The 144179-nt window shown below is 43.2% G+C and overlaps 1 protein-coding gene across 3 annotated transcripts; it reads left to right on the forward strand.

The window, feature by feature from the left end:
* The first annotated feature begins 35805 nt into the window (after positions 1–35805).
* LOC309700797 (BCL-6 corepressor-like) lies at positions 35806–117825 on the forward strand. 3 transcript variants are annotated; one of them, XM_082524616.1, is made up of 14 exons: positions 35806–36715; positions 56477–56570; positions 57631–57710; positions 70619–74221; positions 81304–81562; positions 85748–86188; positions 86283–86510; positions 96778–97133; positions 102493–102651; positions 108065–108231; positions 108805–108950; positions 110410–110487; positions 111802–111985; positions 116111–117825. In XM_082524616.1, exons 3-14 carry the CDS (start codon positions 57708–57710, stop codon positions 117405–117407), a joined length of 6921 nt encoding a protein of 2306 aa, XP_082380742.1. In that variant the 5' UTR covers positions 35806–36715; positions 56477–56570; positions 57631–57707; the 3' UTR covers positions 117408–117825. The 3 variants fall into 3 exon arrangements, with proteins under 3 accessions (XP_082380742.1, XP_082380743.1, XP_082380741.1); XM_082524617.1 differs by having other exon boundaries at positions 56477–56557; XM_082524615.1 differs by lacking the exon at positions 56477–56570.
* Positions 117826–144179: the final 26354 nt, after the last annotated feature.

The raw sequence follows: 144179 nt of genomic DNA on the forward strand, positions 1-144179 counted from the left end.
GGGGTCAGCACAGAGACTACAAGCCCATCATCATCAATGGAGCTCCAGTGGAGAGGGTGCAGTCCTTCAAGTATCTTGGTGTCCACATCTCCTCAGACCTGACATGGGCTGCCCACATTCAGGTCCAGACCAAAAAGGCTAGGCAGCGCCTGTATCACCTACGACAACTGAGGAAGTTCAGGGTCTCTCCAAAGATCCTCAGGATTTTCTATACAGGCGCTGTGGAGAGCATCCTCACACAGAACATGACATCGTGGTTTGGGAACAGCTGTGTGAAGGACCAAAAAGCTCTCCAGAGAGTGATCCGTACAGCAGAACGCTGCTGCAGGATTGCTCTCCCCCCGCTTCAGGACACCTACACCAGGAGATGCCGTAAGATCCTGTAAAATAGTCAGATGTCTATTCATATTAATGTACAGAATTCACCTGCTTGCTGCTACTACTGCACATTCACCCAGTGTATATACTATATGTCTGTATATATATATATAATGTTCTTCCTCTACACCCCCCCCCCCCCCCCCCCCCCCCCAATTTTTGCACATGTTGAGGAGCGTGTCAGGCTACATTTCACTGTGTGTTATACTTGTATAACTATGCATGTGACAAATAAAGAACCTTGAACCTTGAACCTTGAAGGAAAGAGGGGAACGTGAGGAGAAAGTACAAGGTCAGGAAGATCCAGGTAAGAAAACAGACAGGGAACAGTGACAGGCACAACAGAAACTGTTAAACTGACAAAGAGAAAAAACTGATTTCACACAATCTGGAAGTTGTGTCCTCCCTATATTAAAGCTGCTACACAGAATCTGCAAAACAAACTGGGTTGAAGCATTTTTGACCCTCTTTAACAACATCCCAACATAACATTATCATTGATTGCGGAGATTAAAATTAATGATATATTTTTATGTGGTTCAGCCACAACTCTACTGAAACCTCAGCCAGTAATAGGTCGGCCAACTTTTGGACCGTCCAGTTGTCTGTATGACTGCCGCTGTACGTACATCACATTTGCACACTATCAGAAAGAGCCAAATGGTGCCCTGGTGGAGTGAGGAGCTGTAAAGAGAAGCAGATGCTCTGTTTATATTCTAAAAATGTTTTAAGCTTGTTTCAAAGATTCTGTACTGCAGCTTTAAATGTTTTCCAAAAGCACACATACACTTATCAGTGTTTCTCAAACTTTTTACAGTGTGTACCACCTGATAAAAATGTCAAAAATGTCTCCCCCAGTAATTAAGGTTAGGACTTTTTTTTTATTCCAATCCATTCTTCTTTTGCAGCATTTAAATAACCTTGATCAGATTTGACGGACCCATGAATACCAAACCACATCTACAGGTTTAAGAACATAGACTATGTTTCCATTCAGACAATGTTTGTTTGAGGGAAGGTCAGGTGAAGCAAAACCTCACATTCCCACATTTATATACCAGCAGCAGGACTTCACTAACCTTTAAAGAACATGTAATCCATTGTTTGTGCACATTTTTAGGTTTATTCTTTCATTCATTATTGGTTTAGGAATTCAGACGTTGTCATATATTTCTACTCTCACCAGTGTTTTTATAGCAACACTGCAAATGTCAGGTTTCTTTAGTTTGTTCTTTTAATGTTGTGTTTGCTTTAATCACAAAATGTGGTTTGATGTACTTCTCTGTAACATTTAGTATAAACACATTAAACATGTGAGAACACCAATGCAGAGAAAACAAACCTGTCTGATGTTCTTTAAAGAAGAGTTTCACAATGTTCTGCTCCTCTGTAGTTTCTTGTCTTCATATATTGTACGTTTTGCCCCACCCACAGGTGCAGTCACATGCCTGCAGGGCATAAAGTGAACCAGAGATGCCCAACTGGCAAAAGTTTATTTCTCTACTCTGTGACCTTTAGTGTTAACAACATCACCATAATTTACCTTTGCTGGATTTGTTTAGTTAAAAAAGAAAAACTGCCAGCAGCTGATTTTGTGAAGGCCCGCCATTAAAAACCTGTCAAGGCACAGCTCATGAGATCATGGTGAAACCTGCATGTGTTGTCATGGTCCTGAAATTATAACCTCAACATCAACTTTATTTATATTTTTATTTACTGTAATATATCAGAATATTTATATATTAGAGCTTCCTGTAATTTTTTTTTAAATATTTTGTAATATTTTATGTTGATACTTGACTTTTACAGTTACTGACCACATAATTTCCTCTGAGATTAATGAATATTTATATTATATATTATTATTACAATATTTTATTATGAAATTAATTAAATATTTATTTGAATGTAATGAAATCTTACTAAGGAAAAATGAGTTTTTCAATTTTCTTTTAGATGTGGCTGCATTGATCAGAACAAAAGCAATAACAACATGATTATCAGGAGAGGATCCAAACTTAACGTCACCTCCATTCTTCAGTCGTTTCTTTTTGAACCTCAAAACACAAATTGGAAAATTCCTGCAAACAAACAGCAAAAACTGAAGAGTTGCAGCAATTTTTAGTTTTTTACAGGCTATGAACAGGATATAAATATGAAAAACTATACAGAATATGAAATAAATAACTTTACAGAAATCTGAGATATACAGTTATACAGAAATGGGAACTATGCAAGTTGTAAACAGTTGTAGGGTTAAAAATTATCAAATGTACAGAATGATTATTTACACAGAGCTATACAGTAGTGCAGTTAAGATAAGTGAGATATAATTCCTACAGAAGCTATATAAAGTGCTAGTGATTATGAGTGGTGGTTCAGTCCATGTTATTATTGTGTGTTTGAGGGTACAGTTGTCCATTGTGTGTGTAGGTGGTTGTGGGTGTGTGTATGTCCAGTCCATGAGTTAACGTGGGTCAGATGTCAGGAGGCAGAGTTCAGGAGTCTGACAGCTGTGGGGAAGAAGCTGTTCCGGTACCTGGTGGTCTTAGTCCGGAGGCTAATTTCTCTACTCTGTGACTAAATTTATTTATATTTATTCATAGATTGAGTTGCAGAACTGTAAATAAAGAAGTAGGTTAGTACCAGTTTAATTAAAGGCTATTAACACCTCAGTAAACTTAAGGAAGTAACAGAAACAATCATAACCAGGATTGTGGGTAGTTGAGTATTTTGGCACCTCTGCCAGTACAGTTATAGTTTTAGCAGGACTTTTTAGAGGGTTTAGTGATTGTTGATGCACCTTTGCAGAAGTACATTTTACCTAGTGCCACTTAGTTGAAGTTTTACTGCTATTTTAGAGAGAATAAGTAATATTTGCAGTCTAGACTGTAGTATAAAAGTACTCGTTCTAGTCCTGTTGAAGTTTTACAATAAAGGTATCACTGTCCTTTTAGGTAAAAACATGTTGTTGTATGATTTGCTTCAGAGATCCAGCTCCCACCTTCATCTGCTGCTATGATGAGCGTTTACTCTCAAGTTTAGCTTCCTCACTCCACACTGCCTCCAAGCTGACAGACACACCTGCACACGTGGATGACAGCTGCTGGGTTCAGATTTGACAATCCTTAGCCAAACCTGGTTCAAGGTGTTTAAGAATTTAAGACACATATACCAGAGCCAGAAGCTGTCGTGAAAACCTGTAAATATTTGTACAGCTCAGTTTCATTTGTCACTTTTGAATCACAGCGTCAACATTATGTGTTTGACTCAGCATTTGAACATTTCTGAGAAGAAAAAACACTAAGCTACAGTATCAGTGACGGGGTCAGTAACTGTATTGCATTGTACTGCAGTAATGTTCCAGTTAATGGACCACATTTACCAACATGCAGGCATCAGGGAGCTGAATCCTGCAACTGTGCATTAAAATAAAGACACACAGATCATGGGTTTGTTTACAGCTTAGACTGCAGGATTGATTCAGCAGGCTTGCCTCTAAGAAGGTTTAAGTTCCTCCTGAGCATATGCGCCACCTAGTGGTTTCTTTAAATAATGGCATAGAACACATAAAGTGTGGTGAAAAAATATGACTGGGGTGTCCATTTTTTAACTTGTTTACAGAGATTACTTTGAGATATGTTTAAGTCTTTTGTTTGGAGGTTTTTCTCTTGAGGTCAGTGGTAGTTCAGGATTTTCCTGTGAAGAAATTGTTGAACACAGAATAGAAACCTTTTGATCAACAAACCAATCTCAAAATGCTTAAGAACTGAGAGGCAAGTCTGTCAAAAGAGGAACTTTACTAGGGACTCAAAAGTAACTCAAGTGGAATAACACACATGATCTCTCGTCCTTTACAACCATCATAGAGATTTAATTTTCTTTGCTATGAAACACACAAAACTGTGGAAACCTCAGAATTTCATTAGACTGAACAGCAGTTTTACAGTTTCTTGCAAAAGTATTTGGCCCCCTTGAACTTTTCCACATTTTGTCACATTACAGCCACAAACATGAATCAATTTTATTGGAATTCCACGTGAAAGACCAACACAAAGTGGTGTACATGTGAGAAGTGGAACGAAAATCATACATGATTCCAAACATTTTTTACAAATACAAACTGAAAAGTGGGGTGTGCGTAATTATTCAGCCCCCTAAGTCACTACTTTGTAGAACCACCTTTTGCTGCAGTTACAGCTGCCAGTCTTTTAGGGTATGTCTCTACCAGCTTTGCACATCTAGAGACTGAAATCCTTGCCCATTCTTCTTTGCAAAACAGCTCCAGCTCAGTCAGATTAGATGGACAGCGTTTGTGAACAGCAGTTTTCAGATCTTGCCACAGATTCTGACCAAGTTATTCTCTGAACTGCAACCAACTTCAAATAAAAGTGTGCCAGCTGCTGAAATTGGCTGTGGATTTGACTCCACAACAAAAGGAAGTGAAAAATCATCTCAAAAGATTCATCAGAGAGCTGGATAACATTAAACTTCAGAAATTTATGCGTTTCTGCACCGGAGCTGATCTTAGAGTAACAAACAGCATTTATGTGGAATTTCAAGATATGATATGATATGAAGACCAGTCGGACACACGTGTGGGAATGTTCTGCAGCGAGCTAACAGCTATGAAAACTTCCCAGATTTTCGTTCAGAATTTAATGCAGTTCTTGGAAGCATGTCTGGCTGATGGACATTGTTTAGACTCTCACAGCAATGCGCTACATGTGAACTGTTCATGCACACTAGAGCAGGACTTTAAAGAGATGTCAGGAATATGTGTTCTTATGTATTTTGAACTTATACAAAATACTTTTTTTTAATTAAAGAGAAGTTTGTCATCTCTGTTAGAAGTCGAGTTTTGGGTAATATTTCAGTATCTTTTATCTTTTTGAGTTTTACATGATACAGTCACAAAACAATATGAATGGGTACGAACGGGTGTTTACTACCATATCCAGAGCTGTCTTCACCAGATCCAAGCTTTCCAGCTGTAAGACAGAAACCTTCAGCGGAAGCATGAAGAAAGAATACTAAAGATCTATAAAATTTAATTAAACTGCTCTTTTAAACTTTCTTTAATGCACCATGTGTGATGTGAGAGTTCAGCACAGTCAAATACTTTTGTAACTAATTAGTATTAAGACTAATTCATCCAGATGTTATTTTCTAATTAGGTCAGGGCTAAAACTGAACATTGTGATAACTTAAAAGTAATGTTGTTGTATAGCACTGTATTATAAAAGGAATCTGTGCAATTTTATACTTTAGTATTGTTCATGTCTGAAAATCTTGTGCTTTACAGTATATGCAATTGTTAGTAAAGGTAGGTTGAGGTATCAAAGTTTGGTATTTGCTGTTGATTACAAAGGTTCGATTTAAAGTTAGTGAAAATATTTTTACAAATTCCAGTATTTTCCTAATGTCATATTGTTTCTAAGCATACGTGTTATTCATCCACCAAACTGATTCAAGCTGCTTAAAGGATTCAGTCTGTTTTGAGCACAGTTACTGATTACTTAGATCATAAATAAACACTGTGCAGTTCAGTGCAGTGGATTAAGGGCTGTGATTATTCAATCATCCTTTTGTCATGCCAAATATTCATGTTCTCAAATCAAATCAAAATCAAATCACTTTTATTGTCACATCACATGTGCAGGTACATTGGTACAGCACATGTGAGTGAAATTCTTGTGTGCGAGCTTCACAAGCAACAGAGTTGTGCAAAATACAATAATGTAAACAAGCAAAATACAAGAATGGCTACATCTGAAACTAATAAATATATGTACAATATATAATAGTATATGCATTTCTGGATGTGTATACTAAATATTTTTCTACGTGTGTGTGTGTGTGTGTGTGTGTGTGTGTGTGTGTACACATATTTTACAAATTAAATAGAGTAAACAATAAATAAAATATATAAAAATATACAGAGTTGAGACATGTGCAAAACAGTGGCGTTACTGTACAGTATGGAGTGCATAATGTTAAAGTTCCAGTAGTGAAGCTGAGGTGTCTATGACGTGTTCAGCAGTCTGATGGCCTGGTGGAAGAAGCTGTCTCTCAGTCTGCTGGTACGGGACCGGATGCTGCAGAACCTCCTTCCTGATGGAAGCAGTCTGAACAGTTTATGGCTGGGGTGACTGGAGTCCTTGATGATCCTCCCCGCTTTCCTCAGGCAGCTCTTCCTGTAGATGTCTTGGAGGGAGGGAAGCTCACCTCCAATTATCCGTTCAGAGCACCGCACTACTCGCTGGAGAGCTTTGCAGTTGTAGGCGGTGCTGTTGCCATACCAGGTGGTGATGCATCCAGTGAGGATGCTCTCAATGGCACAGTGATAGAAGGTCCTGAGGATGCGGGGGCTCATGCCGAATCTTTTCAGTCTCCTGAGAAAGAAGAGGCGCTGCTGCGCCTTCTTCACTGTTTTGTTTGTGTGTACTGACCACGTAAGATCCTCAGCCAGATGTACTCCAAGGAACCGGAAGCTGCTCACTCTCTCCACAGCAGCGCCGTTGATGGTGATGGGGGTGTGTACTTCTCTGCACCTCTGGAAGTCCACTATCAACTCCTTTGTCTTTGCGACGTTGAGGGTGAGATGGTTGTCTTGACACCAGTGGGTCAGGGCGCTGACCTCCTCCCTGTAAGCTGTCTCATCACTGTTGGTGATAAGACCCACCACTGTAGTGTCGTCCGCAAACTTCACAATGATGTTGGAGTTGTTAGTGGCTGTGCAGTCGTAGGTGTAGAGTGAGTACAGGAGAGGGCTCAGTACACACCCCTGTGGAGCACCAGTGTTCAGTGTGATGGGGGATGAGGTGATGCTGCCCAGTCTGACCACTTGGCGTCTGTCAGACAGGAAGCTAAGGATCCAGCTGCAGAGGGAGCTGCTCAGTCCTAGATCCTGCAGTTTCCTGTCCAGCTTCGAGGGAACGATGGTATTGAATGCTGAGCTGTAATCTACAAACAGCATCCTCACATACGTGTCTCTCTTCTCCAGGTGTGACAGGGCAGTGTGTAGTGTCAGGGCTATGGCATCATCAGTGGACCTGTTGTGGCGGTATGCAAACTGTAGAGGGTCCAGTGAGTCGGGTAGTGCAGAGCAGATGAAGTCCCTGACCAGCTTCTCGAAGCATTTGCTTACGATGGGGGTCAGGGCTACAGGTCGCCAGTCGTTCAATGAGGAGATGGTGGAGGATTTGGGTACAGGGACGACGGTGGCCATTTTGAAGCAGGCTGGGACTACAGACAGAGAGAGGGAAAGGTTGAAGATGTGCGTGAACACTCCAGCCAGCTGAGCCGCGCATGACTTGAGGACGCGGCCGGGAATCCCGTCCCGACCAGTAGCTTTGCGTGCGTTCACCTTCCTGAAGCACTTCCGCACATCCTCCTCAGACACAGTGTGCGCACTGACGTCATCCGCGGTGCGCACACTGTCCGGTCTCATGGTGTTCGCTGTGTCGAATCCAGCGTAGAATACGTTTAGATCCTCACACAGAGAGGCCGTGGTCTGCGGTGTCTCAGATATAATATTAATATTAATACCTGAAAAAGTGTCCTGTTTCTGCAAGAAATTATGCATTTTTATTTGTATGCATGCATGTTCACTTGTTTTTATGTCTACACCATAGATGACACTGAAGGAATATGTGATACCTCAATAGCCAGTGTTCATGATCTTTAAAGTCACTGATATGTAACAGGACTGGATGAGATCTATAAGTTTGTTTTAAAAGTGGAGTCATTCTTGTTACAGGGCAGCTTATACAACTATGAGTTTTAGCCATGTTAGTGGCAAGAACAGGTTTCTTGTAAAAATGTTTCCAATAAAATGTTCCTGTACAGAGTACATTTGTATTGTTGTTTTGAATATGTTCATCAAGCTCCTTATCTATTTGAACAGGCAAGAATTCAAGAGTCTGCCACACATGAGCTCAGTAACATGGAAGAATACCATTTATTTTTCATTTCAAGCATTTCAAAAAGATACACAAATAATGGATTGGATTTATATAGCGCTTTTCTAGGCACCCAAAGCGCTTTACAATTCCACTATTCATTCACTCTCACATTCACACACTGGTGGAGGCAAGCTACAGTTGTAGCCACAGCTGCCCCGGGGCAGACTGACAGAAGCGAGGCTGCCATATTGCGCCATCGGCCCCCTTGGCCAACACCAGTAGGCGGTAGGTGAAGTGTCTTGCCCAAGGACACAACGAGCAGGACAGAGAGAGCAATGTAAAAGATGTTGCACTTAATGGGACAATAACTTTGTTCCACTTGCAGGCACTGTTCTGTTGCATTGGTGCTGGGATACTACAAATAAAAGTCAAAATATTTTTGGTATGTTTGTTATAATTTTAGGAATCATATCTTAAAGGAGCCTTGTATACGACAGCTCACACTGCATCAGTATAGCAATGACTCATGGTCATTTTACATGAAAACCAGCTAAAATATCTCACCAATAACAGAAGTGAAATACAATAATAATAATAATAAGGTGATGGATCTTCACATGGGTAAATGAGGATAATAGCTTTGCTTTAATATAATTGGATTAAAAGCTCCACAAAAGGCATAACTACTTGAAATATTAACAATGATACATGTTTATAGAAATGTTCTGTTGTCAAGACATATAAATGTTAATGCATCTATGGTTTGCTGAAACAGAGAAGTTTCCAGCCATGAATATTAAGAATAAAGAGTTTCTCTGATACACCGGCTACATAGGGGATGACAATGTTGTTGCGTCTGTCTGTCTTTCTTTTCCTCCCTCGCTGGTGTCTGATCTTCTTTTCTGTGCCTCTTTGCTGACTTTATGAACGCCCAATTAGGATAACCGCATGTTTTGAGTGCTTCCTTTACATGTGTGTTCCTTCTTTTTCCCTTCAGGCTTAGAGGGAACATGTTCTGCCCGGTGGTGTAGGGTCCTAATTACTCCAAGTTTGTGTTCCAGATGGTGATGGGAGTCAAAGAGGAGGTACTGGTCCATGTGTGTGGGCTTCCGGTAAACTTCGATGTCGAGGCTGCCGTTCTCTTCAATGTGCACAGCGCAGTCCAGGAAAGGCAAACAGTCGTCCTTTGTGTCTTCCCTGGTGAACTTGATGTTTTTTTATTGTTTCACCACTTTTTTTTTTTTGTTTTTATTGTTCATAAAGCAAATTTGAACACCTTGCTAGCTTGCCTGTTTGTTTTGTTTTGTTTTCTATTCTCAGTTTAGTGAGTTCGGTTGCTATCCAACAATAAAGCCGTGTGTTTTGACTTTACATCTGCCTCCGTGAATCCTGCTTTTGGGTCCACCATTTCCTGCCTGCCTTCACACAGCCATGACAATATCTCTCTCATGTTTTTCATGAGACACAGACGGCTTAATCCTTCAAGATGGGTATGCGACACATTGCTTCATCCTTGGACCATGAAAATAGCAAATTGGATGTGTCAAATCATGACTCGACTTATATATAAAATATATGTTTTGTTTTTTTGTTTTTTAAATTAATGTCATCCATTATATATGCTATACTCACAGCCACTTTAAGAGGTAACTCTTCATAGCAACATACTGGACTTCCATTTTCCTTGTGAACTGCCTCAGGTCTTGGTGAGAGATGCTCTTTTGCCATCCCTGGTTGTAAATGGTTAGTTACGTTGTGTTTATGTAGTCCTCCTATCAGTTGTAGCACTCTGGGCATTCTCTGGTATGTATCATCAAGAGAGGTTTCCCACACAGCTCCCACTCTTTGAATGTTTTATGTCTTTGGGATCGTTCTGTTATGAGATATTTCTGTGAAAATCTCAGTAGATCATTAGTTCCACAAATGCTCAGACCAGCCCGTCTGGCATCAACAACAAAGTCAATTCAATCAATTTTTTTCCCCATTCTGATGCTCAGTGAGAACCTTAGAAGGTCATTTTGTCTACATAGCAATGCACGTCTGCATGTGATTGGAACATGATTGGGTATTTGTGTTAACAAGCAGATTTTTAGGTGTAACTGATAAAGTGTACAGTGACTGTATATACGTATGTCAGTTAAGATGATGTGTGAACATTCAGCATATAGCTCTGTCAGGGGCTGTGTCTGTGACCCAGCATTCTAATTACATAGATAATATGTTGAGTCTTGTGTTGGTATTCTAAGTTCAGAAGTAATAGAGTGTTATTTTACTTCAGGTTTTCATCTATGTCCCCTTGTCGTGGTCCTGGGTCGTTGACCCAGCGTTTTGTGTTTTGTGATTATTTCCCTCTGTTCTAGTTATTCTGTGTCCTCCCCCCTTGTGTCCGGTTCGGGTTCTAGATTTCCTGTTTTGTTCTGAAAGTCTGTGTCTGTTGTCATTGTGTTCAGCTTGTGTCCTCCAGTCATCATGTGTATTCAGATCAGCTGTTCTTCCCTCCTGTGTGCGATTACCCGATTACCTTGTGTGTGTGTGTGTGTGTGTGTGTGTGTGTGTGTGTGTGTGTGTGTGTGTGTGTGTGTATATATAGTGGGTGTCGGTCTGTGTTCGTTGTCGGCTCGTCTGTGTTTCTTGGTATCCTGGTCCTTGGTCTGCGTCTCTCTGCTCCGCTCTCCGTTTTGTAAGATTTCAGGTTTGCTCTTTAGTTTCTCCCAGTTTAGGTTTGTCATTACTCATGCTTCATTGCCTGTTTTTGCCACTGCCACCGTGTAAATAAACTTCACTCGTATCATCAGTTTGCTGCATTTTGGGTCCTCCTTTTCCTCCACTCCACACGGCTCACTCCGCCAGCCGTGACAGTACGAGCCGACCAAACATGGACCCAGCAGCATCCGCACCGTCCCAGGAGTTTCGGGAGGAAGTGATCGACAGCGTCTCCAGGTTGGTCAACCTGTGGCTGGAGCATGAGGAGGAAGAGCTTCACCACGCTGTAGAAGCTAGGCTACAGCAGCTGATGTCTGCTCACTGCTGGCTACTCGACTCTCTTCACCCGCTCGCACAGGACTTCATCCTTAACGAACTTCACCTCCACCCTCCAGCCGCTACCGCTTCCCAACCCAGCCCGGCGGTGAAGATTTTGCCCGGCCCGCCGGAGGTTTTGCCCGGCCCGCCGGAGGTTTTGCCCGGCCCGCCGGAGGTTTTGCCCGGGAGGAAGTGACGATCGCGCCGTCGGCGCGTCGCCCCACAGCCGGAGGTTGGGACTTCGGAACTGCCGGCTGTGGTGAGTGGAAAAGACACTCCGTCTGTTTCGCCAGCTCGCATGACTGTTTATTCCGGGGCTGTGTTTGTTGAGCCAGCTGCCCAGCCGGTAGCTCGGTTAGCTGCCCTGCAGCCGCTACCTCAGTTAGCCACTCAATCTCCACCTCCATTACAGTCACAGCCAGACCTATTAGACACCTTGTTACAATCCGTGGCTCAGTCAATAGCTCAGTTGGCAAGAGACTCATCAGCGTTATTACCAGCTCAGCCACCATCTTCACCAGCTCCGCCTGTACTACAAGTCCAGTCCATCCAACCGGAAAAGCACTGTTTTTCACCTGTTCATGTCAAGCAGAGAGACACACCACATAACGCAGTAGTCAGTCCGCAACAGCTGGCCAGCCCAGAGACTGTGACGCACTCCAGGGCCTCCCCAGAGGCTGGGTCCCAGCCCCCGGCCGACTCTGGACCCCTGGAGGTTAAGAAGCCAGCTGAGGACTGCATCCGGCTGTCGCTGCCTGAGCTGAGTCGATGCTCTGTGCAGCTGCAGTCTGCTTTGTGTTTGCCAGAGGCCCGTGCGCCTGCTGGTTCTGACCCGTACCTGCCAGAGGCCCGTGCGCCTACTGGCTCTGTTCTGTGCCTGCCAGAGGCCCGTGCGCCTGCTGGTTCTGAACTGTGCCTGCCAGAGGCCCGTGCGCCTACTGGTTCTGACCTGTGTGTTCCAGGGGCCCCGGTGCCCACTGGTCCAGAGACTGTTTTCGCTGGGGGGCCCGAGGAGCCCGTCCAGCCTCCTGCTTCGCCTGCTGGGGGGCCCGAGGAGCCCGTCCAGCCTCCTGTCTCGCCTGCTGGGGGGCCTGAGGAGCCCGTCCAGCCTCAAGACTCGTCAGCTGGAGGTTCAGGAGAACCTAGCCAGCCTCCTGTCTCGTCAGCTGGGGGCCCCGAGGAGCCCGTCCAGCCCCAAGACCCATCATCGCCACCAGCTGCAGCCTCTGTGTCTCCATCCTCGCCAGCTGCGGCCTCTGTGTCTTCACCCACGCCGTCGCCTGGTCCAGCCACTACTTCACCCACGCCTGGCCCGGCTTCAGCTTCTGCTTCACCCACGCCTGGCCCGGCTTCAGCCTCTGCTTCACTCACGCCTGGCCCGGCCTCTGCTTCTGCTTCACCCACGCCTGGCCCGGCCTCTGCTTCTGCTTCATCCTCGCCTGGCCCGGCTTCAGCTTCTGCTTCACCCACGCCTGGTCCGGCCTCTGCTTCTGCTTCATCCTCGCCTGGTCCGGCTCCAGCCTTCGTGTCTTCAGCATCGCCTGGCCCGGCTTCAGCATCCTCATCAGCTGCCTCGTCTGGTCCAGCCTCTGCTTCGGTCTCGTCTGGTGCTGCGACGGCCACGCCACCTTCGGGTCCCAAACTGCCGCCTCGACATCGGCGGTCATCTGCCAGGCCGCTGGTGGAGCGTCATCGTCAACATGGACGACCTCCTAGACGCCGCCGCTGCCTTCCGCGCGGTCGGCCTCCAGACTTGTGTCATCGCCGCCGTTGCCGTCCGCACGGTCGGCCTCCAGACTTCTGTTATCGCCGCCGTTGCCGTCCGCACGGTCGGCCTCCAGACTTCTGTCATCGCCGCCGTTGCTGTCCGCACGGTCGGCCGCCTGAACGGTTTCCCTGTTGCCGCCACTGCCGTGTGCACGGGCGGCCCCCTGAACTGCCTCCACTCCGCCACCGCTGCCTTCCGCTCGGTCGGCTTATGGATCTGCGTCGCCGACGTGGCCGGCCTCAGAAGATAAACTGTCCTGGACTTCTGAGCTGTGAGCCTCTGGGCCGGCCTCCTGAACTGTGTTTTGTCCTAGTACTCCAGCATGTGTGTTTTTGTTTTGGACAATTCCCTCGGTCCGCTGGAGCTTGTTTTGTTCGGTGTTGGTCCCTCCGTCCTGGGCCCCCGCCGCCCGCCCTGGGTTGGTCGTCTGTTTTTGTTTTGGGCTGTCTGGAGCCAGCCCTTGGAGGGGGGGTACTGTCATGGTCCTGGGTCGTTGACCCAGCGTTTTGTGTTTTGTGATTATTTCCCTCTGTTCTAGTTATTCTGTGTCCTCCCCCCTTGTGTCCGGTTCGGGTTCTAGATTTCCTGTTTTGTTCTGAAAGTCTGTGTCTGTTGTCATTTTGTTCAGCTTGTGTCCTCCAGTCATCATGTGTATTCAGATCAGCTGTTCTTCCCTCCTGTGTGCGATTACCCGATTACCTTGTGTGTGTGTGTGTGTGTGTGTGTGTGTGTGTGTGTGTGTGTGTGTGTGTGTGTGTGTGTATATATAGTGGGTGTCGGTCTGTGTTCGTTGTCGGCTCGTCTGTGTTTCTTGGTATCCTGGTCCTTGGTCTGTGTCTCTCTGCTCCGCTCTCCGTTTTGTAAGATTTCAGGTTTGCTCTTTAGTTTCTCCCAGTTTAGGTTTGTCATTACTCATGCTTCATTGCCTGTTTTTGCCACTGCCACCGTGTAAATAAACTTCACTCGTATCATCAGTTTGCTGCATTTTGGGTCCTCCTTTTCCTCCACTCCACACGGCTCACTCCGCCAGCCGTGACACCCCTTGTGTAAGCCAGTTCTTGTCCTCCGAGTCAGCGTGATATGTGTTTCTTGTCTGTGTGTTTCTTGTTGTTGAGCCTCCCTTGTTAGTTTATGTCATGTCGTGTTGTCATGTTTGCAGTTCTATTTTGAAATCCTTGTGCTTCTTTGTTCAAAGGGTTTAATTTTACTCTTCTCCTGTGATGTCATTTTGTTCATTTAAGTTAGCTGTTTGCCCATGTGTTTCCACTTTCCCCGATCACCTCGTGCCTGTATTTAAGACCTCTGTCGTCCTTTGTTTGCTGTCAGGTCATCTGTGTATTTTACCTTTACATCTCATCAAAACAGTCATTGTAGTCATCATAGTCGTGATAGTCATCTTAATTGGTTCAGAATTGTCATAGTTTCATAACAGTTTTCATAATTAGTTTCCCAGTTTAGTTGTCACTCCTGTTCCGTCTTTGCTGGAGTTTTGTTCATGTTTACCAGCCTCAATAAAACCGCGATCTTTTGGTTGTAGTCTCCACTCCGTCTCCTCCAGTGTCTCAACACTTAATATGAATGTCAAAAACTTAATATGAATGCAATTTTTGGAAAACCAAATGTTACTTCAAATAATGACTGCATTGTTACATATTTCATTCACAGTTTGCAGAGGTCATCTTGGATGATGTGCCAGTAGAGTTCAGTAACTCAGCTTCAAGCATTGCAACCCTGAGACGAGAGACTGGCTTCTTGAGAATACAGTTATCATTACAAATATAAATTAAATGATAAACTACAAACGTTTAGCTTGAACGTGTTTGGAATATTTATATAGTATTGCTATAATCTTATTATTTAGTCATGCAAACAGAGTTAATGATTATTAAAAGTAAATTATTTGCTGTTCAAGATGACCTGACTGACTTGTGCTGTAACCCATTACTGTGGGAACTGCGACCGTGACACTCACTAGCTAAATGCTTATGTTTTAGGTTTCTCTCTTAGTGTCAGCTGAAAAAAGGTGAAAAAAATAAATCGCATAACAAAATGTAATTCACAGACCATGTAAACACTTCACACGACTTACTGTAGTTGTAAGGCATGGTGGGTGGACTGCTTTACGATAAGAGTATTTTGCAACCTTTTACATATTTATTTAACCATTTCAACACAATACTTGTGTTTTTTTGTGTAATTCAGATTGGCTGTGACATTTGCCCACGGTGGTATCACAGGAACTGTGCCAAGCAGCCCCGCATGAGCAAAGAAAACAAAAAAACATTTGTTTGTGAAGGATGCCGGACAGAGGGTTAGGGTCTCTGGGTTTTGTTCTAGGGTTTGTAATTGCTTTGTGTTTTGTATATAAAATTATTTATTTAGTTGTTTATTCATTCATTCATTTATTTATGTGTGTGTTGCTTTTTGTGTTTCAGTAGATATTCCCAATGTTCGAGTTCAGCTTTGATTGCAACTGGTTTGATGGATTATTCAATTATTTTGTGTTTCTTAATATGTTAGCATTATGCTTAATGTTGGCAAAGAATTTATATATATATAAATATATGTATGTATGTGTGTATGTATGTGTGTGTGTTGTTGCATGGTTTGCTGGTGTTTAGCCTCTGCTATACCCCTGTGTCTTTTCTGTTTTTCAGTTTAATTCAATAGCGGGTTTCTTATTTACTTTGATATAATTGTTATTGTTCTTTGTTAGGATTTCAATTAAAATGTGCTGTATTGGAATGACATTTTATTCCCCTTGTGTTTTGTCCTTCCCACAAGTTTCACTTCCTGTAGAGTTACTTGGTATTTGTGGTTTGTCTGAAGGTGTTGCACACGATATAATCACCACCTGAAGTAGGAAGTGTAGAGCACTTCTGTGTCAGAGTCCATGAGAGCTGAGCTGCTTTCAGACGACTCCGTCTTGTTGTGGATGCTGAAGCTGATCATGGTTCTCCTGTGGATGATCCTGTTGGTGCTTCTGCTCTGTGCAGAGGCCGAGAACGTGACCGAGGTCAGAGGAGAGCTGCGGACCGATGTCACTCTAACCTGCTCCAATCAGACATCAGAGATCCACTGGTACATGGAGATCCACAGTCAGTTCAGAGCAGGTATCGGCCGCAGTTTTTCTTCAGCAGGCTCTACCTACTACTCTCCTGGTTTTGAAACCAAATTTTCAATCCTGCAAAACAAACTCGTGATTAAAAACTTGACAGCAGAGGACTGCAGGCTTTACTTCTGTGGCATCAAGAGAGGAGGCAGCATTCAGTTTGTGGAGACTTTCAGCCTCGTCTCAGGTTAGTAAAAGTTTTGGGGGTTTTTACTGTAATGCTGAAAACTACAGAAGCAGAAATATGTCCAAAGCTAAATGTCACACCTGAAGTTTCACATAGTTTGGCTACATACATCTGTCAGCTAAAGGAAGACGTCATTAAATAGAATCAGTGTGTCTGGATAACAACAAATTGTCCATTTTTGACCCGTTAAGGCCAGGATCTTATTTCCTGTGATCATGCTCTGTCTTGTAAACCTGAAAAAAAAATCTTACACAAGAACAACTGTGAGACTAACAAGCATGTCTGAGACTGAAAGACAACATCATGTAGTTCCTAAAAACAAGTGTCTTCCTCGTGTTTTCCTAGTTACATTCTGTGTTTCAGTTTCAGGGATCGAACCAACCTTATAATCAGCAGGTGACCTGCTGAGCTACAGCCACCCCGACTGTTTTAAGTGTCAGATCGGTCTAGACCTTTGAAAATAAACAGGCTTCAAATGTTATGCAGAACTCTGTGTTCTTACAACCAGGTCAATTTTGTTCCTTTAGTCAGTGTCTGAGAGGTCGTCACTGAAACTCAAGGCAGCTTCTTACAGTAACTTTGTACCTTTGTGTAACACACAGCCCGACAATCGTCCACACTTTGAGGCTTCAAAGGAACCAATTTGTTAAAAGGTGTTGATGGCTGGGCCAGTTCACAACTTAATCTCAAACTTTTAAAATGCAGATCACAAACATCTTAAACTAATCATCTGAAAAAGCCTCAGATGTCAGCTCAGTTTGCTTCTTTAAGAGTTTCTTCATACACTCATTAATTTCTTTGGCAATCTGTCTCTCTCTCCAGCTGTGTCTGCAACATCTGTCACAGTCACCGACAGTAACCGCCCAGACCAGCAATCTAACAAGAATGCATTGCAGAGTGATCGTGTCGTTTTCATCTCTCTGAGCCTGAATGGTGCACTCGTTCTTGTGGTAATCTGTGAGTCTGTTTCTTTCTCTAAATCTTTGTGGTCTCTCTGCTCTTCTATTAATATCAGCACACCTCCACAGCGTCTCCCACCCTCCTTCTTCTTTTCAATTCTTTAACTTCTTCACTTTTATTTATTACATTGGGAACCTGCCAGGCCCGGGAGCCGTCGCCCGTCCCCTTCGAGGTGTTCCCCGAACCGCAGCTCAATTCATGTCCAAGCATTCACCTGCTTTACCTAGTAAAACGCTGTCAAACCTAAAATGCGGTCGTGGGCCCAGCTAGTGAAATACTTATTATGCTTTTCTTATTGTTCTTAAATGCATGACCACATGTTCATATTAAAGGTGGAGCTGCAGAGATCTCATAAAAATCAAAAAATAAGGTTTAAATATTTTAATAACAATGAATGAAAGAAGTAATAATGTGTGTGGGGACACTGAGGCCCTGCAGAGCCTGCTGGCTGAGAGAGAGTCAGAGGAAGGAGCTTTTACAGACAGGTGTCACATATTGGGGGAGGAGGAGCTAACTGGACTTCCTGAAGGCTGAAAGTTTAACTTTTGAATGTTTTTCTTGTCTTTTATTTAGAGTGTGAGATATAAGCTCATGTTCTTTTAGAGTTTCACCTTCCAAGCAGAGCAGCAGTTTGCTGTTTGTGTAGAAAGAGATCAGTGTTACTGTGAATTAGAGCTCATACTTGTTTCTGATCAGAGTGTAGTTCAGACCTGCAGCAGCTTCCAGTCACAGTTTAAAAACTCAACTTCCTCTCTTTGTGTTCTCCCAGATGTTTCAGCTGTGCTTCTGCTGTGCCAGATGTTGAAAGGTTTCTCTGCACAGTGGAGAAATGTGTTGTATGTGATGAGTGCTGATGTGAATGTGAAGGTGAAGTGACTCCTCTGATGGTCTGTTGGCAGGTCTGAGTTGTGTATCACTGTCTCTGAAGAGGAGAATCAGCAAGTATCAGGCAAACCTCCCTCCAGCTGGGACCAGTGAGAGGCTGGAGGCTCCACAGGTAACTCAAAGTGTACAGGTGACCCTGCAGCTCATGCTCATTGTTCTCCTTCAGTGCTACTTTGTCCTGTACTCAGTGCTGCTGTTGTGTTTCAGTACGAGGAGATCCAGCTCCCCCCTCTGTCTGCTGCTCCTGCTACAGAGAGCATTTACTACAAACTGCAGGTTCCTCAGCTGTCACTGCCTCAAAGCTGATGGACACACCTGGACAGGTGGATGATACCTGGTGGATTCAGATTTTGTGGACAGAGGTCAGTCTGATGTCTCAGGACTTTCTGCTCCTCTGCTTGTGGGAGGATTTCTTTCTTCCTGTCGCAAAAATCCACAAACTTGACAAACATCAGAAATGCAGTGAGATTAATTTCAGTCAGAAACAATCTGCTCTGCTTCTGAGCTCAGATGGACCCAAAGATGTGACAACCTTTAGCCAAACCTGCTTTAAGGTGGTTTAGGATTTAAGGTGGATATGCCAGAATTCAAAGCTGTTGTTAAAACCTTTAAATATTTATTTGTTCTGTCTCTGTTTGCATCTGTTTAACAGGTTTTTTTTAGCTGTCTGGTTGTTTATGCTATTCTGAACACATTCAAAGCTTAAGTAAGTCAAGTTTATTTAAAGATTGGCTTTAACAGGCATCATGAAACAGCAAGCTGGAAAAAAGTAAAAATTATGAAAATATCTATAAAATATAATTTAAAAAACTGAGCTAATTGCACCAAACAAACAAAACTGCATGTTCAGAATAGAAAAAAACTGAACTCAAAAACAATCATAACAAAAGAGTCCCAGCTCCAAAGCCTCTGTCCCCCCATTTAGTCTGTGAGGGGCTCAAAATGTATTAATCCATTTTGAGCCTGGTACTGAAGACTGCAAGCAGCTGAGTGTTTAACAAGAAGTTGAGATGAACGGCCTGGAGATCATTCATTTAGGGCTCTTTATGTAAGTGTGGGAATTGTAAAATCAATTTAAAAAAATGTTAAGTTTTACATTTCTACCCTCACAAGCTCCAGGTGGTAACCAAGAGATTGACAAGACCCAAATAGTCTTCCTTCAGAGGGTGTCAGGGTTTCCCTTCAAGATACAGTCAGTGAATGACTCGGAGTAGAGATGCTGCTCCTCCACATTGCACTGAGGTAATAATAATAATGGATACTTTATTGATCCCCATGGGGAAATTACTTGTTTTTCTCTGCATTTGACCCATTCACTCAGTGAAGCAGTGGGCAGCCCACTAAGCAGGCGCCCAGGGAGCAGTGTGTAGGGACGGTACCTTGCTCAGGGGTACCTCAGGGTAGCCGTTAAATGGAGTCGAACCGCCGACCTTCCGATCATGGGGTGACCACTTTACCTACTGAGCTATCCCTGCCCCTAGTAGTAGTTTGAGCATCTAACAAGGATTGCTCCTGGACACCTTCGAGGTGTGCTGAGGCTCCTGAACCCAAAAGAGCTAGGTGGCCAGGAGAGGTGGGAGGTCTGAGCATCTCTGCTTGTGTTATTTTTAGAGTATTGTTAACAATAAATTGACTTTGAGGTCTTTGCAAATCATTGCATCCTGTTGTTATTTACATTTTTCACTTTCATGGCTGAGCAGCCGGTGTGTTTAGGTCCACACTGCAAACACACCAGCTGCTCAGCCGTGACAGACCCAGCTTCCAAACCTTTTTCAGAATGGTGCTTTGTTTGCTTCAGAACATTTAAAATACATTTCTACATATGTGTGGCATTATTCATTTGATCTGTGAAACTACACTGTTGAGGAATGAACATGTATTCCAGTAACTGTGAAGATTTTTTGTTTGATTGACGCGTTCGTCTTCAGTTTAGGCATTCAGAAGTTGTAGCCTCAAGTGGAAGTTCCCTCCAGTGTTAGAAGTGTTTTAAAACAACACTGTGACTGTCAGGTTGCTTTTCCTTTGTTTTTCTTACATTCAGTGTTTTCTTGTTTTGGAGTAGAAAGTGTACTTTAATGTACTTTAATTACATGTACTGTCAAGTTTAGTGTTAACACATTAAACGTAACAACACCAATAAAGAGAAACCAAATCCGTTTGGTGTTTTTTTTTTTTTTTTCAAATAGTTTCATAAAGTTCTGCTTCTTGGGGGCTGTGTGGGTGTTTGTTGGTCAGACTTGACTTAAAAACGAATCAGAACTTTAATCACACTTTCTGAAAATGACCACAGGTGATAAACTGCAAAAAACGTTTTCATTGTTGCTCCTCTGTAGAAAACCAATTTCCTGTTTTCAGATATTATGACTATGTTAATCCCTTCCCACCTCCCACCAGTGAAAAACTCACAAGAAACCCCTAGTATCTGCTGAGTGGAACAACCAGAGGTGTCCTTGTTCACCTACATGAGAAGAGATGAGGCGAAAACATGCAGGTGGTTTGTTCAGATGCTACTTTGCAAACCTACACCCTACTGCTGTGCTCCTTTTAGAGAGCAGAGACTTTCTCCTTGCCACGCTTCCAAGATAAAAAAAATATATATAAATAATGCGGATATAAATAAATAATAATAATAAAGGAAATTCTGCAGTCTGTGAACCGTTAATTCTTTTCTAATCCTTCCAAATAAACCATGTTTGCTGAGTCTCTCTACTGTGATAACTTTAACATTTAACATGTTTAATTATTTATCATATTGAGACTATTTATCCACTTTGTTACACATTCCTATGCAGAGAGAAACATCTATTATTAAGCTATGAGTGGGTTAGCTTACTAACTGTTTCCCTCGTCTTTATTCTCTCTCCTCTACATTTTCCCTCCATTCACTCTCCTACAGCTGGGCCTCCTCCACATCCAGACAAAAGAGATGAGGCTGATCTTGACTTTTCCTCTTTGGCTGCACATGCTATGGTTTTCAGTAATCCCAGTGGGATGAAATGTTGTTGGAACTCTTGAAGTCAAAGGGATCTCCTGTCTCTAGCAAGTTAGAGGCTGTTCCACCCCTTCCCTACAGATTTTGGACTAATGGCTTGGCCCCTAAAACGAAAATGCTCTTTTCCCCAGGTTTACCTGGGCTGGTGGTGTCATGGCTACTGAACGGACCCACGCGCAGACAGTTCTTTCAAGGAAACAAAAGGGGATTTATTTACACCTTAGTGCAAAATATATGTACAGTGAGTTGGGAGGGGGTCCAGGGCTCCAGGGAGAGAAGGGGGGGGGAATCCACACACACGCTTCCTCTTCCACTCAGTCACCGCCACCGCTCCTCCACACACACGCACTCCTCTTCAGCCGCACTCGCTCCAACACTCCACACACTGCCCCACTTGGACAGGTCCGGTGATTCGGTCCAGAATCTACAGACAGAAGGTCAAAGGTTAGTTCCACAACATAAAACACGTGTAAGCGATTCTTCTTTGAATATGCCGCGAGCACGAACTCAGGTGGTTCGATGTTCCAGCGGTGAGCTGCTCTGTGCCACTGCCTTAAATAGCAGCTGGGGAAATCAGCCAGATCAGCCGCAGGTGGACACCATCCACAGGGGTGCGTGGGCCAAGAGTGAGAGCCCGTAATGAGCTCCACCCAGGCAGAGAGGAGGAGGAGAGACAAAAAACTAAAACTAACAACAACAAAACCTGTAGCCAGCGTGGGCCAACCAGAGAGACACGGGGACCGTGACAGGTGGGGTGAATTATGCATGAGTCAAGCCAGTGGCTTAAAATTTGCAGGTCTGCGCCCTCATTTCTTCCATGGGTATTTAATTTAGTTCTTGGTGCACTTTAGCATCCCCCCTTTGAGGTATCAACGATGGTGATATGAAATGATTTTCTTTCAAAACTGGGAAACTTCAGTTTTGAGAGATTGGTTGGCCACTTCATGGGCTTTACAGAGGAGTGCTTCCCTCTCAGCCATTTGTTCAGCTGCGATGTGGTTGTCTGTGTCCATGTTTTCCAGATTCTACCATCTTAATGTGGGAGCCACTCCATCCTTTGGGGAGCAGGGGCTGTGTGTGTCTAGGCAGTATATCATATATTTCAATCATATTTAGCTGATGGCACTGAGTCTGTACAACTGGATTGCCTTGTACTGAGTATTAAACACCTTCCAATGGTGTGTGAGGAAATTAGCTTGTATGCTGATGACACAGTCATCTTAACGTGTGATGGTGAATAAGTAGCCAGGAAACTCATATTGTAGAAAAGGTTTCATCTTGGCTTATCCTTGATTCACACACATACAAGAGGACATCAGCACAGGTCTTTCCAAAACATCCATGTAAACAATTATAAAATAAACTATGTTGATCAAGTTAAATATTTAAGTGCTGCTTTAGATCTTATGCTGAACTTCAAGAGACACATTAAAAAGATGGGTAGTACACTTAAATGTAATAGTTACCTTTCTGCAATTTCGTCATTGACTTCACTAAGAAAGACTATTCATGTGCCTGAATACTATCATATTCTTTTATATAAACTATTTCTATCTCCTGCTGGTCCCAGGTGAGTACTACAACATTAAAATCTAACAAAAAGTCTTTATGATCAAGCTTCAAAAGTCCTAGATAGGAAACCAATATATTTTCCTCTTTAGTAAATTTAATATTTTAAACTTTGCGAGTTTAATTTGCTTTTCTGATGTTCAACTTTGTTCAAAAATTGTTAAAAATTACACCCCCACCTCACAAAAATGTTGTTCAGCTTTGCTAAGAACAAACACCCAGAGGTAATTGCTGGTTGGTGCCCAGTGGTATTATTTGGTCATGTTGTTAGGCTATCTAAGCACCCTCACTTGCTTACCTGTTGCCGTACACATCCATGTCTCAGGTCACCTGACTTCCCTAGCTTTCACTGGTAAGAGTCACATACCTGGTGCTCCTTGGTCTTAATTGGCTATATTGATTGATGCTAGTCGTGCTTTGTATGGATCACCTGCAGATTATTTTCTTAGAAGCCTTCCCTCCATCGATTACTTGGACATTGTTATTTTGCTCCCCATGTGAACGGGTACAGAGGCTGTAGCTACAGAACGCTCCTACTGGCCGATAACTCTGAGAATTGAGCACTTGGTATGTAACTGTGGCTTGTCATGATCTTTGCATTGCTTCTGCCACCGTCTTTTTCGCTGTTAATTAGGGCTGAAACAAACGATTATTTTGATAGTCGACTAGTCACCGATTATTCTTGCAATTAGTCGACTTATCAGATCCATTGTCCATTGGCCATAAAATGTACAGCTTATTGCACCAGCATGCATGTGCTCTTATATAACTATCATTAGCTTAGTGTTTAAGGTAACTAAAAATAAAGACAAGATGATAGTTTATTAAACTTTGAATGAAATTTGCAGATTGTCTCAGTGGAGTTTAATAAACTCAGCCGTCTGCTCCTTGCTATCTAAAATATTACAGGACACTGGAGTAAATTCTCTACCATCTCACACTTCTGTTTAATCCGTTTTCTGTTTGACATTTACTCAGCTGTGTGAAAACTAAAACTTTAATCTCAGTCAACCTGATTTACTCAGGAACAAATAAATCACTGAAAAAAGCCAAACAATAAATTTTTTTATTAAAGTTATCTAAGTGACTTAGATATCATGTTTAACCTGAGTAGCGAAAGACCGCGGGGATCTGATAAAGATATGCTGGGAGTTCACTGTTCTCACCGGCTCTAGTGAGCCTTGAACCCCGGCTAACTATCGAGCTGGTGGGTAACAGACGTCTCCAAAAACGTCTACTTTTCACTTTTACTTGAGTAATGATATTTTAAAGTAATGCTACTCTTACTTGAGTACAATTTTTGGATACTCAACCCACCTCTGATCGTCGACTATTGAATTAGTCGTCGATGTAATCGTGTCCAGTCAACTAATCGTGGCAGGCCTAGTGTTAATGTTAATTTTAATTTACATTACTGGAAATCTGGGCCTCGGTGTACACAATTTCAAATCTATGCATATGCTCACTTAAATCTTTTCAGTCATTTAAGTCAATAAAAGCCCGAAATTACCATGATGTTCATGCTGAAGATGTGTTTCTTTGCTGTGAAACACATGTCTGTGTAGACACTTCTGCATTTCATAAGTGGGAAGTTTGTATGCTATACTAAACAGGGTCAAAAGTTTTATGTTTCTATTATACTAGCTGGTAGTGCATGGTGATGCATTACCAGCTAAGCCAAAATGATTGAAGATGTGACTAATTTTAGACTTCTCAGTTGTTGGAGCCCGGGTTCTTTTCTACAGTGGTTCCTTTATTTATGATGACTTTATTTGCTGTAGGAGGGTATTTAATACTGATTGTGCTGTGGTCAGGCGGTGGGAGTAAAAAGCTCATCTCTGGATAAATAAGTTTTCACTTATTTCTTCAGTTAAACTGTGAAGGAAAGTGCTTTGATGTTTCGATGAGAGCAACATTGTGGTCAAGTGGTGGGAGGATGAACTGCCTGTTCTGTTGACAAAAATAAAATCACCTAAAATAAAATTAACATGTAAGCCCTCACAGACTTCAAGCATTCCAGCAGTTGTGTGATATTTTTGCTGAGACGGAAAGACTGCATGTTTTTACAGCATTATATTCTACTTTCCATATACAAAGGCTGTGCAGAGATAATGGATATATCGGGTAAAGGATGCAATGTTAAAAATGTGTGTTTCATTTATTGTATCCTTGTTAAAACCCAAATATCAACAGCATTGTCATCTGCATATAAACCGAGTCCATGAGTTTGGCATTATTACACGTTTACTGCAAACTGGATGGAAAAAGAAAACATCACAGCAGCAAAGATGGAGAGGTTTTCATGTGACGAACAGCAGACATTGTTGTGCCACCTTTGACCTGCACTGTATGAGTGTGAGTTACAAAAGCTGCGGTGCGGTCAGGTGATAGACGGTTTAATAGTTACCAGGTGGGATTTTTCAGCCTTTGACTGCAGTAATGCTTTTGTGTTCTTATTTCAGAGAGCTGTGAATCAACACTGTGGTCACACTGATGAAAATATACAATGACTTCAACATCATAGAATAAAGCTGCAGAGCACTTTGTTTTCACAGCATTTCTTTGACTAAAGCTGATAAAAATCTTCTTAAAATGATCTGTTTTTTTAAACTTATCACATTTAAATGTAACTATTTGAAATATGCAAATGCAGCTCTAAAAATGAGTATACAGCATAAACACAGTGCACCATAAAGGACTTTAAAAGTAATTTTGTGCAAGTGAAATATTTACTGAAATGCTCAAACAGGATCCTAAGGATCCAGGAGTTTTACTTGGCATGCTAGTAGAAGTATTAATAATAGTGATACTGATAACGGTAATAATATTAAAACATTAAAAAAATTGTTTTAGTAAAATAAGGAGGTGGTTCTTCTAATACTATCATTTGATTGTGAAGCGTTCCAACCAGGAAAAGCAGCATTTCATAGATAGACTATGATAATCACTGAGTGCTAAAAGTCAGCAAACATCTTTGTGAGTGAACTGAGGGTCATTTTTTTATACACAGTTGGCATTTAAAAAAAGAAAAAAAAAACATCTGACAGAGAGCCGAGTGTGACTTCACAAGAAACATTGTGAAACCACATCCTCTTTCCCCCTCAGCCCTGAAGGAGGCTACTGACAGATGCAATCTGTTCTAAACTGGTTAGCGTTGGCACTGAACTCATTTAATCTTCATTTTTAATCTGTATGTGGTCATGTTTTTTACTAAATTCTAGGTTTGGTTTTATTGTTTTGGGGGTTTCTTTAGTGTAATTAATTCAAAGTGGCTGAAAATTTAAAGCCAAATACTCTTCACTTTGTTTTTTTCATGCATGAATCAGCAGGTGTCATCGCTGACATGAGGTGAGAAAACTTGCGTCTGCTTTTTAACCCAGAGGTGAGAGATGTCATCATGCAACTGAATCCTCCTAAATCCTCAGATGGAGACTTAGTTTTGCCTGTACAGCCTTGGTCCAATTACACGGGCAGACTGTCATATGAATGTCATATGTTGTCTAACTAAATACACACACTACTTTTATTGCCCAATGTCTCATTTTCATCCATTTAATCACCTCCTTAACTGAAGTTTCTAGGTGGGGATTGGGGTTGTCTAGTAACAGTCTGAGCTTTTTATAAACATAAACCAAGAGTCCATTATACAGTACGTAGAAAACTATTCATTCACCTTGGAATGAATAGTTTTTTTAACATTAGTACACTAATTTAAAGTTGTCTGTGGGCCCCTTCAAAGATGAGGAGGCGGACGGTTCTCTCTCTCTTCAAAAACTGTAAAACTGGACCCAACACACTGTCACGTTTATGACTTTTATTGCCACTTCTCACAGGTAGTGTCTCTCCATTCACAGCTGGTCTCAGCACAGACACCTCCTGCTCCAGTCTCCGTCTCCGGCTTCACTATATGAAAAGGGACGCCTCATTAACCAGATCGTCACCTGGCCTCACCTCTCTCCCTGGCACTGACCCCCTGAGCACCACAGTTACTGCATGAGACATAATCTGATTGCAGTAAGGCATAACACCCAACACTGCTAAAATCTGATGTCACTTTGACAAAATCATCCATGTACACATGTTACTTCCCGCTTTTATTTTACCAACTGTAACCAAAAATTCTGCATCCCTAACTCTGAGCACACCCAGGTTGGAAATATTTGAAGTAATTCATTTGATCTCTTTTTTACTTTATTAACAAATGCAGAGACAAATTCTTTAACCTTAGCCTAAAAATGTGAAAACTGTGAAACACATCTAGTAGTTGCCAATTTGATGCTTCACGTAACAATTCCCACAAACAACCTGACTGAATGCTAAGAGCAGCAGGACTTCGTGGAACTTTTAAGGAAAACTTATTTTTCTTACTTATGTAGCTCAAACCACCAATTTAACCGTAAGCAAAAAAGGGGCTTGAAAGCTCAGTAAAAACTAGCACTGAACTTAACTGTCCTAAGACTTCAGCTGGATCAGGGTAGTCAACAGTTCACAGTGTGTCCATGTAACTTGTTGGAAGGAGTTGGCTAATGCTAACATGGTGCCACAAGCTAAAGAGGCTCTTGGAAAGCAAACCTCTACTACTAACTAGAGATGGCACGATACCACTTTTTTATGTCCGATATCATAAATTTGGATCTCTGCCGATACCGATATGAATCCGATATAGTGTTTTTTAACTGGTTTTTTTTTAATATCTTGCTGCATTTTGTAAAAGTTCATACTCAAGTTTAAAACAACAACTACACTAAAGCTATTACTTTAAAGAGTAAAGAGTACTTAGCGTAAATATTAAGCAACCTAACTAATAGGGTTCCAACTCCCAGCAACAACAAAAATAAATAAATAAAAAATAGGGAACCACCCCTCACGCTCCACCTCATGATGCTTAATCGACGTAATCAACCTTAATTTGATGCAGTGTGAAAAAAAATGCACAGAAATCAATTATTTTTCAAGAAATATTAAATAGATTCAACATCTTTCTTCAACAAAATTGCAGACTGCACAGATAGAAAAGAATAGAATAGAATTCAACTTTATTGTCATTGCACATGCACAGGTACAGGGCAACGAAATGCAGTTTGCATCCATCCAGAAGTGCTTTAGTGATATAGATATATTACAATATATATTAGCAATAATATAGATATGTGAGTATATTACAGAAATGGGTCTATTATGGTGTGTTATAATGTACACGGTACACAGCAAAATCTCCAGTGTTAAATTAACACTGGAGAGTGTCTATATGGGTCCACACCTCTGAGTGTTAAATACAACACTGTTGAGTGTTAAATTAACACCTTTGACAGTGTTATGTGTTTAAATTTAAATGTGATTTACTTTGCTTGTAAATCTGTGCTTGATGTTGTTGCCCCTTTGAGAGTAAGAAAATGTAAATCTAAGACTAGTCCTTGGTTAACAGATCATACCCGAGCTATTAGAAGACAATGTAGGAAATGTGAAAGACAGTGGAAAAAAGACAGATTGCATGTCTCTGTGGAAGCCCTAAAGATTAGTTGGAAAACTTATCAGAGGGCAGTTAAGGCCGATAAACACTCCTACTTTTCTCAACTTATTTCGGCCAACTCTCATAACCCTCGTGTTTTATACAATACGATTAATTCTGTACTTAACTTGGAGGGTTACAACCTTTTGCCATCCTCTGAGGCTATGTGCAATAAGTTTATCACCTTTTTTGTGGACAAGATTGCTAGCCTGAGGCCTCTGATTCCACCTATTGTTGATCCGGCCATGCATGCTCCTTGCTCAAGCTTATTCCCTGCTTTTGCACCGATTTCTCTGCGTGACTTAGAGGAGTTGGTGCTGCATGCTAAGCCCTGTGGCTCCCCAAATGATGTTGTTACTCCCCGCTTTCTCCAAAAAGTATTTCCCATCATTGGACCTTATATCCTGAAAATTATCAATACTAGTCTGTTAACCGGTCAAGTTCCTAGTGGGTTTAAACATGCAGTCATACACCCCTTACTTAAGAAACCTGGCCTTGATAGTTCTACTATGTCAAATTTTAGACCTATCTCCAAACTTCCCTTTTTAAGCAAGATCTTGGAGAGGATTGTACATACCCAACTGTTGGATTATTTGAGCGACTCGCAATTGTCTGAAATTTTCCAATCTGGTTTAAAGCCCTTTCACAGTACGGAGACAGCTCTTGTTAAAGTTATGAATGACATTCTTGTTGCTACTGATCGTGGTAAATATGCTGTGCTTGTCTTATTGGATATGACATCTGCATTTGACACAGTGGACCACGACCTGCTGATCTCCCGCTTACATCACTGTGTGGGAATTTCTGATCTGGCATTGTCATGGATAAAATCATATCTTTCCGAAAGGAGTCTTTGTGTCAAGCTGGGGCTGGCCGCTTCCTCTGTGGCCCCTCTGCTTTGGGGTGTGCCCCAGGGATCTATCCTTGGGCCATTACTTTTCTCGCTGTATTTACTCCCCCTTGGTGCGATTTTTCGTAAACACGGAGTGTCATTTCATTTGTATGCCGATGACTTTCAGCTTTACTTACCTTTTAGTCATTTGGATACCTCCCCATGTCAATCACTGCTTGACTGTCTCAGCGATATTAAATTATGGATGGCAAATAATTTTTTGAATTTTAATGGTCGCCCACATCGCTCTACTGATTCTCCAGATGTTGATTTTGGTGATTTGACCTCTCATCTGAAAAGTTCAGTCACTAATCTTGGTGTTAAACTTGATTCTGCGCTTACTTTTGAAGGTCATGTAAGTGGGGTGGTAAAATCAGCTTTTTATCACCTCAGACGCCTGTCGAAGGTTAAGCCTTTCCTTTCCAAACCCAATTTGGAAACTCTTATTCATGCTTTTATCACCTCACGTCTGAACTATTGTACGTCACGCCTGCAGTTAGTGCAAAACGCGGCGGCGCGATTTTTAACCGGTAGTAGGAAATTCGATCACATCACTCCGGTTCTGGCTTCCTTGCATTGGCTTCCCATTGATTTTAGGGTTCGTTTTAAGGTCCTTTTATTGGTTTTTAAATCTTTAAATGGTCTGGCGCCTGTGTACTTATCTGACTTGCTGAAGCCACATGTTCCTCCTCGCTCGCTCCGTTCAGCTGAGCAGCTGCTGCTGTCGGTCCCTAAGTCGCGGCTGAAATGCAGAGGAGACCGTGCCTTTTCAATTGCGGCTCCGATGCTCTGGAATAACCTTCCCCTCCAAATTAGACAAGCGTCATCAGTGCAGGTCTTTAAGTCCAGATTGAAAACCTATTTTTATTCCCTGGCTTTTAACTCTGTAGGAAACTGACACCTTCTTATTTATTTTATTGTTTGTAATGATTTTATGATATTTTTAATTTGGTTGTTGTTTTGATCTGTGTTGTTCAGCACTTTGGTCTGCCTGGTGTGTTCTTAAAGTGCTATACAAATAAACTGATGATGATGATGATGATGATGATGATAAAAGTAACCTAGTCAGTTTTGAAGATTAACAAAGACTAACACTGAGCAGTGCTGATTTTCTAACACTGGAATATTTCTAACATTTTGAGTTATTTTCCAGTGTTAGAAAATGGACATTTTTTGATTTTTCCTTTCCTCAAAATATGTGTCGGTAGTGCTGTAGATCCTTTTTGCATAACATATGTGTAAAAAACCCAACTTGACACGTGCAAAATTTCAGCAGTTTTTAAGGATGTTCACTATTCAAAACAGTGATTAATTTGCTGCAATAAGAAGAAGAAGAAAAAGAAATGGAGCAGATACTATAGGGCCTCCCCAGTGCTCCTGCCCGAAGTAAACTAACCCTGAGGGTTTTTTTGTTGTTTTTTTTAACAAACCGAAACAAACAATAAAATTCAACTAATGTAAGAAAACATGACTTTCAAACTAACTAAACAGAAAATAATGGTAAGTGGACTGATTCTTTTATGGCACTTTCTACTCTGAGCACTCAAAGCACTTTACACAAATTGCTTTATCCCCCCCCCCGATTCAAACAAGGACACTTGTCTATGCTTTCTGTCCAACATTCACACACAGAGTAACTAGGGGTTAGTATCTTGCCCAAGGATATTTGAGTGGAGCAGCCAGGGATTGAATCACCAACCTTTAGCAGATGAGCTGCTTTAACTCCTGACCTACAAAAACAAACAAGCATTTAAAGTAAAATGATTTTATTTATTTATTTATTTTTAAGTTTTAACCCTGGATGACGTTTCAGGACTTTTGGCTCGTTACAGTCCTGTAATATACTGCAACACTCTGTGAATCCACTTGGGGGCGCTGTGGTTTTACAAAAGAAGGTGTGCAGCTCAACTGAACAGAGTTCCAATAGCACAAGCAGAGTGTTTTTAGAAGTGTTTGCAGTAAAAATGTTGAACTAAAAGTAGTACTAGCATCGAAAGGAGAAGTGCATATAGTGAGTTTAATAAGTACTGCAGCTATAGCAGTAGTAGAAGTAGTTTTTAGATGGCAGATGCAACACTAGTCTTTCTGGTCACACAGTATTACTCCAATCACCCAGGAGTACCAGCATTAAGCGCATGTACTTTAGAGATTTAGAGAGTCGTAGTAAACGTTGTAGTATTATCACTCAGTGTTGGAGCAGCTGTGGTACTCACACCAGCTTCAGGGGAGTTCCTGATGGTGTTGGGTTTTTTCTGAAACAGCAAACAACGGCAAAAATGCAAATAAACAAAACAGCTCTAAGTTATATAAAAACAAAGTAAACAGAAATGTGAAGTGTTTCACTGAGTATAGCTCTGAATGAAGCCAGAGTCCTTGCGCCACGATAACAACGGAAGTAAAGGTGTGAGGCTGTCAAAATAAAAGCACTGTTTCTTTTGCGTGTTCATGATAAACTGGGCGTTCTTTTTTTTTCTTGAAATAGGCTCTTCCTTGAATGTTGTGTAATAACAATTTCTCATGTTAAAGACCTTGGGGTAATGTGATATCCCGACAGAGCACTTCACTCAGACTGCTGGCTTACTTCAGGTTCCTGAATTTCTAAGAGTAAAGCTTCTTCAGCTTTCAGCTGTCTTGTAGAACCAGCTCACAGTTTGACACTGTCTGCATTAAAGATTGGATTAGGAAAGGTTAGGCTGAATCACACGATACTGATCCTGGCTCTCATTCAGGTTTCTTCCTGTTAAAAAGGATTTCATTCTCCCCACTTTTGCCTAGTGCTGTTCAAAGGGAGTCAGCTAATTGTTGGGTTTTTTTTCTCTGATATTGCAGTATAAAGCATACTGAACTCACTGTGGTTTAAATTGGTTCTCTATAAATAAAACTGAATTAAATTAGCAGATCATAGATCCATCAGTGGTTTTTGATATAGACGAAATGGGCGGTTGCCCAGAGCGGCATCGTGGTGGGGGCGGCATCATGGCATTGGCAAAAAAAAGTTGGTCGCACCCATGCTGCCCCCACATCATGCCAGCGCATTTTGGTGGTTGAATGGGCAACGATCAGTTTTCTATTGCCAATTTGCTGGGAGAAAAGGCGCCCTCCATTTGTAAGGTGCGCCTGCTGCTTGCCACACAGTGAGGAGAGGGGCGGGCGGTGAGGGATTCTCTGGCTGACATCTATAGCCAGCGTGCAAAATAAAACAAAATAAAACCCAACCAACAAACTAGGGTTGTTAATGCAGTTATCAACTGATTAGTGCGATTAAAAATTTTAACGCAATTAATCCATTTGGAGCGCAGAATGACTCAAAATCCCTGAAATGTCTCTGTCAACGCATTTTGGGCAGTTTGTCCAAAGTTTGTCCATTCTGCACTCCAGATGGGTTGATTGCGTTAAAAATTGTAATCGCATAATTAATTGTGATGAAGGCGTTAACGCGTTAACGTCGACAACCCTACAACAAACACAAAAACTGAAGACATTATGATGTAGACTTATAATTTACACCGATGTGTTTTCTAAATTCTTTCACACACATAGACATGAAAAGTGAGCACGAGGGCCCTCGATGCGCCTGCTTGCTGCTGCTGCTGGGCTGAAGTCTCACACAAAACCTGTCGAAAGGGGAGGGGCTGCTTCCAAATAGTGCACACTTCATTCACAATGTTGTCAATCCAAGCCCATTATGTATTAATTATTTTTCCTGGGTTTTGTGAAATCCCAGAAAAAAATATACATGGTGTAGATCTATTAGTCTCTTAGTTTATGTTGTGGGGTCGACTGTTGACACTGGAGTGCAAAATTACTGATGGAAAATGGACAAGAAAAGGTCAAAGCCATTGGGTCATCAGTATAGAAAAAAAAAGAGAAAAGAAGAGGAGAAACAAGCAAAAGATTACTTTTTATCTTAGGGTTAGGGTTAGATTATCTTTCTAATGAATCATATTTCATAACTTGAAATGCAAATATAAATTGTCAATTTTAAAATCCTATGCACAAGTTTTGCAAACAACAAAGTTATTTGCATCCATTTACCTTTTACCTTGATTTTTAAAATAACCATTCAGTTTTACAGAACAATCAGCTGTTCTACATTCAATAAGATGCCACACAAATTATTTGTGCCACTCCAAAAAAACTTTTTGTCCACTATAAAGGAGAATATCACAGCCTGATACCTGCAGGTCTGACAGCAGCAAGTGTATCACTCCTGTTTCTACCAGCAGTCGCCTCATTGTTCTGACACACAACACAAAACTATCCACAACACTACACACTAACTACACAAGATAACACATTAACTACACACTCGAAACACGCTAAACGTCACAAATCTCTCACATCTCAAAACTCGCTCTCTCTCTTTTTCTGCTGTCTTTCTTTTCTCTCTCTCTCTCTCTCTCTCTCTCTCTCTCTCTCTCTCTCTGTCTCGCCATCACTCCTAAAACTTCCCCCTCCTCCTAAACAACCAAATGTCATGTTGCCATATCATTTTTTGATTGGTCGACATTGTACATTTTTCCACCAACACGAAAGATCAGTTTTTGTCTTGCTTTGTTTTGAGTTTTTTGCTCATAAGCAGAGAGTGCTTGCTGCGCTGTCCTTGGACTGTAAACGTGACAAAACTATTGAGGAAAAAACTTTGGGTATATATTGTTTATCACGACTCTGGTTTTACGTGGCCTATCAACACAATTTAAAAACTGGTATATGTCACCTTGTTGCTTTATCTTTAAGTGGTCGTGTGATTGGCTTACCATGACTACTTTATTCTTCCTCAGTCAAACAGCAGCACTCATGCGATTGTTTTGCCCCCTCAGCTCCAGGTGTTGTGCCAGAAAGTGATCATGATTACCGTCCACAGGAGCGCGCACAGCTGCCTAAAGCTGTAGCACCCAGATTACTTACGTAGACAGCTTCCGTGCAACTGATATAAAGTGCGGTAAGCTGAAGACAGCTTCAACCGTCTGTTTGTTTAAAAATAGTAACGCGACCGCATTTTCTTGTTAGTAACTGTAACAGCGTTGTAACAATAGGAATAGTAATTATTTAGATTACTCGTTACTGAAAAAAGTAACGCCATTAGTAACGCTGTTATTTGTAACGCCGTTATTCCCATCACTGTTAGCCACTTGGCTATGATAGTAAACAGTAGACACTGGGGGCCAGAGGGAGTGTTCGCCTGGGGCACCAAACAGGCCAGGACCGCCCCTGCATAGATAGATACATCAGTGCAACGTATCCACAGTAACTTAAAGTGTGATCACAATAAGCGCTATTTTCATTATTAGACTGGTTCTTTGTTGCCTTATGACCCAGCTTACATTTTCTTAACCATTTCAATTTCGTTCACAGAAGGGTGGGAGTCCATACCAGCTGTCACAGAATGTTTTTCTTAGATAGATTTGTGCCTGCAGTAATACCACAACTGCAGATGGTACTAAACAAACACAAGAAAACTGAATAGTGAATCCAACCTTCAGCAGAGATGTTCCCAGGATATTTAAAAGAGGCAGGAGAGGACCAGCAATAACTCAGGGGCTTCACGGGAAAATCAGAAACTTCACTGAGAAATTAAAAATAATAATAATTAAAAACCAACACAAACCAGCTGATTTTCTTTTTATTCATCGAATTATGATCAGTTCAACTGGCACACCTCCCGCTTTTCAAAGCTTTAACTGAAGCTAACAAAATACACTTTGGTTCAACAGTAAAATTCTATCTTTAGTTTGATGTTTAAAACTTTTTTTAAAAAAAATATAAAAGTCAAGTGGACCAAACCCCTGTAAGCCATTAGGCAAAGGAAAGTGGGGTAGTGGACTGTTTGAAATCAATCAATGGAAGAACTTTCACTGCATATTATGTAACATCCTAAAGTTATATTTACAATGTGCACTGAGGAGGGAAACACGGGTTTTATCTAGAAAGGATCTGCAGGGCATATATATCAGAAAGTGATACAGGTGAATCTGTTTTTAACTCTTCTGCTTCAGCCTGCTAAAAGCAGAACACTGGATCACATCAGGTGCAGGGTTTCAAACCACTCCTTTAAACTCAGAACACTCTTGTTTGTCATCTAGTTTCTCGTCTGAAATGTTGTTTACTTTTGTTGCTTGTGGGGTTTATTACCTTTGATTTTAATCAAGTGTTTAAAAATAAGTTTCACTCTTCTGTGGATGGTTCTCCTTGTTATTGGCTTCTCTTCTGATCACCTCATCAAATTTCAGTCAGGCTTAAGGCTTTAATATGTTTTTTTGGGCATTTTCACTCCTCTATTATTTTCTTTTAGTTTGTTTTTATTGATCATGCTTATTCTTATTTATTGTATTTATATGTTTATGCCTCTCTGTTCATTTTGTGATACATATGGAATAGAAAGTGCCTTATGGATAACACATATTTGAGAGTCCTGTGCTGGATTTTTTTAAAGAATTGTAATAATTAATATACTAAAGTTTTTATATTTAGGTTGCAGTGGCTTTTATTTGTTGTTGTTGTTGTTGTTTCATCCACAGCAATAAAAGAAAAAATACTGCCTCATGAATAAACACTTTTACCCACCTCGGTTACTTCCACATGAAAATGACACAAACGACACGGTTTGGTTTTATTTTGGAATCTCCCACCGGAACCGAAATTTGTTAATTGACTGAAATTTGACAGTGGAGCGCGAGCGCGGCGGAGAAAGACGTAGAGAAAGAGAAAAAAAAGAAAGAGAGGGAGTCCGTGTTCGCGTGGAGGAAAACAGAAAAGACAGCGGCGGGTGGAGAGGAGGAGGAGGAGGAGGTGGAGGAAGAGCGGGATAAACCCAGCAGACGCACGGACGACGGGACGGCAAAGAAAGAAAAGGTGGAATAACCTGCGAGCTGCGCGCGAGGCGCCCGGAGGGATATTTTTCTCCTTTTTTTTGTTTGTTTGTTTTTTTGTTTTTTGTTTTGGGGCTCAAAGTGTTTGGATCTGATCTGCTGCTGTCGCTCCCAGCCGGGACTCCGCGGAGGGACACACAAACACACACACACACACACACATACGCACTCAGGGCTCAGTCCGGTGCCGGACGGCACGTGTGCAAGACGGTGGGTGCGTGCCCAGGTGTGCGCGGTTGTCTGTGTGTTTGTGAGTGTGTGTACGTGTCTGCTGTTCGGGGTTAAATTTGGCGTTTTTCCAGCGGAGTTCTGCGCAGCACGGGACACCTTGTTTGTGACCTGTGCGTGCGCGGGCGCACACGACGCGCTCGTGCTCTTTGTAATGACTTTGGAGCGTTTTTTTTAATCTTCTTTTATTTTTAATTTAATTCTGGGAGGAAACCGAATCCCGCTGAGTGTGTGACAGCGTGTCCACGAGCGTGCACGTGTGCGCACACGACCCCGTCCTGCGCCCGCACGCGGCGGATCGATGAGGAGGATGGATTTGTGGATTTATTTACCTTGATGGTTTTTTTTTGTTTGTTTTAATCTCACCTGCTTGGAGCGGATGGATGTTCAGTCGGAAGTAAGAAAAAACTGGATTTTACAGCTCAGGAGAAGAACACGGTAAGTTTTAGAGTTATCTTTGAAATAAAATAGAGCTAAGTTTACATTTAAACTCTTCTGTTAATCCTCTAATGTTCCACTGATGATTAACATGTCTGTATATAACTTTGCACCAATAAACAGACACTGACGTCTTCATATTATCCTGCTTTTAATTCACTTTAAAACACTCAGTTATTCCTCAGACTGAAGAAAATATTCTTTACATTGCTGATATAATTTTTTCCTGCAGTTTGAGAATTTTCCTGCTCATCTCCGACATTTTTTTTATGACTTTTATTGCACTTTTTGTCACATTCACAAGCGCAGAGAGCGCTATCTCCTGACCTAGTGCGTTTGTGTTTTATTTCAGGACAGCTTTTAGAGTTTTCTAAATGTAAGAATTTGCTGCTTTTCTTGTGAACCTGTTATAACTTGTTATAACCTTTTCAGAGCGTTCCACATTAAAGTTTCTCAAGAAATCACTTGTGTGATACCATCATTGGAGATGTGTGCCGTCCATGTTTTTGTGTCACATAACAATGCTGTTCATTTCGTTGCCTCTCATTGGTGTAGTTTCGTTGTTACTTTTGGAACATGTTCAGTAAACCTATGCTGCAGGTACGTCGTAACATACCTTCGCCCTAACCTGACATGCACCTCCCCAGAAATGTAGATACACATTGCGCGGAGACAGTTGCCTGCCGTTGTTTCCTCGTACACTTCCAGCTACTTCTTCTTCTGCTGTCATTTTTCAAATTGAGTGAAGAGAATGGATCAACTAGAAGAGTGAAAGTTCACGACCAGCCTTGTGTTTTAGCACCTAAATTGCAGAGCAGCACTTGCTCACCACCACAACTATAAATGCTCGCAATAGCAAGGTCATTAGCCATGTGGGAAGGATACACCTGGGCTCTATGCAGAAGTAAAAGTCCTACATAATGGGGAAATTATGGTTCAGCGTTGGAAGCTCGTTGACAGCCTGAGTGCAGACACAAACTGGCAGTCTACTGGCCAAAAGCTTCTGCTGTCAGGTGGGGTCAGCATCAAAAATATGATGCCACAGGTCTGTGGACGACTCTTGCTTGTGCATCAGCCAGCGACAGAGAACTACAGTGTGTTCTCTGTGTTAAAAACAATGAAATTTGTGCGTTCTCCTCCTACATTCTTTTGATATTTGATGGGGTTTTTGGGGGGTTTTGTTGGCAGTTCTTCTGTTCTTAGTGAACTCCGGTGTCGCCTCCCTTCCTTGTTCTGGACCACTTCAGCATTCGCACAACCTGCAGTGTCATCCATGTCAAGCAGTTTTGATTTTGGTAAGAGTGCACAGGAGCACAACCCGGGAATACTCGAGTGCGGCTGTTTCACACTTTAGTTCTGGCGCAGCTGCTGATCACTGCGGCAAAGCTTGCAATTACATCTGACGCACTCCTCATCATGAATCCCGGGTATGTACCTCTGAAGTCATACCTTTGGTTTGTCCTCTGTATGGCATTGAGTCTCATCAGGAGCCTTTCAAAAGTGGAGAGTCTGCAAAACGGCTTTTGTACTGGAATTTAACCAGATTATCTGACGCTGCTACTCTCTGTAAATAAAAAGTAGACCTTTCACTGTTTTAAGCGACATGGAGTGGAGAGCATGCACATATTGTGGCAAACTATTTTTATCCCAGGTAAAATTAACACCTTTGCTGCACAAAGCAAAAGAGGGCGAACACAGGACCAGCACAAAGAATCCAGTCAATTTCCAGAATAAAAGAACATATGTGCACTGCTTACGAAGCGTTCTTGGTATAATTGATGTAAAGGACAGAACGAAACCTCATCCACACCCAGTCTACTTTCTGGGTTACTCATGCCAGCCACCAGGCTTAAGCAGGGGTTAGACCAGGGGTGAGCAACTCCAGGTTTTAGATGTGTCCTTGAACCAACACAGCTGATTTAAATGGCTAAATTAGCTCCTCAACATGTCCTGAAGTTCTCCAGAGGCCTGGTAAGGAACTGATCATGTAATTCAGGTGTGCTGACCCAGGCCTGGAATTGCCCACCCCTGGGTTAGACTCAGTTAAAGACCTGCATGTGGACACCTGCAGACACCACAAAACATTCTTTGAGGTCCCGACGGACACGCGCAGAAGGTGGACTTCAGTACAGAGACTCTGAGAATGAGTTTATACTCTAAAAAAATTGTACACACAAGGTCTGCAAAGAACCTTGTGCTCATAGCTGGACTGGCCATCAGGCATACCGGGCATTTGCCCGGGGGGCCGATGGTGATTTTTTGTTTTTATGGGCCGATGTTTTTTTTGGTTTTTTTACGTAATGGTATAAACAATGAAAGGCGGTGGATTGGCCAGATGCTGGCAGATGTGTAAAAATAACTCAGTTGCTTCGTGGTGGCTATGCCAGAGCTTCCACAGATTCAGTAACATTAGCAAGTGGCTGGTCTCCACCACTTGGAAAGGTGGGAAAGGTGAGGCAGGAGGAGAAGAGACCCGAGGCGGCCGCCGGCCGAGTATCAGGTGAACTGAACTTCAGGTGAGAAGTTATGACCTGCAGTCTCTCTGGGTCAGATATGAACCAAGTTTAGGTGGAGTTTATTTTCGTTGTGCTGACTTTTTACAGTCAGTTACAAAAATTCGTACTGCGTACTAGCTAGCATGATGAAGTTTCTGGGCGGGTGCTTTATTTTTTTCATAAGGTTAGTTATTAGAGAACGGAATCGTCTCGTATTCAGAGAAAATATTACGCGTTTCGTATTGAGGTGAAAAGGAACGCGATTTGTCCCGGACTTCAGCTAGAAAAAAAAGACACAAAGCTGGAGTTATTCTGCGTCTTTACGCTGCACAGCTGCCTCTTCTTCTCTCATTCTCTCCCCCTCCTTCTCCTGTTGCTGCTTCAATCAAGAAACTGATCAATGATCAGCTGATCGGCTTTTCTGTCGCAAGTCCCGTCAGCTGTTTGTTTATCGCCCACTTTGCGCCAGAAAGAGAAAACCAGTGGAAAACCAGTGGAAAAAGAGGAAATCAGTGGATGTCGCGCTAAACAACAGCAGCACGTTTGATCAGCTGTTGTTAGAATTTAATTAATATTACTTTGTAGTATCAGCTGGTGTTTGCTGGAGCCACAGCTGTAAAAGCTGCTGGTCATGATATCGGTTTGGATATGTGAGGAGAGGGAAACATGAAGATGAAACCAGGAGATGAATCATCAGAGCTGAACAGGTGATGGATAAACAGGTTTACCTTTTAGGTGACATGAATGAGTTGAAGGGAAGTTATGAACTGTTTCTGAGAGACAAATAACACCAGGATCCTTTTTCTACGTAGCTGACAGCTGGTAACTGTGCAGGGGCGGGTCTAGCAAAGTTTTGCCAGGGGGCCAGGTAGGGCATTACCAGGGAAAGGGGGGCACAAGGAAATACTTTTCTTTCTTATTCTAATTTAAAATGTCTCGCTTTTATTAAACAATTATCTGAATCGTACAACCAACGTTTTCATTTGATGTAAAATGTATAGAAATCCATTATTGTACATTAGATTATTGTAATCTTTTTTCGGGGTCCCATCATAATTTCTTCAGAAGTAAGTACTGTATATGATGCCAGTATTTTCCCACATTTTCTAGATGCTGTACCAGTACTGTGTGTAAGTTTTATTCTTTCTCACCTGGCCATCTGTTTCCTTTCACTTTTTAAAGGTTGCCATGTTAGAAAAGATATTTGCCCTGCCATTGATGTGGTAAATAGTTTATGAAAATATCACTAAATCTGTCATTTATTATTTTTAATATTCAGTAATGATCATGTCTTCTCTGTCTTAATTTCAGGTTTCCACCATGTGTTATAGATGGTTTAGGAGGTTAATTCGACCAAGCAGTCTTTGGGTTTCGGCTAAGTTTTTTTTATAATATCAGAATAGGAAGGATGGTGTAGGTTTAAGTTCATTGGATTAATACATAAATCCCAACAAGACAGTGTACATCACTGTCACAACAGCATTTGTTTTCATTCAAAGGCTTTATGGTTTTTCCTATAATACCTGGTGGGCCAGTCTCTAGTTAAAATGCCGGGGCCGATTTTTTGTCCCAGTCCAGCCCTGCTTGTGTTCCCTACTTTATGGTGGAATTAAAGTCACTTGATGGAACAGTTCCCGAGGTGATGCACGCTTAGAGAGTACCTAAGTGTGCATCAGTGGGTTATTTTTAGTGTGGTTATTTTGACCTGTGGAAACAGTAGTGCACTTCCCCACAGAGTAGGTTAATTAGACAACCAAGTTATGAGAGTGCATTGTCTAATGATTTGTTTGCAGATGTTTCTTTTAGGTGATTTTTCTATTTTTGTTTTGCTAATGTAAAAGTACGACTTCTGGTCAGTTTGAAAGCATAAACCTGAAAAGCACCATTACAGCAGGCAGTAGCAGTTTAAGTTGGGCCTGCCCTGATTCGAGTCTCTCTTGCAGTAAACACCAGCAAAGATGTCTTTAGAGTGCTCTGTCCAGTCGATTGGTGCTGAAAATTGAAATTAGCAATGTTAGGAATGGACCATTTGAAGTGTGTTTTTGAATGTGGATCATTTAATAGCTAAATTTTGTTTATACAGAGATGTTTAACCAAGGCATTTTTTGTTCTATAATTTGCTGGGTTGGTCCTTTTGAAAACCAAAATAATTCCATGATTGCAATTGAGGGGAGTGGGGTTAATTTCTGATTGCTGATCAAAACTTCAGCTCATATGTTTTTCACAGAATCAAACTGGGTGGACAGGCTCAATTCTTGCCAGTTATAATACCAATACCTCAGCCATGGTTATTTACTGACACAAAGTATTGGCCAATATTAGTCTTAAATTAAGTGATGATGGAATTTTTTACCTGACCTCAGTGTTTGCCACAAGATTAGACTGGATTAATGTGAGTGGTTTAAAAGAAGCGCCATCGTTTGATGGAGTGTGTCAACTTGCTTGTCCACAGTCTATGCAGGGCTCTAGACTAACTTTTTGCCATGGGCGTACCGGTACGCCTAACTTTAAAAAGTTAGGCGTACCGGCACAAAAGTTAGGCGCACATAAATTTTATAATAATTTATATAATATAATGTGTTTTTCTGGATACACTGTGCTTTTTCACCATTCAAAGATTGATGACACCGTGTCAGAGCACTGGCTATGAATTTCAGAAGGATCAGGCCTTAACTTAACAGAAAAGTTAGCAATAGTTCTTTTCCTATTACAGCTACATCCACTTCTGTCGTGCCTAGGCTGCTCACTAGGGCTGGGTATCATCACTGATTTCTATAATCCATTCGATTCCGGTTTTCAAAGTCCCGATTCGATTCAACTTAGCCTCAGACAGTCAGAAATATTATTTCTGATCATTTATCAGTACTGACTTCATCAGAATTGTGAACATCACAGCAGATGCCTTTGTGTGAAAGTAACTGAGAATAAAACACAGAAAAATATGAAGGAGATTTTCCTGGTCTGGCTTTTTATAGCAGATAACCTTAAAAATATTCTACAATGTTCTGCATATAAAGTTTAAATTTCTTCAGTATTGAACAACAGAAAAAATAGGCTTTCTTGTCCGAGGTCATTTAAGTGAAAAAAGGAAAAGACAGCAGCCACAGCGCTGTAAACAACGGTAGACTGGTGGGTAATAAGCGAATGAATAATACAGAAAACAGAGATTGGAGACGGGAAACTGTTCTTGAAATACAGAGAGAGAGAGAGAGAGAGAGAGCTAGCTGTGCATGAAGTGTGATTTTAATAGTCGTGGAAGCAAAACGGCAAAATTCATGACGACATTGATCAAATGTGAAGCGCAGTTTGCTGCTTCTTTTGCTGCTTGCTCGGTGAATTTTGGTTGGAGAGAGACAAAACCTGCAGCTCAGAATCAGCGCAAAAAGACGTAATTACAGCGCGGACCGGACGCATCAGAACCGCTAAGCTCCGACAGCGTGTCCGTCTACGGGCCGTCGGGTGAGAAAGCCGAGAAAGACAAAGCTGATTCTGATGCGTCGGGTCCGTTCTGTGTTTACGTCTTTGTGTGGAATCCGTGTACCTGCTCTCATTTACTGTTTGGTTGTTGTTGAAATGGTTTTGTGAGCTTTAATCTGAGAATCTGACGTTTCTGGCAAAACACAGTTATATTTAAAAGTCGATTCAGGATTTAATGAATTGATATCGCTTTATTCAAGCTACTCACCTCCCACTTCCACCTGCACTTTCAACTGGACCACGGCCAATCAGAGAGGTCCCGCTCCTTAATATCTCTTATTGGTTTAGTCCACGATAGGGGCATAATGTGTGTCTGTTGTTGACCACAGGGAAGGTTGCAGATTTTTTTTTTTTTTTGCTACCCGAACAGTTGGTCGCACAGGTGCAACCAAATATTTTTTTTAGTTGCACCACTGAAAAATTTGGTCGCATTTGCGACCAAATTGGTCGCGCTCTAGAGCCCTGCTATGATTAAGTCAAAACATTTCCAAACATGCAGCACAGTGCAAAATGATTGAGACACATCTCATGAGTTTATATTTTGCTTCCAAGCAACCAGACCTAGCAGCTGTAAGTTCTTCAGGCTTTTTGAAGCTCTTTCTTTGGGCATTGGCTGCTTTTTCACTCATTTTCAGGCTGCGGGTTGTAACTGACCATTTTCAGAGGAAAGTCTTTTTTTTATTGTTGTTGTTGCTGTTGTTGTTAAGCCACTTAATGAAAAAACAAGATTGAAATGCCACTGGTGTTGGAGATCTGAGTGACAACACCACTGGCATTTCTGAGCATTACTGTGATCTGAAACCCACTGCAAGGCAGTAAAATCATACCTGGGTCGAAAAAGCACACAAGGGAAAACAATCAGTCATGGATTGGCCTCCCCAGAGCCCAGACCTAAATGTTGTTGAAGCAGTGTGGGATCATCTAGATAGAGAACAGAACCAAAGGCAGACAGCATCCAAAGAAGAGCTTTGGTCTGGCTTTGTTCTCCTTCAAGAAGCCAGGAGAACAATTCCTGAAAACTGCTTAAAGAAATGACAAGAAGGCTTACCTAAAATAGTTAAGGCTGTGTTGAAGAATAAAGGTGGTCATACCAAATATTGATTTTAAGCTTGTTAAATTGTTCAAGAACTGTTTTTGCCTTATGGAATGTATTTCCATGTATGTTTGCAGGTATTTCAACAAATCACTGCACCTATTTCCAATTTTTCAAGCAAAATATAAAGAAATGAGGGGTGGCTAGAGATTTTTGTACAGTATTGTAGAAAGAAAATGATGATGTATCAGTATTAAAAAAAAAAAAACAAGCAAACCTTTAATAACTTACTATGTTCGGGGGCTCTCAGCTTGCTAGTTTTGTCCAGTTTAACCCCAAAGACAACAAACACCCAAACCACCTTCAGAGATATATTTGGAATCACCATTTATTGGATGGTGGGTGGCCAGTTGGAAAATATGTCCAGTTAGCCACAAATAAATTCACTGGGTTACATTAGCTACAGTATCTTTGCTAGTTGTCAGGTCATCATAAGGCAAACTGGCAATATGTTAACTATCATCAGATGTGGCTATTTAGATTGAACAAACCGTGATGTTAAGCCTGCACCAGATTTCTTTGGCAAAGGCTTTGAGAACAATAAACTCATAATCCCGTGTTTCTTTCCAACACCAGTAAGATATGTCGTATTGTTTGCTTTGGAGACCCCTAGTGGTAGAAATCACATGCTGTTTATTATTAAATGAGTCTGCGCTTCTTTATATCTCTGTCTGATTTTCTTCAGTGTCACGTTCTCAGAATATTTCTCTCAGCCCAGTGAATTATCTCTTGTTGTGTTCCTGCAATGACTCACGCTCTGAGTTTGCTGTGACACTTCAGTACTTCTTCCTAAATCATGTAAAACCCACAAGGTTCCCAGAGTGTAAAAATATCGCTTATGTAATGTATCCAACCGTCTGTACTCGGATTACAGCCATAATTGCTGTGAGAGAGTTTTTCAAAGTTTAAACTGATCTGAAAATTTATTTTAGTCATTTTTATTTGTGTTTCGTTCATTAACTGATTATCTTTGTGGTTTTGATTTCTATAGTTTTATTTTTCAGGCCTTGTCTGGCAGAGCTGTGCAATCAGCTAAATTTAATTCTGTAATTCTGTCTTCATTTGCTTATTAAAATAAGCTGGTTGAGATTATTCTGCCACATTCTGTTTTGCAATAATGCATTACACACATTAGGGAAAATGTAAAGGAAGAGAATGTGAAAGTCAGCTTCTCTCCCCCATTGTGAGCTTTAGGTCAGCTCACAATTATTTATGTATTTCTTTGTTTAGTTAGTCAATCCATCTTAATTATAATTAAAGATCGAGGAAATTTACTAAATTACAAAAGACAAGGCTTATTCTTTTTAAAAAAACAAGTCTTAAAGTAACTGTAATCGCAGTATTGACCAAAATAACTGTCATGATTTATTTATTTTTTTATTGTTACCATAATCGAGCGTCACTATCTGAAGTCACATACACCAGTAATCAGTTTTAAAAACAATTAGGGAACTTTAATTGAAGTCACATATTTTGATGAATCTCCCAAAGATTTTCCTGGGCTTTCAGCTGTTTTTTTTTCTGGTCTTCATTCTGTCCTAATATTTCCAGACCTCCCACTGTGTTTCTGAAAAAGAAGAAAGAAACCCAGTTTTGGGGGCAGACTCATTCTCTTTGCAGCTACTCATTTAAATCTTGGGCAAAATAGATTTTTGGCTACTTCTACACTAATCCGGGTAAATTTGAAAGCAGTGTTTTTGTCTAAAAACGCTCCGTGTCCACACTATCGTTTTCAATCGTTTTCATGCACACTGAAAACGTTTACTGCGGATGCGTGAAACGTAAGACGATTCGACCTGCGTCATTTCCGTCTGCCGTTTATTTATTTTCCAGTTCTTTGAAATGTTGTGGCAAGATGGGAAAGTTTTTTTAAAGTTTTTTTAAATGGACCGACAATGAGGTGGAGTTGTTGCTGCGAGTAACACAAAAGTACAAAGTTGCTGAACAACAGCTCTGAGTAAACATTCCGTCGTCTTTGAAGAAAAGCTATCTGGATCATGTATAAACTGATATTAATTTTTAATAAGGCTGTCAAAATTGAGACCAAACAAAACAACTGCTGTACAATGCCATTGCCATCTTAGTTGAATTGGTCACATGACTGCATCACATGACTAAATTGCGACATCGTCTTCGAAAGCCTCCGTTTTCGCTGTCCACACTGCGACGCGAAAACAGCATTTTCAAATTTATTCACTTTGGAGAGCGTTTTAAAAAAGCTCAGTTTTCCTTGACCAAAAACGCCATCACAGTGTGGATGGAAGGCCAAAACAGAGAGAAAAAGATGTGTTTTCAAACAAAAACGTATTAGTTTGGACATGGCCTTCATTTGATCCCATGTGGCCTTCTGTTATGCAGTAGCCATGCCTTTTTCCACTCTCTCTTCTGTATTTCTTGCAATCCTTAGGTCAAAAAAAGCTATTTTATACTGCTTTGCACCAGGCATTGAAATCTAAAAAGATGAATGTGATCTTTAGATCCTGGTAGAATCGATTAATGAAAATCAATCCTTATGTTTCGCTATCGCCTTCAGTTTGAGGTTAAAACAGGAGGGTTAAAGATGATTTTAGTACCTTTTAAAGGGACTTTATTTCCTCTTTTCTCATTACCAGAGAGATTTCCCAGCCATCAGCAGGGCAGTCCAGATAAATCAAGGTTAAATAAACAGCGTTTTCCCTGCAGGGGTCATTAAAGTTTCATCTCAGTCTCTCGTCTCGTAAAATTAAAACAAAGCTGAGCGGAGAGCACGAAGGTAATGAACGCGTCCAGAAAATTGCAGCTCAGATTGGCCTCGGTGGCCAGCAGCACAGCTGGATCATCAGGAGTTTGAGAGAGGAGCTCCACGTGCAGCTGGCTGCAAACACAGCAATCTGGAGCTGACGTTCGCAACTGTAACATCTACATCTGTGAGGGAATGAGAGGAGGGAGAGATTTTAGAGATGTTTCAAAACATATAACTGAAGGCAGCTGAAAGAGGAAAGATACACTCACGTCATAACTAAAAATGTCTGAGTAGTTTAAGTTCATCTGAGCAACAATTTAAATGTGCTTAGTTTGAAAAAGTAACTTATAAAGGAAGAAGAGGAATAAAGGACGAAGCCACTCTGAAAAAGTCATACAATAAATGTCAAATATGCATTTTGTTGTCATATGCTGCATTTTCTCGAGACTTTCTTTAAAAAATAGCTCCGATTTGGTTTAAAATATTACATAATATTTCTAAGAAGGGCTTGCAGTTTCCATTATCTTTGAGATTTTAACATCTAAGAGAAAATTATGTGGCTGAGAAATGCAAAGTAATTTGGTGTTCGTCAGATTTTCTCACAAAAGCAAACAGGGCTCTTGAAGATTCCAGGTATAACATCTTAGTCTGAGAATCAGCTAGAATAGCTAATTCACAACAACATAAAAGCCTTGTTTTTCTTGTACTGTGTCACTCTTAACCCTTAAAGCCTGAAATATGAAATAATTGTGGAAAAATCTTTTTTTTTGTAACATTGAGAGTTTATTGAACCATCTGAGAAATTTGTTAAAAAGATAATTACATTTTAATTTCCATAAATTACTTTTAATTTGTAACTCGTTTACTAAATCTAGCAATTTTTTTTCCTTACAAATGCATTTTTTTAATGTATGTGTGTAATTAGGTTTGGGTTTCGAAGGGAAAAATCACACTGATGATGTAAAGTCTCAAAAATGCATTAAAAAAGGCATCAAATACAAAACACTATAGGCATTTAAGGGCTTAAATGTAAGGACATACAAATCCAACCTTTTCCATTCACAATCCAGTGTACATAACTTGGATTCAGGTACAGTGGGGCAAAAAAGTATTTAGTCAGCCACCGATTGTGCAAGTTCCCCCACTTAAAATGATGACAGAGGTCAGTAATTTGCACCAGAGGTACACTTCAACTGTGAGAGACAGAATGTGAAAAAAAAATCCATGAATTCACATGGTAGGATTTGTAAAGAATTTATTCGTAAATCAGGGTGGAAAATAAGTATTTGGTCACCTCAAACAAGGAAAATCTCTGGCTCTCACAGACCTGTAACGTCTTCTGTAAGAAGCTTTTCTGTCCCCCACTCGTTACCTGTATGAATGGCACCTGTTTGAACTCATCATCTGTATAAAAGACACCTGTCCACAGCCTCAAACAGTCAGACTCCAAACTCCGCCATGGCCAAGACCAAAGAGCTTTCGAAGGACACCAGGAAAAGTATTGTAGACCTGCACCAGACTGGGAAGAGTGAATCTACAATAGGCAAGCAGCTTGGTGTGAAAAAATCAACTGTGGGAGCAATCATCAGAAAATGGAAGACATACAAGACCACTGATAATCTCCCTCGATCTGGGGCTCCACGCAAGATCTCATCCCGTGGGGTCAAAATGATCATGAGAACGGTGAGCAAAGATCCCAGAACCACACGGGGGGACCTGGTGAATGACCTGCAGAGAGCTGGGACCAAAGTAACAAAGGTCACCATCAGTAACACACTACAACGGCAGGGAATCAAATCCCGCAGTGCCAGACGTGTTCCGCTGCTGAAGCCAGTGCATGTCCAGGCCCGTCTGAAGTTTGCCAGAGAGCACATGGATGATACAGCAGAGGATTGGGAGAATGTCATGTGGTCAGATGAAACCAAAGTAGAACTTTTTGGTATAAACTCAACTCGTCGTGTTTGGAGGAAGAAGAATACTGAGTTGCATCCCAAGAACACCATACCTACTGTGAAGCATGGGGGTGGAAACATCATGCTACGGGGCTGTTTTTCTGCCAAGGGGACAGGACGACTGATCCGTGTTTAGGACAGAATGAATGGGGCCATGTATCGTGAGATTTTGAGCCAAAACCTCCTTCCATCAGTGAGAACTTTGAAGATGAAACGAGGCTGGGTCTTCCAACATGACAATGATCCAAAACACACCGCCCGGGCAACAAAGGAGTGGCTCCGTAAGAAGCATTTGAAAGTCCTGGAGTGGCCTAGCCAGTCTCCAGACCTCAACCCCATAGAAAATCTGTGGCGGGAGTTGAAAGTCCGTGTTGCTTGGCGACATCACTGCTCTCGAGAAGATCTGCATGGAGGAATGGGCCAAAATACCAGCTACTGTGTGTGCAAACCTGGTGAAGACCTATAGTAAACGTTTGACCTCTGTAACATAACCTTTGTTGGCAATAACAAAGTATTGAGTTGTATTTTTGTTATTGACCAAATACTTATTTTCCACCCTAATTTACGAATAAATTCTTTACAAATCCTACCATGTGGATTCATGGATTTTTTTTTCACATTCTGTCTCTCACAGTTGAAGTGTACCTCTGGTGCAAATTACTGACCTCTGTCATCATTTTAGGTGGGGGAACTTGCACAATCGGTGGCTGACTAAATACTTTTTTGCCCCACTGTATCTGCAGACCCCCTTAGGTCTAAGTCATCATTGTCTAAGTCACCCACACCTGTGATGTAGCTTTTCATGATGACTGAAATAATAAGATCACAGATATAGGATGTAGAAATGGGATTTGTCATTGAAGGCTATCTGGTTCTCCTTTTGAGATGCTGTGGAGTTGCTGCACCTCCACATCAAAAGCAGCCAGCTGAGGTGGCTGAAGCATTTAATTAGGTTGCTCCTGGACGCCTCCTATGTGAGGGGTTTCGAGTATGTCCAACTAGAATGAAAACTCACACGTGAGATATTATACCTCTCAGCTGGCTTGGGAATGCCTTAGTGCCCTCCCAGGAGCGCTGGAGGAGGAGCATCTTTGTTGACTCTGCTGCCCCTGTGATCTAGACCTGGACCTGGACCTAGCAGCAGACAATAATGATTACTTATAATGATTACTTTCTGTGTCTGCTGACTGCCAAGACTTTGGAGGGGGGAACGTGATATTTTCTGACAGCGTAGAATGAAGGTCATCTGTATTCCTCACTGTGAGGAAGAGGCTAGAAATCGTTTTTTTTTTTTTATCTGTGAAGTAACACCAGGCTGCACTAAAATATTGCTTTCCTAACTTTGTAAAGTCCAATATAACAAGTCAAGAATATAAATTTGCTAACTTTAAAACTTTAAACGACGAGATGAAGATAAGGTAACGTTTAAAAATTTATTTTTCCTGCTAATTCATTGTCACTGGTCAGATTTCAGCTCAGTGTGGGAGTCTCGATTGCTGGTATCTAGAGCCTTGTTAGTTTCTTCTTTTCCTGCTCTCCCTGTGTTTGCACCACCGCACACACAGAGTGGAGCAGACAGAAACTGGAGAAGAGAAATAATGTTGATCAGGTTAAAAACAACACTTTATGTTACCGGAAGTGTAATAAAAAGCTTCCTAACACTGGCATTTTTCAGTCTGTCCCACTCCCCTGACCCCAATGAAAATTTTGTTCAAACAAAAAATCTGTTAATGTAGCAGAGGTGAAATACTAGCAAAGCCTAACAGACCCTCCTGCTGCTGATGCATTGTCACATATGTAGCAACAAAGAAGTGAATAGATCAGTCAGTTTCAGTCATACTTAATCCACCCTTTTGAGTAAAGATGTAGCAAAGATATAGCAGTGGCGGTCCTGTGACCTGCTAGCTTTACCTGTCCACCCATATGGAAAAGATATATATAAATCTTATAAAGTTTGTATCTGTCTTGTGTGAAACTTGTATGAAAAGCATATAAGAGTGAAAACAGATATAAGATCCCTTGAAAAATTATATAATGAAACTTGTATGTTTTGGATACTTACTAAAACAATGTATGAAAGTAATGAGAAAGTGGCCACTTTCATGAGTAATCACATATATGTTTTTACTATTTCTTTTCCATATGAGCAGTTTAAACGGGAATAAATTTTTGGCTTATTGTTTGAAGAGGTTCCACACAGACGTTTATAACATTGCATGTTTTTAGCATCTAATCTCAACGCTTGCCTGATATTTATGTAATTTATTTATATGCTTTAGTAATTATCCTGGACTTATGTGCTATGTGACCTTCTGTCTACATAAAATCTCTAAAGAATGAATAAAAAATAACTTCATCATCACTTCTAGCTACTTCCAGCACTATGGAGAATAAGAAAATTCATCGTGGAAAAGCTAAAAGGGATACAATTCTATTATTTTGTTAGACATTTCAATGAAAAGGTAAAGTGTCATTGATCATAGTCTTGTCTTTGAGTGTAAAAATAGTCCAAATCTAAGTTCATTTGTGGGTTGAATTAAAATCTACAAAGGCCCAGGTTTGTTTGCAGAGCCTTGAGTTTGACATGTGTGCCAACCGATCTACTAGCATAATGCTAACAGCACTGCTACAGCTAGTTCAAGTTTGAGCTTCTAAAGTGTTGATTGTAGATTTTATATTTTGCATTTCACATGATTATGAGGATAAAGTCCTGAAGAAATTATAGAATAATTTGGATAAGAAATGATCTGGTCTGGCACATGAAAAAAAAAGAAGATTTTTAATATGTCCATCCATCCATCCATCTTCATCCGCTTTATCCGAGGCCGGGTCGCGGGGGCAGCAGCCTAAGCAAAGAGACCCAGACCTCCCTCTCCCCAGCCACCTCCTCCAGCTTATCCGGGGGAATAGCAAGGCGTTCCCAGGCCAGCCGAGAGATATAATCTCTCCAGCGTGTCCTGGGTCTGCCCCGGGGCCTCCTCCCGGTGGGACATGCCTGGAACACCTCACCCAGGAGGCGCCCAGGGGGCATCCTTGTCAGATGCCCGAACCACCTCAGCTGGCTCCTTTCGATTGGGAGCAGCAGCTGCTCTACTCTGAGCCCCTCCCGGATGGCCGAACTTCTCACCCTATCTCTAAGGGAGAGGCCAGCCACCCTTCGGAGGAAGCTCATTTCTGCAGCTTGTATCCGCGATCTCGTTCTTTCGGTCACTACCCACAGCTCGTGGCCATAGGTGAGGGTAGGGACGTAGATCAACCGGTAAATTGAGAGCTTCGCTTTTACACTCAGCTCCCTCTTCACCACGACGGACCGGTGCAGCGTCCGCATTACTGCAGCTGCAGCCCCAATCCGTCTGTCGATCTCCGGCTCCCTTTTCCCATCACTCACGTACAAGACCCCGAGATACTTGAACTCCTCCACTTGGGGCAGGAACTCATCCCCGACCCGGAGTGGGCACTCCACCCTTTTCCGGCTGAGAACCATGGCCTCAGATTTGGAGGTGCTGATCCTCATTCCCGCTGCTTCACACTCGGCTGCGAACCGTTCCAGTGCGAGCTGGAGGCCCTCACCCGATGTAGCCAACAGAACCACATCATCTGCAAAAATCTGAGATGAGATTCTGAGGCCACCAAAGCGAAAGCCCTCCGCCACTTGGCTGCGCCTAGAAATCCTGTCCATAAAAATTATGAACAGAACCGGAGACAAAGGGCAGCCCTGGCGTAGCCCATCACCCACCGGGAACGAGTCCAACTTATTGCCGGCAATGCGAACCAAGCTCTTGCAACGGTTGTATAGGGATCGAATGGCCCGTAGCAATGGGCCAGACACCCCATACTCCCGCAACACCTCCCACAGGACACCCCGAGGGACACGGTCGAACGCCTTCTCCAAGTCCACAAAACACATGTAGACTGGTTGGGCAAACTCCCATGCACCCTCAAGTATCCTGGAGAGGATAAAGAGCTGGTCCAGTGTTCCGCGACCAGGACGAAAACCGCATTGTTCCTCCTGTATCCGAGGTTCGACTAGCGGATGAACTCTCCTTTCCAGCACCCTGGCATAGACTTTCCCAGGGAGGCTGAGGAGTGTGATCCCCCTGTAGTTGGAACACACCCTCCGGTCTCCCTTCTTAAAGATGGGGACCACCACCCCGGTCTGCCAGTCCACAGGTACTGCCCCTGATCTCCACGCAACATTGCAGAGGCGTGTCAACCAGGACAGCCCTACAACGTTCAGAGCCTTCAGGAACTCGGGGCGGACCTCATCAACACCAGGGGCTCTGCCACCAAGAAGTTGTTTAACTGCCTCAGTGACCTCGCCCCCGGAAATTGGTGGGTCATTCCCCTCATCCCCAGACTCTGCTTCCTCCTCGGAAGACGTGTCAGTGGGATTAAGGAGGTCCTTGAAGTATTCCTTCCACCGCCTGACGTCAGCAGCGCTCCGCCAGCACTATACACAGTGCAGGTAGAGCACCGCTTTCCCCTCCTGATACGCCTGACGGTTTGCCAGAATCTCTTCGAGGCAGTCCGAAAGTCTTTTTCCATGGCCTCTCTGAACTACTCCCACACCCGAGTTTTTGCTTCAGCCACTGCCCGAGCCGCATTCCGCTTGGCCTGTCGATACCTGTCGGCTGCCTCCGGAGTCCCACAGGCTAACCAAGCCCGATAGGACTCCTTCTTCAGCCTGGTGGATCCCTTCACCTCTGGTGTCCACCATTTGGTTCGGGGATTACCACCATGGCAGGCACCAACCACCTTGCGGCCGCAGCTCAATGCAGCAGCTTCGGCAATGGAGACGCTGAACATGGTCCATTCGGACTCAATGTCCCCAGTCTCCCTTGGAATGCTGTTGAAGCTCTGCCGGAGGTGTGCGTTGAAGATCTCGCGGACTGGGGCCTCTGCTAGACGTTCCCAGCACACCCTCACTACGCGTTTAGGTGCACCAGGTCTGTCCAGCGTCCTCCCCCGCCACCTGATCCAACTCACCACCAGGTGGTGATCAGTTGACAGCTCAGCCCCTCTCTTTACCCGAGTGTCCAGAACATATGGTCGCAGGTCTGGTGATACGATTACAAAATCGATCATCGACCTACGGCCTAGAGCGTCCTGGTGCCACGTGCACTTATGGACACTCTTATGTTCGAACAGGGTGTTCGTTGTGGCCAAACTGTGATTAGCACAGAAGTCCAATAACAAAGCACCGCTCGGGTTCAGATCAGGGAGGCCGTTCCTCCCAATCACGCCCCTCCAGGTCTCACTGTCGTTACCCACGTGAGCATTGAAGTCTCCCAGCAGGACAACAGAGTCTCCATCCAGCACCCCCCCCCCCCCCCCCCAGGGACTCTAAGAAGGCTGGGTACTCCAAACTGCCACTCGGCGCATAAGCGCAGATGACAGTCAGGACCCGTCCCCTGACCCTAAGGCGCAGGGAACAAACCCTCTCGTCCACCGGGAAAAACCCCAACGTACCGGCAGCAAGCTGAGGGGATATTAGAATACCCACCCCAGCCCGCCGCCTCTCACCAGGGGCAACTCCAGACTGAGACAGAGTCCAGCCCCTCTCCAGGAGACTGGTTCCAGAGCCCAAGCCATGCGTAGAGGTGAGCCCGACTATATCTAGCCGGTACCTCTCAACCTCACGCACTAACTCAGGCTCCTTCCCCACCAGAGAGGTGACATTCCATGTCCCTATTGCCAGTCTTGGCAGCCGGGGGTCAGTCCGCCAGGGCCTCCGCTCCTGGCCGCCACCCGGCACACAATGCACCCGACCCCTATGGCGCCTCCTGCGGGTGGTGGGCCTGCGGGAGGATGGGCCCATGTCTCCTCTTCGGGCTGTGCCCGGCCGGGCCCCATGGACTAAGGCCCGGCCACCAGACGCTCGCCCTCGGGCACCCTCCCCGGGCCTGGCTCCAGGGCGGGGCCCCGGTAACCCTGTCCCGGGCAGGGTAAACTGTTCCCTCGATATCCTTTTCATAAGGGTCTTCTGAATCGCTCTTTGTCTGGTCCCTCACCCAGGACCAATTTGCCATTGGAGACCCTACCATGGGGCAAAAGCCCCCAGACAACATAGCCCCTGGGATCCCTGGGACACACAAACCCCTCCACCATGATAAGGTAGCGATTCAAGGAGGAGATTTTTGACACATTTTTAATATGTTTACCAGAAAAAAAATATGAAAACTTGTTAGTTGGCTTATTGTAGCCTATGTGAGTTTACTGTGCGCTTTGATGTTTTAGTATTTCAACATTTTTAAACTAGTCACAGAGTTTTATTGGAAGACATTATACATTTTATTTTATCTGTGACGTAGCCTGATCTTCAGTAAATGGTTACAAGAAATTCATGTGACACTACGACCTTACAGAGAGGGGATGCTGGCTAATTTGGATGTCCAGTGAAATTATTGAAGATCATCTCTTGCCTGAGAAGGCTTAAAGACGTCACAATGCTGCTGTCCCAATTGAGATATGGAAAATAATACATAGATAAGAGATGACAAAGAAAAAAATTTGTATTTTTGTTAAAAACATCTTTTTTATACTGTGAAAAGTAAATCAGACTCTTGTGTTTTTATGCACAAACTCAAAATACAGATCTAAAAAACATGAAAGAAAACTTTCCTCCTCTTCTGAGAATTTGGCTCAAATTGTGCCAATAAATTTCCCAGTGAGCAGATCCAGCTGTGTTGGTAACACTTGACGTAATGCTTTCCCAGGCTAACGTGAATGCTAATGCCAAGTCTGAAGCAGCCACGATGTCCTCACTTTGACGGTTTTTGTACTGCAATGTGTGCACACAAGCATACAAAGACTTGAACATACACACTCAAACTCACGTGTGCACACACAGACACACACACACAGCTGTCCTTCAGCGGTCTGGAGATAAGAGCCGTTATTGAAATCCCAGCTCCCTAACAGCCATCAATTACTCTGTGTGTGTGTGTGTGAGTGTGTGTGTGGCAGCTCGTCAGGCAGCTCTGTGCGTGTCTGCCGAGCAGCGCTGATACGTTTTCTCTCTCCGCTGGATTATGAGTTCCTCGGGAAAAGAGGCGACGTGCCTTATCAGTCCTCCGGCTGGGCGATAAAACACAGGTGCGCACACACAGATGTCGAGCGTCGTTATGTGGCTGCAGACAGAGAACGGTGTGTGTGTCTGCGAGTGTGTGTGCTTCACTGTCAGCGCAGCTGAAATGAAGCCCAAACCGTGCACCAGACTACATTGACTTTCTCTAACTCGTTACATTTTTTAACCTTTTATGAGTGAAAGTAAAATCATAAGGTACAGGTGGGCTCACATTATGCAGCAGGCTTTTGTGCAACACTTCAGCTGCATTAACACAGCTTGCAGCTGTTTTGCAACCTTGACACCTTTACACCTTCACTCTTCAGCACAGCCTGAACTCTTATAGGCAAGCTTATAATTTCTTTCAGTAGTCTTCAGGAATAGTTCTCCAGGCTTCTTGAAGGACAATAAAAGCTCTTCTTTGGATGTTTCTGCCTTTTGTTCTGTTCTCTGTCAGCATGATCCCACACTGTTTCAACAATGTTGAGGTCTGGGCTCTGGGGACGCCAATCCATGACTGATAGGGTTCCATTGTATGTTTTTCTATCTAGGTATGTTTTTTACTGCATTAACAGTGTGTTTGGGATTATTGTCATGCTGAAAAATGAATGAAACTGTTGCTAATCAGATGCTTTCCAAATTAAATTGCACTGTGGTTGAAAATCTCACCGTACTTTTCTGTGTTCATAATTCAGCAATTTTAACAAAGCTCCCGAACACCCTTGGCTGAAACCATGACAGAGCCTTCACCATGTTTTACAGATGGCTGTAGACAATGTTGGACCTCTTCTGTACATACTGATGATGATTTGATCCTAAAAATCACTCTATCAGACCTGTTACCACTGTGTGACGGAGGTGTGGTCCCTGGCGTAGCTGCAGGGGAGGGGTGGAGCGGTGAGCCACAGGTGGTGGCGATTGTGTCATGAGTGTTTTCCTTCTGTGTGTCTATATAGTGACGGCAGAGTCGAGCGGGAGGCGGGCTGGACCGGGACGAGCTGTCACGGCGCATTGTTATTATAAATAAAAACGTAAACGTGAGCAAAAACGGTGTGTGTGTCTGTGTGTGTGTGTGTCGCATACATCACACACTGATTTTAAATCCAGTTCTTGTATAATTTGGACTCCATTGATGGTTATACCTTGAGGGTTGTGAATGAAAGGAACGAACTGTCTGATCTGTACCCCTATTGGTGTTCTGTTATTGAACTTCTGTTCTAACCACAGCTTATCCATAATGAAGGTATTCATAAGTCCAATTGGCACCTGTACCCACATCGGATCGATGACTGATTTTGTAATCATATCATCACACCTGCAGCCATATTTCTTGGATACGTGGGTAAAGAGAGGTGCTGAGCTGTCAACAGCTCACCACCTGGTGTTTTATTCAACATTTTGGTTCTCAGATCTTCTTCAGGTCAACTTGTGTATGAGTGTAACTGATTGACTTCATTTAAAGTTTTAATACTGAAGAACTTTCAGTGAAATCTGACATGGACATGGACAAAAGTCTGAAGTGAATAGAAAGAAAAATGCATAGTTAAACCAGATGTTCCAGTTACTACTGACTTTTTTCACAACCCTCCAAACACCTGTGCTCACTTTATCAAAGTATCGTCTTCTCAGACCTTCATTAGGTTTGCTTTTGTACAACAGCAGCTGGAATGCTTCCAAACTTTATGTGAAGTTCTTACTTGAAAAGGAGGCAACAACTCCTGCCTGTTTGAACTCGTGTTTTTCAGGCATGTGAACAAATTGCACAGCACTACAGATGATATTTCTTGCTATTCACACATTAAATGCCCATGACAATCTCTGGAGTTTTTATATTTAATGCAATTCTATGAATTCACTGATCTTTTAGTTCATCAGCTTAATTAAAACACAAAGGTTAAAATTTGTGTGTAGTGTGTGTAAAAGTGTGTACAACAAATCAAACGGAGTCTGTTTTCTGAAGTATCCCTGCTCTGGTTAAAAAGAAAGAAAGAAAGTAGTGAAAATGTCAAAGGAAATGATTTGTGTTACACAGTGAGACCTTTTTCTTTGCAGAAACCTCATGTGGTTTCAGTCTGACCTGCTCTCATGTGGTTTTTCTCTCCATCTACAGACATGGTGGGCTGAGCGGCGTCCTTGAGGCAGACGGCTCCGTCTGAAGCAGAAACCAGCGGAAGGCAGGCCCGCAGCATGGTAAGGTTAAAGTTCAATTTCAAGTTTATTTTCCTCTGAGCTGTCGGAGCTTTACCTACAGACTGAACTTAACCCTTTAAGACCTACCATAGAACCAAGTCCGCCAGAGCTTATATTATTATTTTTACATGCTGTGGAGCCATTTTTGGGAGCATTTCAAGTTGCTATACATCAATACAACCATTACAGCCTAAATTTTAATAATATGTCTGCATTAGGTGCATAGTAATTACATAAATTGCAAAAAAGTGCAATAAACTACAAAAAAATTGAAAATCGTTTTTGTTTTTTTAACATATATTTCTAGTTAGAGAAATTTAAGAGGCTCATCCCTCAAAACTGTAAATACAAAAAAGTTGCACAAACTAGTTTCCCACCACAGGAAATTTATTTTGAGTGTCTTCATAGTTTTATTTTTGAAATACACCAATTTTTATACACTGCAGGAAAAATGAAAATAAATATTATAGTGCAAATTTGCAAAATAACAGCATATGCATCAAAATAAACTATTTCCAGCAGTGCAATATGAGTCCTAAGCATCCCAGAAACGACACAGAAAGTCATAAACTCAAACATAACTTTTTAAAACACAAGTATAGGCTCATAAGGCCCCGATCGTAAAAAAAACTACATTTCCGCAAAATTACGTCACTTCCGGTTTCGGGCAGGTCATGCGGTCATGTGATAGTTCGCGCTGATGGACGTAGGAAGTGTTACAAACAGCTGATCGGATCGGCGAAGTGTGTTTCTGGAATATCATGTTTTTGTTGCTGCAAGTGATTTTTATGCAGTTTTTGCAAAGCTATATGTGGAAGGAAACTGTGACCTAGGACAAGCTGATGGCATCAGATGTAAGTACAACTCCTCCGGTTTCATATACAAAAAAAATTATTGCGCTAGCTTACGTGGTTGCAGAGCTACCTGGATTTAAAAATAGTTACGCAAAATGGAGCGTGCCCGCTCCGATCGGCTGTAAAGGGTTAAGTGATAATCACTCCATGCAGAATGAAGTTGAAATGATGATGAAACTTTTTCAACTTAATGTAAGATTTTTAGAGAAAGTCTGAGTTTGGTATTTACGATACAGGAGTCGGGAAACATAAATGAAAATGTTGGATAAGCAACAAAGATCGACCGGTCGATTGTTGTTCCCCTAGACAGCTACTGTAGCCAATATTTCCAAGAGTTTTTCGTGACATGAAATAGCAGTCTAAGCCATGACCTCAGTGGTTTCAGAGTAACTGTTTGGCAGTTACTCTTTAGAAGCTAATTATTTGTTGAGTTGAATTTTCAAGGAAGTGACCACAATTACCAAAGTAAAACATCAAAAAACAAGAACAAAGGTTGGTGATTTTAGATATAATTAACAAAACCAAAAATTGCATACAGTATTTTCCGTCACACCTGAAAGGCTGATTGCATATTGTCTTCACCACACCGGTGGGCAATGGGGATGACCAGCTTTGTGACCACAATAAGTCAAGTATAATTTTTAAATTGATGCCATAGATGTAGCTACTAAAAATATCAGTGACTTTGACCTCAACTTTAAATTTGAGGTTTCAAGTTCTGAAAATCTTGTGAATGCAGTAACTCTCTCAGAGAAAGATCTGAACTAGGATTTATACCATAAAAGCTTCTAGGTGAGGGGCAACACTGAAGAGAATTAAATCAGCAATTTGATTTAATTAAATCATATGTCCTTCCTAAATGAGGAAGGACATATGATATTAAATAATCAGGCTGCATGCCCTGGGGTAGCTTGTTTGCTTCTAAATTTGGACATGTGAATCAAATTTCCTTAATTGTGGTGTTGCTTTGTTGTTGTTTGTTGGTATATATCTGTTGGTGTCTGCGTACATCTCAACACTGTAGCACAACACAGCAACAAGCAAATAGGTGCCGTTTAGAGTGCGTTTAGAAAAAACAGCAAACCTTATTGGCAGAATGGTCAAAAGTTTGGGCGCTACAACCTCAAGTGTGTTCACTAGGGGTGGGCGGTATAAACGGTATACGGTAGAAACAATATGAATTTGGCCAACGATAGAGATTTTGACTATACTGCTCTACCACGATAGCACATGTTGATGGTGTCATCAAGCTGCACCTGTTTTGACTGAAAGCATCACAGCGGCTGCAAGCATGAAGAGGAGAAGACGGTGCTCATAAAGAAGAACGGTGCGATGCCGGTCATATGCACCTGGTTTGGGTTTAAGCAGTTGGATGTTAAGCAGAAAAATATTATCTGCAAATTATGCCTGGCGACAGTAATAGCGAAGAGACGAAGCACGTTTTGGAATATGAGGAAAGCCAAAAACTGCGCTTCCTCCACTTTCATACCATTGATTCATTAATGTTGAATTCTCTCGCAGCTGCTCTATTCCCATGTTGTTGCAGCATATTAATGACTAGCCTCATATTGTGGATGGATTTACTCAGCTGTTCTCCTGACTGAAGTTTAGTTAGTTTACAGCATCTTGCCATGCGATTGCATTTGTCCCTAATCATCAGGAACCCTCCCGTTAACTTTCATCGAGTGGAAAAAAGTTAACATTCATCCTCCAGCGTCACTGTGTTTATGTTATGCTAACATAGCTGTGTTGCTAGCAATCACGTAGCACATCATTATATACCAGCTAGCCCAACATCAGTAACCCTAAAAAAGTCACTGCTGTTTAGTTTTCTGTCTTCATTTATGTTGGAAGTGATAGCAGAGCTGTACATTTTAAATATAGCCACAAAGTCGCTAAGTTGGCGACACTGCACGAGGCTCCTGACTATGGTAGCTGTAATGCTCCAACAATCCATCAAGCGGTACAGTGTCGTAGCTTACCAAAGTCGTAGTAAAACATTTTTGACAGATTTTTGAGCGCCATGTACCACGTAAAATCGCACATATAAAATTTGAGGTCAGTAAGCACAACCAGAATTCATACATAAGGCACACCGGATTATAAGGCACACTGTCAATTTTTGAGAAAATTGAAGGATTTTAAGTGCGCCATTTAGTGCAGAAAATATGGTATACAGCAGCAGTCCCCAACCTTTTTTGCGCCACGGACCGGTTTATGCCCGACAATATTTTCACAGACCGGCCTTTAAGGTTAAATGCAACAAAATAAAACTAGTACCGGTACCGAAGATTTATTCATAACACACGTGAAAAGACCCAGGAAAACCGAGTTAACGATAAAATCGATAACAAAATAACGCTGAAAACCAATAAAAACCCTGAAAACTATACATTTCACACCTGAGCCTCAACTCTCGCGGCCCGGTACCAAACGACTCACGGACCGGTACCGGTCCGAGGCCCGGGGGTTGGGGACCGCTGGTATACAGAAAAGATCTATTTATCGCAATATATATCGTTACCGCACATGCTTCAAATTATACCGCAATTTGGATTGTAGGCCATATTGCCTGTAGTGTTTTCAACGAGGATGTTGGTGACACCGAGTTAAACCACAAATGAAGACCCTGGAGTTTAGTTGCAGCTTGTTTAATTGTCTCCATGAACATGTGGTGAAAACTGAAATGACAGAAAATAAACTCCATCTCAACAGGCAGAAGCATGTTTACATCAATAAAGTACATTACTAAAACATTCATGTTAGAAAAATATACATTAATATCCAAAGTTATCTGTATAAACTGTCATATAAAGTAACTTACGGCGTTCCAGCCTGATAATTCGGAGGAGATGGCATTTGATTACATCTCCATACTGCCTTTAGCATGAGGAGCCTGTTTCTCAGCAAAACCGAGTGCTTGACCAAAAACCGGAAGTACTTGACCGGAACCGGAAGTGCCCCGCCAGAACAGGAAATATATTTTAGCGAAATTTTCCTTTTAACTAAAACGTATGTAAAGCATGAATTATTCATTTTAACAACACATATTAATTTTTTAATGGCAAATCTTTTTAGAATTATTTATTTCAAACTTATGAACCTATTTATTCAGAGAAATGCCTTAAGGGCAACACACTCCCCGCCTGGCTTCGGGAGGCCACTAAGCTAAACAAACATTATGCATTCAGTCTTTTGGCATGAGGAGGATAACTTCTGGTCGCATAAATGTCTTTATGCACCCTTGATTGCATGTCTTTACCTCAATTTTCCTTACTCGATCGTCCTTGCTTGGGAATGTGGCAGTGACCCTGGCCATGGGCCAGCTGTTTCGTGCAACCTGCTTGTCCTTGAGCAGAACCAGGTCACCAACTTGGAGGTTTCTGCGTGACCCGGTCCATTTCTGCCTTTGCTGCAATGTGGGTAGATACTCTTGCCTCCAGCGTGTCCACAACTGGTTGGAAAGGGCTTGGACCCGTCTCCATTGTTTGTTGTAGAGGTCTTTATCCGAAAAGTCTCCAGGTGGGGATAGGAGGCAAGATTTCTGCGTAAGGAGCATTGAAGGGGATAGGACGAAAGGGTTCTCTGGATCAGAGGACACTGGGACGAGCGGCCTTGCATTTATTATGGCTGTAACCTCAGCCATGAGTGTGCATAACACGTCGTGAGTCAGTTGAACCTTATTTTGTAGTAGCATGGAGTCCAGGATTCTGCGGGCGACTCCGATCATGCGCTCCCAAGAGCCTCCCAAGTGGGATGCGTGTGGTGGATTAAACTCCCAACTGTCGCCTTGGATAGTTAGGTACGGTTGGAGTGATTTATCCATTCCAAGTTCCTTTGAAGTGCTAATAAAATTGGTGCCACGGTCAGATAGCAGCTGTTTGGCGGGGCCTCTCAGAGCGAAGAAGCGGCGGAGGGCGTTTATGCAGCTGGATGTGTCCAGAGATTCGATTACCTCAATATGCACAGCTCTCGAACTCATGCAGGTAAACATGATGGCCCACTGCTTACTTTCAGCTACTCCGCCCCTGGTACGCCTGGTTGTTATGGACCACGGTCCGAAGACATCAAGGCCGACGTAGGTGAAAGGAGGACAAGTTTTTAGGCGTTCAGGTGGTAGGGGTAGGTCCGCCATGAGTTGTTGTTCTTGTTTTCCACGTAGTTTGCGGCAGGTTAAACATTTGTGGATTACTGAATTGACTAGTTTTTTGCCGCCTAAAAGCCACAGCCCAGCAGCTCTGATTGCTCCTTCCGTCAGATGACGACCTTGGTGCCTTGTTAGCTCGTGGTAATGGCGAGTGAGCAGAAGGGAGATGTGACTGTTTTTTGGAAGAATTACTGGGCTCTTTTCAACACTCTCAATTTCTGCGTGTTTGAGTCGGCCTCCAACAGAAATGAGACTGTCCTGTAACATTGGGCTGAGCTTCTTGAGGGGGCTCTGTTTTGAGATTGGCTTGCCAGCATCAAGGGCAGAAAGTTCCTTTTCAAAGTATGCCTTCTGTGTCTCTTTGAAGATTACAGTTTTTGCTTGAGCATTCTCTTCTGGAGTTTGAGGCAGATGACATTTGTGCCAGCCTTTGCATTTTTTGTTTGGATTAGTCCCATTGAAGGACTTTGCAATGTGGATAAGATTTGCTATGGCTCTGACTAAAGACTGAAAAGTAGAAAAGTGCTCAAAACGCTTACAGATGAGTACTTGGAGGTGAGTGACGTAAGTTTTTACTTCTGGTCTAATTTCTGAGTCCTTATCTGGTTCAATCAGGTCAAACCTTCCACTCAGTTGTGTTGTCTCTGCGGCAGGATGGTGGATGAAGGGTGGTCCGGTGAACCAACTGGACTTTTTTAGTTGGAATGCCGACAGTGACCTAGACGCATGGTCTGCTGGATTTTCCTCTGTGCGCACATAATGCCACTGTTCTGGCTTTGATGACTGGCGAATGCGCTGTACTCTGTTGTGAACGTATGTGTAAAACCTTTTTGACTCATTACAAATGTAGCCAAGCACTACCTTACTGTCCGTATAGAAGTGCACTGCATCAAAGTCTAAGTCCAACTCATCTTGAATGAGGTCAGCCATTTCTGCTGCCAAGACGGCTGCACATAGTTCAAGTCTTGGTATTGTAGGTTCTGACAGTGGGGCTAGTTTTGCTTTGCCCATTATGAACCCAACCTCGACCTTCCCATCTGTTTGAACTGCCTTTAAGTAGGCTACAGCTCCTATGGCCTTAGTAGAAGCATCTGAGAATAAACACAGTTCCTTTCGCTTTGCTCGACTTAGTGAGGTGGATGTGTAGGTTCTGGGAACATGTAGTTCTCTTAGATCCTGAAGGGAATTTCTCCACGTTTCCATCTGCTTTGTTTGTCCTCTGGAAGGGGTACGTCCCAATCTGAACATTCTGAAGTAAGCTCTCTGCGTAGGGCCCTTCCTTGGATTGTAACGGGTGCCAATAGGCCCAGGGGATCGAAGACGCTATTGACAGAGGACAATACGCCACGGCGAGTGAATGGCTTGCTTGAGGTGGCCACTGAGTAAGTGAATGTGTCTCTTGTTATTTCCCAAATGAGTCCAAGGCTTCGCTGGGATTGTGTCTCTTCACCACTTAAATCTAAGTTTTTAATGACAGGAGCACAATCTTCTGGGCAGAAGGCCTGCATAACTGCCTGAGAGTTGGAAATTAACTTATGCAGGCATAGGTTGGATTCAGCGAGTGAGGCTTGTGTTCTTTGAAGCAAGTCTATAGCCTCAGCAGGAGAGGGGACAGAGATCAAGCTGCCATCTACGTAAAAGTGCCTCTCCATGAACTTTACTGTATCTGCACCATAGTCTTTCGAACCTGCTCTGATGGCCTTGCATAGTCCATAAATGGCAACAGCGGGGGATGTTGAGTTGCCAAACACGTGGACTTTCATCCGGTACTCGACAACTTCGTTGTTTAGGTCGTTGTCCCTATGCCACAGAAAACGGAGGAAGTTGCGGTGGTCTTCGCGTACCATAAAACAGTGAAACATTTGCTGTATATCTGCCATGATTGCAACACTTTCTGTCCGGAAGCGGAGAAGAACTCTGACAAGTGTGTTGTTTAAATCAGGGCCAGTAAGGAGGACATTGTTAAGTGAGACACCCAAGTACTGGGCGCTAGAATCGAAGACAACCCTGATCTGATTGGGTTTTTGTGGGTGGTAGACTCCAAATGTTGGAAGATACCAGCACTCTTCTCCCTTTTCCAGTGGGGGGGCCACCTCGGCATGACCATTGGAGAGGATTTTTTTCATGAAGGCCACATAATGCTCCTGCATTTCAGGTTTCCTATTAAGGGTGCGTTTTAAGGAGGAGAACCTTGTGGCCGCCTGCTGTCTGTTGTTTGTTAATTGCTGGCGGGGTTCCTTAAATGGAAGTGGGGCGACCCAACTGTTGTCCACGTCTCTGTAAATAGCATTGTCCATCATTTTTAGAAAGAGAGTGTCCTGTTTTGAGTGAGCTGGTTTGTTGTCGTTATCTGTCCGGTTAAAAACCGTTTGACCCAGAGTTTGTTCGGGCGCTTTACCTGGCCTGTTTGTGTGTGGCATTTCTTTGACTTGCAGAAGGCTATTGCATGGTTTGAAAACTGTAGGGCGGCCATTTTCCAGAACGACTGTCTTCAGTGTGCTGACTGTAGGCCTATGAACATTACCCAGACAGACCTCCCCAACTACAACCCACTCTAGGTCTAGGCGCTGGGCGAAGGGGGCGTTATGGGGGCCGTTAATTCTCTGCCTGACCTTGTGTGCCTGTAAAATGTCTCTCCCTAGTAGCAGGAGTATTTCGGCTTTAGGGTCTAGCTCAGGGATGTACTTTGCTATGGTACGGAGGTGTGGCTGGTGTAGCACTGCGCTGGGAGTTGGGATTTCATTCCTATTGTTAGGAATGTCCTGACACTCTATGAGCGATGGTAGAGGGATCACCACTGACCTATCCAGTGACTCGATATGAAAGCCTTCAGCTATTTTACCCCATGTTTCTACAACACCAGAGCATGTTCTAAGATTGTAGGAGAAAGGTTCACTTTTAATGTCAAAAAGTTCGAAGAACTCAGGCTTGGCTAAAGAACGATTGCTCTGATCGTCTAGTATTACATATGCCTTAACAGCTCTGTCTTTGTAACCTTTAGGGTACACCCATGTGAGACATATCTTGGAACATGAACGTCCCCACTGACCTGGACCGCACACGTCTGTGCAGCTTGTTGTGACATCAACCGTGTCATGACTGTTTTCTCTCTCCCCGCCATTCTTTTGTGCTGGAGGTGGAGCCTTGTTGGTCTGTGGTGGAGGACCGGGATGCATGACTGCGTTGTGACTTGTGCTGTCACATTCAGAACACTTTACTAAAGATTTGCATTCCTTCGCAAGATGAGTGTCTGAAGAACAGCATCTGAAGCATATTCCTTTCTCTTTGAGGAAGGCCTTTCTTTCGTCCAGTGGTTTATTCCTCAATGTTCTGCATCTTTTGAGCGGGTGTGGCTTGTTATGCAGTGGGCAGTTCCGGTTAAAGTCCTTGTTAGGGGGAGAAATATTGGTTTTGTGTACAGTAATTGGCTTGCTGGAATTTAAGTTTTTGCAAAAGGTTTTTCTGGTTTTAAGTTTTGCTGTTGGAAACTTGGATCATTGCATTTCTTTGCCTCTTTACATATGAATTCACAGAAGTACTCAATAGGTGGGAAACAGCCTTGGTTGTTCTCTTTATATTGAGAGCCGTGTGACATCCACCTCTCCTGAAGTCCATATGGGAGTTTGTCTACGATTGGGCTAATTCCACGAGAAGTGTCCAGATAGAGTAGACCAGGCAGATGGCCGTCTTCCTTAGCGCCTTGAATCTCTTGCAGTAAATCTCCTAGTTCACGTAGCTTGACATGATCTTTGACTGTTATTTTGGGGAAACTGTCCAACCGTTGGAAAAGTGACCATTCGATTGTTTCTGATGCTGCATAACATTCATTCAGTCTTTCCCATGCTTTGCATAGAGCTAATGTGGGGTTGTTGACATATACTGAACGTATGCATTTCACCTGATCACTTGACTCCCTCCCTAACCACTTCGTCATGAGATCTAGCTCTTGAATGGGGGTGAGTCGGACCTCAGCTGTTGCACTGGTAAACGAAGAGCACCATGCTCTGTAGTTCTCTGGCCTATCGTCGAACTGGTAAAGGCCTGAGATTATTAAATCTCGACGTGCCATGTATTGGGCAAAGGGCTCTGCTGGATTTAAAATGCTGGCTGTGGTGTTATAGTTATGTTGAGGTATGAATGGTGAGCCGCATGGGTTGAGAGGGGTATTTTGTTTCTCCACTTTAGGTTTTGTTTCACCTTTCAGCTGGGTTGGCTTATTTAGAGCAGCGATATTATCTTTGGTAAGCCTTGTTTCAGAGTCGATGGGTTGTGGCTCTAAATTGCCTTCTTCAGAGGGATGCCACGTTACAAATGTGTTGGGTGAGCTTGCTTGGGGGCAAGAAGTGGTTGGTAATTTTTGTGGACTGGGAGATAGCATTTGAGATCGTACATATTCATTTGTACGTTCTAATTTTACACTTTCTGATGGAGATTTTCTACTCTCAGGTTCTTCTTGTATTGCTTCAGCTTCCTCTAGCACTTCTGCTTCAGCTACAGCAGTATCAGCTTCCCTCTGTAATGTTAACACTTCTAATTCCGCATCTATTTTTGCCTTTTTCAGTTCGCTTTGAGCTTTTTCAACCTTTAACTGACCTTGGCAGCCTCTGCTTTAGCTCGAGCATGGGCAGCGCTTACTGCTGATCCAGATGAGCGGCTGGTCCTTAAACTGTATGCAGACTTGTTACTGGATGCCATTTTGACCGTGATGAATCATCAGTAGGCGCCTTTTCACTGTAGTGTTTTCAACGAGGATGTTGGTGACACCGAGTTAAACCACAAATGAAGACCCTGGAGTTTAGTTGCAGCTTGTTTAATTGTCTCCATGAACATGTGGTGAAAACTGAAATGACAGAAAATAAACTCCATCTCAACAGGCAGATGGATGTTTACATCAATAAAGTGCATTACTAAAACATTCATGTTAGAAAAATATACATCAATATCCAAAGTTATCTGTATAAACTGTCATATAAAGTAACTTACGGCGTTCCAGCCTGATAATTCGGAGGAGATGGCATTTGATTACATCTCCATACTGCCTTTAGCATGAGGAGCCTGTTTCTCAGCAAAACCGAGTGCTTGACCAAAACCCGGAAGTACTTGACCGGAACCGGAAGTGCCCCGCCAGAACAGGAAATACATTTTAGCGAAATTTTCCTTTTAACTAAAACGTATGTAAAGCATGAATTATTCATTTTAACAACACATATTAATTTTTTAATGGCAAATCTTTTTAGAATTATTTATTTCAAACTTATGAACCTATTTATTCAGAGAAATGCCTTAAGGGCAACGCATTGCCCAGCCCTAGTGTTCACCTCTGGATTTAAAATAAGAACGTGGGACAGTTAAAAGACCCTGGTCAGGTGACTTGAGAGCTCGGCCATATAAGCAGGAGCCTGGGCATATAGAGCTTTTTATGTTAATAATAGAATTTTAAGATGGATTATTTTAAATTTATTTTTTATTTTAAATTTTAGTGGAAGCCAAAGAGAAGCAAGAATAGAGGTTATGCCCAAGTGTAACCGGTTTCTGCTTCATCCCGCTGCAACAGTTCGGCCCAAACAGACTCCTCGACTCTGCGTTGTGTTGTGTTTTTAAAAAGACAAGGAGTCTCTGATCGATCGTTGCCACTTTATTTCCTGAATGGAAACAACGGTGTTGTATCAGTGCAAATGGCTCGCCACACACCACTCCGCACAGCACACTCTCGTATGGCTACGGCAGACTGGCCGCGATTACTGCAGCCATATTACAATTTTTAGTATACAATAAAATAACAGCAACAACAAGTGATGTACCTGAATGGAAACAACGGTGTTGTATCAGTGCAAATGGCTCGCCACACACCACTCCGCACAGCACACTACGGCAGAGCATCCATTAGCATTCCGCTTTAGCATACAGTTTCACACATTAATAAACAAATGAAAAGTACATAAAACTGGTGTTGGACATGTGTCCACTAAGCACTTATTACACTCGGTGCTCATCAGCTAATCAAACATGTTTTATGTGTCTGTACTACTTGGCTATATCGTGTGCGGAACAATACAACTCACCTCTCGTATGGCTACGGCAGACTGGCAGCGATTACTGCAGCCAGCCTCACCTAACCAGCCACACCGAGAGGGGGGGCGCTGTTTCCCCATTGCACTGATATTTGTGGCAAGTGGAATAATACCATATAAACACTGTTACACAAGCACCACCTAATTTTTGCATCATTTCTTGGCCAACTGAAGAGAAAGGCTTGAGAAAGACATGAGCTATAGTGAGCTATATTAATCAAGCCAGGAGAAAATTAAAATGCTAAATATCTAAAAAAACGAAAATATCCAAATTATTGAATGAAATTGGTCAGATAAAAATGAAAACCATTTAGAACTGTGACATTCTTGCCAACCCAATTCTGTAATCTGTTACAGATTACACTAACGTGTTAAATGGCTTCAAATGAGTCTAAAATGGAACTAAGGAACTAAAATGGAATATTATATTCTTATGCCCTCAGATAAAAGTAAATATATCATTAGTGATTTTCAGGTATGCTGTTTCATTGTTGTGGCTTCATCGGTTCAAGATTGGAATCTATCAAAGAAACTGTTTCCCTCAATCAGCTGAAGGAGAAGACGAGCGACAACTTTCACAAGGATTTTTGAAATTAATGGCAATTTGAAAATAGATCTGTTATCGTCTAACTATAATAAATAAATGCCTGATTTATCTTGTTTAATTTTTGTTCCGAGCTGCTTTCTAACCCTAATTTTCCTTTAGCTACACTTTTCAGTCTCTACCATTCTCCTTTCTCGGTGCCTTAAAAAACAGAGCGAGTGAAGGATCTCTGCCTCCTCCTTCTCATCTCAGGCGGCAACCCAGCTGTCTGGATAATTTCCTAATGGCCCTGCGGCTGATAGCCAATCAGAGATGGTTCACCACGCCGTGTGACAGGAAATTCAATTAGGCTGCTTTTTTTCTTTCAATATTGCGCTCCCTGACTCTCTCTCTTTTTCTGCCATGCTTTCCCTTTGTCTCTTGCCCTCTCTTTGTTTATAGCATTTCCTCTTTTCCCCCTCTGTCTCTGGCTCTTCTCTCTCACCCCCTGCCTCCTCTCTTTTTTTCATCTCTCTGTTTCCTGGATCTGCCGAGAGAGAGAGAGTGAAAGAGTAGCTCCGGGCGTCGTATGTCATCCAGGAATACTAAAATAAATAAATAAAAGGAAAGAGTGCTCTTATTTTTCTCCATGACAGGAAAATGAAATCACAGGCTTTATGTCTTCCAGTTGAGATCCCCTAAATAGACAAAATTCTTTTTTCCTCTCTTCATTCCCGTTTGTCCTTGAAGTGCGAATTTAACCATGTGGTGCTTAACCATATATTTCAGAGTATGTACTGTACTAAAGGGAGAATCGCCTGCACTGCAGAGCCCACTAACATCCAGCTGACAGTGTGGGATACTTAGTCTTCAGCAAAAGTCATATATGTAATTTCATATCACAAAATGTCATATCATAAAATATAACCATTAAATGCACTGCGGAATCTCATATTGAAAAATGTCATATCATGAAAGGTTGGATCACAAAATTTCATCACAAAATATTGTATCAACTTAATGCTTCACAGTGTGCTGCATCACATTGCAAAATGTCGTATGAAGAAATGGATCGCAAAATATTATAAGATAAAATTTCAAAAACTGTTTCTTGACTCAAATATAAAGATTTGCTATTATTCTTAGCATTTTCTGTATCAATCTGAGAATCAGAAAGGTTGTTGCCTTTTTTGTGCATGAAAGTTTTTCTGACTTTCTGTTAGTCAGAATTAATGATTATTGTAGAAAACAGTTCTTGAGGATTTTACAAAAGAATACAGTTATTCATTATTTTCTCTTACTCTCTGTTACAGGTGGATGCCAGTGCAGCTCACAGGATGAACCCGTTAGCTGCCCTTAGTATTGACCGCAATGCTCTGGTGGGGGAAAACCTTCGCCCCCATGGAGGAATTTTTTATCCTGGCATCCATCCTCTGTCTTCTGAAAAACCCCAGGAGCCTGGTACCTCACTGCCACTTGGCTATGATCTCCTGTATAAACCAGATGTATCCCTGCTTGAAGGCCAGAAATCTGCAAATGGATATGTTGGACTGTATAAAAGCCCAGCACCAGGACTGCAGAAACCTTTACTTGTTCCTGCTGCAGCTGGTGATGGCTTGGGCTTGGACCGCAGAGTAGGATCCAGTGACAAACAGCCAGAGCTGGGTTTGAATGGTACCAGTAGCTTTCTTAGACTACCTTGGATCAGCCCCTATACCGATGCTACAATGTACCCCTTCCTGGACATGGCATACAAGGCCTCATTCCTGTCTCAGCAGCCACCCTTCATCCACCAACAGCTGGCATATCAATCGTTGTGTGCCTCCAGGCTTGGGAACAGCACGCCTGGAGAGGAGAGACTTTTCTACCTGCCTCCTTATTTACCGGCCCATATCTCTTCTCCACTAGGCCCTCCAATAAGGATTTCTACAGCCACCCCAGCTTCTACAGTACTTTCACCATTACCCCACTGCCAGGACAAGACATTGCAGGGCATTGGTTCTCAGGTACATCAAGAACCCTCTGCCTTCAGCACCAGTCCTCAGAATCATCAGGATACCCAAGCTCACGCTGTTCACCATACAGAGCGACAACATGAGAGTAGCAGCAGCAGTGGTGGAAAGTCCACTCAGACCACTTCTACCAAAAATACTCTCAGCAAAACTACTGGTGGAAACAGTAGCACCCATGTTTCCAGCTCAGCTGGTACTGATGCCTTAGAGTCATCCCCAGTTACCCTTCCTTCTTCCTCACTTCCAACACCCCACCATCTCAGCAACAGTTCTGCAGAACTCCAAAAGTCCCTTAGCAGAAGCACTTCCTTATCCTCAACCTCAATTTCAGTGTGTCACCCTTTTTACATGAGCTCTGAGCACTCCTCCCCTATACACTCAGGCAGCAGTAAAACCAAAGATGTCACCTCTGACTGCAGTAATAAAGAAAAGTGTATATCACCTGCAAAGACATCACTTGACAGAGTAGGACCTCATAAGGCTGCCAAAAACCCCAGAGAAAAACCTTTGGATTTGTCTGCTAAAGAGATGGAAGGTTTTCCAAGTGGATTCCCAACCAGATTAGAGACTCTGTCCAAGTTGGGGTATGTGCCACCATCTCATTACAAGCTGTTAACTAGTCAAGACCAACAGATCAAAGAGAGTTTAACCCGACCTGTTAGCACATCAGCTAAGACTTCAGATCATCCCGAAATGATCAGCACTGCAGGCCCCAGCTGGGCTACTCCAGGTCCTTCCTCTGCTGTCATCTCTGACCACAGCAGAGGCTCTCAGTCTATGAAAAACCGAAGTGTGGACAATACTGTTCACCAACAGCACCCTTCTGGCTCACCTGGCTCTAAGAGAGTTGAGTTAGCCAGTATTTCCAGTACTGTCTCAGGAGGGCAACCTTCTGCAGCATCTCCTTCTTTAAATGCCAAAGTTGGGTGGCCACAAGTCCCACCTACTGACTCTGACAAAGTCCCTCCAAACAGCAAAGGGGAAACTCACTCTGGAAAACAAATCTTAACTTCTGCTAAGCCAGAGGTTAAAGAGAGCCAGACTAAGCATCAGCAGCCATTTCGTTTAGAAAATGGAAATGGCTCCAGCCAGATGTATAGTGATTCCTATCTTCCTCCTGGCTTAGGTTATACTAATCGCTATGTCCCGTACTCAGTTGCAGAAAATATATCCATGCAGCGACTGTCAATAGCAAGTAAAGGACATGTGTACCCGCATCCACTATTACTCGGTAGCAGCAGCTTTTACTCATCTAACATTCCACCAAGACACGGCCTCCCATATGGAGTTCATTCATATCCAAATTCCCAAGAGATTACCTCAACTCCAGTTTCAAAATATTCAAGTCTTACAAGCAAAGAACAGCTTGAGATCAGGTCCAAGAGCCAGGATAAACTCTGGACTTTAGAAAAGCCAGATGTTGACAGCTCTCGCACACGTGATAATGAGAAAGACAAGTCCAAGGCCTCAGGTAAAGGCCTGTCTGCCGTAAGAGATGATATAGTTTGCATTGACCTGGTGCATGATGAGGCAGAAGATGATTTTTCCACCAGTAATTGTGGCTCCACATCTACCAGAACCGAAGATTTCTCCAAACATGTACAAATCAGAGAAACAGAGCCAGGGCCTCCAAAAGGCATCCTTTCAACTCAAGGTACAGAGCAGAGACTAGGTTCACTATCCCACACTTCTCATCACACCTCTTCCTCACCTCCTCCTACTGGTCAGGATAGCACAGTGGAAATCCCAGAGGAGGAGGAGGAAGAAGCAATTAGTCCATTCCCAGATATCCCAGAGGAGGAGACAATGCGATGTGCCCGAACGTCTCCACAGCAGTTTTCTAGAAAATGTAAAACTGGAGCCTCTGCTGGTTCTGGGAATCAAACGTTGAATGCTACTGGTGGTGGGAAAAGTGTTACAAGTGAGGTTAGATCAGAAGTTTCAAGCAGTAAAAATATTCAACCTCAGCAAAGCCCTTCCAGAAACGTAAGCTCTTTGGTTCCTGGAAGCAGAGAAAATAGTTCTAGTGATTGTACTAGTTCCAACAACAGCATGGGAGTAGTCTGTACAATGAGCCCAAAGAGCTCAGCTCACCATGGCAGCACTCAATCAGAAAGTCCCGTTTACAGCAGTATGGGACAGAGTAGTAGAGACTTCAGTCCTCAGGTTCCAGCATCCAGAAGTTTTAATTCCAGGCCATCACCTGGAGGAGCCCAACTATATGCCAACAGCAACCCAAGAGGCCCCTCATCATGTAACGGAAATGCAAACAGTCCAAATTTTAGAAATTTTGTTGGGCCATGCTGCAGAAATCTGACTGTGAGGGCACCAACTTTTGAACCGAAACTTTTCAGCAGCCCAACTCGTGAAAATGTTAACTCTATGCCTACAAGCTACAGGAGCAACAGCCCTCATGGTGAGAACTGCAATGCAGTACAATCAAATGCTAATGCCAGAGCTCCTGCATTTGGAAAGTTTAGTAGTCAGAGTTATGGAAGATCCCTCTCTAAGAGCCAGCCTTCTGGAAATTACCAAACAGCCGGTGCAAGCAGCACCCTCAGGGTTCCCACATATGGAAATAGTTTTATCCAGGGCCCAACCTGTCAACACCTTTCACCAACCAGTGATGGTCTGAACACGATGCCAGTGGATCCGATGCTGGAGCTGTTAGTTAACAAAGACCTTTCCTCTACTATTAGCTGTGGAAATGAGAAGGAATTCAACATGCAAGACTGCGTGGATCCCCTGGCAGATGAAGAGGATGGTCACAGCAAATCCCGTGTCTCTGGCCTCACCAAACGCATTGCCAATTCATCTGGCTACGTGGGAGACCGATTCAAATGTGTGACCACAGAGCTTTACGCTGACTCGAGCAAGCTGAGCAGAGAACAGAGAGCACTTCAGGTAAGGCATCATGTCCTCATCCCTTCGTTATTCAATGATGGTATGGTGAGACAGAGAGAGCAAATCAGATTTTCTCTGGTGGTCTGGTGTGCTATGATTACACCACTGCTGCCTCTTTGGGTTTGTTTTCTGATATTGATTTTTCAGCTTACTGTTCATTAAGGTAATTTAAGTCACACTCACTGAAAGGAAACAGACTCCCCATTCACTGTGGTCCAATTCCACAGTGTGAAGCTTCTTGTAAACATGGAAAAAGTATTTTAAACCAGGGTTACTTTTTTAAAAATGACATTATCTAATAAAGTCCTGGAGCAGGGAAATGCACAGGAGACTGAGAATATTTACCAAATAATAAATTGTGCCTGAAAGAAGGTCATTTCAATAATTTCTTGTGCAGTTATAACATTATGATAGCCTAAAAAATTGAGACTTCCTTAGCTGGATGATTGAGCATGCATCAAAAAGCTTTATCATAGGTTTTTATGAACATTCATATGTGGCTAAGTTCCTTTGCCATTTTGGCTAAAATATGGTTGGAATGCAGCTTTTAACTCAACTGTTGTGGTGTTTCTCGGTTTTATTAAGAAATTAAACATGAACATATGTGTCAGTTTTGCCTGCTGATGCGCAGCCAAGGAGATATTTGTAGGAGGAAGCAGGAATTGGTTTTCTCTGAGGATGCGGTCCCTCACTAGCTTCCCACCTACAAATTATCTTTGGAAGTTGCAGGAGGAGTAAAAAGAGAATGCTGTGATTGTTATGGCTTCTATGTAGGAGGAGTGAATCTCAGCATATGCTGCAGAGCGCTGGTCTTTAAATTACGGTTTTGATTTATCAACTGATTGTTCAATAAGAAAAAAACAAAAACAAAACAACCACAGCATAGCGTCAGCAGTTTTAAATTATTGTGGAAGTGGTGGAGAGTTAAGGACATGAACATTCGGATAGAATCACCGTTTGCAGATGTCTGAACAACTAAAACCCTCCGACTGATTCTAAAGTTCATTTTCATTGTTGGTTGTTTCTTTTGCTTTCATGCACAGTCAAGTCACTTAAACCTTGTTTATACAGGACCCAATGTACAAAAACTGAATGTAAATATGGGCTTATATGAGGTGGCTAATGAGTGAAAAATATTTTGAATTTGAATTAATTCAATGATGTGGCAGTAAAAGAGGAGGTAAGTAAAACAGAAACAGTAAAATGTTGCTTTAAAAAGCAATTATAAGCCACAACCTTAAAGTTAGCCCCAGCTGGTGGATTTTTGGTCTGCATTTAAAGAAATCAGCACTTTCAGCTGCGCTCACAGGGCCAGAGTCTACTGTTAATGCTTCTGTTTTTTTATTGTTAACCCTGATCATAGAGTGTTCAGATCTAATCCAACCATACAAAGAAAAACAACCTAGAATGTCAACAACAGACTTAGCAGACATAATATGGGATTTTAACCGTAAATCGGGAGAGGAGGTTTGTTTGAATCTGCAGTGAAGAGTGGTCGGATATGAGGAGGTATTTAGGAGGAGAGTGGCTGCCTTCTCCTCCTCTCTTTTGCTTTTCTGCCTGCTGATATTTGGGGTCGAGCTGAGGTCGAGTTAGGATAACTCAGCGGCTCTGTGGCTCCAGGCGACTGTTAACCTGATGGTTTTTCCCCAAACTGTGAAGGAAACAGTGGAAGGAAGGAAGGAAGGAAGGAAGAAGTCTCTTTTGCGTTTTTTCTTCCTTTCTGTCTCTATTTTTATATGTTTATCTTGGCTTTTTCTATTTTTTCTCTTCATCTTTCTCTCTGAACATCATTTTTGCTTTCTTTGTTCCTCCTTCACCTCCTCCTCTTCATCCTCCTCTCAGTAGATGGAAGAGGATGAATTCATTGTTTTGTTTTGGGTTTTTTTCCTAAGAAGTCCTCATCTTCATCCTGCAGTCCCAGATTAGCTTTCACTTCTTTAAAGTTTTTGTTTTTGTTTTGTTTTTTATTTACTGATGGAAGCTGCTAAATGAATAATGAAGTACATTTCCAGACAGGCAGCTTTAGAAAGCCTATACTTTACATTACAGGTGATGTAACGCTATTGAATTATTTGGGACGCAAAATAAAATATTAGCTGTCTAAAATAACGTGATTAATATTTCTATAATTAATATATTAGTTTTCAGATATATATCCACATTCAGGCAAATAGATAGTGAGACGAAAGGTTGAGCCCAAAAAGCACCACACTTCTGTTAAGTCTATTCGTTGTTGTTTTAGATCTCTTTCTAGACATTTGTATCTTTTGTGGTTGTTTTGTATCTTTTTATGGACATTTTCCGTCTTCTATCTTTTTCATCTTTCTGGATCTCTTGAATGTCTTTTTTGTTACAGTCATTTTTCCATCTTTTCTTTGTGGCTACTTTCTAACTCTTTCTATTATGGTCGTTATACCGTCTTATGGTCATTTTCTTTTTGTGGTCCTTTTTATCTATTTCTGTTCATTTTCTGTATCTTTGTAGTACTTTTTCATCTTTGTTGTCATTTTATATGTCCTTATGGTAATTCTGCCTTTCTTTTGCATAAATTTTTTGTGGTCAATTTGCCTAAATTTGTCATCATTTGATGTCTCTTTGTTTTATGGTCATTTTTTGCCTTTTTGTGGTCCTTTTTTATCTCTGTGTTTTAACTCTCTTCATCTTTGTTGTCATTTTATATCTATTTACAGTTATTTTGCCTTTCAATTTCTTGTTTTTTTATCTCTTTGTGATCATTTTGCATCGCTTTCTGATCATTTTCTGTTTATTTCATTTTGTGCCATTTTCTGGTCTTTTTTTATTTCTTTATGGTCATTTTTAACTTATTTTTATTCATTTTGTGTCTCTTTTTGTTCCATTCTTCATCAATTACAGTGTTGAGTTTAGCATTAAACCAACAGCTCCACAAGGATAAACAACAACTTCAGGGTCTTGTGTTTTCAGTAAAATTCTATTAACTATTTTTTTTTTTAACTTTTTTTTTCAGGTGACACTTGAAGCCCAGGCACCAGATAAACTAATTACGCAATATTACATTTAGCCATTACTGTTGCACATGCAGGTTTATTGTTGCACTGATTCTTCATGTTGGGCTCCATGTTTTCATGTGTTTCCTGTCCATCTGTTTATTCCCTGTACAAAGCTGTTTGCTCAGTCAATCGTGGCTCCTGAAGGAGGGTGCCGGCTCAAATTAACTCACATTTTTGCTCCTACGCCCCTGGGTGCTCTCAGCTCTGGGCAGCAGCGTTGGATGGATTTGTAGATCGTTTCACGGGCCATTAATTTTTAAAATGGGTTTGCGGTCAGGGCAGAGTGAGGTGAGTGACTAATACCAGGATGTCAGGCAGCGGATCAGGGGAGCAGGCACCAATGGTTAGTAAGGGCATAACAAGCCTGTAAAACCAAAGATGAAGCTTTCAGAAATGAGTGTGGTGCATCTTGGGATGTAAGCTGTAAACATGCATCTTCTTCTTTAGGATCATAACAAAATGTCTTTCAGACATGATTGGAGGTTTCTTGATTTGTCTCTGGTATCTTAGTTCAGGTAACAGAGCAGAACAGGAGTGGCAAATATTTAAATTCTGAAAGAAAATATCACGTGCTGGTGGCTACAGAATATCCTAAACAAGAGCATCTGAAAAGACATCGGTAACAGTGAATGGGGAGAGGCGGGTGATGGTAAAATACTTAAGGAGTATAAAGCGATTTTTGAGATGAGCACTGCAAGAACGCTTGCCAATGGTTAGAATTTAAGTAATAAAATAAGCCGAGGTCTTTTTTTATTATTAAAATGGCCATGAAACTCTGTCTTTAAAAGAATCTCAAATGACAAATTGCTGTTAAGCACAGAAAAAAAACAACTATTAATGCCATTAATAACTCTTTAAAGGCAATAAAAACTTTACATTACGGAGGTTTATGTAATAATCAGTAAATAAGAAAATCTGATCATGTAAAGAAAATAACATTTGGAGTTAAGTACTCACGCAGCAGGCTCAGCAGATGCTGAAGCACATAGAGTGCAGAGCTTGCCAACTTTCTGAAGAGTCAGTCGCTACAGACCTCCAAACTTCATGTGACCTTCAGATTCGCTCAAGAACAGTGGCAGAGACCTTCATGGAATGGGTTTCCAAGTGGATGCAGTGGTGTAAACCACACTCCCACTGGACTCTAGAGCAGTGGAAAAGTGTTCTCTGGCGTGACAAATCAAATGGTCTAGAAATCTAATGGATGAGTCTGGGTTTGGTGGTTGCTAAGAGAACAGTACTTGTGTGACTGCATTGAAATAGAAAAAGACAAAAACTGAGTCAAGCTGCATCGAATCAAGCCAAGTAGGTATTTTTGCCAGGATTTCAGTGTTTTTTCAAAATCCTTATTCTGTATTTTGCGGTGACTCAAATAAAATTCTGTCACACAATACGCAGGGATAAAAATTTTGTTGACCATTAAGTTACGTACAGGTGACGTTAAACAAGCCCAAGTGGAGACAGACATATACATAAATACCAACACTGAACTATGATTTTATTAAACAGAACTGTTAATCCATAGTTCAAATGAATGAATGAACTGATTTTAAAAACCCTAAATTCAAAATCATTGCGCTGAGTTTGAAAGCGTTAGAGGTGAAAGAGGTTAGATAAAGTTAAAAAAAAAAAATGAAAAGAGATGAACATGCTGAAAGGAGTTGAGGTGTAAATGCTAAAAGTTTCAAGCAAACTGTGATCCCAGTTGAACTGAAAAAAACAATCTGACAGATTGTGAGGAGAAGAACTGAGGGACTTTGTTGTGTTTGAAGCTTCCTGAAAGGAATCAAAGTATGAGTGTACTTTAATTGGTCATAAATGATTGGTCACTAACAGCATATGCAGTTATTTTACAGAAATGCATTAAATTTGCTACCTTTGGTTGATCGTTTGAAGGAAAGAAAGATTCTCCAAAATATGATGCTGTTTTCTGGACTTCATCCCAGCAGCACCTGTTCACTGTTTGTTTGGAGCAGCTTCACATATTTCTCTGCGTGTGTCTGTTGCAATGCCAGCAGGGAGTATTTTTTATCTTTCAAAGCAGCAGAGTCGGGGGGTCACAGAGCGACTTCTGAGTGTTTAGGATTTGTGGTGTGTTTGTGTTCTGAGGCAGTGAAATCATGAAGCTTCTCGAGGCTCCAGCTGCCACAGAGAAACAGAGGTGAGTACCTCTGGCTGACAGCTGCCGCCGCCTGTGAGGATCACTGAAAGTCCGGAGTTAGAGGTCAAGAAGGGAAGGTGATGGCGACCAAATGCTGATTCTTTTTTAGGGACCAATCCTACAAATATTGACTGAAAGAGGTCAAATACCAAATGTGAACAGGATCCAGTTCAAAAGCAGAAGCTCTTCTTCCTGAGAGCTGGAAGGTGACCCAAAATCTAAAAAGATTAAGATTTGTCAAATAAACAAACCTCTAACCTCTAGCGGGCTCATTATGTTACCTGAAAATTACTTGCGTATATTTCTATGCCAAGATGGACTCTGAATGACAGTACAGAATAATCCGCATGTATTATATACTAGCCCTTTATATATCTCCTCAGTTCACACTCCGTATTAGGGTCCTGTGTCTTAAAGCCCTCATTAAAAGTTCACTTTCTTCTGATTGGCTAGCTCATGGAAGTCTGCCTGGGAGCAGCACCGAGTGCTTGTTAGCTGGTCAATATTGAAAGTACCACAGCTTTGGGTTCATAGGGATCACTTTCATCCTTAGTTACCTCATTTGAAACTCCTGAAATGTTTACATTTAATAATATGTATTACTGAAAACAAGGAAAACAGATCAAACCTGTGCTGTACTAGTTGTTTGGTTTCGTATATTCACATGGAAACAAAACAGTAACGCTGCATGACTCCAGTTTTGATGGGCCTAAACCCCCGTCCACACAGGGTTTCAATCTGGTTGCCTAGGTAACCCTCTAGTATTTACTACCCAGTCATATATTGGCGGTATCCTTAGCACTTATTGGTAGTCGCTTTAATTGTGTAACTTAATGAACAGTTTAACTCTAGACCAATCCAACGCCAGCAAATGTGTCCTCCATTATCACGAAAAGTCAGTAAATGTCATGGACTTTCTTACATCTCTGGTTGCCATGTTGCTTCACCGTGTGTGGATGATGCTTTACATTAAAAGCCCAGGGTTCTAAAAACTCAGGTATCAACTCAGTATGTACTGCATAAACTCCATGTAAAAGATTCTTTATGACTCTAATTTTTAAAGCATCAACCCTACTATATGTTTACTTTGTTGTCCTGTTGGTTTTCTGAAGCCAGAAATGACCATCTTTGGACGAGAAGGTCAAGTTGTAATTTTTCTCCTCATATCAGGTGGTTTGTTTTGCAAGCTGCATCTACAGTCCGTATGGAAGCATCACACAAACACACAAACACAGATACCTTCAAATTAGTGTGAAGTAAAATCAAAAACTGGAGCTCAGTGTTCTTCTCTGTTAGTACAGTTAACCACACAGCGGCCCATCATTGGTTAGATAGTCCAGAGGTCCAATTCAAGGACTCCAGATAGCTGAGCAGCCAGAGCCACCTGTGTCGCCACCCACCTATCAGTCAAAGAGGCCACGTCCCTAAGAATGCAAACTTTGAGTACAGTCTTTGGAAAGGAGAACATTAGCTACAGAGACCAACACAGTCGTTGTATCAAGCTGTAAACAAGTTTATTTCATAAATGTGGACAGTTAACATTTTTATCTCCAGACTTTGCTGCTTGATCAATCTCAATTTTTTTAACTAGTCCTCTATCCTTCATTTTTTATTGAGCTCACTTGTTTTTTGTTTTTTTGTGTATTTGTTTGTTTCATTGAATAAGCTGCTGTCTGTTGGCTAAATCAATCAGAATAAGTGGACTAATTAATGTACTGATCCATCCAGCTTTAGGAGTGCTGGTTGGTTTCTGGGGAAATAATAAATTTAAGATGTGTAATGAAGGTCAAGAGGGTCCAAACGCCTCCAGGCTAAAGCAACATGTTGACACTTAGTCGTGTTTCAGGCTCGACCGACGCAAACTCTCATATGTGCTTTTCTGTTTTTCTCAGCGTGCCATGCTTCGCTTCTCCGAGCTGGAGCTGAAAGAGAAAGATGGAGACAGAGGACGAGGAGGAGGAGAAGGAGATGAAGAAGAAGTGGAGAAGGAGCTGGCAGAAGGCCAGCAGGGAGAAGAAGAAGAAAAAGAGGAGGAGGAGGGGGAGAAGAAGACAGATGAGGCGGGTTGGGAACGCTGCCAGCAGAGTGAAGGGAGGCGAGGAGGGGGAGGAGGAAGAACTCCCACTGCAGCCGCTGCTGAGGCTCCAAGAGGTAAGAGGATTTCCTGAGAGTTCTGCAGGATGACGCACACACATGCACACGCACACAGACACATGCACACATCACAGACCCACAAAGACATAAAAACACACGCCTTTCTTTTTTCCAGTTGATCTCACTCGCTTGAAGTCGCTCAATTTCTTTGTCTCTTTCTCTCCTTTTTGTGCTCTCTCTCCATCTGTGTGTGTGTGTCTGTTTGTGTGTGTGTGTATCTCACATACACGCACACATTTGAACTCTGGGTGCACTTCTCTCCTTTTAAACTGAGCGAACCGCTGCCCTCATTTTCTCTAGAAAGCCAAGCGTGCCCGTTCAGTCACACACGCAAACCATCAGCGGTTTCTCTTCCACATTTTTAAAAGTAAAAGTTTTAAGCGCAGAGTCCCGATTTGTTTTGTTTCACGCTCGGTTCACGCTGCTAAAAACAAAAAAAGTCCCAAAACGCTATTTCAGGATCATTCAGTAGGTGTTTTTTAGGTGGTCGGTTTTGGCTTGTTTCAATGAGTTTTTCAAACTAACCAAACAAGTCTGACTGTGATGATTCACTTTAAGTCATTTTTAACTTGCATTTCTTGCAGTCACAGCTCCACAGGCTGAAATCTGAGACATTTTAAGGTTCAGTTGTGTTACTCATGGCTGGATTCTTATGTTTAACCTGCTGTCAGTTTTTTGTTTGTTTTTTTGTTTCAGATTGAGTCATTCTTGGGTATATAGCAGTTTATTTTGTTTGCAGTGTAAAATTACAATTTTTAGTTCTGTGTTAAAGCTACACTGTAGATACGTTGTAACCACACGCCCCTCTGAAACCCTACAACATATCCTAAAGTGTGTCTTTGTAACTACACACTGCGCTGGTGCAGGCTCTGACTATTGTGGTTGACCTGACCAGTGCCGTAGATTCCTCCTGAGCATTTTCAACATTTTAGCAGGGGTTTTTTTGTTGTTGTTTTTTACAGTTTATTTATCGGTAAGAGTACACTCATTGTCTCAATATAAAGACTCATATATGTAACGAAAAGAAAATGCAAAACCTACAAAAATCTTTAATAATTGGCAACGGTGGGAAGGAAAAACTCCTTTTCAATAGGAAAACACCGCCAGCAGAACCAGCCATCTACCCCAAATGGATAGGGGTGAGGGGAAGAAAAGTATGAATGCTGATAAAAGTGTCAGACAGTTACAAAGGGAACGTGGTAGGCTCTGCAAAGGCTCTGCAAAACTGTGGTTGTGTTATAAGTATGGAGTGTTCTCCTTATCCACCAGCAACGAGTCTGACAGTCTGAACAGGGAACTTATAAGCCATTAAAGTGAGCCAGATACCCCATTCTCCCTAAGCATACTCGGACAGAACATCTGAGGGATGTGATCAAATGTAGGCTCAAGCGTGTCAACCAGGAAAAACCCACATCAGCCAGAGCTTTAAGGACCTCAGGGCAAATATCATCCAGCCCCAGGGGCCTGCCAGAGAGGAGTGCTTTGAAAACTTCAGCAACCAGTAACTTCTGCCCTTACAATCAAGTCCTCTACCTGATCCCCACTTCTTCCATAACCATGTATTTGCTTCAGCTACTGCTAGAGCAACTTTCCACTTGGTATGCTGGTAGTAGTAAGCTTCTTCCAGAGCCCCACAAGATAGATAAGTTTGATAGGACTCATTTTTAACTTGTGGTGTCCCTAATTGGGTTTGGGGATTTCTGCTACAGAAAGCACCTACCATCTTGCTACAGACCCTAGCAACATAGAGGCAGACCTGGCCTGTTTGGACTCGGTGTTGCTGGTCTTTGATGATCTGGTGGAATTTGAAGATCTTCTGGACCACGACTTCTGCTAGACACGTACAATGTATCCTTCCTACACAACTGGGCACACCAGGCCTCTCCAGCATCCTCCTCCACCGTTGTTACTTGATGCAAAGCATCACCAGGTTGCAATCGGCTGTCAGCTCTTCTCCTGTCTTCATCCGAGGGGCCCAGCCGTGCAAAGCCAATTATTCTATTACAGTATTGACTATTGATGTGCAGCCAAAGGTGTCTTGGTGCCATGTGTATTGAATAACACTCATATGCATGAACACCGTGTTTGTTTTGCACATCTGTAGTTAGCACAGAAGACCACTCATGTTCAGATCAGGCAGGCTGTTTCTCCAAATCTAACCCCTCCAGGTTTCACCGTTATCACCTATTGTGCGCTCTCCAGCACCCAACCCAAGAACTGTGTAAAGGTTCAGGTACTCCTAACTGTTGCTTGACACACAAATGAAAGAATAGTCAGAGCTTGTTCCCTGATCTGCAAAGGGAATAAAGGTGAACCTGCCCTTTGTAGCTGCTTCTCAGCCTTGGAAATCCCCTCTCCATTCCCTCTCTAGGAGATTGGTTTCAGAACCAGTGCAACATGTTGAGGTGACCCCCACTATATCCAGCCAGTATCTCTCGATCTGTCACACAAGTTCAGGCTCATGCTTCTACAGAGCAAATAAATAAAAGACCGGTGAACATCTATACACTGTTGTGCTTTTACTGCCTTACTGCATTTTCAGTTTTGCTGGCTTTGTCAGAAAGGTGATACAGTTGTGCTTTTATGGCTTTATAGGCAATGTGGGATTACATTTTAGGATTAGGGGAAGCCTCCTTTATAAATATATCTGACTTTGTGACTGTGCAAAAATCATTTCCTTGAATGCAAACATTTTCCATTTGAATTATAGTGTTGCCTTACATATGGCAACTTTTTGGGAGGGGATTTTATGTCAGATTATTGCTGACCTCTGCTGCAAAAAAAGATTTTTAATGAAATCCTAAACTAATGAAAGGATCTCAGAAACATTGAAAGTATTTTTTTGACAAAATTCAAATCAGCAACTTAAAAAGTTTTCGGGAAAATCAAGAGTTGCTCAAATCTGCCGCTGCTGTTCTCAGGGCAGTTTTATTCTCTGTGTGCGTGCTAAGCGGCGGTCTTTAGTGCACGCAGCCAGACAACAACGTTTCCATGACGATTGCTTTGATGGCCCGTTGCCATAGCGCATAATGTGCCTGGAAGCAACGGGAAGCAGGGCAAGTCAGATGATTCAGAGAAGAGAGAGCATGGGAATATATGGAGGGAGAAAGATAGGGAGGCGGGATGATTAAAGACAGGATGAAAGAACAATAAAAAAGATGACAGAAGAGAGAAAGAAAGGAATGAGGAGAAGAAGAGAAAATGTGAAGATGAAGATGGAAAGAGTGAGCGAGAGACATAAAAGATGAGGGAGAGTATAAGGCGCCTGTCTTTGATCCTCTCAGCGGAAAAACAGAACACAGCTGTGTTTGTATTGCTCACTTTGTGAGGACTCAGCTTCCTTATGGGGACAAAAAACAAGCAAAAGGTAAATCAGGACACTTGAAGATGAAGATGAGGTTAAGGCATCATTTTTCCCTGGTTTTTCAGAAGGTCCTGGATGCCATCTGGGTCAGTGGTGGTGTTGTCCAGGGGAAGATTAAAAATGTTTCAAATAAAATTATAAGAAAGCAGCTGGATAAACCCCTGAAATTAAGCTGCAAGATGAAGGACTCCTCCGCTTGCAGACCATAAATAAAGGAAGTTGGGATAACGTATGCTGTTAAATGATGAGGGCACACAGCTGTGTAGGTTTTGGTTCAGTTAAGAGCAACAAGAACACATATACTGTAATATCGCCTAAGTCTAACTTCCAGTTTTTAATGCATGGTCTCAGTTGAGGTTTTTTTAGATCAATTATTTACCAAGTCACATTTCGTAAGAGGCAGGCCATAAACTTTCCAAAGTAAAATGACAAAAAAACACCCCAGAAACAACTGGAAATAATACTAACCGACTGACATCAGTTGTCTCCAGTTGACCAACCTGAATGCATAGCTCTAACTGTCGTTGTCTTTGGTTGTAACTAATAATGCAAGGTCTGTTGGCACTGAATGCAACTATTTTCATTTGGCTTATGGAGCGCCACCAAAAATCTTAGCTGTCTGTCTTTTCTGTGCATTCTTCTTCTTCTTTAAATCACTTATTGAAATCAGTGTCTTCAAACTATTACAAATTATGCCAATGTGTTTTCAGTAGTTAGTGTCTTCCCTCAGTCATTTTAAGATTCAGGCCCTGTACATGAATAGTGGTGTTAAACTAAGATGTACATTTTTTGTTTGTTTTTTTTTGTTTTTCATGCAGGTTTACACTCTCCCTGCCCTCACAACCACCTCCCTGTCTTGCCACTTTGTTGCAACTCCGACAACCTTCCCATCCCCAAGGAGAAGAATGATGGCTTTATGGAGAAAGAGAAAAAGAATGAACATGAAAGAGGAACTGGTCAGGAGAAAAAGACAGAGAACACTTGTTTTGGCTCACAGACAGAACAACAACAAAGGTTTTTCCCCCCATCCAGAGGCCTGTTTCAGGGAAACACCTCCACCCTTATGTCCAGCCCAGGCCTCACAGGTTCGAATCTGAATATGGAGATAAGTCGGCGGCGTATCTTCAGCCTTGAGCCTTTCCATCAGAGCAGCATCATAAACAGCCGGCTGAAGAGAGGGAGGGAGGAGGACAGAGAGGAGGAGATGGAGGTGGAGGAGGGGACGGAAAATCTGAGCAAGAAAGCCAAATTCACAAACGGTAAGAATTCAGAAAGTCTTCATGTCTGTGATTTTATCTTTTTCTGTTGGGATGCTGGAGTCTTCTCCTACTGACTCACTGGTCTTGATTACAGAGTCATCTCTGGAAGACGTGAAGAAGCTGAAGGTCTGCATCGAGTTGAATGGCCTTCGGCTCAACAAGCCCCGCCTACCCGGGGAGTTCAACCAATGGCTTCCCACTGGTCAGAGATCAGCAGAGGCCAACAGGAAGTTCAGAACAGATGTCCCATCCATCAGGGCGAGGTCAGACATCAGCGAAGGCTGGTGTGAGCCCACATTTATGAGAAGGGATGGAACGAGAGGTAAACCCTCAAATTTTGCTCTTTAAACTTGACACTTTGCCTCAGATGATTCTACGTGTATTCAGGATCCGACTAAAGAACAATAAAAAAATTTAATGTACTGTGAAACTGGAAACTAAAGAATAAAATGTGTTTAGACACGAGTAGAGACATGTCTATAAGCTGACAGCCCATGTCAAGTTTCATGATGATTTGGACTTGTTTCACTTATTAAACCACACTTCTAACCCACGCTGCATGAGGCACACATTTATGTGTCAGCGGCAGACCTCTAACAACTTTTATTCTGAAGGCAGAGCTGTGGGTTCAGAGCAGAAAGCTCTGCTGCTGTTGCTGCTCGTGCTGATGAAATCTCTCTCTGCGTCTCTCTGCTGTCATCAGTCCTCCACCTCTCCATTTCCTCCTCCACCCCCTCTCGTCTCTCCCTCACAGCTCTTTTTCCTCTCTCTGTGATTGCCGGAGCACACGAGTGGAATTACACCAACGACGTATGTGTATGTGAGCGTGTGTGTAAATCTCTGTGTGTATGAACCCGTGCGGCCTCGTGGCGTGCTAATAGCCGTCTAACATCTCCCAGATGGAGCTGTCACACTCGCAGTAATACATAGGGAATGTGTTAGCAGCCTCCTCCTCCTTGTCTCCTTGCTCTGTTTGTTGAAGGCTGCTCGGAGTGGCACTCACAGTCTGTGCTTGTTCTCTTCAGGATGTCAAATTCACTTTAACTCAAACCAAATAAATCCAATTAAATCCAAACCTGCCATTAGTGGTGGTGGTGGTGGTATTGGTGCATCTGACTTACAAAGTCTCTGCTGATTTCATGCACATGCCTAAGATCTGCAAATTTACTACATGCTAATGATGCTGATAACAAGGTCTGTAAAGCTATTACTTTTTAGGAGAAACAAGTTGGAATTATTGCAGACCAACACGTAATTAATTTAAATAAACCCAAATGCAGCACATTTGAATGCTGTTGGAACTTGATTTGTCAAGATGATACAATCAAAAGCATTGATTTAAATGTGATCCATTTACATCAAAATAGGAATGGACCAAATGGAGCACCCTGTGGTACACCAGATTTATGAAATAATTTAGGTGTTTAATTTGAACAGCCATTGGCTGCTTATGGTTACTTTTCTGCTGTCGTGGAGTTTGCTGGGAGCGCTGAGCAGTTATATTTACCAAAGCATGCACTGCAAGGATTTTGCTCACACTGATTGTTTCTCTGTATGAATGAATCTGTAAATACTGAAGTTATGTCAGTTTTTGTTGTCCAGAAGATTAACTTTACCAATGACTTAAAGCACTTTGAAGATATAGGCAAGGCCTTCTTTGATAAAGACATTGTCTAGATGGGAACATATGTTGCTCTAAACCTGTTTATTGCATTTAGCACTGATGGCCTAATATGCCACCATACCATCAGAGACGCAGGCTTTTGAACTGAGCACTGATAACAAGCCAGATGGTCCCCCTTCTTTTAGTCCAGAGGATGCTGTGTGTTCCATGTTTTTAAAAAAAAAAAAAAACTATTTCAATGTGTCTGATCACAGAACAGTTTTCCATTTTGCCTCAATTTTAAATGAGCTTTTGCCCATTTCTGTATAATGTTCACATAAAGCTTCTTTGCATGATAGAGCTTTAACCTGCAATGGTGGATGGCATGGTAAACTCTTTTTATCTATTTCTGGATGCGTTCCTGAGTCTATAAGGTGGTTTTCATGACAGAATTATCTTTGTTTTTAATGCAGTGCTTCCTGACAGCCCAGAGATCAGAAGCATTCATTACTGATTTTAAGCCTTTTTCCTCACACACAGAGATTCCTCCAAATTCAGTGAATCTTTTGATGATATTGTGTATGTTATATGAGAGATCTTCAACTCTTTTCAATTTTATATTGATAAACTATTAATAACTGCAATTTTTTACAGACTGGTGAAATCTGCCTCTCATGGATGCTCTTTTTATACCCAGTCGTATTAATGATATGTAGTCAGTTAACTTAATAACAATGCCCTCCAATTGTTTCTTTATAGCACCAATGATTTTTCAGGCACTTCCCAACTTTATTGACATGTCTTTCTGTCATTACACTCAAAATAAGGTAATATTGTTTTTATGAAAAACGCCTCATTCTATATAAGACTGAAGCCATATAAGAACTCCTCCTGCATGTATGGGGTAACATGGAATCTGACTGGGCCATGATACTCAATTTAAGAAGCAGCCCGTAGGACAGTCATTGGTGTGAATCTTGGTGGTAACCTAAGAAACCACTAATGGTTGTTGGTGGTAATAGAAGCCATCAGGCTGTAGAAAGAGTACTTTCAAATTTTGTTGGGCCAGGGGACTCCTGAAAAACCACCAATACCTGGGGTCGAGAAAGACTGCTGCCGTGACAAAAACAGAGGCTATACAGAAGGACTTTTTGTTGGCCTTAAAGAGGTTCCAGTAAACCATTCAGAAACTCAGGAAGGGAAAGCAGGGCTTGGTATTTTTGGTCGGGGAGTTGCTGGTGCACATTGTGAATACTGCCATGTGGTGGAAGTGGTACTTTGAAAAGCTCCTTCCTTCCTGCAACAACACTGTTGTTGGTCAAGTTTACCAAAGGAAGCAGAGACTGAAAACTTGCTGAATATCTGGGCAAAAGTTGCAAAAGTTTCCCCCTAAAAGCTCTAGAAATTGTTGGGCAGTCTTCAGACACACCTTTTCAGGGATACATGAACATCTGGAACAGTACCTATGAGGTAGCTGGGAGAGATTGTGGTTCTCATTTGCAAAAGGGTTCCCTCATATGTGATTCAATTGTCATGGTAACACACTGTTCAGCCTGTTGGAGAAAGCTGAGACGGAAGCTTGGACCCTCTTTTCCTTCTCCAAAAAATTCCACCTTGGAACAGTGGGAAAGCTCTGTACCCATGGGATCATGGGAGTTTGACAATCAAGTCTGCATGTGTCTTATAAATTTGGAGAATATTTTTTTCCAGGTTCCCTGAGGTGAAGTAAGAGGTCCTCTTAACTGTATAACTACAGGTTTCATGAGTCACAGTTACCTGTGGTCATACCTCAGTATAAGCAAGCCTTGACATAATATCAAGCATGTCTTGGTGGGTGTTAAACTCCATAGAGGATGTCCCTTGTTGCCATTTCTGTTATTCATGGACAGGATCTCAGGCATAGCTGGGAAGTGGAGAGTGTCCATTTTGGGAACTTCAGGATAGCATCTGATTTTTGCAGATGGTCTGGTTCTGTAGGCCTCAGAACATACTTTTGACACATACTGGGACGTCTGAAGCAGAGTATGAAGCAACTAATATGAGTGTCAACATTTCTAGTCTGAGTCCATAATTCTCTGCAGGAAAAGAGCAGATAAGTTCTTCTATGATGCAGGAGAGTTGCTGCCCCAAGTAAAAGAGTTTATCTTGTTTATAGAGGATGATAATGTGGACCATGAGATTGACCAGTGCTGCATTCACAGCCACAGGGGAGTTGTACCAGACCAGACAACCAGACACCCTACCCTTATCTGGGATCACTCTTTGAGGGTGTTTTCATACCTATAGTTTGATTACTTTGGTCTGAATCAGTTGGTGAGTTTGTAACCTTGTAGCTTTTCCATGTGGTTTGGGTTGTTTTCACACAGAGAAAAATCAGAGTGAACTCAAAGTTAACCAAAATACATGACAATGAAATACGTGAGAATGTTCAGTCCGCTTATTACTGAGATGTCTGGGTTGGGAGCAACAAAAGTAAATACAGGAACACATTGCAGTCTTCTGATGTATCCGAGAACACTGAGAATTCATGTTCATCTCACAGCTAGTTGCTGGTCCATACACAACTTTGTACATCATAGTGCAATTCAGTATTCCAGAATGCAAAGCATACAAGTAAGTTTTTTAGCTCAAACTTACAACATACTAGGGTGCCGGTTTGGCTCAGTCGGATGAACGAGCGACCATGTTCTGCATGGTTGAAAGTAGAGATGGACCGATCCGATATTACGTATCGGTATCGGTCCGATACTGACCTAAATTACTGGATCGGATATCGGAGAAAAATAAAAAATGTAATCCGATCCATTAAATATCACGAAAGCACCTCGCAAAACTTGCAACACGCCGTAACTCACCTCAGAACGTTAGCAGTCGGAGCAGTATGCATCACGTGATAGAGCGGCTGTGGCATGCAGGACCTGTCGGTGGTCTGGATAGCATGTGGAGCTTCGCTAGCAACCTGGCATTTCATCTCCGACAAAGTTATCCCCGAGAGAAGTAAAGCAAGTGTGTAAGTCCATCTCTGAATGTTTGTAAAGCATTCCCACGTTAAGCTTAACAAGCGACTGCCTCTCTCTCTCTCTCTCTCTCTCTCTCTCTCTCCTGCTGCTACTTCAATCATGAAACTGCTTAAATGATCAGCTGATCGGCTTTTCTGTTGCGAGTCCGTCTCTCTTGTTTGTTTTTGGCCCACTTTGCACCAGAAAGAGGAAACCAGCGGCTGAACAACAGCAGAACGTTTAAGCTTGATAAGCTGTTGTTAGAATTTATTTAATATTACTTTCTACACCAGGATCTTTTTCTACGTAGCTGACGCTGGTAACTGTGCAGGGGCGGATCTAGCAAAGTTTAGCCAGGGGGGCCGATAGGGCATGAACAGGGAAAAGGGGGCACAAAGACATACTTTTCTTTCTTATTCTCATTTAAAATGTCGAGCTTTTAATAAATAATTATCTGACACCCAAAGTTTTAATTTGATGTAAAATGAATAGAAGTCAATTACTGTATATAGTGACTATTAAGTCTAATATACCCTAGTAAGTTATAGTACTTTTTACTTTGGGAAGGTACCATCTGTGCAGTCTGCAATTTTGTTGAAGAAAGATGTTGAATCTATTTAATATTTCTTGAAAAATAATTGATTTCTGTGCATTTTTTTTCACACTGCATCAAATTAAGGTTGATTACGTCGATTAAGCATCATGAGGTGGCGCGTGAGGGGTGGTTCCTTATTTTTTATTTATTTATTTTTGTTGTTGCTGGGAGTTGGAACCCTATTAGTTAGGTTGCTTAATATTTACGCTAAGTACTCTTTAAAATACCAGAATAGGGAGGATGGTGTAGGTTTAAGTTTATTAGATTGATCAGTATTGCTGAACTATGAAATATTTTTTTTGTATACAGGTATAACAGAATAGCTTTAGTGTAGTTGTTGTTTTAAACTTGAGTATGAACTTGCAGACTTGCAAAATGCAGCAAGATATTTTAAAAAACAGTTTTGTTGATTAAAAAACACTATATCGGATTCATATCGGTATCGGCAGATATCCAAATTTATGATATCGGTATCGGTATCGGACATAAAAAAGTGGTATCGTGCCATCTCTAGTTGAAAGTAGGGCTGCCACAAACTATTATTTTGATAGTCGACTAGTCACCGATTATTTTAGCGATTAGTCGACTAATCAGATCATGCATCCATTGGACGTAAAAGTACGGCTTATTGCACCAGCAGCATCTGCTCTTATATAACTATCATTAGCTTACAGCTTTAAGTGTGTAAGGTATGTGCTAACTAAAAATAAAGACAAGATGATAGTTTATTAAATTTTAATGAAATTTGCAGATTGTTTTGGTGAAGTTTAATAAACTCCTTGCTATCTAAAATATAACAGGACACCGGAGTATATTCTCCAGCATCTCACACTTCTGATAATCATTTGTCTGCTTGACGTTTATTCAGCTGTGTAAAAACTAGAAGTTTAATCTCAGCCAAACCGATTTACTCAGGAACAAATAAAATACTACAAAAAGCCAAACAATAACATATTTAAGTTATCTAAGTGACTTATATATGTTTAACCTGAGTAGTGGAGGGTTTGAAAACGATTTGCCGGGAGTCCATTGTTCTCACGGGCTCTAGTGAGCCTCGCCCCCGGCTAGCTATCGAGCTGGTGGGTAACAGACGTCTCCGAAAACGTCGGAGCGCTTTTGAAAATATGTGGTGTCTTGATAAACTGAGCAGATATTTGAGATTTACACGGCTACATTCTCGTCTGAAAATATGTTAAACGTTTATTTTGTGACCCAGAAAGAATAATAAGAGTAATATTAAAACTAACTAGCAGCCACCATTGTTGGAAACTGAGCTGGGCTGCGCTATTAATTCTGTGATACAGTTTCTTCTTCTTCGGGGTTTAACGGCAGCTGGCATCCTTGTACATGCAGTGCTGCCATCTTCTGTTTCAGTCCATTATTACACTCTTAAATCCTACTACTTATCCCTGCGTCTTTTGTGATCTCATAAAGCTTCAAACGACGCATCGACTATCAAATCAGTCGTTGACGAAATCGTTGACGAAATCGTCGACGTAATCGTGACTCTTCGACTAATCGTGGCAGCCCTAGTTGAAAGCAGCCAGCCCGGGTTCGGGTCTGGCCCGTGGCCCTTTGCTGCATGTCATCCCCTCTCTCTTCCCCTCCGCTTTCCAGTATATATTCACTGTATTTATCCAATAAAGCTAGTCAAAAGGGCCAAAAATATATATTTAAAAAAACTTGCAACATAACTGGTAACAGTTCATTTGTAACTCTCTTGTTCAAAGGGTCTCAGTGCTGCTGTTTTGGACCCAGTGCGATTACTATGTTCACACCTGCACAAACAAACCGCGCCAAGGGGGAAAACAGATTAAATACCAAAGGTGTGAAAACACCATGAGATATATTGGAGAGTTCAGATAATGGGAGGGAAATTGGAGCAGAGTCACTACTTCATTGTGTCAAAAGGAGCGAAAAGATTAAAAGCTCCAACTCTAAAAAGTTCTCATTGTAACCTGAAGCCAAGTGAGGAAGATACAAAGTGATAGAAACGCTCCTGTTGAATTCTATTCGTAAGGCTCTTCTTCTTCACAAGCTCAAGAAAAACGTTTGTTGGTCAATTTCATGACTTTTTAGACCTGGGGATAATGTCACCAGTTGTGACATTATTTATAGGCAACCTCTCCTAGTGAGTGTGGTCGTGGGCATTTGAAGGAAAATTACTATTTACTGTGTACTTTGAACTATATTGAAAGATAGCCATCTCCATTCTGTTCTATAAAGACTATGTTCAATCCTAGTTTTATTCAGTTCACTGATCTTTACAACTGAGATAATGGAACTTGGGGAACACAGTAGAATTTTCTTCTACGATCGATCGATATGCACAGTCGCACCTGAAAGCACCAGGTGTTTGCAAGAGGGGCGTGGCCAGTGATTCCAGATAATGATCATGTCATGCTTGAGAAAACAATGAATGCTGCAGTTTGATGATTAAAATGAGGAGCTGTTTTACTGCGACACATCCAGAGGGATTCGCACAGACACACACACTCAGTATTAGCCCTGTATGTGTGTGGGTCTTTACACGTGTCTCTAATTTTGTGCGTCTGCGCAAACTAGCTTCCAGTAAATGATAAATTCCTGTTTAGTAGCTTCACACATTCACGTGCGCCCTCATTATGTGCTGTATATGTTAATCCTATTCACAGAGAATGAGTACGTAGGTGAATAAAGTGTGTGTGTGTGTGTGTGTGTGTGTGTGTGTCTGTGTGTGTGTGAGTTTGTGTGTGTCCAGGCTGATAAATAATTCAGCAGATGGAAGCGGCGTGACTCCCCGTCGGCTCTCAGAAAAAACCTCTGGCTGTGTGTGTGTCTGTGTGCATGCGCGTGCAGTGGCATTTACACATTAGCGGTTGTGTGTGTGTGCGTGAGCGTGTGAGACGGCACAGCATGTGTGTGTTTTTCTGTGTGAGTGTTTCCTCCAGGCGTCTGCAATGGAAAACATTGCAAGCACTCTCTCTCTCCTCCCCTCCCCCACTATTTGCTACCTCGTTCGCCCGTTCACTCGCTCGCTCGCACGCCTGCTTGCTCGCTGCTCCACTCAAGCGAGGAAGCTGTGTGTTTCTTTGTTCCTCTCTCACGCTCTCTCTTGCTCTGTCTCTTATTATCTAACCCGTCCCCGGCTGAAGGACAGACGGCGGCTCATTTTGGGCGATGAATAGAGTCTTTGCACAAACAGGAGAATGATCACAAGCTGCAAGAAAAGTTTAAGTTTGTCGCACAAATTGGCCATTTTTAAGGTCACCCTGAAAATGTATTGACTCCGATTAACAGAATACAGTTTTTAAGTGACGTCCACATTTAGGTTGGACATACATTGACAGCTGGCAACTTGGATAAAAAATACCATTAACACAAAGCCATGGAACAAATTTTTCTATCATATCTGGTGTGATCTGTGTTTTAAACTGTCCTCATTTTCATTCATAACTCTAACTCAGCACTTCTAAGGGATATCATCATCCTTGATGTCCATCCAGCCTAAATCTCCATCAAGTCCCTGAAAAATCTTAGAACACGACATATTGTTCTAAAATAAATTAACTGTGGTGTATCACATCTTTGGAAGTTTCGTTTTTCTAGCCATACTTAGGCCTGTTTACTGCCACACCTGTTGTCAATCAAGAAATAACTTAAATAGGACCTGTTTGACAAAGTGGAGTAGACCAAAAGCTCCTCAAAAGCTAGACATCAAGCATAATCCAAGGAAATTCAGGAACAAATGAGAAAGGTAATTGTGATCTATCAGTCTGGAAAATATTATAAAGCCATTTCTAAAACTGTGGGATTCCAGTAAACCACAGTGAGAGCCATTATCCACAAATGGCGAAAGCATGGAACAGTGGTGAACCTTCCCTGGAGTGGCTGGCCAACCAAAATTACCCCAAGAGTGCAGTGAGGACTCATCCAAGAGGTCACAAAGACCCCAGAACAACATCCAAAGAATTGCAGGCCTCAGTTAAAGTCACTGTTCATGGCTCTTCCATAAGAAACAACATTCATGGTTCATGGAACCAGGAATTTTGCTGTCTACAAAAACATCCTAAGAAGAATGTCCAGGCATCTGTTCATGACCTCAAGAAGAAGTGCACTTCAGTCCATCTCTGAAGAAGAACAAACTGAAGAATTTGGAGTGGCCTAGTCACAAGACCTGACCTGAATCTGATTGAAATGCTGTTGCATGACCTTAAAAAGCTGGTTCATGCCCCAAAACGCTCCACTTTCACTGAATTACAATAATTCTGCCAAGATGAGTAGGTCAAAAAATCTCCACAGTGCTGTAAAAGACTCAGTTATGACAAACACTTGAATTGCAGTTGTCACTGCTAAGGGTGGCCTAACCAGTTATTAGGTTTAGGGGGCAATCACTTTTTCACACAGAGCTGTGTAGTTTTGGATTTTTTTCTCCCTTAATAATAAACACCTTAGTTTAGAAAGTGAATTTTGTGTTTGCTTGTGTTATCGTTGTCTAATATTTGAATTTGTTTAATGATCTGGGGAAAAAAAGTGTTACAAACATAAAAAATAGGAGATCAGAAAGGGGCCAAACACTTTTTCACAACAACTCTAGGTCTTCAATATATTCTCTGTCAGAAACAAGCCATCCTGTCTCTTTAACCCTCATCCATCCATCTATTATCTTGGCTTATCCAAAGTCAGGTTGTGGTGGCTAGCATCTCCCTTAGAGATAGGATGAAGAGTTCAGTCATTTGAGAGCAGCTCAGAATAGAGCTGCTACTCTTCCACAGCGAAAGGAGCCTATTGAGGTAGTTTGGACATCTGACAAGGGTGCCTCCTGGGTGAGATATCCCAGCCATGTCCAACCGGGAGGAGGCCCTGAGGAAGACCCAGGACACGCTGGAGGTTATATCGCTCTGCCGGCCTGGAGATGCCTAGGATGTTCCCCTGGAGAGAAGAGGATGTTGTACTTTCACCTACAAATTTGTTTCTAGAGATTACTGAATCCATTATATTTTCTCCTAGCATCATATAAATTGCACTTCAGGATTTATAAAAACTAAAATAGAATTAACAACCTCTGATTCAAGACTGAGATATCTGTTAGATGGATTGTGATAAAAAGTAATTCTTATCTCTGGATAAATTGGAATCACTGTGACCGTCAGCATTTTAATGTAACTTTAATTAGTGACCAGATACCTGCAGGACATGCGTTCTGTTCACAGCCAAAACAGTGATTTTATACCTAACATAATGCTTTTAGTCATTGTTCAAGTATTTCCACCACGATAAACAAGTTGATACCTGATGACTTTTTTAAAAAATTATTATTAATATCATTTGTAATTTTGAATCAGTTCTGCCAGAATTTATGTTTTGACCAGAAACAATTCATCCCTGATTTGTCTTTTGTTTTTTCTTTCAGTTTTCCACATGGCCCCCCATCCCTCATCTCCTACCCATCTACCCCGGCAACCATCCAGCTCTGTACCTCGGCAACCTGCTCCCACATCTTTTGCCACCTTCACTTCCTTCCACCTTCAGGACAAGCATCAGAAGTTGAAGGAGAGCCACAAGGTGTCAAATTTCCTTCCTTCCTTGCCTTCTCTTCCTCCCTCTTTCTCTTCATCACCTGACCCCCATCCATTCCGCTGCCATGATGATGACCCAGACAAGCCGAAAGGCAAGCGTCCCTGCAAGACGAAACACACCAGAGGAGAAGCAGCAAAGGCGGAGGGACAAGACGAGGGTGGAAGTGATGAGGAAGAAAGGAACGGGAAGGTCAGTTTTTTTGTTTTTTTCTCTTTATAAAATGTGATTTATTTATTATTTATTTAGAACGAATGGATTTTTGAAGGACACCTTGAATAGAACTGTGAGCATCTGAGAGAAAGTGCAAGAGGTCATCTGTGTATATGCTTAGTTTATGTGCTCTATTTCTTCCGCTGCGTATTAGCAAGGGGATTACTGGCCACATCAAAAGAATAGAGGACAAGACCTCTGACTCATTTCCTCTCAAAATATGAAAATAGAAAAGTGTGATTCATTTTGTTTTGCCATCACACATAAAAATAATGAGACAGGCAGGCCACCTTAGATTTAAACTGCACCCTTCAAATGCACACAAATGTGGAGAAATTGAGTTTGTTTTTGGTTTTTTTGTTTACTTAAATGCAGAAATGGTAACACATGCAAATGATGTGACTCAGAATGACTCAAACGCCCACACACTCACCCAGAGGGATGATGTCAAGAGGGAGCGCTTGTTTAACTCCTTGATATCGTTTTATATCTGTAGTAATACACCACAGCTGAAGGTAAAATCTAAGTGTCTAAATCAGGTGCTCGTCTGTGGACCGAAAAGAAAAGGGCATCTGGAACCGTTGTTTTATATTTGGTAAAACAAGTCCAGGTCACAACACCCACCAGTCTCTCTGGACAAAATGGTCCCTATAGGTTTGAAATACGATGGCTAGAAGTCAAAGTCTATGAGATAAGTGTGAGATATCCTAATCCTCAAGAGAAGTCTAAGCTAAAATGCCCATAAAACCAGTAACCAGTTCAAGATACCCATAAAACTGTCTTGGTATAATGACAAAACCTAAACGAGTCGCACATGACTAAAACAAGATGGCAACAAGTCCAAGTAAAAACATAATTTCTGCAGAAATGGCCAGGACGGTTTTCCAACACTCTATTTTTCGGTCTTGTTGTTTGTCCTCCCTCTCGTCTCTTTTCCGTCTCTGTTAATCGCTGCAATTATCGTCCTGATTGGAGCTCACTGGGAAAACTCAGCAGGGACGTATGTGTGTTTTTACTGTCTGCGTGTATGTGTGTGTGCATGCGCGTGTAATTCAATTCGCTGCAGATTAAACTGAAGGAGGGAGAGAGCGAAGGAAGGAGGGAGGGATAGAGTGACTGAAGGTTATGAAGGAAGAATAATATTCTCCACATGTACTGCTGGTGTGCGTGTGTGTGTTCATACTGTGTGTGTGTGCGGGCGGAGGATTGTGTCGTTTTGACAGCTGCTGCACCGGAGATTTCCTCCGGGCAGCGAGGACACAAACACACGCTCACACACGCACACACTTTCTCTCTCTTCTCGCTCAGCCCTCCTCCTCCTTGTTGGAGTCTGCTGCGCTAGAAAACACACACACACACACCTCCAGGGCAAAGCTCGCATCCTGTTTGCCGATGCGTGGCGGCGAGCGGCTTCGTTTGACAGACGCCTGCACACGCACATTACACACTCACACAAACACCCTGACACACATAAAAACATTAACACGCACACACCGTCTGGCTGCTAAGCGGTGGAGGCTGTTACGGTGGCGTCAGCAGCTCAGCGCTGCATTTTCATCCAGCTCTACCTGCTTCTGATTTGATTAAAAGTACAGAATATATTTGTGTATATTTAGGTTTGTTTCTGCTTGAATACCACAGAAAATACTTTTCATCACTGGAAAAAGATCAAGAAAATGTCCTCATTTATTAAAGTGACCAGTTAATTTTAATGTAAATATATTAGGACCATTATCAAATTGCTTCTGCCAATATTGTGAATGTTTAGTGTTTGTTGGTCTTGGTTTTGTTTTTCATTAATCTGGCAGTTCTGCCAAAGAGCTCCTGAGCGATGAACACTTGTTGAACTCACAGCCTTGAACCTTAATGTCGAAATAATTAACTCTTTGCAGGACCCAGTATCCTCTGGTTGGCTGATAGTTGTGTAGTGTGGTGCAGTAGTAGTAATTGCATTGTTAGTTTTGATCTGATTTCCCAGTTTGCTGCTATATCCAGTTTACTCTGCCGATACAAAAGAGAGAAGTCATCTTGATTTTTCGCCAAATCATCCAATTCTGACCTCCTTGTTGTTTGCATGATGGACAGGCTGATAGATGTGGTCAGGCAGGAGTCTCCATGGACTGTGATGTTTAAAGATGACACTGTGATCTGTAGTCAGAGTAGACATTAGAAGTAGTGAAAGTTGATGAGTTTAAATTCCTGGGGGTCAACCATCCAAAATAAAAGACGGTGCATAAGAGAGCTGAAGAAGAGAGTGCAGGGAGGGTGGAGTGGGTGGAGACAGGTGTGCAGAGGGATTTGTGACAGGACAGCAGCAAGACTGAAATGGAATGTTTACAAGATGGTAGTAAGAATTGCTGTGATGTATGGTTTGGAGATGATGGCACTGGTGAAAAGACAGGAGGCTGAGCTGAAGATGTTTAGATTTTAATTGACAAGATTAGAGACTGGACAAGATTAGAAATGAGTACATCTGCGGTTGAGCTGCTGAGGTTGAGCATTCTGGAGACAGAGAAGCAAGGCTGAGATGGTTTGGACATGTCCAGAGGAGGGATAGTGGATAGAGCAAAGGATGGAGATGGAGCTGCCAGGCAGGAAGAAAAGAGGAAAAACTCAGAGAAGATTCATGGATGTAGTGAAAGAGGACAGAGGCAGAAGATTGGTGCAACAAAAGAAGAGGCTAGAGGAAGACTGTGATGGAGGCAGATGATCCCTTAGGAGCAGTCTAAAGATGAAGAAGAAGAAAATATCCAGCTGATTGGATCTGACTGTGCTTATGTTAAACAGCATGTGTTGCGGAGTCATTTCTTGGCACATATTGGGCCCCTTACTGGTGGGGCATTGTTTAAACACCATTAATCCAAAAGATCAGCTTTGTGGTGGAATGGGAAATTTCCATCATGGGTGTGGAGTTGAAAAATCTGCAGTAACTGTTTAATGCTATCATGTCAACATGGACCAAAATCTCTGAGGAATGTTTCCAGCACCTTGTTGAATCTGTGCCATGGTCAATTAAGGCATCTGGATGCAAATTGGGGTCCAATCCAGTGAACTGGGTAATTAATTAGCTGGTGGGTGTGTAGAAGATTCAAAAAGTACACCAAAAATGCCAGATGTTGCATGTTCTTTTAGCAAAATGATTACAGTATAGTAAGCCAAATAAGCTAAAGTTGGTAGATGGTAGTATGTACAACCAGTCTAAAACAAGCTTAAAAGACATCAAAGACTTCAAAAGTAGGTCAAAATCCAATTCCAAGATAAAATCCACAACCAACCCCAAAATACATCTCAAATACATCTTGAGCCAAAGACCAAATCCACTGCCGTCTAAAGCCTGGTCCAAAGTCATAATCAGAATCAGTCCAAAACTAAACTCAATTATTTTTTTCGAAAATTAGTCCAGACCGTGTCTAAAACCAGTTTAAAACCAGTTCCAAGATCAAATTTGCAGCCAGTCCACTACACACTCTGGAACAATTCCAAAACAACTGCAAATCTATTCTAAACCCAGAAACCAGTCCAAGGTCGAAATCACAATTTGTTTAAAATCAGTCCAATACTGTCAGTGTTGGGAAGGTTACTTTTAAAATGTATTCCACTACAGATTACAGAATACATGCCCCAAAATGTATTCTGTAACGTATTCCGTTACGTTACTCAATGAGAGTAACGTATTCTGAATACTTTGGATTACTTAATATATTATCATTCTTTTTACAACTACATGAATGTACTATTGCTGTGTGATTTATTACTATTACTGAAGGTCTGAACCATGGTAAAGGGACCTCTGGCTAATACGTCGGTTCCGTGTTGGGCTTGTAGCCAAAAAATGCAGTCGAGTCTTAATAGCTTACTTACAACTGGGCTCGTCAGGCACTCTTCTTGGCTGCAGTGGTTATTATTATATTTACATGCTTCCAGCTCCCGTTTCTGCTCGATGACAACTCGTAGTTTTCCACACGCCTTTTTCTCCCTCCTCGCGCTCACAGACACATAACAGGTATGGCAGTCCATTCTCCCTGCAACATGGACTACACTGCCCATGAAGCTACATTCTTTAGGGCTATGCCTGTAGCATTCTGCCTATTAGCTTAGCACAACAACAACAACAAAAAGGCGCTCTCTCACCCAGGAAACACACAGTCGCAGAGAGAACGCGCGTCACCCTGTAACCATGGCAACCGTAACGCTGCCGCCTGGAACAACAGAACGTAGCTGTCAAACAAAACCCAAACAGTCCTGACCCGCGACAATATGAAACAGGAAAATACCGCCGTGTAATCCATTTATTTCAACAAAGTAACTGTATTCTGAATACCACCTTTTTAAACGGTAACTGTAACGGAATACAGTTACTCATATTTTGTATTTTAAATACGTAACAGCAGTTCATGTATTCCGTTACTCCCCAACACTGAATACTGTACATGTTCGAAAGTCTAAAAGTAGTAAAATAAGCTCAAAACCAGTTCCAATATTTAGTCCAAAACCAGATGAAAACCAAGTTAAAATCTATACAACAGTGGTCCAAAAAACCTTGTAAATACCACCTTAAAACTAATAACATATTAACCAAATGTGAAGCCAAAACCCTGAGCTCCAAAAATTATCTAATTTTATGAGATGATGTGAAAAAATTCACACAGGAGCTGCAGCAAGTTCTCCAAGTCCAAAAAGTTGTGCAGAGAACTGATCATCAAGAACACATGAGGACCTAAAATGACACCACGTGGAACCCCACACAAGAAAAAAGACGTTACTAATCCTGCTAAAGCTTTTCTTTGTTGTGCGTTAGAGTCAAAGTGTGATCCTGAGTGGCAACAACGCACAACAACACGCCTGAGGAAACAAGATAAAGAGGAAACACATGAAGGGGAACAGTAGGGAGAGGGGCGAGAGAGGCATGCCAACAGCGAGGAGAGGGAGAGAGAATCCTAATTTGTTCCTCCTTTGCTCTGTCTTTTACTTTAAGACAAACCATCACTCCCTCCTCCTCTTCCTCCTTCTCCTCCTCCATCTCCTCCTGAGCTTTCTGTCATCAGCCTCAGGCTTCACACACATACTCACAAAGGAAAACACACACACACACAAATCACACGAAAACAGAGTCGCGGGAGCAGAGGTGGTGACAGTGCTATTTTCAACCGAGCCTGAAAAAGTAGGGCTGTGCATGTGTGCTTTCGAGGGGGGGGGGGATGTGGCAATGACAGATGTAGAAAGACAGTGAGCACATGTTTTTGTGTGTGTTTAATTGTTTTGTGGGTATAAAAAAAAAACTCAAGCACATGTTAATCACTTTAAATGTCACCTTTTTTTCCTCCAAACACACACACAGGTCGCTCTGTCAGACTCATCTCGCTCGCCCAGTCATCGACCTCCTTCCCCACAACACACCCACAACGCCCGTCCCGTCCCTCCAGAGGTGCGCCGGCTCATTGTGAACAAAAACGCCGGAGAGACGCTGCTACAGCGAGCCGCCCGGCTGGGATACGAGGTAATAAAATGCAGACACACACACACGCACAGGTGTGCGGAGAGGTGGGTAACAGTTTTAAATTAGGCAGTCACAACTGTTGGTTGTACGTGCAAATTTGATTGACTTTAGTTCAGTTTGTAACATTTTAGTCCATTTATTTATCGGGGCCATTTTTGGCTAGTTTCCCTCGAGGACAATGTAGTCCATTTTCCCCTTGAGAGCTATTTTAGTCCAGTTTCCCTCCATCAGTGTGCACGTGTGCATGTGGTAAGTAAACTGCATGTTGTGTGTCTTGCAGTGTAAAAAGCACGTAAAGGATAGTTAAGAGTAAAGAGGTACAACTGGTGCCTTTACCATCTTAGTCCAGTTTTCCTCTTTGAGCGGGGTTTTGGCAGAGGTTGAAGCAAAAACTGAAGTTTGATGAAACCATTGAACAACACTTCTGGTCAGCATTGATTCTGGCAACCCATCAGGCAACTCTGGAGAATTTGTTTCCTGTTCACGTGTAGTTTCCTGTTTATGTGGAGGGGGTGGAGTGCTGCTGTCCTCAGCTGTGGATATGGTTGGAAAGGAATAATTTGAGGATCCCCTGAAACCCACTGACACGTCATCCACAGAGGAAGCAGTCTGGGGAGGATGACTCACACATTTCTGTCGTTAAAATCTCTGAAGTAATTCAACAGCTGTTTATTGGACTGACTGGGGTAGGGGTTTCTCTTCTTAAGAAAGGCAACCGGAGGATGTTCTCCTTCAGCAGGATCCCACTCCTCAGTTTCTCTGAGAAGGTCAACATCAGGGCATACTCAAGGTGAGATTTCACCTATTGGTCAATCCTCAACTTTAGGTGGAAAGATGCAGTTTTCATCCTCGTTGTGGACTTGGAGAAGCTATTCAGCCATGTGCCTTGAGGTATCCCGTGGGGAGGGATTCAAGGGTATGTGGTATCGGGCTTGTTGTCACAGGATATTTGGGTCCTGTACAGCCGCAGTGGTTGGTGGTCTTAGACTTTTGTCTCTGCTTTTGCAGATTGTGTGGTTTTGTTGGATTTACTGAGCCTTGACCTCTAGCTCACACTGAGGTGGTGTGCAGCCAAGTGCGAAGTGGCTGGAACGATAATTAGCACATTCAATTCTGAGGTTCTCAGCTGGAAAAGGATGAAGCCCACTCCAGGATGACAGCAAGTTTCACATGAAGTAAAGCTGTTCAGAAGTTCATAATTGAGGGAAGATTCGAGCAAGACATTGACAGACAGATTGGTGAAGATGCTGTAGATTTACTGGTTGATTTGCCCTCAAACATAAACATGAGCTGTGAGTAGTGACCACAAGAAAGCTTATCACAGCCAGCTGTAGATGCCTCCTTGGTGAGATGTTCAACTGGTAGGAGACCCAGGACATGTTGGAGAGATTAAGTCTGTTGCCTTGCTGTCCCTGTTGTCTGAAGAATTGGCATCTTTGCTTAAACTGCTGCCTCTCTTACATGAAAATCTGAGTCCAGTTTTCCTCTCTGACATGTAAGTCTAGTTTTCCAGTCCAGTTATTCTTTGTTATATTTGTATCCAACTGTCTTCAGTGGTTTTTTTAAATGTCATTCTCATCAGTAAATTCAGTTCTGATTATAAACTCTAAGAACAAGAACAAACATCACTGAATTCATGGCTTCTGGATTGTTGCATCAAAATGCTTTAAAAATAAATGTGTTTTTTTTATCTTTGATGTCAGGCTAAAAGAAAATCTTTTCGTTTTTTAGATTTTAGTTTGGCATTATGAACATCAGACATGTACACCGAAATACACTTGGACGTTTTCACACATTCATCCATTCATCCTCCTCCGCTGAGCATTGTTCTGCCTCACTCACTCTTTTTCTTAGCGGAGATCATTAATTCACACACTCCTCTTCTCGCCTTCCTTGAACTTTAATCCCCCGCTTCCAGATGAAAAAGATTAGAGAGAGACTTGCTTCCCATCCTTTCACATCCCCTCTCTCTCTAATTGAATTAGCCCTCGGCTCACCACTCACTCATTCCTCTTTTTCCCTGGTTTGATTCATTTTTCATAAAAATGAAGTCTCACCTTCATCTAAACACAAACTGAAACGCACGTGTGTACCGATCTACAGCAACAATATTTTCAAATTACCGAAGCAATAATTGGATCCGAAAGGAACAGTTAAAAGAGATAAAAATCAGGCACTGGTCTCGTTATTGCAAGTGCAGAAATAGTGAAAAAGTGTGTAAAGAGTCTCAGCTTTTCTTTGCCGCATTTCAGAGCAGCAACAGTTGATCAAGATGACTGCAGTTCATAATCAAAGCAAAAAACTGATGCTTTCATGTTCTGTTCTCAAATGTGAAATTTTGCTGTAAAGTGAATGGGTTTTTCTTTTCTTTTCTTTTTTTTTGCTGATTGTACAAAAAATGGAAAGGCTCCTCTGTGTTCTTGAATGATAATTGGAAATGAAAATACTCATCAGATGCAGAACCATTTTAAAACACTGCATGACCAAGAAAAAAAAAATCAGACAGTGTAATATTATATTGGACCATGTTTAGCTTTGATGACAACACAAGTGCATCATGGCATCGTTTCAATAAGCTTCTGTCCAGTTTTGCATAATTTTTCACCAGGATTGTGAACACATGAACAGATGATGAGTAAGACTGTTGTATAAAGACTTCTACAGCACATCCCAAAGATTCTCAGTAGGGTGAAGGACTGAACTCTGTGCCGGCCAAATCATGTGTAAAAAAATAAATAAAATATAAAATGATGTCACATGCTCCCTGAAACACTCAGTGTGAGCCCGATGAATCCTGCCATTGTTTTCTGGGAAGATGCCCGCGCCATCAGGGGAAAAAACTGTTGATTATTCAGTCCGATAGTCAGCTGACGTCATTTTTTGTGCACATAATATCACTGAACCTCGACCTGACCAACTGATGCAACAGATAATATTGTTGCCCACTTAGATTTGTAAATTAGGCAACAGGCGTGATGGGTGCTTCACTTCATCCACCTCTCGTCGTACCTTTATGCACCCATACCTCTGAACAGGCTAAATGTGAACTCATCAAACGCCATGACATTTTCCATTGCTTGAGAGTCCGGTCTATGTATGTTCCCTAGCAAACTAAAGCCTTTTTTTCTGATTAACCTCATGATAATTGGTTTTCTTAAAGTTATCTACAGTGTATCAGACAGTGTAATATTATATTGGACCATATTTAGCTTTGGTCCCGTTCCCTTGACTTCTTGGTTTTCCTTCACCATCAGAATGCCAAGAAAACCAGCCAACTACCAAAATTACCTCTAAATGATGCTGAACTGATGATTAATGAAGGTTTTTATTTTTATTGTTGTTTTTAATAATTTTAACATTAAACATCTGATTCAGAAAAGTCTGATAAAAATATCCACCTGCTAGTAAATATATGTTGTAAACTATTGTTGGAAGCAGGCTGATATTACTGTCCCGCTTTCCTGGCTGTCATCTCAGGTAACATCAACTTGAATTTGTGACATTGTGTTACAAACATCACAGCACTTTTTTTTTTTTGTTGTTATTTCACTCAAATTCACTCAATGGGCTTGAAAATTAGTTTGGGATTTTTGTTTTGTTTTGGGGGGTTTTCAGGGTCACACACACACATTCACATGGTGTGAATATTTCATGCTCTGTGTGACGGCTCCTGTCAGGGCTCACAGGTGTCGCCTAGCTTCTCGCTCGCTCTCTCTCTCTCATTGAGGTGCAGCAGTGAAGCTAATGAGCTCAGTTTGCATATGAAGCCATCATCCATCATCGCATACACACACACATTAACACACAGGTTTCCGTGCACACGTATAGAAGAACAGAAACAGTGAGGCTTTAATTATATTCTTAAGGTGGAACTGCTCTTTACTTGTAACATGATGTTTCCATGTTGGTATGTTCTCCATATAGTGTGGAATAATAAAGCCCTGTGAAACAAAAGTGTGTCTTTAAGGGCTACTATATATTTTTTAGAGCTAAGGACAATTTGATTGAGGTGGTTGGTTTTATTGTTTGTATAGATGACTGTATCATCTACATAGAGACAACTAAATATTACCACATTAACCCAACAAAACATTGTTTATCTGATCACTTTTTTGTGTGTTTGTGGTGATATATATTTAGTCCTGTGCAATTCTTGCAGAAGGTCAAGTGGGATGTGTAAGGGGGGGGAGTCAGCATGAGTAAAGAGTGGAAATGATATTCACAATAAGTCAATTTTATATGTATTTTATTAGTAAACTCTTTTCTTTATTTTGGAAATAATATTAGGCATTCTGTTGTTTCTAGGTCATTTTTTTCTCTCCTGGATTTCAGTAACTTCTTGTGGTCATTTGCTGATTGGTTCCAGCAACAGTGCACGATGTTTGTGGATTGATAACATATGGTGCAGCTAACAGAATTAATATTCCCATGATGAATTGAAGTCACATTCAGGGAAGATGGAAATGAATGTTGAGACATTTCTACATTTGTTGTACAATTTGTAGTTATCATTTGCACTGTTAACTTGGGGACATCTTTTAAAGACAGTAAATTTTTCTGGTGGCACTGGTTGGTAAATGTAGCCAAAAATCACCTCTTTCTAAAACCAGAGTTGCTACTGGTGGCCACGTTTGGCTAAGTCACACAGACCTAGAAAACAGCCAGAAACCCACTGGTCACTAAGAGAAAATCTGTATTTCCTGAATGGTTGGCAAGTACTTACTGGCAGTAGCTAGGTAAAATTAGTCATAAGGTGGTATTTGATGCTGAACTAAAAAGCTCTTTGAAATTGCTTTGTTCACTGGCAGATTGCTGCAGTCTGCAAATACTTACCAGCTACTTGCCAAATAATAGTGAGACCTGATAAAGTGCAAAGCAAAACAGAAATGGCAAACATTCACCTTCAAGGTAAGGTTGAGCCTTACAACTGCAACCAGCACAATTTAAAAAGTACAACCTTTACTTTGAAGGTGACTAGTCCCCTTTTATGGTTTGTATCAAACTTTGTGTCTTTGTAGACAAATCACCATTTTCCATGCAAACTGCAGAGGACTATGGCAGTCTACTAGAAAGTTTTTGATGCAGCATCCTTTTTAGAACAAATTCCATGTGGTGACTACCATCGGCCCTGAGCAACCACACAACAACTGGCAAGAAAATACACTTTTTTCCCCCTTGTGACCTGTGGTTTCCAGGGTATCATAGGGGATGTATTCACAGAGGTCTCAAGGCTTGTGTGACTGCAGCCTGACACAACATCTTGCGTGTATAGCCAAAATTGTGCACACTGGACTATTGCAGAAGGATTACAACATTAGAATGAATGCAAGATGAAAAGTTGTTCATATTCTGTGATGGGTTTGTGACAGGAGGGAAAATTTACTGTGGTCTCAATTTGTTTCCACATTTGCAGGAGGTGGTCTTGTATTGTCTCGAGCGGCGAATCTGTGATGTCAACCATAGAGACAATGCTGGGTACTGTGCCCTACATGAGGCCTGTGCCCGTGGCTGGCTGGGCATTGTACGCCACTTGGTGGAGCATGGAGCCAATGTCAACTGCAGTGCTCAAGATGGAACCAGGTACCTTGCATCAAAGGAGATTTCTGCATTTGTTAGATTAAAATATAAAATTAAAGTGTAATATGAGTTCTTGCACAGGTTTCCTGGATGTTTGAATCCTATCCACTATCGGTAATTCATGAAAGATGTGTAAATGGGGACAAAGCTGAAACTGAGGTCATGAAAAATCAGATGGACTTGCAGCAAACGTAAATGTTTTGCAGGCTTAATCACATTTGAACCAAATTTTAGAAATGAATAACCTTTATAAATTTAGAAATTGCTTTTATTGTTTGTCCATGTGAATACAGAGTCAGAAGTGTTTTAGATGCCTTATTATGTTTGAGCTAGTCCAAGAACTCAAATCCAGTCCAGATTCACATCTTATTATCTACCTTATCTAAATTAAATAAGGTTATGTGAATATAATGGGTTATGTGTCTTCTTCCAGTGAGCACATTAATATTAGAAACTGTTAAGCACAAAATAAAGTAATTTAAAGTCAGGTAGCAACAGCTGCTGCTGAAACAGATTTTAAAAAGTCCTTCAAGTGATGAGGACAGATTCAGTCTCTCTTTCTTCTTTTCTCATCAGGCCACTTCATGACGCTGTGGAAAACGACCACGTGGAGGTGGTGCGCTTCCTGTTGGCCTGTGGCGCTGACCCTACTCTGACCTCCTACTCAGGACGAGCACCAATCAACATGACCCACAGCGCTGCCATGGAAACCTTTCTGGAGGGTAGGACAATAAGGAGAAGGAAGAACATTTGTGTGTGCTGTCTGTTAACTGTTGCTGTTTTTTTACACATAAATCAAGTGCTGCTGATGATAATGTTTTGACATCTGTCACTTTCTTATCTGGTCAGATGGACTTAAGTTTTCAGAGCCATTAATTGACTAAAAGTTTTAGGTGGCAGTGACAGTTTCAGGTCTTGCATACTCTGCCAGTTATGAATATGGAGCATCACTACACAGACGTTTTCACATGCTCAGGTCTGGACTCTAGCTGAGTTCGTGTCCAAGATTGTGATGAATTTTTTCGTAAAGCCAGGCAGTATTCTTCAGTTTGTTTTTGTCTTAAAATGTACACCTAAACCCTGAGATCGTTTGTCCTCCTGAAAAGGTTTTCAGGATCGCTCTGTATATTTCTAAATTCATCTTTTCTCAGCCCCGGTCACCAAAAACCATTCCTTCAGCACGATGCTACCACCACCATGCTTCACTGTAGGGATGTAGTTATTAGTAAGAAATAGCTTCATCTTGCTCCACCAGTGCTTTTCCTGTAAGGTTCCCTATAAACGATTATCAAGTCAGAATTTCTTTGCTGAGAGACATAACAGAGCCACAGAGTGGTGTCCTGAAACAGGAACTACTGTAGATGAATCGATAAGGTGCACTCAGAACACCATATATGTTGTCTTTCCTTGCTTTTTTCTGGTCACAGTCAAGAATCTACATTTCTGAAAGGCTTGCCTTTTTGAAGGGACCTCATGAAGCAGTCAGGCTGCCAGCTGTCAACACTCAGATCCACAAAACAGGATAAAACCACCGACTGTCCCACTTGCTCCCATTTTCTGTCCTGATGCGCTTCGCTGTGTTTACAAAAGTCATTAAAATTTACACATAAAAAGTCCTTTGTCCTCCGAAGAAAAATGAACAAAAGAAAGTGGAAAAAACAAAGAATTAAACATATCGTGAGAGCGAGAAAAACAGTGGAGTAAACAAGGAGGAAACAGAAAGGAAAGCGATGCAGCCTGAGTGTGTGTGTTTCTGTGTGTTAGTGTGTGCGCTCGCCAGCCTGTCTGATTACCATTCCCTGCCTCTATTTGTTCTCTCTCTCCATCTCCCTTTTTTCCCTCTCTCTCTCTCCAGAGGGGTTTAATGAGGCTTGGCTACTGAATCCCAGAACAGCTTACTGCTACACACACAGACACACACACACACACACTCCTGCCAGCATCCGTCTACTCAGCGCCAAGCGCCGCGGCGACGAGCCGGCACCGTCTGAACACAAACACTCATCTTCTTCTTCCCATCTTTCACTGTGGGTCTGTGTGTGCGAGTCTGTGTGTGCGTGTCTATGCGTGTGCGTCTGTGTGTGGCTCTATTGTTTTCATCTCGCTGCCTTCATCCTCTCTGATTGGTCGGCTCTTTGATCAGCCACAAAAGCCACTGACTCTGCCGTTCTCTCCCTGCAGACTATCTCTCTGACCTCCATGGAAGGTCGGAGGGCGATCCGGGAATCTACTGGGAATTTTACGGCAGCTCAGTCTGCGGTTAGTTTACACACAAACACACACACACACGTGCACACACATACACACCAATGACATCGTCAGAGGAGAAAGGCAGGAAGGCTGGGAAAGATAAATAATTTAGGATTAAAGGAATTGCATGGCCTGCAGCTGAAGACAAAAGTTAGATGAAAAGAAATGCAGTTGAACTTTTGTTAAAAAAAAAAAAAAAAATCCAGGGACTCAGAAAAAATCAGGACAAAAGGAAGCTTTGATAAACCAGCCGGGACTAAAAGAACCACAGCAAACTCAATTACAGCTGATGGAACTACAACAAAACCGGTTAGAGCTAACCTCTAACCTCTAAACCAGTTAAGAGTAAAGGCACTGCCATGAATTTAATTAGGAATATATAATTACCCCTAACCCTTTTTTTTTTTTTTTTTTTTTTTTTAATAAATAGGACAGGGGGAATGAATGAGAGAAAGAGGGGGAGAGAAAGAAAGAAAACCAAAGGGGAGAAGAGACGGTGAGAAGGGGGGGGAAGAGAGAAAAAAAAAAAGAACTCCTGGGTCACCTGTATGGAGAAAAAAAAACAAACAAACAAAGAAAACAAACAGAGGAGACAGCAAACAACAAAGAGCAACATAATAATAGAGAAAACAAAGCACCATCACAATAATCTAGCTAGTCATAGATATCAATATTTACTAAATAATAAACGATATTGTGCAGCACGCAAGATAGACAGCGCACAGTGTGCTTTGAGGCAGCAGCCAAGAAAGCTTTAGTCCGCGTCTGTGAATACCCATGTGTGCATACCTGTGTGGATCAGCATGCTTGCATTCCAAAGGTTTCTCCATGTAATGAAGAAGAACTACCATTACACCACTCATAACTACTAAACCTGTGTGTAATGATTCCAACTCTAAGACACTGGTACTGAAAACATTTGCATTTATCGATATTTCAGTTAACAGTTAAATGAGAATTAAGTGTAAATACAAGAGCAGCTCGTTGTCCAGTAACAATTGAACTGAAGTTTAGGATAGGACTAAGAAATTTAAACTGAAGGTTTGGGGCTCGAGAATTAATGGTCTTTGGAAAGTTACAATTAAAGAATTAAGACCACATGGTAGTGAGCAGTAGACAGCTGTTTGCCATCACGTCAGCATCAACCATGGAAATCACAGGTGACCAAGTCAAACTGCTAGCTCCCAGAGTATTTACAAGGAGGCCATTGGTGTTAAAGCAACTCACAATAGGGAAAGAAAGCCAGACTAAAACTGGGACTAGTGCAGAAAAGGACCTTCGATGATGATTTTTATGTGTTGTTGTGGACTCTTGTTTGTGCAGAGCCATCCAGTGAAGAAGGTGTATATAATATCCTTGCTGATCCACCGGGACCAGAGGAGGAGGAAGAAGATGAAGAAGAGGAGGAGGAGGAGGAGCAACGTGCTAGGAGGGAAGTGTTTGAGTTTGAACTCTCCGACCGACCGTTGCTTCCCTGCTACAACATCCAGGTGTCACTTTCCCAAGGGTAAGTCCAAAATACCCACCGTCCTTATGTCCCTCTTAGAAGCTTACATAACCAGAACGTAAAGGTCAAAAACAGGAGCAAGTATGCTCAGAATATCAACTTAAGAATCTAATAATGAGGACAGATTTAATAGAGCAAGAGTTTAGGTAGCTTTTTCCACCAGCACAGTATACTTGTCCATGCAGAGCCAGCTCTGGCTTGATGCCTTTGACATCAACCTGCATTTTGACAGCTCTGAGAAACAAACATTACATATAAAGGTGGGAAAATATCCATGTGAACAAGGAACTGCGGGTTGCAGCTGTGTGCCTTTTGTGGTGTCATGCTCATGCCAGCTTTTTGGTGCTGGCACCAGATCTTGTTGGTGGAAATGAAATAAATGTTTCCTTATTGGGCACCTGCAGCTCATTGTTGGAAAAGAGGTAAATGACATGAAAGACTAAAGCTTGTTAGAACAATGCGAGGTGGATATAGAGGATAAAACCTGATGGGCCTAAAAGATGGAGAAAAGGGACAAATGTCAAATTTTGTTGTCGTAAAAGATCTTGGACTCAAGGATGTAGATTAAACACATCGGAATAGCGGAAACAGAAACTTGGATCGACTGTATTAGAATTAACAGGCATTAGAATGGGATTAGGATTAGTGGTGCTCCTGATTAACTATTACTGTAGGTACTAGGTGGATAAAATAAATTAGACCTCAATAAACTAGTGTCTGGGACATAAGTTAAAAAAAAAAAAAATTAATTATAATAATATCTATCTATCTATCTATCTATCTATCTATCTATCTATAGATAGATAGATAGATAGATATAGATATAGATATATATATGCTAAATATATATGCATGTGTAACCATGGAGGATGTCTATATAAAATAGCCTAGTCTTTTCTAACTAAAACAACATGTACATTGTAGCCACAGCTGCCCTGGGGCGCACTGACAGAGAATGAAATGCCTAGAAGTACTACAGGACCACTGGGTCAAGGAATTAGAAGTAAAGGAAATAGGATAAACAAAAGGGCCATAAGTGTGTTAGGGTTATGATTAAAAGATCCAGGCCAAGACTAAGAAGGCTGGGATGAGAAGAACCAGGGCTAAATCCAAAAGGACCAAAGGATCTAAGACAAAAGTCAAAGCGAGATGAACGAGAACTTAAAATGTATGCGTTAAACAAACAAGGATCGAACAGGCTTAAACAACATGTACCGTAAGAAACTGAACTAGAACTAAATTCAGGACTGAATGTTAGTGTCATGGGCTAGGTCTGTGACCCAGTGTTTGAGTTCTTATATGTATCTTTTGTATTCATTTGTGCCCTAGTTTAGCTCACCTAGTTAATTTCTAGATTGCTGTTTAGTCTTGTTCCTTAGTTGTTTAAGTCATCTCCCCCTGTACTAAGTCTCCCTGGTTCATGCGTCATGTCTGCGTGGTTATGTTTAGTTCATGTCATGTCTAATCTCCATGTTTCCTGTTTTACTTTGAAAGTCTGTATTCAATGTCAGTGTATTTAGTTTCAATTCTCCTGTCCTGTCGTTAGGTTCATGTGTGTCAGCTGTGCTCCCATGTGTGGCCACTTCCCCTGATCATCCCTCATGTGTATTTAGTCTCTGTGTTTCATATAGTCTGTGTCGCGTCGTCTGTGTTCCCACCCTCCATGTTGTCACAGCCAGTCTTAGTATTCATAGTTATGGTTTCCTGTGTCTTCATAGTTTTTTTTATTGTTTTACTTTCCCAGTTTAGTCATAGTTTAGTTTGTCACTGCCTTTCTGCCTTGTCTGCACTCCTTGTCACCAGCCACAATAACGGCTCGCTTTCAGTTAAGTTTACTCCAGTCTACTCTCGTGTGTTCGCACCTGGGTCCACCACACACACCACCGCACGGTCTGCCTCCGCAGATTGTGACAGAGTTAAAGGACAAAGGACAAAAAAATGACTACAGGAGGTAAAGAAAACAGAAACGTAACTAAGTATATTAGGTAGAAAGCTAAGAGGACTAGGGACAAAAAAAATGTAGGTTAAAGGAACGGGGACTAACCCGTGTATAACCAAAAGGACTAAGACTAAAAGAAACACCAAATATTAGGTTTAAGGACTACATAGTACAGGAGAACTGGGCTTAACAAACTCAAACTAAAGCAGCAAGGTTAAGTAAGTCTAACCTGAGATTAAAAAAAAAAAGACCAAAGACTAATTTATTAATAATATTGGGGCTACAGAACTAGGACAAACACACTGGGACTAAATTAGGGCTACAGGCACTAATTCTAAAAGACCAAGGGCTACAGGAAATAGTGCTAAATGGATGTGACTAAAGAAAGAGGGACTAGCAAATACCCCACCTGTGTACACACTTTGTGTTTCTTATTCACACTCATTTTATCTTCTTCACACTCACACATTCCTCCTCAGTGTTGTTCTAACACGTCTTTTCACACTCGCACACACTCAGACACCAATTAAGGCGGCGGAAAGCAGCTCGGAAAGGAAAGAAGGGAGCAGCGGAGGAGGGAGAATGGATGAAGGGTGGTGCGAGAAGGAGAGAAAAAAGATCCTCGGCGGAGGAGAGGGAGGACAGACGGAGAGGTCGTTAACGAGGATTGCATCGCTGTGGCGACGCAGCTAATTGGCTTCCACTCCGTCTTCCTCCCCTGTCGCTTTTCTCCGCCTCTCTCTTTCTCTTCTTCGCTCACTCTCTTTTTTCCTCTCTGCCGTCTGATGTTGTATTAATGGCTCTTCCTGGATACAAGGCCACCGGGCAGCGACACACATTTCACCGAGCTGTTTAAAATTCAGGCAGCAACTGGCTTTAAAGCAACATGTGGCCTTGTCCATGGCACTGAATGTGTGTGTGTGTGTGTGTGTGTGTGTGTGTGTGTGTGTGTGTGTGTGTGTGTGTGTGTTAATCTGCCCTTGACACGCGCACACATTGACAGACATTGTGAATCAATAACAGCTCCATTGATGTTTTCAGTTGCTACAGCAGAATATATAAAAGAGGAGCTGTCACCTTCTTTTTTCCTCCCACCTTCCTCTTCCCTCTTTGGCATCCGTGGAAGCCAAATTTAAAATTTTGCCTCAGCTGAATATATAATATATAATCTGTCAAGCACCACTGCAGTCATTATACAGCAGCCCAAAGTGTTCAATATTAAATTATGGGCTCGAGCAGCAATGAGTGGGTGAGGGGTTTTATTATGGGCAATGTAGACCTCTTCAAACCTGAAGTCTTATTTTTTCAATGTACACTATGCGGCAGTAGAGAACACTCACTAATATGTCACGACTGGATTGTTGGTTTCACGCGCGGTACTCTCAAGATAGGGCCCTGTGAAACTGCAGTAGAATTCATTTCACTTTTAGTGGTTTCAGTTGTAGTGATTACTGGCCAATCAGGATGCATTGGGAGATTGTGTCAGTGTAAAAAATTGCACAATAGTGACACAGTAAAATTAACTTGCTTACTTGTTAAACACGATACATGTGTTCTTAAAAACTGTTACATGTAGTGGAAGCCTAATGCGGGAGCTGCAAGTTTGACAACTTTTTGTAGTGGCATATTCAAGCCACTTGACCAGATTTTTACCAATAAAACAAAAAATTTTCCTCAAGTTTTGACATGATAGCGTACCATGGAAAAGTATCGAGACACCCCTGAATTGTCTTGATGCATGCTCAATCATTCCGGGTAAGAAAATCCCAATAGGTTGATTTTGTTCATCGGGGCGTAGCGTTTTCAGTGGGAGTGGGGAATGAAATGTTTAACGGCTTATTGTTTATAAGGTTGGGGAAACCTGCAGTCAGCTGAGACTGAAGAGGTCACGTGGATGAGTGACGAAAAGTTTCTCCCACTGAAAACACTTATGTCCAGATGAACAGGATCAACCTTTTGGCACCCCTGAATTCTTATTATTTTGCTCCAAGAGGCCAAAAGCACAGGGACAAAATTAGGGCTACACGCACTAATCTCACTCAAGTTGTTCAAATCATAGGAACCTGTTCAATGTGTTAAAAAAATTAAAATATATATATATATTGACATCGAACTTATCACTCTATGAGCCTTTTAAAACACCATTTGAAATTGATCTGTACATTTCCCCTTCTTGTTTCCTCCAGTCCCAGGAACTGGCTCCTTCTTGCAGATGTCTTGGGTCGCCTTCGGATGACTTCTCGGTCCTTTCGCCGCCTCTTCCCACAGCTCAACGTCCAGTCCATCCCTGAAGACGAGTTCTACCGGCAGGCATCCTTGTCACAGCTCCTGACAGGTCCTGATGAACAGGAGTTGGCCTCCTTCAGGCCAGATGTCAAAGACCCTCTGGAGCTGGTGGAGGCCACACCCGAGCTGGCTGGCATGCTAGGCTCTTCAGTGGAGTTTGTGGATAGTCGCTGGGACTCACTGGAAGCTTCGCCACCACCAACTCCATCTCCACCACATTCACCAAGACCGCTGCAGCGTGTTCCACCACCATTATCCCCAGAGCAACATGGACCAGATGCTGGTCCTAAGGTGGGAAATGTGGTGCTGAGCCAGACTGAGTCCAGGGGTCAGGGATTTAAAAACCTGGGATATTCTACTCCAGCAGAAAAGGCAGAAACTAAACTAAATCCCAGCATATGGGAACCACAAAAGCAAGGAATTAAAATTGCTGTGGGTCCTTCAACCACTAAGCCAAACATGACATTGAATGCTAGCCTGTGGGAACCACAAAGACAGCGTTCTAAGAATCCTCAGGTCATGGGTTCTGCTAATCCGGACTCTAAGATGGACTCAAACCTGTGGGAACAACCGCAGCAAGGCAATAAAACGGTCCAAATCACTTCGGTCAAATCTGATGTGATGGCTGGGACTAGCATGTGGGAACCACAGCGACTACGAAGTCGAAATCCTGGGATTTCTGATGCTAAATTGGACACAGCAGTATTAGAAACACCACGACTTCGGAATAAGAACATTGGGAATTCCACTCCCACTCATTCAAATGGTGCAGTGGATGCTAATGTGTGGAAACGGGAAAATCAAGGAAACATAAGCAACAGGGTTTTGGACTCTACAAACCCAGCTGCTGCAGTTGACTGTAGTGCTTGGGAACCCCAGCGACTGCGAAGTAAGAATGCTGGGATCTCTGGCCCTGCAAAGTCGGATGTCAGGGTGGATGCCACCACATGGGACTGTCAAGGAATAAAGAGAATGGGCAGCAACAGTGGAGCACCAAAAAGAGAGGCTAATCCCTGTGTCACCCAAGGTGAATGCACTAAGAACATAAAGATGGACCCTGCTTGGCAGAGGAACTTGACGAATGTTAGAGTTCATATCAGGGACTTGGGAATGAAAGTTGGCACTGTTCCAAGAGACTTAAAGAAAGAGCCAGGTAAAGTGGTTGGGAAGGGTGCCAGGATCAAAGGGAAGTCATGAAATGACAAAACACCAGGAAATTTGAAGAGACATATCCTGACAGAAATAAACTGAGAAGCATTCCAACATACATGTAAAAACATTGTAAATTAATATCTGGACATTGAAAAGACAGTTAACTCTGTGGCAAGACTGTACCAGTATTAAATGTGTGTTATATGTAAACTGTAAATAGTCTTTGTTTGTTTCGGGGTTTTGTTTGTTTTTTAATTTATGAGCACAGAATTGACGGATCATTTTTTTTCTTTGTAAATGCAGTCTGGTGTAAATACAATGGCATTCCTGTTGACATGCTAAGATTGTTGGTTCACGTCTGGGAAGCTGTTTGTTACCTTTGTGTGTAATTTTGTATTCAGCATCCTGTTGGCTTTTGTCACCAATCTATTACTGTCCAATAAATATGAGGAAAGAAAACAAATGAGTTAACTGTCTGAATTATCCTGAGCAAACTGCAAAGACTTGAGTTTATATACTCATTTTTACAGTCATGTAAAAAATAAAATTTGCACCGGATTTTGTAATCCGGTGCAAATTAGGTACACCTCATGATCCAGTAGCTCGTAGAACCACCGTCAGTAGCAATAACTTGATGCAGTCTTTTTTATGTATAACTTTATTATTCCCTTGTATCTTTGTTGAGCACTACTGGCTCACTTTTCTTTACAGCATTACTTACATTCACTGAGGTTTGTTGGCATTCATTAATTAACAGCTCTATTAAGGTCCTAATTTCAGCATTTCAGTGATGTTGAGGTATGATGTGATTGTAAATTGCAACAGGGGCCATGATAGAAAAACTGCATTATGCTGCTAACTGAACTTCCGCTCTTTGCAAACAACTGCAAAGGGGCATGCTAATGCAAAGCTAACCAAGGACCCAGAGTGATTTTAAAGCTGAGAGAATGCCAACCCAATATCTATAAATATATATGGTGGCCCCTAGATTAGGGCTGCCACAATTAGTCGACTAGTCACAATTATGTCGACTATCAAAATCGTAGACGGCTAATTTAATAGTCGACTCATCGCTTGAAGCTTTGCAAAATCCCAAAAGACGCAGGAATAAGTAGTAGGATTTAAGAGTGTAATAACGGACTGAAACAGAAGATGGCAGCACTGCATGTACAAGGATGCCAGCTGCCGTTAAACCCCAAAGAAGAAGAAGCAGTGTCCGGTATCGTAGCTGTGTCCAAATTCAGGAACCGCATCCTCCTGTGCCCACATTTGTAGGCCAATTATGTTACAGCGACACGACGAAGACTGTCCAAATTCGAAGACTCTGACAAATGCGGCCGACAAATGTGCCCTTCATTTCCCCAGATTTGAAAGATGGGTCGGGTGTATACTTTGCTGCCCAACCTATCCCAGAATTCATAGCACGGCCCTGCTCAGTTTCCAACAATGGCGGATGCTAGTTAGTTTTAATATTATTCTTATTATTCTTTCTCAGTCACAAAATAAATGTTTAACATATTTTCAGGCGAGAATGTAGCTGTGTAAACTTCAAATATCTGCTCAGTTTATCAAGACACCACATATTTTCAAAAGCGTTCAGATGTTTTTGGAGACGTCTGTTACCCACCAGCTCGATAGTTAGCCGGGGTTCAAGGCTCACTAGAGCCGGTGAGAACACCGGACTCCCGGCAAATCGTTTTCAAACCCGCCGCTGTCTTTCGCTACTCAGGTTAAACATGATATAGAAGTCACTTAGATAACTTAAAAATGTTCGTTTTTGTTTTGTTTTTTGTATTTATTTGTTCCTGAGTAAATCGGTTTGGCTGAGATTAAACTTCTAGTTTTTACACAGCTGAATAAACGTCAAGCAGTCAAATGATTATCAGAAATGTGAGATGCTCGAGAACATACTCCGGTGTCCTGTTACATTTTAGATAGCAAGGAGCAGACGGCTGAGTTTATTAAACTCCACCGAAACAGTCTGCAAATTTCATTAAAATGTAATAAATGTATTGTTGCCTGTTATCTGTTGTGTCCCGCCGGCTCTGTTCCTGTGCTACGGCCAGTGTAACTACCGCCCTTCCCCCCTCTCCCCAGCGCAAGCACAAGGCTCGTGTGCGGAGTGAAGCGAAAAAAAGTGTGAGAGAGTGAGAGAAAGAGAGAGAAAAAAACACGCTCACGTTGTTCACTTCAAAGAGTCGACTCTAACGGTGTGTTCACACCGAACGCGATGGATGCGAATAGAGCGTCAGGTTCACATGTAAAGTCAATGGAAAGGCGCGATGACCCGCGTTTGCGGCTCCCGCGAAAATTGGGAAGCAGATTTGCGTCGCTAAAATGCCAAAACGCCTGAAATGTGCGTCAGTGTAGCACGTTTGGAGTGTTTGACTCGCGAAAAAAACCACGCGTGTCAGTTTTTGTGTTGCATTTTGTGCATACGCGCGTTACGCGTCTGTCGTGTTATTCAATTATACGCGGGTCCACTGTACGATTCATAACCACACTTTATTTTCTTGTTCTTGCTCTGCCCCCACATAACATAACATTCTATACAGAAACACACCGGTCTCGCCCTCTAGCTGCCATCAGCCTAACTACACTGACCGGCTGCATTAACATCTACTGTACAATGCAATTACACCACATCTCCCCTTTCTAGAATCAATGGGTAGACTACCATTGACTCACCAGACCTTAGAGGGTTATTCTGCCTCTGTGGCTGGAAGGTCTGGTCCTGCGCTTACCTGTAAGGAATACTATATAATGAAAATCTTAACTCTAATTAACCCGTTAAGTAACACAAATTCTTACATGCTAACTTGTCACACCCCCTGCATTTCCCAACTTCTGAACATGCATATTTGAAAATGACAACCTTTTAGCTTTTACACTTTTACCCATATTGTGCAAACAATACTACGAAAGAGGGGTATTCTTGTATAAAACAGTCCTTTCCATCTTATCCGTTATAAGTCCAATCTGGTTGGTCTCACAACCACTCTTCCGGATCTGGTTCTGGGTGTAGATGGAAGCTCTGGAGAAACTGTCTCTGGCATGTCCGTGGAGCACTGCTCCCCGGCTTCTGCAGATTCTGGCTCCCCATTATTGCTCTCAGTTTGGTCTGGAGAGTGTTTCATGGGAACAAGATGCCGACGATTCCGCCTAATTGTCCCACGAGGTCCCTCCACGAGATATGATCGTGGTGTGGAGTGGCTGCCAATAACTGTGCCGCTGGCTCTCTGGTCTGTTATCCACACTTCTTGGCCTGGAGTGAGCCTGTTGAGGCTGCGTGCGCGATGACGAAGGTTATATGACTGTGCCTCTTTAGTCCTCCTCTCCTTTTCCCTCCGGGTGACAGCCACACTATCAGGAAGTGCGGGGTCTAGCAGAGATGGCAGTATTGGCACTGTGGTGCGAAGCCGTCTCCCCATCAAGAGTTGGGCTGGACTATAGCCATTCTGCAGTGGGGTGGCTCTGTAAGCGAGCAGAGCCAAGTGTGGATCAACAGCTTTCCGCAATAGATTCTTGACAGTCTTAACTGCTCGTTCGGCTTCGCCATTGCTTTGGGGATATTTCGGGCTGCTTGTAATGTGACAGAAGCCATACACTTTTGCAAATGTCTCAAAAGCTGCCCCTGAAAACTGTGGCCCATTATCTGTTACCAGCTGCTCGGGGATCCCATGTCGTGCAAAAATCCCTTTGAGATGATGGATCGCGTCCTCTGACCTTGAAGGTGTGAGAGGGGCAATCTCAACAAATCTTGAGGCATAATCCACGACAAGAAGGTAGGTTTTCCCTCTCAGCATAAACAGATCGGCTCCTAGCTTTTGCCACGGCCGCCCCGGATACTGTGATGGCATCAGCGGTTCTGTGTGGTTTTCTCTTACTTGGCAACATGTCCGACAGTTAAGGACAAGCTCATTTATCTGCTGGCTTAGCCCTGGCCACCAAACCGACTGTCGTGCTCGCTGTCTGCACTTAACCACTCCCTGGTGACCTTCGTGCAGTCTGGTGAGCACATCAATTCTCATAGTTGCAGGTATAACCAACCTGTCCCCTTTGATTAGCAGACCATCATGTACGGTGAGGAACGCCCGTTCTGCCCAGTACAGTCTTAGCGCTGGTTCGCTGTTGAAATGTGTGGGCCATCCTTCCTCACACAGCTGCATCACGCGAGCACATACGCTGTCCCTCTCCAGCTCTTCTCTCAGCTGCTCCAAGAAATTGTTGCTAGCTGGCAGATTGTCCATCAACATGTCCACGTAAATATTTGTGCTCTCCAACAACTCCTTGTCTTGAAGTGTTTCTTTTGCTTTCACTGGAGATCGTGAGAGCGTGTCAGCTGTCCACAGGTGTTTGCCTGGTACATGCGAAATCGAGTAGGAATATCGCATGAGGCGCATCCTAAAGCGTTGAATTCTGGGAGGGAGCGCATCCAGAGTTTGTGCCCCCAGCAGACTTAGCAGCGGCTTATGGTCTGTCTCCATTTGAAAGTGTTTGCCAATAAGAAAGTTGCGGAACCGCTCACAAGCCCAGGTCAGACCTAAAGCCTCCTTTTCAACCTGAGCGTATCTCTGTTCTGTTGCAGTGAGGGAGCGTGACGCGTAGGCAACGGGTCTCCACTCCTCGTCCCATCTTTGAAGCAGCACACCCCCTAAGCCATACGATGATGCGTCCGCTGACACCTTGCAGTCACGGCTTGGGTCATACATGGCCAACACTGGCGGTGATGTGAGCGCATCCTTCAGGTTCTGAAATGCTCTAGCCTGGTCAATGTCCCATCTCCAGCAGTTTTTCTTAGACAGTAAGTCTCTTAGAGGTTTGTCCTTCTCTGCGAGCTGTGGGATAAACTTTCCAAGCTGGTTAACCATTCCCAGAAAGCTCCTTAACTCACTCACACTTTGTGGCTCCTTCATCTCCCTCACAGCCTGGGTCTTGCTTGGGTCAGGGCTGATACCGCTGGCTGAGAGAACATGCCCTAAAAACGTCACCTGCTGTTTCGCGATGTCGCACTTGTTAATGTTCAGGGTGATGCCAGCTTTTTGGATCCTGCCCAGCACAGCGTGTAGGCGAGAGTCATGCTCCTCCTGCGTTCTGCCCCAGACCAGCACGTCGTCCATGTGGCAAACCACCCCTTCCATACCATCTGTGACCTCTGTGACCATCCTGTTCTGGAAATGCTCCGGTGCTGAAGCAATCCCGAAGGGCAGTCTCTTGAAGTAATAACGCCCAAACGGTGTGATGAAAGTGGTGTATTTGGCTGAGTTTTCCGTCAGAGGTATCTGCCAAAACCCCATGTTAGCGTCCAGCTTGCTGAATATGCTGGCACCAGCCAATCTGCCCAATGTTTCCTCCACCGATGGCAGTATGTACTTCTCTCGACACACAGACTCATTGAGGTGTGTAAGGTCGACACATATGCGTACATCTTCTGTCTTCTTCGGTACCACCACCATGCCTGAGCACCAATCAGTTGGCTCCTCAGTCCTGCTGATCACCCCTAGTTCTTCCATACGGGCCAGCTCCTGCTTAACTTTGTCCATCAGAGGCAATGGGATTCTCCGTGGCGTCTTCAAGGAAAAAGGTTGAGCTCCAGGTTTCAGTTTGATGTCGTACGGCTGACGTACTTCACCGAGACCACTGCACAGCTTTGGGTAGCACTTTTTAAGCGTCTCTATAGTTATGCTCTCCAGACGAGCCACAAGCTCCAGCTTGCTAATAGCAGGTCTCCCCAGCAAAGCAGTGTGCAGGTGTCTGATGACAAAGACATCCTCAAGTATTTCTTTGTCTCCCTTCCTCAGTGCAAGCTCACTGACACCAACGACATCCAAACGACTCCTCCCGGGACCCAGCAGAGCCTTGGTTGATTTGTGGAGACTGGGGGGGTGGTTGTGTCTGTAGAGCTCCTTAAACACCTTAAGGGGTAGGACTGTCACATCGGCTCCTGTATCAATTTTAAATGACACGTTTTTGTTGTTTATGCTTAAGTCGACAGTCCACGGCTCACCCTCACACTTAACACTGCCCAGGAACAAACCATGTTCATCCTCTTCAACCTCATGCACTGTTTTTGGTGCCCTGCATACACGCCTGTAATGTCCTTTCTTTCCACATGCATGGCATTTCACTTCATTCGCTGGACAATCCTGCTTTGAATGGGATGGAGCGCCACCACATTTCTGACAGGTTGGCCCTTTTCTGCCATCTTCTCGGAATCCACGTGTTTTAGCTTGATGACTATCAGTCTGGAGCAGTTTGGTTCTAACAGGCTTACGACTGATTTTATGCACTCTATCTACTGACTTAGCATCGCTAGCCTCACCTCTAGAGTCACCTCGCAAGGAGGATTGTTGTCGCTTTACCTCTTCACTTTGCCTCGCCATGTTGATAGCCCTCTGCAAAGTCAAATCTGGGTCAAGCTGCATGCGTTCTGACAGCCGTTTGTCCGTGAGACCGACAACGAGCCTATCACGTATCAGCTCATCATGTAGCACTCCATAGTTGCAATGTTCTGCTAGCGCATACAGTGCTGTCACAAAAGCATCCACTGTCTCATTGTCTCCCTGTCGGCGCATATTGAATTTGGCGTGCTCATAGATCACATTTTTCTTCACAATGAAAAAAGCCTGGAAACCATCACGTACCCCCTCGTACGTTGTCCTTTGCTCCGCTGTTAAACTCAGACCGCGAAGCACATCGTCCGCCTCATCTCCCATGCAGTAAATCAACGTGTTGACTTGGTTTTCCTCCGAGCTGACGTTCAAATTACTGGCGAGACGGAATCTCTCGAACCTCCGTATCCATTTGGACCACTCCTGCGGTTTTGAAAAGTCGAAGGATTCCGGTGGCTGGATGCTGAATGTTGCGCTCGGCCCCGCCGGTGCTCTCTGTGCAGTCTCATCCGCCATATTCTCCCCTCGGTATCCCGCGAGCTCCGCCAGACACAGGTTCGTTCAGTCGAGGTTATATGGATCAGTACAGGACTTCTGACACCATGTCGTGTTATTCAATTATACGCGGGTCCACTGTACGATTCATAACCACACTTTATTTTCTTGTTCTTGCTCTGCCCCCACATAACATAACATTCTATACAGAAACACACCGGTCTCGCCCTCTAGCTGCCATCAGCCTAACTACACTGACCGGCTGCATTAACATCTACTGTACAATGCAATTACACCACAGCGTCTACCGCTTGAGTTGGAAAAATCTGAACTCCAGCGTCAAATCGCGCCGCGACAACCAATCAGGAGCCTGGTGACCAGTGTTGGGAAGGTTACTTTTAAAATGTATTCCATTACAGAATACAGAATACATGCCCCAAAATGTATTCTGTAACCTATTCCGTTACGTTACTCAATGACAGTAACGTGTTCTGAATACTTTGGATTACTTAATATATTGTGGCGAGTTCAGACAAGGAGGAGACGGAGGTATCGTTTGGTCTTGCTTCCCGTGAGCTAGCCAGGGAGCACAGCCGTTTATTACATTTGCAGAAGAACACACTGCCACTAGCTAACTGCTCAGCGCGGCAACCACAACACACATAGGGCGCCCTCTGACCCCGGAAGGACACACCGTCGCAGCGAGAGGGCGTCACCCGTCACCATGGCAACATACACAAAACATAACTGTACAAGCAGAACCCCGAACAGCCCTGACCCGCTACAATATTATCATGCTTTTTACAACAACGTGAATGTACTATTGCTGTGTGATTTATTACTATTACTGAAGGTCCGCGACTCCGAACTGTAGTAAAGGGACCTCTGACTAATGCTGGGCTCACACTGTGCGATTTTTGGCCCATTTTGAGCCGATTTTTGAGTCGTGCGATCGTTTTGGCGATCGGCCCGATTTTGGCCTTCATCGTGCGTCGTGCATTGTGTAGTATACGTGGGGTAACGAGAAGCGATTGACACCTCACGACCAGCTCCCGATCATCAATCGCTTGGTCGTGAGGGTGTCACCGCAGTTTGCCACACTGCGCACGCGCAAACACAAATGTCAGCGAAAAAGACGGCGTAGCACGGCAGTGCAGCGTGTGATCTGGACACAAGCGATGGAGGCACAACCTGTAGAACCATCCGAGCCCTTTCGATGTGGCCTCACAAAATTATCACGACCACAACAACCGTGAAAATAGTTGGATCGACACTGCTGCTCAATCACAGCTGCCTGACCAATGTTTTTCATTAGCAATTTAGCAAAGTTGATGGTGGTGGTGTGTCTGTGTGAGTGAAAGACGGAGAGGGAGAGCGAGCGACAGAATTTCTGTTATAACCTTCATTTTTATGGACGCACAGTGTGAGCACTCAGGTCGCATCAGAGCATCGGGCCGTATAGTGTGAGACCCTGCATCGTGACCTATGAACTAATAACCCCTGCGAGTCAATCGTACAGTTTGAGCAGGAGCTGAATCGCGCGACTGAAAAAATCGCACAGTGTAAGCCCAGCATAATACGGCGGGGTCCCTGTCGGCTGGTAGCCGAAAAATAGCTCTACTTTGTTGTGTGGGTCAACTTTTCTTGCGACAGACAGAGAGAGGCGTTGAAAGGCTGCTCCAACGGAACTTGTTGTTTTTGGAGGAAAACACGAACACAGTGTACAGTCGAGTCTTAATAGCTTACTTACAACTGGGCTCGTCAGGCACTCTTCTTGGCTGCAGTGGTTATTATTATATTTACATGCTTCCAGCTCCCGTTTTTGCTCGATGACTGCTCGTACCTTTCCACTCCCCTTTTTCTCCCTCCTAGCGCTCACAGACACATAACAGGTATGGCAGTCCATTCTCCCAGCAGCACGGACTACACTGAACATGATGCTACATTCTTTAGAGCTATGCTTGTAGCATTCTGCCTGTTAGCTTAGCACAACAACAACGAAAAGGCGCTCTCTCACCCAGGAAACACACAGTCGCAGAGAGAGAGAGCGTCGCCCTGTAACCATGGCAACCGTAACGCTGCCGCCTGGAACAACAGAACGTAGCTGTCAAACAAAACCCAAACAGTCCTGACCCGCGACAAAATGAAACAGGAAAGTACCGCAGTGTAATCCATTTATTTCAACAAAGTAACTGTATTCTGAATACCACCTTTTTAAACGGTAACTGTAACGGAATACAGTTACTCATATTTTGTATTCTAAATACGTAACGGCGGTACATGTATTCCGTTACTCCCCAACACTGCTGGTGACATGGCTCTGACCTAGGTCAAAGGGGCAGATCCAGCCAAAGCCCTTCATTCTTCATTCAATATGGAGGAAAAGCTAATCAGTGCCGTGGCAAATCATCCCGAGCTCTATGATGCTAGATACTATTTCTACCGAGACAGGAATAAAAAGGACCTAGCTTGGAGACACATAAGTGAGGAGATCGGGCAACCTGGTAAGTTCATTCCTTCTTCTTTTTAATTTTCAGACTGACCCGATGAAGCCACGCAAAAGCTAGCAAGCCCGCCTACTGTCCCGCGATTTTCCCACTGTTGTACAGTGCAGAGCATCGCTTCCGCGTCATTGATGTTGGGGGGTACGGGAGGACCAGCGACGGTGGTATTCTGGCCAACTCCACCTTTGGTCAGGCTCTTCGGGCTGGGACTCTCCATCTGCCTCCTGACCAGCCTCTACCTGGTGGAGAACACCGTGGAGCCCAGCCCCATGTCTTTGTGGCTGATGAAGCGTTCCCGCTGCGGCGTGAGCTCATGAGACCTTTCCCTGGACGCCTCCTCCCTTTAGAGAAGAAGATCTTTAACTATCGCCTTTCCAGGGCCAGGATGATAGTGGAGGGTGCCTTCGGTATCCTCTCCTCACAGTGGAGGTTGTATCGGCGCACTATGGAGCTCCGTCCTGAAATTGCGGAGAAGTGTGTGAAGGCAACTTGTGTTCTCCACAATTTTCTGCGCTGTGTGGACGAGAGAGGGGCACCTGCTGTGAGAGGTGTGGCACCTGCTGTGGTGGAGCCATTGCAAGGCCTGGGTCGTATGGCAGCAAACAACTCCTCCAGAGAGGCTGTCCTGGTGAGGGAGAAATTCATGGCTCACTTCTCGACAGAGGGAGCTGTGTCTTGGCAACCAAAGGAGTAGCCTGTTTGAAGTCCGAGTGACTTCCCCACAACGGCTCTTTTAAGAGCCACCCACAAACCTCTAACGAGTGTTCCTGTCTTTTTAAATTTTTCATAATAAATGGAGCTCTACTTCAAAATAAACTAACCTCTTTTTACTCTCTTAAGTAACTTGTCTTCACTATGTTCCTATATACAGTGTGGTACGCTAACCAGATAATGCGTTTATTCAGAGGACATCTGCAGGAGAAAGTGGAAGAGCCTCAGGGACACATATAATAAGGAGAAGAGGACAGAGAAGGAGAAGAGGAGTGGGTCTGCAGCAGGATCGGGGAGGAGATGGAAGTTCTTCGCGGTCATGGGGTTTCTAGACCCCTTCCTCACCCCGCGGGAGACTAGCGGCAATATGGTGCGGACCGTGGAGAACTTCTCCCCCGAGGACCAGGGACAGCCCGAAGAGGCAGCAGGGGTGTGTCAGTCAGAAGGTATGTTTACAATGAATTAATGTAGGCAGTTAATTTATGCGTGTTGTCATACAGGAATATATTTTGTTTATTAATAAACAGTATACAGTAGTCCCGCTGATGGACCGTCACTGCCTCGCCTTTAGGGACTCCAGGATAGTCAGCTCCACCGCTGATGGACCGTCCTGGGACCCGTCCCTCGCCCGCCTTCGAGCTGTCCTCCTCTGTGGGCCTGTAAAACACAGCACAAAACACCACAAAGTAATGAGAAGGCTGCAACCAGATTTTCATTTTCAAAATTGAAAAAAAAAAACAGGATATGAACAGATTGGTTGTAGATATTTAGTAAAGGTGATCACAAGGGGATTCAAGCAAGTAAAAAGCTATCAGTGCTTGATGTTCATACCTGTGGGTGCAGCAGCAGGAGCTGAGGGACCAGGGACTGGGGAGCCAGGAGAAGCAACAGGGGAGGACTCTGCTGCATGATTACTTGACTCTATCAAGACAATATTAAATGTTAACAGGTTGAAGACAATAGTCATAGAGAATATTATATTATTATATACTTATTATTATATATAGTGGTCTCTCATTTATTGCAGCACATGAACAGTAGTCACAGTTCTCACAAGTTGATTCTCAAAGTGCAAACCTTTGTCGATGTTAAAACGTAAAAGTATTATGCCGCGCTTTTTCTCCGTCTGCGGCGCCACTTTTGTGTGCCTTTTTCGCTCCCGGTGCAGGTGTCTATTTCCGAATGAGGGTCATAGTTAAGAGTGTTTTTGTGCTGTTTTTTCCTATTGGACGTGATGGTTATCAAAACCAAACATGATAAGTTTGGCAAGCGCAGGAGACACGACACGGAGGACATTTGTCATTTGGGCTGCAGAATGCAATGCGCATTGTTGAAAGCTGTACGGTGCAATAAAAAAAAATCAGCGAAAAGGCGAGGCAGTGACGGTCCATCAGCGGGACTACTGTATACTGTTTATTAATAAACAAAATATATTCCTGTATGACAACACGCATAAATTAACTGCCTACATTAATTCAAATTCAAATTCAAATTTTATTTGTCACGTACACAGTCATACACAGTACGATATGTAGTGAAATGCTTGGACAACTGCTCGTGACCTAAAGAAAACAAAAAAGGAAAAGGCTATGAATAAGATAGGAAATAAATATGAAAAATTAAAAAGGGTAAATTTAACTAGGAAGGGATAAAATATAAATTAACTCATTCACTGCCAGCCATTGGCAGTGAATGAGTTAAGGTTAAAAATGAAATAACTGTACAACACAAATTAGAATGAAGGGTAAATTTAACTGGGAAAGAATAAGATAAAATATATAAATTAAAGTTGAAAATAAAATAACTGTACAACAAAATACACAATATAGAACTATATAAGAATGTATGAAGAAATATAAATATAAATAAATATATACACAATAACAGCAGCTGTACAAGTATTAACCGGAAATGAAGAATGTAGTGACCAGTGTTGTGCAATCCACATTATGTCTTGTGCAGTGCAAATATGCTTAAAGTGATTTAAGTGATGAAGTGAAAACAATGTCCAGAATGTCCAGTGTGTGTGTAAGAACTGTGAGTGTGGGTCAGTACTGTGTGGTGGTGTGATTGAGAGACCGTATCGCCTGCGGGAAGAAGCTCCTCCTCAGTCTCTCTGTGTTGGTCTTCAGGGAGCGGAATCGCTTTCCTGACCTCAACAGAGAGAACAGTCTGTTGTTGGGATGGCTGAGGTCCTTCACGATCTTCCTGGCCTTGGTCCAGCACCGCCTGCTGTAGATTGAGTGCAGGTCAGGGAGCTCGGAGCGGATGGTGCGCTCAGCTGACCGCACAACCCTCTGTAGAGCTCGTCTGTCCTGCATGGTGCTGTTCCCGAACCAGGTTAAGATGTTTCCCGTCAGGATGCTCTCTATGGTGCACGAGTAAAAGTTCCTGAGCACCTTGGAGGGCAGTTGGAAGTCTCTCAAGCGTCTGAGGTGGTAGAGACGCTGTCGGGCCTTTTTCACCACGGTGTTGATGTGACAGGACCATGACAGGTCCTGCGTGATGTGAACTCCGAGGTATTTGAAGCTGTCCACTCTCTCCACTGGGCACTCGTTGATGACGGGGGTCTGGTAGTTCCTCTCCTGCTTAGTGCTGAAGTCCACTATCAGCTCCTTTGTCTTACTGACGTTTAGAAGGAGGTTGTTCCTCTGTTCCCCCTTCTAGTGTCCAAGTGAGTGAGTGATGTGTGGAGGAGATGAGAGATGGCATCGTCTGTGGAACGATTTGGACGGTAAGCGAACTGTAGTGGGTCCAGTGTGTCTGGTAGTGAAGAAATGATGAAGTCTCTGACCAGGCGTTCAAAGCACTTCATCACTACTGAGGTGAGGGCTACAGGGCGATAGTCATTGAGAGAAGCAGGGTGGGGTTTCTTCGGGACAGGAACAATGATGGACTCTTTGAAGCATGTGGGGATCACCGACTGAGATAAAGAGATGTTGAATATCTCAGTGAACACAGGAGCTAGCTGGTATGCGCAGTCTCTTAGGATGCGACCTGGGATGCCGTCTGGTCCTGCTGCTTTCCTGGTGTTCACTCTTTTGAAGGCTCTCCTTACTTCATGCTCGGAGATGACGAGCACGTTTCCGGTGCTGGCAGTATCTTCCTGTCTGCAGCCGTTAGCGCCGCTAGCACTAGCATTGTTGGAGTCCTTAGCTGCAGCCTCGAAGCGAGCATAGAAAGTGTTCAGCTTGTCTGCCAGAGTCACGGTCGCGTTCGTCATACCGGTTGTTGGTGCTTTATAGTCCGTTATTGTCCTTAGTCCCCGCCATAGGCTCCTAGAGTCACTCTGTTGGAGTTGTGACTCTAGTTTCCTCCCGTAGCGCTGCTTCGCCTCTTTCACCGCCCTCCGCACGTTATATGACGCGGCTTCGTATGGGTCCATGTCCCCCGTCGTGAGTCCCGTGTTGTAGGCAGCGGTGCGGGATCTCAGAGCGTCGCGGATGGTTTTATCCACCCACGGCTTCTGGTTGGGAAACGTTGTGATAGTCTTTGTCTCCACGGTATCATCCGCTAGTTTCCCGATGAATCCCACAACCGCTTCCGTAAACACGTTGACATCATCATCGGAGCTGTTTCTGAACATGCCCCAGTCTGCGTCATCGAGTGCGTCCTGTAACGCGGCCACCGATTGATCCGTCCAGCGCGCGACCTTCCTCTGAACCGGAACTTCCTGTTTCAGCCTTTGTTTGTATTTTGGCATGAGGAAGATGGCGGCGTGATCAGATTTGCCAAACGGAGGGCGGGATTGTGCCTTGTAGCCATCCTTGACCGTAGTGTAGCAGTGGTCCAGTGTCCTTTCACCTCTGGTGGGGCAGGTGATGTGTTGATAAAAGTTCAGCGCTGCGCGTTTGAGGTTGGCGCTATTAAAGTCCCCCGTCACAATAAGCGCAGCGTCCCGGTGTTGTGTCTGATGCTGTGTGAGTGCCTCATGCAGCTCGCATAAGGCGGTGACCGTGTCCGCTTGTGGTGGAATATAAACGGCACTTACAATGACCGATGTAAATTCCCGAGGTAGATAAAAAGGACGACACATGATGGACAGTAGTTCCAGATTTGGTGTGCAGGAGCGTGTGAGAGGAACGACGTTCGCACTGTTGCACCAGTTGTTGTTCACCATTAAACATACGCCGCCTCCCCTTGACTTCCCCGAGTCCCGTGTCCTGTCCATGCGGTGAACCGAGAAGAACTCGGCCGGCTGGATGGCGTGGTCCGGCACCGCTGGGTTCAGCCATGTCTCGGTGAAGCAGAGGAGATTGCAGTCCCGAATGTCTCTCTGGAACTTTATCCTGGCCCTGAGGTCATCAAGCTTGTTCTCCAGTGACTGGACGTTGGCGAGCAGGATGCTAGGCAGAGGTGTGCGGTGTGCACGAGCTCTCAGCCTGTTCCTGATGCCGGCTCGCTTCCCTCTAGGCCGCCGCCGCTTCCCTTTGTTCTCCCTCAAGATCTCACTCGGCCAGCTCGGATCCGGAGTTAAAAACTTCGAATTATGAGTACATTGTATACCAATAGAAACAAGAGTGTCACTGTCATACCTAATGTACCCAATGGTGATGATTTTGCCGATTTAGAAACACTGAAAACTAACTTAAAAAACAAAGACAAAGAAAAAGTGGTCAGAGCAGTCGTGACGGCAGCCGACCTCACCGGCGCCATCTTACATCTTACATCATTGTAAACATACCTTCTGACTGACACACCCCTGCTGCCTCTTCGGGCTGTCCCTGGTCCTCGGGGGAGAAGTTCTCCACGGTCCGCACCATATTGCCGCTAGTCTCCCGCGGGGTGAGGAAGGGGTCCAGAAACCCCATGACCGCGAAGAACTTCCATCTCCTCCCCGATCCTGCTGCAGACCCACTCCTCTTCTCCTTCTCTGTCCTCTTCTCCTTATTATATGTGTCCCTGAGGCTCTTCCACTTTCTCCTGCAGATGTCCTCTGAATAAACGCATTATCTGGTTAGCGTACCACACTGTATATAGGAACATAGTGAAGACAAGTTACTTAAGAGAGTAAAAAGAGGTTAGTTTATTTTGGAGTAGAGCTCCATTTATTATGAAAAATTTAAAAAGACAGGAGCACTCTTTAGAGGTTTGTGGGTGGCTCTTAAAAGAGCCGTTGTGGGGAAGTCACTCGGACTTCAAACAGGCTACTCCTTTGGTTGCCAAGACACAGCTCCCTCTGTCGAGAAGTGAGCCATGAATTTCTCCCTCACCAGGACAGCCTCTCTGGAGGAGTTGTTTGCTGCCATACGACCCAGGCCTTGCAACGGCTCCACCACAGCAGGTGCCACACCTCTCACAGCAGGTGCCCCTCTCTCGTCCACACAGAGCACACTTCTCCGCAATTTCAGGACGGCGCTCCATAGCGCGCCGATACAACCTCCACTGTGAGGAGAGGATACCGAAGGCACCCTCCACTATCATCCTGGCCCTGGAAAGGCGATAGTTAAAGATCCTCTTCTCTAAAGGGAGGAGGCGTCCAGGGAAAGGTCTCATGAGCTCACGCCGCAGCGGGAATGCTTCATCAGCCACAAAGACATGGGGCTGATGAAGAGCGTCAGGTTCACATGTAAAGTCAATGGAAAGGCGCGATGACCCATGCCTTTCCAGCCTCTACCTGGTGTTCTCCACCAGGTAGAGGCTGGTCAGGAGGCAGATGGAGAGTCCCAGCCCGAAGAGCCTGACCAAAGGTGGAGTTGGCCAGAATATCACCGTCGCTGGTCCTCCTGTACCCCCCAACATCAATGACGCGGAAGCGATGCTCTGCATCCACAACTGCAAGGAGAACAATGGAAAAAGTTCCCTTGTAGTTGTGGAACATGGATCCTGAGTTGGGGGGTGCCTTCGTCTGGACGTGCTTCCCATCCAGAGCTCCACAGCAGAGAGGGAAGTTTCAGCGCTCCTGGAATCCCTCTGCGATGGACCGCCAGTCTTCAGTTGAAGGCACAGCCATGAAATCGTCCACTAGACAGTCCCAGATGGCTGTCGCTACCTGGGGGATGATCTAGCTCACCGTGGACACACCGACTCGAAAACTGAACGCGATGGTCCTGAAGGAGTCCCCGGTGGCAAGGAACCTGGACAAAATTGTTTAAAATGAGTATTATGTGTACTGCAGTTACAAAATACATTATTGAAATTACAAAATTACAAATTACAAAACATAAATCTTACATAAAACATTTTGTAATTATAAGGATATATTAGATATAATCTAAAACAGTCAGTGGTGATTATATACAAATATTCAACTATCCCAGAATTAAACCAGGTCTAAATAAAAAAAAGGAGTGAGTATCACTACAAAGATTAACCCACAGTGGTCCTAATACCAGTTTGATATCAGGCTGTTTAATACTGAAGCTTTGGGACCTTATGTCCAGTTTCTTTTCTGACCATTTCCTTGGCTTCAGTTGTGGATTAGATTAGTTTGGAATATGGCTCTGGGATGGTTTTACACTCATTTTTGAGACTTTTTGTCAGACTTAGCGTTAGACTTGGTTTGAGACTCATTATGCACTTTTTTTGTTCATTTGTTTGTTTCAGACTATTTTGACTTTGGCTCAAACTAGGTTTTACACTATATTGGAGTGTTTTTTTGGCATTTGAACTGGTTTAAAATCTGGCTTTCAAACAGTGGCTGTCGTGTTTTTCGATGTCAGGCCCTGTCTTGGACAGGAAATCAGGAATGATCAGACACCTCCTCGTGGTGTTGCTGACGGAAAAGAATGTAAACACGTGTGAAGTTTTTACCCCATAGTTGTTGACCGCGCTCACTCAATGTGTCCTCAAAGCCTCACAGACATGCTGAATGCATTTTATTCAGGAAGTTTAAAGCTGCATTCTTTACATGTCATGGTCCTGGGTCAGTGACCCAGCGCTTTTAGTTTGTATTCACTTTCTAGTTGATGATGATGATGATGATGATGGTTTGAGTTCTATGTGTTATATTCAGTCTGCCTTTGAGTCTGCGTCTGTGCCTCTGTCTATGATGTCACCCCATCTGTTTGTGAATCTGTCTGTTTAGTTCAATGTCTTGTCTGGTTCCATGTGTCTAGGGGTTCCTGTTTTACTTTGTAGGTTTGCCTCGTTATGCCCATTAGTTCCAGCTGTGTCCCCTCCTGTGTGCCATTTCCTGATTACCTGGTGTGTGTATTTATAGTTGGTGTCTGCCTGTGCTCCTCGTGGCGTCGTCTGCGTTTCTCTGTGAACCTCTCGTGTAGTCTGCTCTGTTCCATGTTTCTTCGTGTCTCTCTGCCCCTCGCCTCGTGTCCTCCATTTTGCATTAGTTTTCCCAGTTTAGGTTTATGTTCGGTTCTGTCCACACCTTGGTTTTCTGCACTGTAAATAAAACCCACTTGCACCTCCGCCATTGTCTGCTATTGGATCCTCCTTTCTCACCCTCCACACGACTGCCGCCCCAGCCGTGACAGTACGACGCCACCACAAGATGGATCCAGCAGCTTTGTCCGGAGAGAGTGACCTCGCACGCATCCAACGCCTGCTGGTTCTGTTCTGTCCCTGCCAGAGGTCCCCGCGCCTGCTGGTTCTGATCTGTCCCTGCCAGTGGCCCGTGTGCCAGCTGGTTCTGTTGCGTTCCTGCCAGAGGCCCGTGTGCCTGCTGGTTCTGTTCTGTCCCTGCCAGAGGTCCCCGCGCCTGCTGGTTCTGATCTGTCCCTGCCAGTGGCCCGTGTGCCTGCTGGTTCTGAGACTGTTTTTGCTGGGGGGCCCGAGGAGCCCATCCAGCCATCTGCCTGGTCGGCTGGGGGGCCCGAGGAGCCCGTCCAGCCCTCAGCTGCAGTCTCATCACCAGCTGCAGTCTCATTACTCTCGCCTGGTCCAGCTTCCGCTTCCTCATCAGCATCGCCTGGTCCAGCATCTGGTCCAGCATCTGCTTCAGCATCGCCTGGTCCAGCATCTGGTCCAGCATCTGCTTCAGCATCGCCTGGTCCAGCCACCGCTTCAGCATCGCCTGGTCCAGCCACCGCTTCATCCTCATCAGCTGCTTCGTCTGGTCCAGCATCTCCACCAGCAGCCTCATCCACGCTTGCAGCAGCAGTTTCATCCATGCCGCCACCTGCTGCAGCGCCTCCGTCTGCATCCTCCACGCCGTTGCCTGGTCCGGATTCAGCATCCTCAGCGTCGCCTGGTCCAGCGCATGCTTCGGCTTCATCCGCTTCACCTGGTCCAGCCACTGCTTCATCCTCGCCTGGTCCAGCCACTGCTTCATCCTCGCCTGGTCCAGCCTCCGTGTCTTCATCCTCGCCTGGTCCAGCCTCCGCATCACCTGCAGTGGCCTCCTCTTCAGCTTCCTCATCAGCTGCTTTGCCTGGTCCAGCTTCAGCATCCTCATCAGCTGCTTTGCCTGGTCCAGCTTCAGCATCCTCATCAGCTGCTTTGCCTGGTCCAGCTTCAGCATCCTCATCAGCTGCTTTGCCTGGTCCGGCCTCTGCATCTGCTTCAGCCTCGTCTGGTCCAGCCTCTGCTTCAGCCTCGTCTGGTCCAGCCTCTGCTTCAGCCTCGTCTGGTCCAGCCTCTGCATCAGCCTCGTCTGGTCCAGCCTCTGCATCATCGTCTGGTCCAGCGTCTTCCTCCTCAGCTTCCGCCTCGTCTGGTCCAGCCTCCGCTTCACCTGGGGCTGCAGGGGCCACGCAGCCTTCAGGTCTCCTACTACCACCTCCACATCGTCGGTCATCTGCCTGGCCGCCTGTTGGGCATCTCCGCCACCGTGGACGCCCTCCTGAACGCCGCCACTGCCTTCCACGTGGCCGGCCTCCGGACTTGTTTCCACGCCGCTGTTGCCGTCCACACGGTCGGCCCCCAGAACTGTTTCCACGCCGCTGTTGCCGTCCGCACGGTCGGCCCCAGAACTGTTTCCACGCCACTGCCTACTGCGTGGCCGGCATCCGGACCTGCCCCGTTGCCATTCGCATGGTCGGCTTCCTGAACTTGACCATCTGGGCCTTTTTGGACTCTGTCCCTCCGTCCTGGGCCCCCTCCGCCCGCCCTGGTCGGGTTATTTTCTGTTTTGTTTTGGTCCGTTTTTTCGTTTCTGCTGGGCTGTCTGGTGCCAGCCCTTGAGGGGGGGGGGTACTGTCATGGTCCTGGGTCAGTGACCCAGCGCTTTTAGTTTGTATTCACTTTCTAGTTGATGATGATGATGATGATGATGGTTTGAGTTCTATGTGTTATATTCAGTCTGCCTTTGAGTCTGCGTCTGTGCCTCTGTCTATGATGTCACCCCATCTGTTTGTGAATCTGTCTGTTTAGTTCAATGTCTTGTCTGGTTCCATGTGTCTAGGGGTTCCTGTTTTACTTTGTAGGTTTGCCTCGTTATGCCCATTAGTTCCAGCTGTGTCCCCTCCTGTGTGCCATTTCCTGATTACCTGGTGTGTGTATTTATAGTTGGTGTCTGCCTGTGCTCCTCGTGGCGTCGTCTGCGTTTCTCTGTGAACCTCTCGTGTAGTCTGCTCTGTTCCATGTTTCTTCGTGTCTCTCTGCCCCTCGCCTCGTGTCCTCCATTTTGCATTAGTTTTCCCAGTTTAGGTTTATGTTCGGTTCTGTCCACACCTTGGTTTTCTGCACTGTAAATAAAACCCACTTGCACCTCCGCCATTGTCTGCTATTGGATCCTCCTTTCTCACCCTCCACACGACTGCCGCCCCAGCCGTGACATTACATTAACAGCCTTCAACGTTTAGCTGTGATAGTCAGAGACCGATGTTCCTCACAAAGACACGGAAAGTGCAAACGAGGTGACTCACTGGATTCTCAGAAACTGGGACAAACTACTTTCTCTTATATGAAAGAGAGCGAGGCCATTCATGCATCCTGGATGTTTTCTCTCCTCTGTGTCTGCTGGCCTCGCACGCCCTCCCTCACTCAGCTGTCTTCACTTTTGATCGCCCACACCCTATTTATCCTGATAGAAAAAGAGAGAGAGAGAGAGATGAGTCATTCACACATTATTCACTTTTCTCTCAAAGACACACGCATTTGGTCTTCTCTCCTTGTGAGGCCCATCGATCAGTCTGAAACCACACACAATGTCCTCACAAAACAATGTCCTCACAGGTGTACTCACAAAACACAATACAAAGGTGTGGGAAGGAGAAAGCAAACACTCACACAATCTGTGGTTTTCTCCCTGAGAATACTAATAGACTTGTCAGAATAAAACTAAAACTATAGATATCCAGTCTTTTAAACGCATACAAACTACAAGATAAAAGTTCCTGAGTCAAATATTTTGTGTGATAAATTACTTCATTTTGTTGGTCAGTTGACAGTGAATCTCTTGGTATATTAAACTGATGTCATTTTGTTGGATGTTGAATGGTAGTTGAGCATTGGGTGATGAATTAGTGGGCTTGCTTGTGATAAATATTAATTTGGTGGATCAATAAATTGGGAAGTTGTCAGTCTCGTTAATTAGATTAATTTGTTGGTGATACTTTAGTCTAGATCAACAGAGATCTACACATTTATGGTGAGCCATGACTTTTACACAAAGACTAGCAGAGACGATGACCACACTGCTGACAGATACAGTTCTTCTTCACTCCTTCCTTCCTGGGTGAAGAACTACATATAAAAACTGTACTGTTAGCAAATTGTACACATATTATCAAAAGTAAAGCTGCTTATTCTGCTGAAAAACATAACCGTTAGTATTATATTGATTAGTATTACTGCAGCAGATGTTTTGGGGGGTTTTCGGAGAGGGGTGAGGGGAGGCTCAGATTAAACAAGAGCAAGGGCTATACTAAAACTAAAGCTTTTTCCTAATATGACCTTTAGCCACATGATTGGACCAGATGTGCCTGGTTTTGTTGTTATCTATTGTCCAGCTGGACCTTACTCAGCATTTCTGTCTGATTTTGCAGACTTTTTATGTGATTTAGTGCTCAGCTCAGGTAAAATAAATATTGTGGGTGACTTTCACATCCATGTAGATACTAAAAATGACAGCTTCAACACGGTATTTAATCTATTATTAGACTCAATTGGCTTCTCTCAACATATAAAAGAACCCACCCACCACTTTAATCACACTCTAGATCTTGTTCTAACATATGTCATAGAACCTGAACATTTAACAGTGTTTCCTGAAAACCCTCTTTTGTCCTGTTATTTCCTAAAAACATTTAAATTTACAATAATGGATTACCCTCCATTGCCCCACCCAGGGACTCCAAGAAGGCTGGGGACTCTGAACTGCCGCTCGGCGCATAAGCGCAGACGACGGTCAGGACCCGTTCCCCGACACTAAAGTGAAGGGAACAAACCCTCTCGTCCACTGGGAGAAACCCCAACATACCAGCAGCAAGCCAAGTGGATACCAAGATACCCACCCCAGCCTGCTGCCTCTCACCAAGGGCAACTCCAGACTGAGACAGAGTCCAGCCCCTCTCCAGGAGGCTGGTTCCAGAACCCAGGCCTTAAGGTGAGCCCGACTATATCTAGCCGGTACCTCTCAACCTACCACGTACTAGCTCAGGCGCCTTCCCCACCAGAAAGGTGACATTCTATGCCCCAATTGCCAGTCTTAGTAGCTGGGGATTGGTCCGCCAGGACCTCCCCTCCTGGCCGCCGCCCGGATCACATTGCACCTGACCCCTACAGTGCCTCCTGCGGGTGGGGGGCCTGCAGGAGGTGGGCCCATGTCCCTTTTTTGGGCTGTGCCCGGCTGGGCCCCATGGACTAAGGCCCCTATCCCGGGCAGGGTGAACTGTTTCCTCGATGGTCTGAATCGCTCTTTGTCTTGTCTCTCACCCAGGACCACCAATTTGCCATGAGAGACCCTACCAGGGGATAAAACCCTAGCCCCTGGGATCCCTGGGACACACAAACCCCTCCACCACGATGAGGTAGCGATTCGCGGCGGGGAAGCTTACAGCACCTGACAAGTTTTTATTTAAATATATAAACAATAGTGTAATTAAAATGGTTACACCTGAACCCCAGCCATCTTCTAGGCTTCACCTCAGCTAACCAGAGTCCCTGAACTCAACATCTGGACTGATTTTGTCCTAATGGAGCCTTTTGGATATTCCAAAAGGCTCCATTTCTACAAGAAATATGGATGCTGTGAGGTTAATTTACTAACAGACTCACTAGGAAGTCTGTACTCTAGTTTTTGTGAGTGAAAATAAAATGTTATTAGTTTATGGATGCAGCGTACTAAGTTTGCTAGCAACAGCTGTTAACTTAGCACTCCATTTTCTCTTCCAAATAAGGTCACTTCTGGCTTCCAACTAACATGGTGATAGCCATTAAGCCAAGTCCACAAACCAGCAAGTGATGTAATGATGGCTATGTCCTTTCTTACTATGATTTCGTGTTGGTTTAATTTTATATTGATTAGTTCCTGCATTTAATCAGTGATCTAGCTGGTTTGTGAAGGAACCTTCATGTGCGTTCCTGCTTTTTAAAATGTGGTTTTCACTGACCCGCCAACAATGAACACAGACATATTCCATTATTGTGAAACTCCATGGCAACAAACTGAGCTTAATTAGCGAGGGGGAAAAAAAAGTCTTAAAGACCGAACAAGTGAAAGAGGTGGAGATGAATACAGAGTGATGTGAATATGAACCAGCTGTGTGTGTGTGTGTGTGTGTGTGTGTGTGTGTGTGTGTGTGTGTGTGTGTGTGTGTGTGTGTTTGGGCGTTAATGTTGGTGGAAATATGTTGTATGCCTTCAGCACTCCAGCTTCAGCTTCATTTTTTTCGTTGCTTCAAAGTGCTGCTCAAACACATAGTGTTTTTATTAAAGCCTTAAACACCTTTTCCTCTCAAAGGACACAATGACTCCAGCAGCAGTTTCAGTTGTGTCACTAATTCAGTTTAGAGTTAAAACATGAATACATTTTTTAAAATTAATAATTCTGGGAAACTTCCTAGCGTGACGGACTGTTCCTTTAAGTGATGATAAACGAGGCGTCCAGCGGCTTTGGGTTTCATCACCCTCACCTCCCCCATCAGAGGCACACACTTTCATGCAGCTCTGTCAAAGCTGCCGCTTACTCTCCGGCTTTTTGTGTGTGGTTTTCTGTGTGTGTATGTGTGTGTATAATGAGTGTGTAACCGTGATTGTGTGTCTCTAAACGTATCCGTGTGTGTGTGTCTGTGTGTGTGTGTGTGGCTGCCTAACACGATGCTGAAGACGACGGATTGAATTGCTAATGCGCCTCAGGGATTGTGTGCGTGTGTGTATCTGTGTGTGTATGTGTGTGTGGTTCGTCTGGCTGGCAAGCATGCGAGGCTGTTTAGCGAGCGAGACGAGCAGCGCTGCCGATGAATATTTAAACAGAGAGAGAGAGAGAGAGAGAGAGCAGCCATCATTTATTGATGTTGGTGAAGGGAAAGATGAATAGCCTGTCTGTGTACACAGCGCTGGAGAGGAGTGTGTGCTGGAAACAGCCGGCATCCGAGCGCAAGTCGACTCTGAGGCTGTATGGGAAACTGCAGAAGCCTGAATGTGAGGCTTCAGAACAGGAATCTTCTTGATCTTTGCAAGATTTGGTAAAAGTTTCTTAGATCATCTAAGAATTTGTTACGAGCATTGTTTTGAATCCAGACTCACCAGTTTCAACCAAAAGTTTGGAGCTGATATCAAAAAAGTGTTCCACTGCTGACATAAACTTTGTGAAAGTCAGATGTTTCAATAAACAACTTTTGGTTGGTTATTAGCATTGCTCAATTGTCCAGTCATTAAAACTGAAAGTTCCTAAGAGTTAAAAACAGTTAAAAGCAGTCTACATCCAGGTCATAGTCAGATCGTAGTCAGATCCTTTGACTACGATCAGTGTAGCTGTTCTCCCAGGTGTTACAGTAAAGTTTAATGAAAAGACATACACTGTCACGGTCCTGGGCCTGTGGCCCAGTGTTTTGATTCTACATTATTGTTTATTGGGTTCTGTTTTGCTTTTCTAGATTTCTTGTCCTTCTGAGTTGTGATTTCTAGCTCTTAGGTTTAGTTCTACCCTCATGTTCCTCCTGTTTCCTCTGTACTGTGTTAGTATTGTCTCTGAATCCTGCCTGTGGAGTTCCTGTTTTACTTTGAAGGTCTTGTCTCATGTTAGCGTATTCTGTTTTACTTCCTTGTCCTTACTAGCCTAATGAGTCCCAGCTGTGTGCCCACCTGTTCCTCGTTTCCTCATGTGCCTGCCAGTGTATTTTAGTCCCTGTCAGTTAGTTCTTGTTGTTGCGTTGTTAACGTCAGTCCACCCTCATGCTGTGTGGATCTCCCTGTGTTTCCTGTGAGTTTATGTTGTTTCCCAGTTTAGTTTAGCTTGCTTGGTATGCTTGTTTTCCCGTGCCAGCAAATAAAGCTGAGTATTTTGAGTTCATCCCTCCAGTCTGAGTCCTGCATTTTGGGTCCACCACTCCTGCTTGCCTGCCTGCCACACAGCCAACCATGACAGAACGATGCGACCATTACATGGACCCAGCAGACAGTGAGCTGTATGAGCGCCAGGAAGCAGCCATTGCCCAGCTGGAGGAGGAGCTCCGGTGGAAGCCATGGCACGCTCCAGATTTTGAGCACATATTCCGTGGAACTCGGCTGGCTTTTGGAGGTCCCCGAAGTTGCCAAAAGCCTCCGCCTGTTGCCCCGCTCGCATCCAAGCCTGGGCCGCTTCAGGTGGGAGTGCTCCGTTTTTCTTCTGATGCTCACGCTCCAGCCTCTGCATTGCCGTCCCGCAAGTCAGAGGCTCAGCTGTACACCCCGTCATATTCCTCACCTCAGAGGAAGCGGCGCTCATGCCGCCGTCACTTTTCACCTGCTGAGCAACTCCCAGTGGTGAGTTATAATGACTGCCTTTTACACATTTCACCTGAAGCCATAACTGAAAAGAACAATAAACTCACCCCAGACACTGTTGGAATCTCCTTTTTGGATGATGAAATTGACTGGGAAAATTACTTTCATTTAGCTCCCTGGGATGGGGGTTTAATTAAGGACAAGTCACACACTTCAAAACCTTCAAACTCTACTAAAACAAAGACTGTAAAATGTGGTGGGAAAGATGCAAAATGTATTTTTGATAGGCCTGTTTTTGTTGACCCGGTACATATTAACCCTGAGTCTGCCCATTCTAAGACTGTTTTTTCTGAGCCTGCTCCTTTGCCTGCTCGTGTTCCTGCTGCCAGGGCAGCTTGGGCCCAGCGTAACCCTGCACCCGTACCAGTTCCTCGGGTGAGGGAGGCTGAGGTCCAGTTGGTCCCTGCTCTGGTTTCCAGGCCGGCTGAGGCTCTGTCCGTTTCTGCACCCGTACCAGCTCCTCGGGTGGGAACAGCAGCTGCCCAGCCATTGCCGGTGCCTGTCCCGGCTTCCAGGGTGAGGGGGGGCCGTGAACCAGTCCACCCCTGCACCCACGCCGGTCTCCAGGGTGAGGTCAGCCAGGATACAGCCCGTCTCCGCACCCGTACCTACTCCTCAGGTGGGAGCGTCCAGTGTCCAGCAGGTGCCTCATGTTTTGGAGGCTTAGGAGAACTAGTACAGCTTAATGCTTATCCACCACCACCACAAACTTCATTACAACAACCACCACTCCATCCTCTGCTTCAGTCTATAGCTCAGTCATTAGCTCTGTTAGCAGCCCAGTCCATAGTTCAATTTCCAGTGTTACCGTTAGCTCAGCCCTTAGCACACTGTGCAGCTCTGCCATCTCCCCAGTGTTCAGCTCAGTCATTTGTTCCACCACCTGCTCAGCCTTCTGTTCAGCCAGTGGTCTCTGCCCCTACTGGTCATGCCACACCAGCTGGGGGGCCCGAGGAGCCCGTCCAGCCACCACCTGGGGCTGCCACGCCGTGGCCTGCAGCGCCTACGCCGTTGCCTCTGCTTCTGCGTCGGCCTCGCCTGGTCCAGCCTCTGCTTCTGCGTCGGCCTCGCCTGGTCCAGCCTCTGCTTCTGCGTCGGCCTCGCCTGGTCCTGCGGCTGCCACGCCGCCGCCGAAGCCACGTTCTGCACCTCGGAATCGCCGGCCACTTTCCGGGCCACCAGCTGGACATCATCGCCATCGAGGTCGGCCCCCAGAACTGTTTCCCCGTCGCCGCCGTTGCCGCCCGCACGGTCGGCCCCCAGAACTGTTTCCCCATTGCCGTCCGCATGGGTCCACCACTCCTGCTTGCCTGCCTGCCACACAGCCAACCATGGCATACACGAAAGGAGACAATTAATGAAGTTTAACAGAGATCAGCGTTAGCAGGAATTTAGCTAGCTAGTTCACATCTGGAGATGATATTCCATTTTCTGGATGAAGTTAGAGGTACTAATTGGAAGGTTGGTGGTGTCATCCCTGGCTGCTCCAGTCTGTAGGCTGCAGTATCATTCAGCAAGATACCGAACCCCAAGTTCCTCTCAGTAAATCCATTGTTGTGTGAATGTGTTAGACCACTTGGACATGGGGAAAAAGTGCTTGTATAAATGTGCGCGTAAATTGCTGTATAAGATATTTTGTGATTTGAGTGCTCAAGTGGAATAGAAAAGAATTGTATAAGAATGACTCAATTAACCATGAAAAAAGTTTTAAAAAAAGTAAATACTGCTTTAACTTTGGAGCTGAATGTCCAGGAACTTCCCCAGAAGTGGAAGATCTCCCAGTTTTCTCTTGGTCCCACCAGATTTGTGATGTTTTCCTTTTTTTGTTTGTTTGTTATGGGCCTGAGATAGGCTTCCCACGGAAGCCTATCTATCTCAGAGCCACGATG

Source organism: Aulonocara stuartgranti (assembly GCF_965226115.1).
Source record: "Aulonocara stuartgranti genome assembly, chromosome: 23".
NCBI classification, from domain to species: Eukaryota; Metazoa; Chordata; class Actinopteri; order Cichliformes; family Cichlidae; genus Aulonocara; species Aulonocara stuartgranti.

Coding starts and splice junctions, on each gene's coding strand:
- LOC309700797 (XM_082524616.1), top strand. Junction 86,511..96,777: donor GAGAAGGGATGGAACGAGAG/GTAAACCCTCAA, acceptor TTTTTCTTTCAG/TTTTCCACATGGCCCCCCAT. Junction 111,986..116,110: donor CAGGTGTCACTTTCCCAAGG/GTAAGTCCAAAA, acceptor TGTTTCCTCCAG/TCCCAGGAACTGGCTCCTTC.